Source organism: Malus sylvestris, chromosome 15 (genome assembly GCF_916048215.2).
Source record: "Malus sylvestris chromosome 15, drMalSylv7.2, whole genome shotgun sequence".
In the NCBI taxonomy this organism is placed as follows: domain Eukaryota; kingdom Viridiplantae; phylum Streptophyta; class Magnoliopsida; order Rosales; family Rosaceae; genus Malus; species Malus sylvestris.
Window position 1 is genome coordinate 41,131,421 of NC_062274.1, and position 122,711 is coordinate 41,254,131.

General features: G+C 37.7%; 6 protein-coding genes, 1 long non-coding RNA gene and 1 pseudogene across 9 annotated transcripts; 4 read left to right on the forward strand and 4 right to left on the reverse strand.

Moving 5' to 3' along the window:
* The first annotated feature begins 18,125 nt into the window (after positions 1-18,125).
* Positions 18,126-25,464, forward strand: LOC126601597 (uncharacterized). Its single transcript, XR_007615767.1, has 2 exons — positions 18,126-18,452; positions 25,218-25,464. It is a non-coding gene; the product is annotated as an uncharacterized LOC126601597 (long non-coding RNA).
* A 7,960-nt stretch (positions 25,465-33,424) lies between these two features.
* On the reverse strand, positions 33,425-40,619 carry LOC126602975 (uncharacterized; annotated as a pseudogene).
* A 7,151-nt stretch (positions 40,620-47,770) lies between these two features.
* On the forward strand, positions 47,771-49,334 carry LOC126602976 (uncharacterized mitochondrial protein AtMg00810-like). Its single transcript, XM_050269765.1, has 3 exons — positions 47,771-47,945; positions 48,327-48,658; positions 48,732-49,334. Exons 1-3 carry the CDS (start codon positions 47,771-47,773, stop codon positions 49,332-49,334), a joined length of 1,110 nt encoding a protein of 369 aa, XP_050125722.1.
* Positions 49,335-62,962: 13,628 nt separating this feature from the next.
* On the forward strand, positions 62,963-80,834 carry LOC126602978 (protein PLASTID MOVEMENT IMPAIRED 1-like). Its single transcript, XM_050269766.1, has 6 exons — positions 62,963-63,182; positions 63,225-63,326; positions 63,528-64,084; positions 69,506-69,571; positions 70,533-70,646; positions 80,265-80,834. Exons 1-6 carry the CDS (start codon positions 62,963-62,965, stop codon positions 80,832-80,834), a joined length of 1,629 nt encoding a protein of 542 aa, XP_050125723.1.
* Positions 80,835-87,810: 6,976 nt separating this feature from the next.
* Positions 87,811-90,231, reverse strand: LOC126601250 (uncharacterized). The gene is made up of 2 exons (XM_050267935.1): positions 89,786-90,231; positions 87,811-88,437 (listed from the first exon to the last, which is right to left on the reverse strand). The coding sequence occupies exons 1-2, from the start codon at positions 90,090-90,092 to the stop codon at positions 88,094-88,096; spliced, it is 651 nt and encodes a 216-aa protein (XP_050123892.1). The 5' UTR covers positions 90,093-90,231; the 3' UTR covers positions 87,811-88,093.
* A 5,296-nt stretch (positions 90,232-95,527) lies between these two features.
* Positions 95,528-101,795, reverse strand: LOC126601420 (long chain acyl-CoA synthetase 9, chloroplastic-like). Of its 2 annotated transcripts, none has more exons than XM_050268129.1 (12): positions 101,577-101,795; positions 100,759-101,148; positions 100,442-100,522; positions 99,651-99,914; positions 98,567-98,698; positions 98,250-98,423; positions 97,905-98,134; positions 97,088-97,205; positions 96,678-96,809; positions 96,429-96,563; positions 96,153-96,359; positions 95,528-96,013 (listed from the first exon to the last, which is right to left on the reverse strand). In XM_050268129.1, the coding sequence occupies exons 2-12, from the start codon at positions 101,140-101,142 to the stop codon at positions 95,846-95,848; spliced, it is 2,025 nt and encodes a 674-aa protein (XP_050124086.1). In that variant the 5' UTR covers positions 101,143-101,148; positions 101,577-101,795; the 3' UTR covers positions 95,528-95,845. The 2 variants fall into 2 exon arrangements, with proteins under 2 accessions (XP_050124086.1, XP_050124085.1); XM_050268128.1 differs by having other exon boundaries at positions 100,759-101,237.
* Positions 101,796-102,112: 317 nt separating this feature from the next.
* Positions 102,113-103,039, forward strand: LOC126604890 (uncharacterized). Its single transcript, XM_050272216.1, has 2 exons — positions 102,113-102,703; positions 102,854-103,039. The coding sequence occupies exons 1-2, from the start codon at positions 102,138-102,140 to the stop codon at positions 102,990-102,992; spliced, it is 705 nt and encodes a 234-aa protein (XP_050128173.1). The 5' UTR covers positions 102,113-102,137; the 3' UTR covers positions 102,993-103,039.
* Positions 103,040-107,993: 4,954 nt separating this feature from the next.
* Positions 107,994-114,979, reverse strand: LOC126604072 (uncharacterized). 2 transcript variants are annotated; one of them, XM_050271151.1, is made up of 11 exons: positions 114,408-114,979; positions 114,077-114,289; positions 113,521-113,768; positions 112,453-112,486; positions 110,917-111,056; positions 110,028-110,094; positions 109,621-109,720; positions 109,099-109,262; positions 108,939-108,985; positions 108,810-108,860; positions 107,994-108,607 (listed from the first exon to the last, which is right to left on the reverse strand). In XM_050271151.1, the coding sequence occupies exons 2-11, from the start codon at positions 114,147-114,149 to the stop codon at positions 108,218-108,220; spliced, it is 1,314 nt and encodes a 437-aa protein (XP_050127108.1). In that variant the 5' UTR covers positions 114,150-114,289; positions 114,408-114,979; the 3' UTR covers positions 107,994-108,217. The 2 variants fall into 2 exon arrangements, with proteins under 2 accessions (XP_050127108.1, XP_050127107.1); XM_050271150.1 differs by having other exon boundaries at positions 114,077-114,979.
* Positions 114,980-122,711: the final 7,732 nt, after the last annotated feature.

A 122,711-nucleotide genomic window follows, 5' to 3' on the forward strand; every position in this document is an offset into this window, starting at 1 on the left:
CTGATTGATGATAACTTGACCCTTAAGAAGGCTACTCCAGGCCCACGAAGCACGGGATCCCTTTGATGTAGATATAGCCTCCACATTAGGAAAGTACCTCTCCTTTAAAACCTTAGCCCAAAACGAATCCGGTTCTTGAATAAGATGCCAAAACTGTTTTGCGAGTAGAACCTTATTGAAGTAAAAAAAGCTTCTAAAACCCAGTCCACCAGCCGCTTTTGGGAGGCAAATGATTTCCCAACTCCTCAAATGGATCCGGCACTCGTCCTCATTTTAGCCCCACCAGAAGTTCGTAATGAGAGCATCCAGTTCCCTGCAAAGCGTTAGTGGAAACAAGAAACAATTCATTTGGTACGTAGGAATTGCATATGCCACAGCTTTAATAAGAACTTCACGTCCCGCTTGAGATAGAGAATTTATCTTCCACGATTGAATTTTCTGTTGAATCCGATTTTTGACATAGGTCAGTGCTTCGGTCTTTGACCGGCCCCATATTGTAGGTAAACCAAGATACTTCCCCGGGTCCGGGGAGTTCGACATATTTAAAACCGCACAATCTCGTCTCTAGCTAATTGAGGAGTGTTTGCAGAAAAGAACAAGGTGGATTTATCATAATTGATCTTTTGTCCAGATGTTTCACAATAGGTGTTGAGGATGTGGATAAAAGCACTACAATTTTGTGGGGTGGCCTTCAAGAAAAAATGGGAGTCATCAACAAATAATAGGTGTGAAATGATGGGCCCACCTTGGGATAAGGCTAAACTCTGAATGTCCTTCTCATTGCATGCTTTTGTTAGCCGAGAAGACAAGGCTTCTGTAACAAATAGGAAAAGATAGGGGGATAGGGAATCCCTTTGTCTAATGCCCCTAGAAGGCTTCAAACTATCACCATCCCTTCTGTTTAGAGAAATCGAGAATGATACTGTTCGAACACAGGACATGATTAGGAAGATCAACCGACTGTGGAAACCCATCTTGATCATCACTTCTTCCAACAAATCCCACTCAACTTGATCATAAGCTTTGTTCATGTCAACCTTAAGCCCCACCTCATAATTCCTCTTTGATTTCTTGTTCTTCAGATAGTGAAAAGTTTCATGGGCTATGAGAATATTATCCTTGATTTGTCGATTCGTCACAAAAGCACCCTGGTGGTGAGAAATAAGAGATGAGAGGATAGGTTTTATTCGATTGGTGAGGATTTTGGAGAGGATCTTATATGAGCAGTTACAAAGGCTAATGGGATGGAATTGGGAGACAAATTCGGGGTTTGGGATTTTTGGAATAAGCACAATGTTTGTGTGGTTCGTCAGAAGGGAAATGAGACCATGTTAAAAGAATTCTGAAGTAGCTTCATTGATAATTTCATTGATGTGTTGCCAGAAATTATGATATAACAACCATTGGAAACCGTCAGACCCCGAAGCTTTTAGGCCCCCCATCTACATACAAGCCTCTATGACCTCAGCCATGGAGATAGGTTGGGAAAGAAAGGAGTTCATTTCTTACGTAACGACCTTTTGGATACCACTTAAAGCCTCCCACGAATCCTTGGGACCATCCGAAGTGAATAGAGATCGAAAGTGACCTTCAAACTAATTGCAGATATCCACCTCATTCTCAATCCAACTATCACTTCCCCCTTAATCTTCATAACTTTATTATATTGCCTTCTTTGGATTGTAGTGCGATGAAAGAATGTTGTATTTGAATCCCTGTTTTTAAGCCACTTAATTCTTGACCTTTGCAACCAATAGCTCTCATCTCTTTTCACCCAGTTGACTTTCGATTCTTTTTTTTTTTTTTGAAATTCAATAGGCTTGATCCTGAATATCATTGATCCTTTCAAGAGTTGCCAAATTTTTGTTTATTTCTTTACGGTTGTTTTTAAACTTGGAGTTGCTCCACTTTGTCAGTGCACTGCTACAACAATTAAGTTTAAACAACCACCGCTAAGAATAAGAACCATGACAATTTTCATTCCAAGCATTTGAAATTACAGAGGCACAATTAGGATCAGTATTTCAGTAGGCTTCAAATTTGAAAGGTTTTGGGAAGGATACAAAATGAGGACAAGTATTAATGATAAGAGGTTTATGATCAGAACCCATAAAGGGGCCGTGGGAAACACTGGTATTCGACCAGTATTCCATCCAAAGATTGTTAGCCAGGGCCCTATCAAGCCTTACTTCAATTAGAGCCCAATCCTCCCAATCACGCTCCCAAGTGAAAGGTGGGCTCGAGAAGCCCAAGTCAACCAGCTCCTTCCTTTGCATAAAGTCCTTTAAAAATCTCCAACGACCCATCTCCCACTTTCTGCCTCCACGCTTTTCATGCGGCCAAACTAATTCATTGAAGTCCCCCACACACATTCAAGGAAAACCATTAGCTGTAAAAGATCTAGTTTGGCTGTCCCATAAGGGTCTTTTGTTCTCCGCTCGGCAGGGACTATACATCCAGGTAATACGCACCACTGATCCTGTAGCAAACTCTTGAACACAAGTGTTAATGGCATTAACTAAGGAGGAGAGAATTTGTACCTCTAAACTATCTTTCCACCAAAGGTATAGACCCTCAGATTGGCCGATTGCTCCTACAAAAAACCCGTATTGATATCCCATGGTTCTTCGGATACTTTCGATTCCATTACCTCGCGCTTTCGTTTCCGAGAGGAAGACAATAGAGGGCTTATTTAGGCGAATTTGCTTCCGTAAAGCATCAATTGTCGAGTCCAGCCCAATTCCTCGATAGTTCCAAGCAAGGTAGATCATTGATGACCCGTGGTTGTTCTAAGCCAGCCAGCCACCGCCTGGAAGATTATCAGTATCCTCCACATCATTTTCCTTAATTACCTCCACTTCAATTGGGATAGGATCCCTAATTTCCTTATCAGGGACAGCATTCTCTGAAGTTTCCTTGAAGAAGGTGATCTCTTCCGCCATATTAACTTGAACTTCCATCAACTGATCTCTCTGCTGAGATCGTGTGACCATACGACGAGCTGCGTAGCTGGCATAGTTTCTTATGATTCTTTGTCCATTCCCACGAGCCTTGAGCTGAGTACAGTTGGAAGCAGTGCCCTCCGAGCATTGATTTCCCACCTCAATAACTAGGGAAGGAGCAAGAGTAGTCTTTGATTTTTTTTTTTTGGGGTTGCAGTGATAGCTCAGAGTTGGTGAAAGTTACCCTTTTTTGTTTCCCCATAGTGGTAGTTGGTAAAATAGGAACCTGAGAGTTAAGCACAATTCCTCCCACTTGGTTGTATTGAAGTTTGAGAGGTTTTTTCCCAGGGAAAAAATGGTCCATCCTTGGGTTTAAAAACTGGGCTGGTGTTGGATGATGAGCTTTCAGAGGTGGGTTTGGTGTGGGGGTTCAATAAAAGAGATATTGGACTGTTATTTGGTTGGTAGGTGGGCCTTGGGTGGGTAATGGTGTTGAAAGGATTCTTACTTTGGAAATAATGTGTGGGATGGCTTAGAAAAAGGAAGTTTTGTTGCAGAGGGTAAGAAGGGGATAGTTGGAGGGTCAACTCGGTTTTGGGGGCCTCAGCAGCCGCATTTACCAGAGAGGATAGGACGTTTTTGGCCTCCAAAGTAGACGGGTTGGAGGATGAGGCACCATCTGTCGTTACGGTTGTCTTGGATTGAATTGATGTGGCTTTTCCACCGCCACTTTGAGGGGTTCCAATGGTCCTTTCTTGTCTAGTTCAAAAAGGTGTCAGAAGTAGGGGCTCCCCTAGTTCCAGCTGTCCATCTTCTGTGTCCCTCATCACTGTTAATCGGCGACTGGGTTTCGTTCGTCACCAGAGCACAGGTTTGACGGATTGGGTCCACAAAGATCTAACTCCTATAGTTGTTTCCCGTCGCTGGTTGAAGGTCAAGGCCTAACTGACATCCAGAGTTAATAAGCTCAAGCCTTCCACAAGTAAAACATAGGGTATGGATCCTTTGAGTTTCATAATAGAACTCAACCCTGGACGGCTTCTCTTCTTCTCTGGCTAGCCAAAATCCTGTTGGGATGGGCTTCCTAGCGTCCAGTTGCAGACGGATATGGAGGAAACCCCAGACACCATTGAGGTATTGAAAAGGATCTTCCACCTGCAACACCTCCCCATAAGCCTCCCCAATGGTTTTTGCGTTTTCCACCGAGTATTGACCAAGAGGGACACCATGGAGCTGGACCCAGTACACTATAAGGTGTGAAGGGATCTCTTCAAAAGCTAGATCTTTCGGCCATAACTGGGCAGAACAGCAGAATCCCGCCACATTCCATAGACCCTCTTCTATGATCTTGTTAGTAGTAACTTGATCTGGTGCGGTAATGGTAAAGGTAGTGTCTGATTTTGTTGATACTCAAACTTCTCCCATATATGCCCAAGCCTTCTTGAGAAGATGGACAGAAGCTCCACGGTTCGGTGGTTTGTCTGCAAAGATGAAGGCCACCATACACACCCCTCCAATGGCATCAACAAGGTCAACGTTGTTTTGGAGCTTAAGGAGAATATTATTTGCATCTAGTGTGTCGATTTCCATTTTCGAAGTAGGGAAATAGGTCTAGGACCAAAAGATCTTGAGGATATTCCAGATGGGTGGTGGACTGAGATAATGGAAGTAGATGGTACATGTAGAGCCTGAGATTGTTTGGTTATATAACTGTGTTAAATGTTCTCTAGTATAGTACATGATGCAGATTTTGGTAGCAAGATCTCCAACAGTCAAGTCTATTGTGTGATTGATGGATATGGTAAGTAAATGCTTAGTAGGTTGTGACTTCTCTCTAGATTGATGTTTGGATGACGGTTCTGAACTGGGAATAGGTAAGAGTGATCTGAGCAGAGTGTAGAGCACTATAAGGCTATAGATTTGGAGAATCCTATGGGAGTTAATTTGGGATGGTGTAGCAAGTTTGTTTCTGGAGATAATTGACATGGGGAGAAGAGAAATAGGGAGCAGTGGAGGGCCAGGATGGTGTCAGCCACGTTTTTTTTTTTCTTTCTTCTTTTCTTTTTCTTCTTCTTCTTCTTCTTCTTCCTCCGAATCTGCCCAGATTCGGTTTTTTTTTTTTTTTTTTTTTTTTTTGAGGAAGATGAAGACGAAGGAGGAAGGAGGAAGGAGGAAGGAGGAAGAAGAAGAAGAAGGAAGGAAAAAATGAAAAGAAAAAAAGTTGCAGTCGGAGGAAGAAGAAAAAGAAAGAAGAAAAAGAAAGAAGAAAAAAAAAAGCCGAATCTGGGCAGATTCGGAGGAAGAAGAAGAAGAAGAAGAAGAAGAAGAAGAAGGAGGAGGAAGGAGAAGGAAGAAGGAGGAAGAAGAAGAAAAAAAAAAAAAAAAAAAAAAAACTTCCCCAGATTCGGAGGAAGAAGAAGAAGAAAAAGAAAAAGAAGGAGAAGGAGAAGAAGGGGAAGGAAGAAGGAAGAAGGAAGAAGGAAGAAGGAAGAAGGAAGAAGGAAGAAGGAAGAAGGAAGAAGAAGAAAGAAGGAAAAAAAAAAACGAATCTGGGCAGATTCGGAGGAAGAAGAAGAAGAAGAAGAAGAAGGAATAAGGAGGAAGGAGAAGGAAGCAGGAAAAAAAAATTCCCCATATTCGGAGGAAGAAAAAAGAGAAGGAGAAGGAGAAGGAAGAAGAAGGAAGAAGGAGAAGAAGGAGAAGAAGGGGAAGGAAGAAGGAGGAAGGAAGAAGGAGAAGGAGGAAGAAAAAAAAAAGTTTGCAGTCGGGTGGAAGAAGAAGAAGAAAGAAGAAAGAAGAAGAAGAAGAAAGAGGAAAAAAAAAAATCCCCAGATTCGGTGGAAGAAAAAGGAGAAGGAGAAGGAGAAGAAAGAAGAAGGAAGAAGGAGAAGAAGGGGAAGGAAGGAGGAAGGAAGAAGGAGAAGGAGGAAGAAGAAAAAAAAGTTTGCAGTCGGGTGGAAGAAGAAGAAGAAGAAAGAAGAAAGAAGAAGAAGAAAGAGAAAAAAATAAAAAATAAAAAATTCCCAGATTCGGAGGAAGAAAAATGAGAAGGAGAATGAGAAGAAGGGGAAGGAAGAAGGAGGAAGGAAGAAGGAGAAGGAGGAAGAAAAAAAAAAAAAGTTTGCAATCGGGTGGAAGAAGAAGAAGAAGAAGAAGAAAGAAAGAAAAAAAAAACGTGTCACAAAAAAAAACGTGGCTGACACGTGGCGCCACGTCATTGTCCACATGGGCGCCACGTCACAATTAACGGCAAATTTAACAGTTTGACTAACGGATGTATGAGACTGTCCCAAAATTTACACTTTAGGTATGACTCTGAGACGAAAAAAACTTGATGTACTAAATGTTGAAAACCATGAAACATGAGGGTAGTAAATAGTCTTTTACCCATATATATATATATATATATATATATATATATATATATATATATATATATATATGCTGGATGGTTATTAGCACTAATATAGTGGAATTTATGTTAGTTTTTTGTTCAAATTTTCAATATTTATTAGACTAAAATGTTTGTATTTAATTTAAAAGTCATGTGATATTCAATATTTAATCTTTCAAAGCTCCAAATATTTTTTGGTGTTAAATACTTAGAAAGCCATTTGACTGGTTTTACTAATATATACAAAAAAGTGTGATTGGAAGATGTTAAACACGTAAAATCCATTTTACTACTTTACTAAATATATACAAAAAAAAGTGTGATTGGATGGTACTGCATATGATATCTGTTGGAAAGTATTAGTATTTTGGTTTATATATAAATTCCAACAAAAAGTTTATATGAATTTTTTTTCAAAGAGGAAAGGTTCTGGTCGTAGAAAAAGTCATTAATAAGCAGGCCCGCCCGGAGCCAGTGCAAATTGTGCCCCTGTTTAGGGTCTAAATTTGATGGGGGCACCATAATTTTTTGCAGTATGTATATAGGTATGTAAAAAAAATTCGCAAACACTACAGTGTACCAGCGTCTTCTCTTCGTCTAATCGTCTTCTGTTCTTCGCAAGTCGTGATACCATGGAGTCAAGGCACGACCTCCCAACTCCCAAGCCCAAATTGCAGTTCTGTGATCGTTCGTTGTTGTAACCCAACCCAAAGGCCAGATCCAGATCCAATTCCTTTTTTTGTCGGGTCGGGTCTCGTCCACCCAGACCCAATGGTCTGCCTCTGCCTCCGGCCCTCCAAGGCTCCGCTTGTTCAATACCCTCTCTCTCAGGTCTTAGCGTCACCAACATATTTTTTATTTCAATATTCTCACCTTTTTTCACCTTAATTTTGATTCGAATTCAGGTTCAATTATTCATTTTCTCTCTCGTCTCCAATTTCCAAATCTGAGAATCAAATAGTTAGACGTGAGAGGTTTGCAAGACTACAAAACTCAAGTGGCGACTGTAAATTGCAAAACCACGCTCATATGATGAACAACCTGCTTGATTGCACTTCAGTAATACGTCTTTGTCATATCTTTGAGTTTGGTTTCGAACTTTCATGTCCAATTAGGTCTTGATCATGTATATGATTTCTCTTTTTGCTTCATTTGAATTGTTTCAGTGGATGGTGTATTTATGTTGAATCATTTGGTTATTATAGAAAATCAGTTTGGTTTCAACCAATTGTTTTGAAGGAAAACTAATGAAAATAGCTTGAAAATTTTGAATTTTAACGATAAGGACAAAAATAAAGGGTAAAGTGAATAGTACCAGGATTGATTTTTTAGTGTAAAAACATGGTTTTTTTTGTTAAAGTGAATAGTACCAGAAGTTTTTCGTTAAAGTTCCCTTGTTTTGATTGAATTATTCAATAAGGTTTACAACTCATACTTATATACATGAGTATATGCTAAACTAGGTAATTACATGTTGACTTATAAAACTAGAAACTAAATAATACAGAAATACTTTCCCATATATGTAATAAAGGACCAAATTCTCATCCCTGATTCTCGCAATCTTTAACACCCCCCTCAAGTTAGAGTGTCTGTTGATCACACTTAATTTGCTAAGAAGACTTTCAAACTGGGAGGTACTCAGTGCTTTGGTGAATAAATTTGCCAATTGTTGTAGAGTTCGCACATGGGTAGTTTTGACAACACCTTCTTGTATCTTTTCTCAAACCAAACGGCAATCAATTTTGATATGTTTCGTCTGCTCATGGAACACGGGGTTGGACGCAATATGAAGTGCAGCTTGATTATCACAAAACAAAGTAACTGGTTGTGAATGATTAACATGTAGATCATTAAGCACATACCTTAACCAAGTTATCTCACAACATGTATATGCCATGGCTCTATATTTTGCCTCCACTGTTGATCTTGCTACTATGGTTTGCTTCTTTATTCTACAAGATATAAGTGAGTTTCCAAGCATGATGCAATAGCTCGAGATTAACCTTTTTATATCTTTGCATTTTGCCCAATCAGTGTCGCAATATGCTCTCAATTGAAGCGAGCTTGTGGAGTAAAACATGATGCCTTGCCCTGGTGTCCCCTTTATGTACCTCAAAACTTGATGTGCTGCATCTAAGTGCAGTAGCCTGGGCTTGTCCATAAATTGACTCAAAATGTGGACAGAATAAACAAGGTCTGGTCGTGTTATTGTCAAATAAATTAGACGACCAACAAGTCTTCTATATGTGGATGGGTCTTCCAGCAATTCACCATCTTTCTACGTGAGTGCCAAGTTTTGATCCATAGGAAAACAAGATGGTCTTGCTCCAAGAAAACCAGTGTTTTCTAATATATCTAAGGCATACTTTCGTTGTGACAATGATGTGCCTTGGGATGGCTTTGCAACCTCGATGCCCAGAAAATACTTCAACTTTCCTAGATCCTTGAGTTTGAATTTGCTAGCCAAAAATTCTTTTGTCTTCTTAATAAACGACAAATCATTACCTGCCAATATCACATCATCCACATACACAAGGATAGTAGTTAGACTTGTGCCTTTGAATCAAATGAACAATGAATAGTTCGCATTGGACTGCCGATAACCTGCAGCCTTGAGTGCAGAAGAAAGCTTAAGGAACCATTATCTCGAAGCCTGTTTAAGTCCATAAAGAGATTTCTAAAGTTTGCATACTCATGTCTCCCCCTTTCGTCCGTATTCTGGTGGGAGTCGCATGTAAACATCTTCAAGTAAGTCACCATGGAGGAAGGCATTATTGACATCAAGATGATATAAATGCCAACCCATAGCAGCAACAACAAGAAGTAATAATTGAACCACGAGCAACTTAGCCACAGGAACAAATCTTTCTTTGTAATCAAGACCTTTGACTTGTGTATACCCCTTGGCGACCAAGTGTGCCTTGTAGTGTTCCACAGAACCATCTGGATTAAGTTTGATTTTATAAACCCATTTGTATCCATTGGGTTTCTTCCCGGGAGAAAGATGTTAGAGAGTCCAAGTGTTATTGGCTTCAAGAGCATAAACCTCATCTCTCATGTCTTGGCACCATTTAGGATCCTGAATCGCTTGCAAGTAACTTTGGGGTTCTTTGGCAATGGAAAGAGAGGTGGTAAAGGCACGGTGAGTGGGAGACAAACGATCATATGATAAAGATTGAAAGAGAAGGTGAGAAGTACTACCTTTATATGATCCAACATTAGAAGTTGATGATTGAGTGGGACGAGAAGGCAAATTGGTACCGACATGGAATTGTTGTAGGTATAAAGGTGGTCTAGTAGTTCGTGTGGAGGTGGGACTAGATGGTTGTGTCGGCATGGGTGGTATGTTGTCGATTGCAGGAAGAGGTTGGAGAGAGTTATCGGTATTTGGAGAGACAGCTGGAGGCAATTGATCAGGTTCATTGATGATATTGTTAGGGATTAGAAAGGTAGCATGGTGTTCTTCTATGGTGGTGGTTTTTAGTGAATCAATTGGCAGATCAAAAGAAGGATCAACCAGGGTAGGTAGGTTTTAGAATGGTTGTTGTGTGTTTGTATCAAAATGTGGTGCGGAAGATTGGGTAAAAGGGAATGTATTTTCATGAAAGAGCACATCACAAGAGACAAAAGTTTTTCATGTGTTGAGATCATAAAATTTGTATCCTTTCTTGCCATATAGGTAACCAATAAATATGCATGGTATGGACCTAGCGTCAAATTTGGACGGATGGTTCTTCTGTTGGTGTCGTCCAAAAAATATAAGCCTTCTCGTTTAGTTCCCGTTTCAATCATCTTCCCCGAACGAAGGTCCTGAATCACACAAAAATAACTTAGAAAAATGGTGATACACAAGGATTGATATGCAAGTTTACTAATGGAGATTAAGTTGAGTTGGAATGTTGGGACGCAAAGAACATCATTTAAGACAAAATATGTGGAAAATTTCATGGTTCCTATGTGTGTCACAGCGGCATAAGAACCATCTGGCAGTTTTACTGCCTTATTTCTAACAAGCACAAAAGAGGTCAACAAAGTATGTGAGGAGATTATGTGGTTTATGGCACCGCTATCCAAGATCCATGATGAATGCTGACCATGAGAAGTGAAAGAAAATGCTTTACCTGAGAGATCATTCAGAAAGGAATTTTTACCAACATTGTTCGCCTTAGCCTTGTTGTTGTTGAGCATGGTCATGATTTGCTTGCTTTGGTCAGGCGTGAAGGGAAAAGAGTTTGTCAATTCTTGCCTTTCAAGGTTACTTGAAACATTATTACCTCTTGGTCGCTCCTGCTTAGAATGACTCCTTTGTTGTTTTGGATCTGCCCTCTTAAGTTTTCGATAATAATCTATTGTATGACCCTTCCAGCCACAATAATCACACTTTAAATGAGCACGACAATCTTCAGTGGTGTGATTGTTTTTGTTGCAGGGAGCACACTTCATAACTGCACTCTTCTTGCTCGAGTCTGGTCATTTTGAGGCAAAGCAGCAGCCTTCTGAACTGGTGCCTTTCCTCTAGTGGTGTTGTACTGTTTCTTATGTCGCAACACTAGGGAATATACCTTGTTGATTGGGGGGGGGGGGAGTGGATCCATCAATAGAATTTGATCCTTCACTACATTGAATGTTTCATTAAGTCCCATGAGAAACTTAGTTGCCTTTTGATTTTGCTGAAACACTAACACATGTTGCAAAGTGTTGTAGTCACAATCTGGTAGGCTGATCTCACCATCTCTTTCATCCCACAACGCCTTGAGTTTGGTGAAGGAGGAATTTACAGTTATTGTTCTTTGAACACAATGGTGAATTACGCTCTCAATATGGTACAATTGCATACTGTTTGTTTGGGAAAAACATTCTTTCAAGTCTTCCCAAACTTGGTACGCAAGGTCATAGTAAATGATACTCGATTGAAGTTCTGATGATATTGAGTTCACCAACCATGTTTTAACCAAGCCGTTGCATCGATCCCATTGATGCAAGTCTGCTGCAACGACCTTTTATTCTGGTTTCTTGAAGGTTCCATCAACAAAACTAAGCTTGTTTTTTGTTTCAATGCACCAATCATCGCCCTGCTCCATGTGTTATAGTTATCTGGAGTGAGCGGCTGAGAAACAAGCATCATCCATGGCTAATCAGAATTATGCAAGTAATAAGAATGGTTAACATCGTATGCGGTTGCCTCGGTTGAACCAGAGGGCTTGAGTTTGTCATTGTTCCCTGCCATGGTGAGCGGCTAGGGTTTGATATTTTCTTTGGTCCCAAGATTATTGCTCTGATACCATGTAGAAAATCAATTTGGTTTCAACCAATTGTTTTTATTGAATTATTCAATAAGGTTTATAACCCATACTTATATATATATATATATATATATATATATATATATATATGAGTATATGCTAAACTAGGTAATTACATGTTGACTTATAAAACCAAAAACTAAATAATACAGAAATACTTTCCCATATATGTACTATAGGACCAAATCCTCATCCCTGATTCTCGCAATCTTTAACATGTATTCAACATACTTCACCATTTAGGTACTGCAACATACTGTGTAGTAGGCTATAGGCAAAAAAAAAAAAAATAAAATAAAATCCTCTTGCCTTCCCTTATCAAATAAAAAAAATATTTACTTGGCAAATTGAGTGGAAGATTAGCTACGTAAAAGAACTATTGCTAATAGTTTGAACAAAGAATTCAAGTGGAGATTGATTGTCTTTTATTTTCGTTCATTAAATTGGTTGCGCCTTTCCTTCTCTAAGAGGTGTAATAATGCCTCAACTTTGGTTGCGATATTATAGAACGGAAGGAGCTTTTAAGATATGCTAACTCTTATAACAAGTGAAAATGAAAACTAAAAACATCAACAAGCATGCATGAAGTTTTCTTTAATATCTCATATGAAATGAACAGAAGAACAACCATTCCATGCAAGGTTTGAATCAATACTGTAGACATTAAAATTTCGCAGTCAATAATTCAAAGTTTGATCACTTGACTAGTCATGGGCCCACAAAATACACATGGCACATGACAAAGTGAGTAATCGGGAATGATACATATTGACACCTAAGACCTCCATCAAACAAATCAAATCAATTAAAAAAAGTGCAAATTAAACCTAATTTGATCAATCCCTCAATTATGGTTTAATTCCTTAAACAATCGAGTCTGACTAAATTAATGACTAAATTATATTAATTATATTAATTTAATTAAAATCAAATCAAATGCAAAAGGGACAAATTAACTCTAATTTGATCAAATTATAACAATTAGTGTATAGTTTCCTATATTAAAGATTCTGATTTAATTAAGACCTAAATTAAATAATTAGCAAAAAGTAAATCAAATCAGAAAATCAATCCCACAAATAACGAGATTGTTGATTCTAAAATAAGACCAAATACCTTGCCTACAAATACGAGGCTCATTCTAAAAAAAAAGGACAAACAAAAGCAAGTTCAAACCCTCGGAGAAAACCTAAAGGCTTTCTACAGCCAAAACAAATAACAAACAACAAACACTCAACACTCGTGTTCTTCATCAAGCTCATGGGTAATCAACAAGCACAACAAATACACGTGCCAGTTCTTCCACGCTAAATTTGAAGACTTCCTACCACATGAGACTCCTTGTGGTCCCAATTCATTCAAGATCAAGTTTCGACAGCGCTAGAAGAAATTACAAGCCCAATTCAAGATCAAGTGTTTACCACCCTTAAATTGGATTCTATTTTGGAGATTGAATCAGAGGGGTATTCTTGTAAAACAATAGCTACACAAAGATTATAACCCTAAATTCATTAATACAAAAAATTATTTTGTACACATGTTGTTTTAATATTTGTTGCAGGAATTTTTGTGTTTAATTTAGCAGATAATCACTTGCTTTGATAATCATTTTCTTTTTAGTTTTGAGTTAATTTTTAGATTTTAGCTTTTAGCTTTTAATTTTTCATTTTTTGAAAAACTGAAAATAATTTTCAAACAAATTTTCAGTTTAATAAAAATGGTTTGATCAAATGGCCCCTTAGTATTTTTGTATAATCGGCAAATGCAAGGTAAAAGTACGAGGAAAAACAAAGAAGATTCCTTTTAAGTTTTGACCATTTGTTTTAGTGGTCGTTTCACTTCAGTATATAGGATTAAATAAAATCTTGAGTTATTCTTTAATCAACTCAACTACTTTTCAGCACAAACTTAATTGCTCTTCAACAAACCTCTTTGAGCTCTTCAGCTAGAATCTCAAACCTTCCTTCGAAGCAAATGCGGCCTACAATACCTAATATCTAAAACTTGTATAGCTTTGCCACCTCGTGATATGATTTGGTTGGTGTGTAATTCCAACCACTCCTGATTTCCTTTCTAAGGCGCATGTTTTGTACCAAATCCAATATGAAACCAGTGATCTTTGTGGACTCCTCTAGCAAAATCTTGACCTTCATGGCTTGAATATGGCTATAGCTTTACTGCTTTCATTACATTTCCAGTCAATTTGAATTTCAAGTCAGGTATCATGGCCAATCAGCCTAGAGTTTACTTTATGATGTTTGTAATCCTGACTCCATCATAATGATTGAAGTTTGTTTCTCTCATTAGTTTCTATTTTGCTTTCATTTACTTTTTAGGCAAGCATAAACGAAGTTACACTGAATTTGAGTCCTTGTTCACTTAACACACATAAAATAATTTAACCTGACGATTAACAATCATTTGGTTAGGAAGTTGGATTTATGCACAACTTTAAAACACATTCAAATACAAGCACTTTCTATTGGCACCCTCCAACAATGGCACACTTGTTCTCTCTTTATCTCACCATAGCAAAGTGTGGAGACCGAAAGCAATACACGGGAAAAATATGTGTTGAAGCCAGTCTAGATTTCGTCTGAGTTTTGACGCCAACACAGTTTTTGGTGAAAAATAGATGAGTTGATTGAAGAATCACCCAAAATTTTGTTTAATCGTAGAGATTGACGAAAGTGAATCAGAAAACTGAGAACTGTCGACCAGGTTTCCTCATGAGCTGGTCGTAGAATGGTCATACCGTATACTATATTCTTAGTCATATTGATCGAAAGACCTTAACTTCATCCACGTGCAAATATTTTTCGTTTTCTTTCTCAGGTATGCGCAAGTTCTGTTGGCTATCATGCATGCATGCATATTTTTGGATCGTAAAAAAGCAATGCAAATACAAAAAGAACTTGTATGCACGGTACATTGGCATGATGATGTTCTATGGCAATGAAATAAGGACATGTGTGAGTTTATATTCACATACCATTGCTCCATAGTATAAGACGCCACATGATAGTGGATTCGCGTCATGAAAGTTGTTCTCTGCAAACAGATGCAAAAAATGTAGTTGGCTCGAATTTTATAAATCTCCCCCATTGAAAAATATCTAGTATATATCAGTGTCCATACCTAATACCTTCCTATATATATGGATCCACCACCACATAGTGATATCAAATTCAGAACCATTAATTGTTCTAGTAGCTTCAACTTGCTGCGATACATAATTAAATATGCAAATGTTGTGTGGGATCATGATTTTGCAGGGTCAAAGTAGGGCTTATCCGAATACAATTACCTCAGAAGTTCGATCATAGACTCACTAGCTCCGGACGGAACTGGATCAAAAGAAGTAGTGGTAATTAAAAACCGTATAGTTCATGCAATATAATATACATTTATCAAGAACTAATTTATACACACACACACACACACACACACATGTATATTCAAACAATAAATCCTGAGGATGTGGCATGAGCAGAGCAGAAGGAGCGCAGTACTAGATAAAATGAGTCAATTATTTGGGACAAACTCATCTGCCAGTACTAGCTCTAGATCTAATTTAATTAGGATCCTAGACATAGTGAATGAAGAACAAAAGTTAGAATTTCAGTCAGACGAAAGTGTCGACTATGGAGGTTGGAATATCCCCAAAGTATCTAGTAAAGAAATTTATAGGAAAAAAATGGTCACTCTTTTCATTTAAAAGTGAACACCAAGTAAGAACAGTCATGCAAGCTTATGTTCTCAATAAAGAATATGAAACTTGTCAACTATTCACAGCTGAACAAATAAGAGCTCATAGAAAAGACGGTTATAATCACATTCACATTGGTCTTGTACAAATCTCAGTAAAACCATTAACAAGAAGAGGTCTCAACACCTTTATCATGTTATGTCTTTGACATGCAAGATACTGACTTTAGTGAAAACATTCTTGGAATGATCGAGTCAAGCCTATACAACGGACTAGTCCATCTGGATTGTTTCCCAGACCTCACAACAAGCCTAATAGACCCACATATGTTAAAAGCACTTGCATTAAACATAAAAACCTCTAGTTATCAGGTCTTGGAAGGTGTCTAACCAAGAGCTCTGATTTTCAAAGTTTATTACAAGTGCACAAGTACAAAAATGAACTTCCAAACCATAGCCAAAAGTGCCAGAGAACACACTTTATTAATCCAAAGTAATCAAGAAAATGCCAATACAACTTAGTCAATCTAGACAACATAGAACAATACTTTGATGGTACATTTAAAATCAATTTCAATACTCCTGCTATTTCAACACTCTTGCTAGAAGGTCGAGCGTCCAACTTCAAGAATTAAGTCAATCCCAGTTAGAAATTCTTTTTCAGAATCTACTTCAACAGACATATTAGATCGTGATCAATAATAAATTAATGATTTAATAAATATGAGACTCAAATCAGTTAGGACAAACTCCCAGGTTGCTTACCCTTGCTACGAAAACCAAGCCCAAACCAAAACTACCCAAACTCAAAAAGATATAACTTCACCAACAGCAACTGATTTTGAAGTAAACCAACAATTATTAGTTTTAAGCAAGCCTTATGCATTGGAAAATATACCCAGGAGAGAAAGATTCAAACAAAAGATTAAAAGTTGACATCGAAACATAAGAAAATATACCAAGGAGAGAAAGATTCAAACAAAGTTACACCCAAGATAAAAAAAATTAGATATTTACAAAAAAATGGGAAAACTTCATGAATAAACACAAGATTGATGTATTCTTTTTCGTTTTGGTTGAAAAGTATTATGAATCTGAAAAAAATTAATCACAAAAGAAAATTGGGTCAAACAAGACAAAACAATAATTTCTTCAAGTCACCCTCCGCAAGAAACAATACTAATCACCATCTCAAATACACAAGTAATAGCCACACCCTATAAAATTCCTAAAGAAGATGCAAGAATTAAACCAGTCATAGAACAAAACAATTTCACAAACCAAAGGCCATACATGTTATAGGAAAACAATTAGATAAAATTAAAAGTAAAATAGACAGACTACCACAACAAAAAATCATAACCAAAGAAAAACCATGGTAAATTTCCCAAGTGCCTCATCTAGTAAAACAACTCTAAAAACAAACTCTACTAGTGAAAAAATAGACCAAATGTTGAAGGAATTAAAAGGGGAACAAAACGCCACTAATATAGTAAGGCACCAAGAATCACAATCAGAAACAACCTCTGAAAACTTAGAATCAGAATATAGTAACGCAATCGAAAAATTGGAAGAAGCTTTCCAAAAATTCGAATTAAAAAGAAGAACAAACAAAGGCAAAATAAATCCAACTAGTCTTACCAAGAACTGGTATCCAAGGACAACACCTCCAGATATTTAATTTGAAGAAAGAAATTTCCAAAGTCAATTCTCAGTGTCGACAAATAAACTCTATGAATGAAATATAAATAGTTTATTTGAACAAGAAATTCTAAACAAATTACAACATGTATGGTTGCTAGCAGTTATGTTACGAATCATAATCTCAGTCAACCATAAGTTGTTGGTCTCTTAGTCACTGGATTTACATGAATGTTACATTCCTGGTGGGAAAAACATCTCACTGAACAATCCAGAAATGCAATAAAACATGCAGTAAAAAGGGATAAAGATGGAATGACACACCCCGTCCCGAAGGAGGGCATGCTGGCCGTCACGTGAGAGTGACGTAACCATTTGCACAGTACGGAAGCTTTAAGATACAATTTATAAGTTGATACACCCGAAGGTGAGTCCTAATTTTGTCCAATCTGTCATAACACCGTCGAATTCCTTGTAGTCACTACACCTTTGTGATTCCTGAACCTGGAGGGGCGCAAAACCAAAATTGAGTGGGTCAGTAAAACAATTCTTTTCCAAATCCAAACATTTCTCAAAACGTTGTAACCCCTCTCCGTAAAACCTGTATACTTTCCCAGAAATGTAAAATATAAATATATATATATATATATTCTCAAACTTCATTTTTACTATCTCAACATTTTTCTTTATCAATCATGCCATGCCATGTCTAATTCAACAGTTAAGTATGGATGCATCAACAATAATCATATCAGGTGCAAGAAAGTAATCAACCGGAGGCCCTCTAATAGCCCTGTACGGTTGAACCTAGAGCTCAAAATCTATCACTCTCACTCTGCCGGAGTCACCTCTGTGACCTGTCCGGCCTTCTGCACACAAGTTACGCTCTAGTGCTTTCTCATCAATCATCTGTGCACATAATCTAAGGTCACCCACCAGTCGAAATCTCACTAACACTCTTCGACTGGCCCGTCGCACCCACTCCGCGTGGACTGTGCGACCAGCATCTACTTGGATCCAAGGCGAGCGTGCGATGCGGTGAATACTATAAGCACTAAACCATGGTGCAGGATTTGAGCTCAATATATATCAACATCATCATAACAGTATTTAAATACTCACCTGATACTCACCTGTGCGTCCGCCGCACCAATTCATACATATGCATCATATATCAATTCATATCATTTCATGCATGGCAATTCGATTCACGTTTTTCATATAATTCTATATACTTTTCGCATACTTCTATGCATGGCATTTCAACTAATATATCTCATATACTTTTATACATTTTCATTAAAAGCATAGTTTCATGCATTTTCAATTTCTGGGAAAACGGCAAGTATATATGTATACGGAAAACAAAACTGCCCACTCACAGAATACATCGACGTCTCGTAAGTCCCTGAGCATCCCTTGGCCATGCCCGATGCCCGCATAAACCTCACCTATACAAGAGTAACCAATTTGACGTTATTTAACGCCTAACCCAAATCTTAGTTAATAACTCCTCATATATTGCTCAAATTGGGTATATGAATATACCACCGTGACCTACACAACCTCAGGATCATCCCCATATTTTTAAAATAATTTTTGGAGTCCTCACGCGCCCCCACGCGCCTGACGTGGCACGGACCTACGCACCCCCACGCGCGGCCACGTGCCAAGCACACTGACGGTGTCAATTGACGCCGTCAGGAATATTCCGTTAAAATCCCGGAATATTCCGTTAAACTTAACCTTTTTCCGTTACTGCCGTTAGGAATATTCCGTTAAATATAACGGATTATTCCTTCTTCTTCTCCGGTCGTCCCTCGCCGGACTCCGGTCACCGGAAACTGGGGAATATTTCAAATCCACTATTCTCCTTCGTTTTTCATCCAAATTTCTCGAATTTTACACCAAATTGAAGCCCTAAACATCTACTTTCACGTTGGACTAGTTTTAGGGCCTAAAAACTACGAGATCAAACTTTTCAAAAATTCAAGAAATCGGCCAAACTTACAACTCGTGATCCTGACGTCCAATTCATGCCAACGAAGCACTCCGAGCTTCCTTGGGACTTCCTTAAGCTCACTGTGAGCTTGGTTTCACCTAAAACAAAGTCAATTCGAAGATCATGAACAGTGCTCTTCACGGGAACTTTGAAACTAGGGTTTTTCCGAAGCAAAACTTACCTGAAATGGATACCATCGTGATCGTGGAGGTTCCAGGAGTTTGATGGTGGTCTTAACTCCGTCGTTGGTAGAAGTTTAGGGTTGTTTTGTGGTTGGTTTGTTCGAACGGAGAAGAAGAGTGACAGAGAGAGTGAGAGAGTCGTGAGGGAAGAGAGAGAGACAGCATGCAGAAAATAGGGAGAGGATTGAGGGATGTGGGGATCCCACGTGGTCCTTTTCCAATCCCCAACTCCAAACCACAAAATTTTAACCTAAAAATCTAAGTTCCATCCTTATTAAATTCCATTTTATTTTCAAAACTTAGGAACCTAGATAATTATCAACTTAAGCTTCACAAACTTAGTATTTCTTAAGGGCAATTTCGTCCATTCACAGCCACGAATGTAATATTTTGGAACGGGCTGTGACAATCTCCCCTCCTTATAGAATTTCGTCCCCGAAATTCCAGCCACCAATCAACCCATCAATACTCATACCAAACTCAGTAAGTCTCTTTCATCCGATTCTCTTTCTCCCGCGCAATTTTCTTCCACTGAATAATTCCTTCACAAAACTTTTACCATTTATTCTATCTTAACTCTCAGGATTTTCTTTTTCCAATCCAAAGTCGTCCATAGCTCCTCACTAATTAGATCCAGCTTAATTCTCAATACTTGCACCAGAATTCCATGAGACGACTCTGCCACCTAGTGACAACGCATCGAACACAAAATACAATATGTGCCTTAGCCAATTCTGAAGGCATCACAAACTTGTATGCAACTTCGTCGATTCCTTTAATGATCAAAACGGACTGATGTGTTCAAGACTTATCTTGTCTTCCTTTCTGAATCTTACTATTTCTGTTCATGGTGAATTCCAAAAATATCAAACCATTTACCTTACACACTCGATTAGTGGCATATCCATCTGTTGATCTCTTTTGCCATTCCTGGTTACTTCAGGTTAACTTAATCACATGAATACTTTGAGGAGACTCATCCATAGTCTCAGGGTCTACTAAAACTCTTTCTTGATCGAATCTTTCTCTATTCAGAAGCATTCCATTCACAAATCCGCAAAAATCGACACACATGACACATTTCATGGACCTTATGGCGTTATTTCGGAAACTGCATAACCAACATACTTAAGAAACTCAGCAGTTCCGTAAACCAATTCTCCTATCCATAAAACAATTAAGTGCTGTTGCACTATCTGGGAAAGGTTGTTACTCAACACTGGAGTAAATATACTAACTTGTTACGTTAACCAACTCTTACTTTAAATTCGACCATAACCATCTTGTATACAAGGAAGCTTGTACACATAATCCAAAGTAATCTTTTTCCATTTCCGCTGCGAAACAGAAAATAGTTATCTCAATCCAAAGGTTTATCTCTTTCTGCCTCAATCTGCTGACCAAATAAAACTGTCGAATGGTATGATAAATCTTATTACTTTTGGAATATTGCAGAAGCTGAACAGTGTACTTCGTCCAAAATTGCTTGCTTTAAACCCACAGCATTAGGCACATACTTTTCGTTTGCTTGTATTCACATACCATCCGATTCACGAATCCTTTAATCTTTCTTTTTTCCCCTTCTTTCCTTGCCTTGGTTAATTCTTAAATTTCTTCGTCAAGCATTTAAGTTTCGAGTACGACCTTACCAAACAGGCCTAACTTGAAATTTAACAAGTATAACTTCTTCTCGATCTTCCATTCTTAATTTTTCTTCCGTTGGTTTTCAATCCACAAGATGATACTCTTGGCAAACATGCCAGACATTAATCTTACTGTAGTCTTCTCACCAAGTGCTTCAGCTAGAACAAACTTTACGATCACCCTGATCGTACAATCATGTTCATTAAGCAATACAATTCACCTTCGCTGCCTCATATCAAAATCCTTCCAATTAATGGATATTGAAGACTTTTTGGATTCGTAAAAATCTTGCATTCTCACTAAAATATAATGCCTTCATAACTTCACAGCAAGAATGGTAATCATGACTTCCAAGTCACCCGTAGGGTAATTCATCTCATGAGGTTCCATTTATCATGAAACGTATGCAATCACCCTAACATTTGCATCAACATGCCTCCAATACCATTCAAGAAACATCACTAAAATTTATGATTACCACTATTCTCTGGGAATACCAAAATACGTGCATGAGTGAGGAAATACTTCAGTTGTTGAATCCTTTGCTCACAATTTCCTTCCCACTCATACATAACCTCTTTTCTCAACAGTCTCGTCAATGACAAAGCAATGACTGAAAAATCTTTCACAACCATCCAAGATAGCCTGGTAAGTTAAGAAATTCCAAATCTCAATTACGACTCGTGGTTGTTCCAAATTCTCAATTTCTGCTATCTTTTAAGGATTCACTTGAATACCTTAAGAATATATAACAAATCTTAGAATGCCACTTGATTCATTTAACTTTAGCCTTTGCTAAACTTAGCATACAACCAACGTTCTCTCAATCTTTGCTTCATCGACTTAATACGTTTACATGCTCTGCTCTGGCTCAGAATGTACCAGAATATCGTTAATGACAAATGATATCAATCTATCAAGGCATTCCTTGAATACTTCATCCATCAACTCATAAAACAGCATGAGTTTTCTTATAGCATCACCAAAGCTCATAAAAGATCATAACAAATCCAGAAAACCATCTTATGATCAACGTCACTTATAATATTCAATTGGTAGTAACCAGATCTCAATTCAATCTTTGAATCTTCGCAATTACTTCTGAGCTGGTTAAATAAACATCAGTACATCACCATGGATAACGGTTCTCAATCGTTACCCGACTCCATTGTCTATAATCAATGAACAGTCTCAAAATCCATTTTCTTCCTCACCAACAAATTGGGGCTCCTCAACAGTGTTGTACTAGGTTGAATAAAACTTTTATCAACCAATTCTCTCAACTGAATTTCCAATTCCCTTAACTCATCCTGAACCAATCTTTAACATAAATTTATACCTGGCAACAATTCAATAGTGAACCTCATATCTCTGCCTGAAGGCAATCCAGGTATACTTTCAAGGAAGACATCCAGAAAAGTCTAACCCCTTTTTCATTTTCCACACTTCTCCGAGCAACATCCTTTAGTACCACAGGAACTAAGTATTTTTGGGCAGCCTTTCAAAACAATCTATTTGCTTTCACAGCATAAATAATGGCTGAACTCACTTCACTTTGCATGCCCACTCATTAAGGTAACCTCTGATCATCCAGATCGATGGAAAGTGACTGGTTTCCCGTAACAATCCATCTAGTCACAATTATAACCAACCAATCTAATGGAAATAATTTAACCGACACAATACATACTCTATTACTACTAAGCATTCTGAATAAGTACAATACTAACATAAAATAACCTACCGGTTTGCTTGCTTAACGAATCCACGAATGAGTTATTAATATTACGGTCTGCAGCCCGCAATACTGATAAATCATCGTTGTCTCGATAAGTAGGCAACCACTCTCAAAGATATAATAATACTATTTTGTCACTCAATGCAAAATACATACACTCGTCTCAACCGCATTTATTTACTACTTTCTAGGCAATATCAATCATAATAAAAAAATATATCAGCCGAAGTCAACTAGAATGACCAATACGGCTGATTCAACTCTTATCTCAATAATACGTCGGCCGGGTCCACTCCGCGTGGTCGGTACGGCCGAGCCTATAACTCACCAATTTCTCATGTGTCAGCCAGATCCACCTCTCGTGGCCTGTACGGCTGAACATATAACTCATCAAATCTCTCTGTACCCACGGTCAATCCGACCAAACTACTAAGTCCATAAACCTACTGAATCGATACTATGATGTCATAGAAAACTGTTGGGTACAACTGATTTTTAGGGACGATTCACAATTCTGTGTCCCCTCTGTTCACATAAACACATTCATTAATTTCACACTTCCCAAAGTGTTAATTTTTGTACCTGCTGCACAAGGTACATTTCCTTTACTCGAGACACCTTGTCTCAAATATCTGGGATTACCAGTATATCCATCACTTTTACTCTGACCAGCGACATTAAAACCTCAGCTGTAAGAATTAACTCTAGCTTCACTTCTTTCGAAGCTCTGAATCTTTCTATATCCTTGATATGACGAATCATTAACTTTATTGTCTTCTTTTGATTCCCATTCATTTCTTATTCTTCTTTATTCTCGTTGCTCATGTTCTCAGAGTCCTCAAGGCTCAACAACATCTCGTATACTCCTGGTAATAAATACAATGGATAGTGGTCACTCAAAGAACGCCGCTTTTTCTTACTATCCAGCATAAACAACATAACACCTCAACCAAATTAACAACAATATCTGGATGGAACGAGGCAAGTCTGAAAACTTTCTATAATACTCATTTGTCGTCAACTTCCTTGATTCACATTTGCAAACTCTTGTTTACTACCATCGATCAATGCCGGAGGAATAAACTTTTCCTTAAACAAGTCCTTAAACAATTTTAAATCGGCTGCTTCCACTGGTGACAACAATTAATACTCCTGCTTCCATCAGGATACACGTTCATAACTCAAACCAGGTAGTCGTCTCGACCCACCTGTCAGAAGGAAATTTCCTTTAACTTGCATAATCCGAAACATCTTTTCCAATTGGTTAATCCGTCACTTTGTTCCCTCAGGTTCATCATTTCTCTTAAGTGATTCAAGTTCAACTCATTACCCATCTTAAAATGTCCCTTTAGACAATAGACTGAATCACCATAGTAATAGTTTCCCCTAAACCGCTAAATCAGGGTGACTAAGTTCCTCTAACTACATGGCTTGCTACGAGGCGGTGTAGTTCTGACAGAATTCACTAGAACTTCTCAAGATGTCCAAGATTGCAACCATGCTCTGATACCAACTGACACACCCCGTCCCGAAGGAGGGCATGCTGGCCGTCACGTGAGAGTGACGTAACCATTTGCACAGTACGGAAGCTTTAAGATACAATTTATAAGTTGATACACCCGAAGGTGAGTCCTAATTTTGTCCAATCTGTCATAACACCGTCGAATTCCTCGTAGTCACTACACCTTTGTGATTCCTGAACCTGGAGGGGCGCAAAACCAAAATTGAGTGGGTCAGTAAAACAATTCTTTTCCAAATCCAAACATTTCTCAAAACGTTGTAACCCCTCTCCGTAAAACCTGTATACTTTCCCAGAAATGTAAAATATAAATATATATATATATATATTCTCAAACTTCATTTTTACTATCTCAACATTTTTCTTTATCAATCATGCCATGCCATGTCTAATTCAACAGTTAAGTATGGATGCATCAACAATAATCATATCAGGTGCAAGAAAGTAATCAACCGGAGGCCCTCTAATAGCCCTGTACGGTTGAACCTAGAGCTCAAAATCTATCACTCTCACTCTGCCGGAGTCACCTCTGTGACCTGTCCGGCCTTCTGCACACAAGTTACGCTCTAGTGCTTTCTCATCAATCATCTGTGCACATAATCTAAGGTCACCCACCAGTCGAAATCTCACTAACACTCTTCGACTGGCCCGTCGCACCCACTCCGCGTGGACTGTGCGACCAGCATCTACTTGGATCCAAGGCGAGCGTGCGATGCGGTGAATACTATAAGCACTAAACAATGGTGCAGGATTTGAGCTCAATATATATCAACATCATCATAACAGTATTTAAATACTCACCTGATACTCACCTGTGCGTCCGCCGCACCAATTCATACATATGCATCATATATCAATTCATATCATTTCATGCATGGCAATTCGATTCACGTTTTTCATATAATTCTATATACTTTTCGCATACTTCTATGCATGGCATTTCAACTAATATATCTCATATACTTTTATACATTTTCATTAAAAGCATAGTTTCATGCATTTTCAATTTCTGGGAAAACGGCAAGTATATATGTATACGGAAAACAAAACTGCCCACTCACAGAATACATCGACGTCTCGTAAGTCCCTGAGCATCCCTTGGCCATGCCCGATGCCCGCATAAACCTCACCTATACAAGAGTAACCAATTTGACGTTATTTAACGCCTAACCCAAATCTTAGTTAATAACTCCTCATATATTGCTCAAATTGGGTATATGAATATACCACCGTGACCTACACAACCTCAGGATCATCCCCATATTTTTAAAATAATTTTTGGAGTCCTCACGCGCCCCCACGCGCCTGACGTGGCACGGACCTACGCGCCCCCACGCGCGGCCACGTGCCAAGCACACTGACGGTGTCAATTGACGCCGTCAGGAATATTCCGTTAAAATCCCGGAATATTCCGTTAAACTTAACCTTTTTCCGTTACTGCCGTTAGGAATATTCCGTTAAATATAACGGATTATTCCTTCTTCTTCTCCGGTCGTCCCTCGCCGGACTCCGGTCACCGGAAACTGGGGAATATTTCAAATCCACTATTCTCCTTCGTTTTTCATCCAAATTTCTCGAATTTTACACCAAATTGAAGCCCTAAACATCTACTTTCACGTTGGACTAGTTTTAGGGCCTAAAAACTACGAGATCAAACTTTTCAAAAATTCAAGAAATCGGCCAAACTTACAACTCGTGATCCTGACGTCCAATTCATGCCAACGAAGCACTTCGAGCTTCCTTGGGACTTCCTTAAGCTCACTGTGAGCTTGGTTTCACCTAAAACAAAGTCAATTCGAAGATCATGAACAGTGCTCTTCACGGGAACTTTGCAACTAGGGTTTTTCCGAAGCAAAACTTACCTGAAATGGATACCATCGTGATCGTGGAGGTTCCAGGAGTTTGATGGTGGTCTTAACTCCGTCGTTGGTAGAAGTTTAGGGTTGTTTTGTGGTTGGTTTGTTCGAACGGAGAAGAAGAGTGACAGAGAGAGTGAGAGAGTCGTGAGGGAAGAGAGAGAGATAGCATGCAGAAAATAGGGAGAGGATTGAGGGATGTGGGGATCCCACGTGGTCCTTTTCCAATCCCCAACTCCAAACCACAAAATTTTAACCTAAAAATCTAAGTTCCATCCTTATTAAATTCCATTTTATTTTCAAAACTTAGGAACCTAGATAATTATCAACTTAAGCTTCACAAACTTAGTATTTCTTAAGGGCAATTTCGTCCATTCACAGCCACGAATGTAATATTTTGGAACGGGCTGTGACATGGAACCCCTATATTGAACATTTCATAGGAACACCAAGTAACGTGACCTCCAGAATACATGATCAACTAAGTAATCTAAGATGCCCCACCTTAAGCGATTTTATGTGGTACAAAGACGCTTACAATGTTGGAAGTTTTGAGACTCCTGTCCCACATTGGTGAAAACAAGATTCCAAAATACCTTTATATATGTTTTGTCTTCTACAATATTAGTTATGAGTTGGACCACTTGGAATGGGAATTGAGGCTTGGGCCACCATTTCTGTGGAATGGGCTTGATGATTATACCATAATATTAATATAAATTAATATTAATTAATCAAGACAAGGGCCTTGGGCCTTGGGCCACTTGGGGCCTAAGAATTAAAATTAATCTGATCAATTAGTTTTAATTTCGAATTAAGTTTTTAATTAAATTAATTAAAAACGTTTTGATTAAAGATACAACCTTTTGTAGAGAGTTGTAAAGTTTCAGATACATCCAAAAGGTATTTGAAGAGGTATGAAAGAGCCTATTTAACTAGAGTCCTCAGTTCATCATCCATCATCTTTTCTTCTTCCTTTTCTTCCGTACAAACTTTCCAGAGAGAGTAAACACACAAAGCAATTCGCTAGAATTCTATAATCCAGTGCGGGTTGTAGGATTAGGTAGTTGTATCCTGGTCGAGCAGACGTTATAGAACCACAAGCACAAGAGTGGGATGGAATTACTGTTCGAAGGACATAGCTTTTACGCTAGCCTCTACCTTTTGTAATCAAGTTAGTACTGTTGATATTCTTATATTAATATCCGTATTTATTGTATACTTTTCATTCTGTATAGCAAGTACTTTTTGTGAAATAAAATTGTGAATTTCAAGTTCTGTTTATTTCTGTTATATTGTTTATTTCTGAATTGTTCTCCAACATACATGTCTAGAGTAATGCTTAGAGAAGACAATAAAGAGTCATTTTTGAAAGAAAAATTCATAAATGGATAACAAAACTTATTTGCACACAAAATCAGGCAAGTTTTAATCAACAAAGAATGTATCATACCATATAATACCCTTACTTATGGAAATATTATTAATATTATCCAGAAGGAAAGATTAAAAATGCATGTTGATATGAAAATAACAAAACAAGTCAACAAAGATAAATCAATAGCCAAATATGAGTTAGGAATGCTTTGTGAACAATACAGTTTACCCATTATTGCTCCTTCTAGTTAAAATAAAAGAATAGAAAGATATCACAGTAAGTACCCAAATAAATTATATCACAAATATGACAAGTACAACAAAAGAAAGAATTTTAACACCAATAAATTCTATGAAAAAAAAAACAAGCTTAACAAAAATTGGAAGAAAAAATCATTTATTAAAAATTATTCCAAAGATCAAAACAAAGGTAATTGTTATAAATGTGGCACTATGCAAACAAAATGCAAAGTCAAAAAGATAATTAATCAGTTAAAAATATCTGAAGAAAAGAAAACCGAATTAATCCAAGTACTAGAGTTAAAAGACACAGACCAAAGTGAAAATGAACAAGGGTTTGATTCTAACTCCTCAGAGTTAAACCATTCAAACAGCTCTAACTTCACAGACATAAATATAGGATGCAGAGATAATTGTTGTAAAATAATTTTAGTCTTAAATAAACAAGAAAAACAAGAAGGTTTATTAATTAAATTAACTAGTAAAATCGATGATCCATAATTAAAATCTCACTTCTTGAAAAAATTAAAGAATTTGGTAAGCCATGAGGAAACTAGCACCTATGAGTAGCCAACTCCACATAGTAAAATATCTCTCAGTACAACCTTGGAAAGATATAATAAACAAAAAAAAAGGAAATTACAGTTAAAGATTTACAATACGAGGTAAACAAAATTAAGGAATAAATAAAAATCCTTAAAACAGACAATCAAGAAATAAGATCACATCTTAGGTTCATTCAAATACAAAAATTAATTGAATAAGAATTTAAACAAAACAATGAATCAACTTCTTCCTCATCTGACGAATAACCAAGAGAAAACAACCATGAAGAAAATAATAAAGGTTCAACCAAAAGTTTAATTTTAAGTTTACTTAACAAAATTAGAATTAGAAAATGGTATTTGTGGAAGCAAATTTCTTCCTCCTTGATCTTGGACAATTTTGCACCTACAAAACAATTAACACCTTAGGTTAAGGCCAAGAGCCTCACGCGCCCACGATGAATGGGGGGGGGCTTTGGCCGAAGAACCTCCGATGCCAAAGTTAGAATTTAGAGAGAAAGAGTGTTTAGAGAATTTTGGGATTTTTGCCAAAGTGTTGGAATTAGTTTTTGGTGAAAATAGGAACCTATTTATAGGGTTAGGCTTGTCCATTTTTTGAGAAGAAAAGGCCGGCCTTAATGGGGATTTTTAGGTTGAAATTTTGGTTTAATTAGCCAATTTATTGGCTAATTAACCCTAAAGGAATAAATTGGTGGTTACCAAATTGATTAATTTGCATAAATGGGATAATAAAGAGGGAAAATGGAAAAAGGTAAAGAGAAAGGATGGTGACCGGTTTTGACTAGCTTTAGGGTTGAATTGGATGTATTTTGTGGTTAATTGGGTGATAAATTTGGTGATTAATGAATTAATTAGGAATTAATTCATTAATTAGCCAATTAATCTCTATTTTATGGGATAACTTATAGGTTGTGAAGTAATTACCTATAATGAGGATGGATGAGATAAATTGGAATTGGTTACCTTTTTTGGAGCATTTTTGACTTGGTTGAGGATGATTGTCCGCCGCTCGCGCGTAGGAATTTCGGTATGCCTCAAGGGTATTTTTGTCCTCTTTTACCCAAAAATCCACGTGTCGCCTTGTGATTATTTTTGGCTCCACAGTATTCAAAAGTCAAAATAATAATTGAAGATTTCCAATTAGAAACGATTAATCGATTAAGGAGCATATTTGAATTGTATTCAAGAATGAATAATTCCAACCAAATACTTTCCCGAATCAACTTAAATCCTTAGCTCAGCCAATCATTCCCCAATGCAATTAAATTATGAAATACCAAAAGCACACATTTGTCAAGACAATGTTTGTTTTAAAACATCATTTGTCCTTATAAAAAACATATTAGACTATCACATTTTAGGACTTTCTTTCATAGCCCTCCTGTATCCTTTTACAGTCCACTATGATGGAATTTCTACCATTGATATGAACAAGAAGTAAAGTTTAAGTTCTCTTAAAAAATAGAGCTCAACAAGATAAATCAGTTAAAGAAAAATAATATTTCAGAAACAATCAACGTAATTGAAAGAAAAACGCAGCACATCAATTATTTAAAAGAAGAAATAAATTACAAAATAATTGAGGGACAGTTAAACAGTAAACCCTTACAATAAAGAATTAATTCTTTTCAACAAAAAATTATTGAAGAAATATGTTCAGACATTCCTAATACCTTTTGACATAGGAAACAACATATAGTCAAACTTCCTTACATCAAGGGATTCGATGAAAGCAAAATACTTAGAAAAGCTATACCAATCCAAATGAGTCAGAAACTATGGAATTGTGTAAAAATGAAATCATAGAATTATTCAACAAAGGAATAACAAAAAAAGTAAGTTCAACAAAGGAATAACAAAAAAAATAAGTCACCTTGGCCATTCCATTCTATGTCCAGAAAAAATGCTGAATTAGAAAAAGGTACTCCAAGATTAGTCATTAATTATAAACCGTTAAATGAAGTCTTAGAATGGATAAGATATTCAATCCCCAATAAAAGGGTATAATAAAAAGATTAAGTCAAGAAATAATCTTTTCAAAATTTGACATGAAATCGGGCCTCTAGCAAATTCAAATTTATGAGGATGACAAATTCAAAACAACATTTGTCACTCCCTTCGGCCATTATGAATGGAATGTAATGTATTCAGCCTAGAAAATGCACCCAATGAATTCTAAAACATAATGAATGAAATATTCAATCAATACAGTCACTTTTTCATTGTTTGAAGTCCTCATTTATTCATAGTCAAGCGGTGAACATTGAAAACATTTAAACATGTTCATCAAAATAATTAAGTCAAACGGATTAGTTGTTTCAGCCACAAAAATAAAATTCTTTCAAACCAACATAAGATTTTTAGGATACAATATCCATCAGTCAACAATCCAACCCATAGACAGAGTCATCCAGTTTGTAGATAAATTTCCAGATGAAATCACTGACAAAACCCAACTCCAAAGATTTTTAGGATCATTAAATTATGTTGTAGAATTCTACCCAAAATTGAGAGAACAATGCAAACCATTATTTGACAGGCTCAAGACTAATCCCCATTTTGATCTCCTACTCATACTTTCATAGTCAAACAAATCAAGTCTCATGTCAAGACATTACCCTGTCTTGGTATTCCTATAGTTAATTCATTCAAAATTGTTGAAACTGATACCTCTGAAATTGGTTATGGAGGTATTCTTAAACAGTTAACTCAGCTCGGTTCTCCTGAATAAGTTGTTCGTTTCCACTCAGGAGTCTAGAATTCAGCTCAAAGTAATTATAGTGCTATTAAAAAAGAAATATTATCTATAGTACTATACATATCAAAATTTGAAGATGATTTGTTAAATCAAATTTTTTTTAATAAGAGTCAATTGCAAAAGCACCAAAACATATTTTACAAAAAGATGTTCAAAACATTGCATCAAAACAAAGTTTTGCACGATGACAATCAATATTAAGGTTTTATTTTTATTTTTTTTATTTTGAAATCGAATACGTAAAAAGGAAGATAAAATTGCATTCCTGATCCTAACAAGAGAGTTTCTGCAGGAAAAAAATGTTAGGATGAAATCCTGATCAAAGAAGGCTCCTGGCCTTTTCAACCCAATAAAAAAAGAATCAGTCAAACAAGAGTTAGGCCTTGTACCTTACTGAGCCAGTAGCTTAGTAAACCGTTTTACTCCCTTAGGTTCTACTGTAGGGAATTTTAGACCAAACTATCAGTCAACCTTAGTCAAACTTTATGATCCTTACAAATCCTCGGTAAAACCATCTTAACCAATGATCATTTATAGTCAAAATTTTCCTTACATTCCAAAATCATCCAGTGAATATTTGTTTAGTTACCCTCTAGATCTTATTCCAAACCCAACACCAGCAAAGTTAGCCAAATTCTAGTTTCCCCCAAATTTCCAATACCAACCGAAAGAGTCATACATAACGCTTGGATTTTACAAAAGCATTTTCTTTGAAATTGAGTTAATAACTATTAAATCCATCACCAGTCACATATATGAAAACATCATAATTTACACATTGGAAAGATCATGATAGAAAAGGAATGGGGAATCCCCATTTACAAACACAAGTCTTTTCACACTCAAACACCCAATATCCAGTACAATTATTATGATTACATTAATGCATGGACCAACATTTTCCTCTACCAGAAAGAAGATTTCAGTCACTCTTGGTTTATCAACTTCGACAAGAAATTTCAACCAATATTCCCAGCTTGGTTCTCCAAGTGGTGGTCAGTTCATAGCCCAACAGGCAGTCTCATCCCAGACTCGCTCATGCATAGAATCAACCATTTTAATCAAGATTCAACAGATGTCAATTCAACAAGAAAATACCTCTTCTTTTAATTTTCGTGGCCAAATATAAAATTTCATGGATTTTGAAATGGGTTATGAAGTAGACAATGAAGAAGTTCATAGCGTCAGATCAGTCAAATGGTGGAACAAATTCAACTAGCAAAGAATCATTAAACATGTTCTTAGTGAATTTGCCATTGAACCATAGCCAGTTATCGAAACACAGTCATTATCAGAGATCTCTCCATCTTCCTCACTCAAAGGAAAGTCAAAGTCTTCAAAGTCTTCAAAATCAAAGCACAAAGTTGTAGAAATTGAAGACCTTGGACATAAACTTCTCACTCAAGCAGCATAGTTACAATCACAAGCAACCCAGTTACAATTACAGTTAAAATCTGAAGATGAAGAAGATGAAACTTCCTCTAAATCATCAAATGCATCATCACAGTAACCAGTAAAGCTAAATAGTCAAAGCACCAGGTGGGCTGACTACCAAGATACACAAGGCCCATTTGAAGAATTCAAGAATCATTTCACACCAATCAAGACAACATGTGAAGCTTTCAGACATTATTCGCACAGTAAAAGTAAGGAATCAATCAATCAGCGGGAATCACTCATTACGTTCTACAGTAAAAACAACCATTATTCCGACAAAGTTCATTATTCATCAACAATAAAAGTAAGTCATCTGCCATCCCGTGCTTCAATAGTAAAGAACTCAATCATTCAAGTCTCCTTTTCCAAAGTCTATAAGAAGAAGAATTCGAAGAAAAAGAAAGTGAGTGAATTTCCACATCTTTCCTTAGTTCAAATTTTCTTTGAGCTCTCATTGTATTCAAACAAATTAAATATTGTAAACACTTTTATTTTAGAAAAAAAGAAGAATGATGCCTACGAGCACCATCATCCAGTTCTCTTAGTAAAGTTTATCAGTCAATTGTAAGTTTTCGAAAGTCAATAATAAATTCTATTTTCAGTTATTAAATTGCATCATTATTTTAAAATTCATTATTTTTCATTATCATGTCAGTTCCTTTAAATAACATTTGGTTAGAAATGTGGCTTGGTAAAGTAAATCCCGATTTAGCATATTTTAATTCAAATTATGTTCAATTAATGCTAACCATCTATTCTAGTCAATCTTATCTCATCGATCACCTAGTAAATAGATCCATTGTCGTCTGGTATTTCCACGTCATTTGGTATCAGAGCCAAGTGATTGGTAATTGAGTAAGTAATTTATATATGTATACATAAATACTCAATTATGTACACACACACACACATGGCCAAATTAGATAAATAGTCACCGTGGCCATAAGGTATTTTGAAGATAGCCCATATGATAAAAAAAATTCGGATTAAACCCTTGTGGTAAAATCTGTTAGGATTTATGCCCAAACTAAAACTCCTTTCAGTTCTTTATTAAAGTGCACATGAGGTATCCAAAAGTTGATTGTATGCACTAGCTGGGATCCCACTATCTACATTAGCAAGCTCTGTCGACAAGAAGACATAATGGAGAGAAAAAAAGGGTGTCCACTACCAAAATCAGATCACCCAAACTTCTATTTCTTAAACCTTTTCTTCTACTTATAGATTTCCAATCTTCTAATTCCAAATCCTCATTTTCTTCCTTTTGATTATGAACAAAAACCTTTATGGGCCAGCCAGATTGTGCAAGCCTCATTAGCTCTGAGTTTTCCACATTTTCTTCCCCATTGAGCTTCAATAGCAAATCCTTGCAAGAACCTAGTTCCAAATCTGGCTCACACTTCCATTAACATTCACATCTGGCTCTCTCAAATTCATATGGAAATTTGTATTTCCATTGGTGCTGGTGTGAAAGAATTGGGTTTTTTTGAAGCAATTAAATTGGAAGATTTCCTTTGCATGGTTGCTGATGTAATCATCATCTTCTTCCTCCTCAATATTTCTGCCATAGCAGGTAGTATAGCTCTGCAACAAGTGCCAATAGCAGACACCCAAAAACTATGCTCAACCAAATTCCTAATCGACTGAAAGATTTTTCTCTGGAATATTATAGCCTCATCTATCATAGCTCTCAATTCCTAAAAACCATGCTAACGGAGAAACTGACAGAAGTTTTAGTTTGGGTATAAATCCAAATTTTTTTACCACATGAGCAATCTTCCGAATTCCTTGTGACCACAGTGACTATTTATCCAATTTGGTCTATATATATTGAGGTAAAAAATGTTGTCCTACTATCAATTGCCACAAAATGTGGTTTACAAAATATGATCTAATACACCTATTATGCAAAGTCGATAACATAGTTAATAAATTCAATACATTTTCCTGTACAAACTACAAAGTCAATGACATAATTAATAAATTTGTGTACAATACATCTATTATAGACGGATGTATGCATTTTTCTCAATGCATAATTCCTATAGAAACAACAACCAAACAAGTGAATACCAAGCCCTAGACCCATGTATTAGGATAGTCACGAAAAATCACCAATGTATAATGCATGAGATAATCACGAAAAATCATCGAATGGCATTCTCATGTGGCCTAAAGCTTTTGGACAAATCACCAAATTGCATGTGAAGTTGTTTGGAACGCAAATAATAATTTTGGGCCGAGAGCGATCATGGGCTCGCCCCAGAGGAAAGGCCTAGGATGCCTTGGTATATACTTAAGGAAAGCCAAGCCCATGGAGGGTCGGCTGAGTCCCACGAGGAATTGATTTCATCATAAACCTAATAGGATTGCCGACTGAGTTCTGATACAATAAGGAGTCCTTAGATATTGGTGATACCTCGAATCAAAGAGCATATGCTAAGGACCAAAGATTGAATTTGGATAATAATGAGGCTGGATTCAAGTCCTAAATATGCTAGGATTGGCTGAAGCCCATTCATAACGAATAAAGGAGAAATCGAACAATTGTAATCCGAGTAGGATTCTACTTTGGCCATGAAGAGTTATTACTATAAATATAGAGGTGAATGCATCATTCAAAGCCTCTTCCAATTAACGCACAAATATGCCCGCTCTACCCAAAACCTCTCAAACTTCGTGAGATTTTAATTTTACCCTTTTTCCCGCCAACATATCTTCAATTTAGATAAACAGCACTGTGAAGGCAACCGGCAACATCTTCAGTTTGGATAAACATCACTGGAGTCGTAGAATCAGCTGATTAAGGAACACCTTCAGTTTGGATAAACAACACTACTTCGAGGCCGACTGGTTATCTATCTAAGTCTCGGTCAACAAGGAATCTTTGAATTTTTGTTGGAAGAGGTCACTTCATTAGCTTCACGGCGAGTGAGGTATGACCAGGTTTCACATTCAACACAATGAAAGCCGAATATTTACTGAACTTCATAGTACTAGTAGGCTTGTTTTCAGGCTCTAGAACCCAAAGACTGAGACATGTTCCTTCCTCAGCCGCAGTAGCTAGATTTAGAAGTCATCAGTGCGCCCAACGTTATATCAACATTCATTCACTCCCTAGCCGAGCTCAGCCGACAAGTTGGCATACCCCGCATTCAACCGAAAGATATAGTTAGCTTATTAGCTATTCGGCCTGCACGCCACATAGGCTAAATAGTTTTTAGGGTCAACATTTTGGCATGTCGAGTGGGACCCAGTATTAAAGCTACGAAGTTCATGACCATTGAAACATGATCAGTAAAACAGAAGACAAATATGGGTAAATTGACCGCGAATTAGGCACCCATAATACAAAGACCAATCCCGAGCAATGTGAAACAGGCACAGGATCTTCTTGTTACCATAACACCAGAATCTATAGGCACAGCTCGCCGATAAGTGGAAATTAATCTCGGCATGCCATGGCATTTACTCAAACTACCAAACTTGCTGATGTCAGGCTCATAGAAGGAGTAGTCGAAAACTGCGACGATGAAAATGATGATGATGAGGCTTTTGACATACCATCAAAGTACCCTTTTCGTCATAGGTTGGAAGAGCAAACTTGGCAACTTGAGCATGCTATTAGTCAAGAAATATGTGGTTTGAGCATCAAACAAGCTGAAGCAAATGTAAGTCATCTGATGACCAATAAGCTGCTTAAGACTTTGCTTTATAAGTTTTAAGAAAGTACACTCGTTGAGAATCAGAGACAGGATACCCTATCAAAGAAAAATGCCTTAAGAGGCAAAAGGCAAGGCGAGGCTGAATCTAAACGAATCAAGATAATTGATTTGAAAGATCATTACAAACAACAGCCAAGTACAAGTTCGGCCGAAATAGGCCGAAGGAATGAAACGACATCTGGTGACATAGATGAGGTCCAGATGATGATTGATTCGGCTATGAAGAAAGGGCCAAAAGTTTCAAAATTCATCCATCCATTTCCAGCTTTCGTAAAAAATTTTAAATATCTCCGAGGCTTCAAAATTCCAGATTACAGCTTGTTCGCTGTGAAGTCTTCTTTATCTTCGTTAGAACATGTGGTGAGGTTTACTACTCAGTCTGGAGATGTGATGTGAAAATTATCTTAACACACAAATTTAACCCTCTTTTGACAATTGTAGTACAAGTATAAGTAGGGATCGTTCTGGACCGGGGATTAGGAGGGCTTGCTAATAACCTCTAAACTGACTCAAAAACATAAAACTAAACTTAAAAACACTTAACAAGACTCACAAAACTCAAAGCAAACTTAAAATACTCAAAACAGCTTAAAACAACCAAATAAACTTAAACTAGACACTAGGAATGTCTTTGGACGAAAATTGACTTTTACTTGAATCAAAACACTTAAAAACACAAACTAAAACAGATTTGAAACACTTTGAAACAAGAAACTAAAAGGGGGGTTTTGATTTGGATGAAGTTGAAACAAACAAATAAGTATGAAAAACTAGATAGATTGTAAAACGAATGTGAGAAATAAGATGATGGATGGGATAGCTAGATGTTTTTTCTCCACACATGACATGTATGCAAATTACTCGATTTCCAGTTACTACTTCATTGAATTATGAACGACAATGCTCCAAATTAACTGTGACATCACTAGTTAACTCTCAAATTTTCCTTGTTTTATTGGATTGGATGACATCATTCGACAACCCAAAACATTCTTCTAAAGTTCCCTACATGACATCATAATAAAGATACAATCAAAGATCATTACGTTTAATGAAAATCATAAGCATTGACAAAGCACTTGCAACTATGACATCATGTCACTCATGCTAGGAATTGAACTTAACGCGATCGTTTATAAGCGACCTTCACTACATGTGAATATAAGTTTGTAACGATTACGTGAAACTTCCTTATATTTTAGCAACGGATTTATGCATGCCAATTAAGTGTCGACCCTTAATTAACAAATACAAATAATTTATCAATCAAATAGTTAAGCAATTGCATTCACAATTCAAGAGTTCATAATTGGAATTTATCAAATTATATTGCACACATAATCATGGCTTTGAAATCACCCCTAGCCAAGAGGGGTTTAGCCACTCATATTTACAACAAAACAAAAGGAAATGAATTTAAACATTAGAAAAAAAAAGAAAAAAAACACCTAAACGCTCCAACGATCCAAGTTGGACAGCAAGCATGTCCAAGCACTTTCCTTCCCTTCCTTTGCTACGGCACAAGGTGTTGGTGAGTGTTTGAAGGTTTGTTTGTATGGAGGAATGGATGTGAAGATGAATGAATGTGTTTGGATGAAGGTTGTGTTGAAATGGGAGTCAATGATCTAACCAAGTATGAACTAAATTTATGTTACACACACTTCCTTTTATAGAGGAAATGCATGGCAATGGAGGGGAACATGGAGTGGTGTAGCAATTGAGTGCAATGATGGATGAAATCTGAAATGATGGAGGGAACAAGGAATGGTGTAGCAATTGAGTGCAATGAGTGGTGTTTGAAATGATTCAAAGGTGAAAGTGAAGTGATGATGCAAAGCATGGGGGTAAAATGGAGTGGTGTTACAGCTAAGGAACTTGAATGATTGTGCACATGGTAGAGAAAGGAAAGGGAGGTGGAATGATGCAACAAATGAGTCAATGGAGGGAACATGGATTATGATGCACGGCATAGGAATCCAAAGGGAGTGCAATGGTGGTGCACGACAATGATGGAAAGGTGAATGGTGGAGTGACACCCCTTTGTGGCTGAGCTTTTTGTCTTTTTTACATTAATTCTTCTTTCTCTTTAACACATTCCTAGCCTTTTTAGTCTTCAATTTTGTCCATCCACCTTGCTCCATGCATGTGCTATTCATTCCAAGCCCAAAATGCACCAAAATGCATCTTATTGCTTCATAAGGCCTATGAACCTACAAACACACGAAAATAGCTTAAAATACATAATTAACTAAGAAATAACAACATAAATGCATGAGAACAAGCTAACTCAGTCGCATAAATATGCTCCTATCAAGATGCCAACAATGATTATAACAAGATTCAGTTGTTTAACTTTTCGTTAATAGACACCGCATTTGCATGGTACATTAACCTTCCACTGAATTCAATATAAAGTTGGGACGAATTAGTTGGGAAGTTCCAATAGCAGTTCTATCAGCTAGGAATGGAGGTTTTGGTCTCATCCTTGGCCAGAATGGCACAGGCATTTGACAAATCACCCATGAAGTACCTTACCAGGTTCAAAATGGCTAGGAATTGGTACTGAGCTCCCCTTCCTGTAGCCGAATATGTCTAAATTTCCCATAATGGTTTGGACGTAGAATACAAGAAAAAGTTCATAGGGCAAACTTCTTAGACATGTATGAGTTGGCCCAGTATGTCGAGCCATATGTTTATTTGCTTAAGAAAAAGAAAATCTCCAAGTCTAGTACTCGTGGAACAGTATATAAAAACTCGTTAGTGAGTTACGCTTCGGGCGTGGGTGCCTAGTATATCAGCGTGGATGTGACCAAGATTATGATAGACAAACCTTATGTATGCAAGGCATTGGCCCATGCCAACACTAAGGACATAAAAACGTGCTCAACCTAAGTTGAAGCGACTGTCAAGATGTCCAAGGTATACATGTTTGATATCACCAAGGCTGATGCCATTTTTGACCAATTGTTAACTGCAAAAATAAAAAAGTTTCGGTCGGGCCATGATATTCCTAAAGCCCAAAATTTGTAAAGGAAAACATATTGCAAATACCATAACTCTAACAAGCATACGACCAATAATTGCATTGTATTTCGTGATGCTATTTAGAGCTAGATCGATAATAACAAGTTGAAGTTCCTAAAGAAAACTCAAATGTTGGTCGATGCTGATCTATTTCCATTAACAACGAAAAACATAGTAGATGCCCATTTTACGAGAGAAAGGAAAAAAGGAAAAAAAATGTGTTCATACTTATGTCTCATGTCTTGAAATAGAATTCTCAGCGGCGACTTAAGATCAACTTATCTCAGAATGAGCCGTCGAGTTTCTTCTCAAATCATATGTACGTGGAACTTGTTTCTGACTTGAGTTTGAGTGAATCTAAGGGCCCGATAGTACTTTGCAGTAGATGTAAGTCAGAAGTCATCTTCACCGAATCAAAATCACAATGGTGTTTGGCCAAGTCACCACGCCAAATACGTATAATTTTGGCAGAATCCCAGCCTATACTTAGCTCAAGATATCGCCAATAAAGGGTGTTTGACAGACTTGGCCCTCAGCCAGAAGATCACAAGCCGCCTTGTGCTAGATGTCAGCTCAACTTTGATAGACTGTTCTATGATGATGACTATTTTGTGCAGAACTCTGATAGTTTTAGTTCATAAATGGCTTAGTGGACATTTAAACCCCCTGAGCCTTGCAAGCATCAGTGGCATGGGTATAATATCCATGTCGACGCATATATTGTTTTGTCTAATCTCAAAAACGTTGTCGGCAAATGATGAGATCTATTGCCCGTCATCAAGTAGCTCAAGAAACTTAGGCTGCAAAATGGAAACCAAAGGAAGTAACAGTTGGAGGCGATGACAGAAAAACTCCTTCAATCATGATTGAGTTGGTTGAGGGAAAGAAAGCAGTCAAGTAATCGTTGGAGGCCGAAATTGAAGAATCTGAAAAGAGAATCAAACTTCTTCAGCCTTGGGAAATGAAAGCTCGAATCTAGCATTTTAAGAAGGAATTTTGAAAGCCAACTCCCTTCATTGCCGCCTCAGAAGCCATTAATTAAGGTAAAACGTAACAGACATCTACTCGTCTTTGGTGAGGCATTGGAGTGCATGCTGGAGTTCTATAAGACACATTCAACAAACAATTTGTATGGCCTTCCCACAGCATGCCAAGAGCCCATTGATTTGGCATTGACTAGTCTTGATGCTGAACAAATCATTCAAAAAAAGAACGAACTTGGGCATGAATGCCAAATTACAACACATTCAAGAAGCGATTGTGATGGGTTTTTATGTAGATCTGTACACTAACCTAGACCCTACTGGGCTTCCATTTTCCCTAGATGACATGCAGTACTTACGTCATCACTTCTAAGTTTTCTCAGCCGTGCAATTATTCTGCTTTACAGTGATGCAATTGTAGATCTGTATGTCTAACATCAATATACATAAAAACCATGCCTGATGATACACCAAGGCAATTGTATCTAAAAACCAAATCCCCCACGAACCTTAGGCCCCAGCCTTGGCCGAAGATGACGTCATCGATGTCGTCAATGGACCGGTAGATGAGGATCATGATCTAGGTTTAGGTAAAGAAGATCAGGATGCCATGAGACCTTCGATCCTTGATAACATGAAGATCAAAATGGTCTATGCTCTTTCTTTAATATCATCCCAACCAAACTTCTTAGACGGCGATGTGATCATTGAAGAAACTACACAGGTAGATTTTATGGCCTTTGAAGAAAAAGAGCAAGCTAGCAAGGAAGACAAACTCAAGGCTGCCTTAATAGAATTGTTCCTATGCACCTCGGAAGTCATTCTTCATCACTTGAAACCTCTCTATGTGGCTGCACACATTAAGGGGTATCTAATTTCAAAAGTCTTTGTGGAATGTGGGGCAACAGTCAATTTCATGCTCATGTCTGTTATGAAAGCCTTGCGAAGGTTAAAAAAGAACTGATTCCTTTCGGCATAACTATAAGCAACTTTGTGGAAGATAAATCCCACCCACATGAGTGTTGCCGATGGAAGTCACCATTGCAGGTCGAAATCATATAATTGCATTTTTCATCATAGAATTAAAGACTAAATATAATGAGTTGCTCAGTCGTGATTGGATTCATCAGACTAGCTGCATCCCTTCGACACTGTATTAAATCCTCATTTTTTGGGACGACAAGTCGGTTGTAATTCATCCAGTCGACAACTAGTCGTTCGAAACCAATATGAACCAAGCTCGCTACTACAATGACCATGTCGGCTACATCACTTTACAAGGTTTTAATGAAGATGGGAAGCCGACCAAGATCTTTGTTCAAAAGGCCATCGAAGTTAGCGTTGAAATCGTTCAACATGATTCGGTGAGACTTGGATTGGCTAATTTTGTTGATTACTCTGATGAATGACACAAACAAGTAAGATTTGCAAAGGGTCGCAATTTCTTCCACTATGGAACGTTTGTTGGCCCATTGTACACTATTCCCAAAAAACCTAATTTTGGCATTAACTTAGTTAAGTTTCTCGCTTATGGGGATAACGGAGTAGTCATTTCACTTGACAAAGTCCAAGTTGCATCGACTGAACTTGAAAATGATCAACCTGAGGTGCATGATCCTTTAGAAGAAATAAATGTAGGAATAGCAGATAATCCTCAGCCTTTTTTCATTAGCATTTTATTACCTCGGCCCATGAAAGTTGCGCTTTGTAAATTACTTGGGAAATTTAATGATTTTTTTGCTTGGAGTTATCATGAGATGCCCAGCCTCGATAGGTCTTTAGTTGAGCATGAACTATGAATTAAACCTAGTTGCAAACCATTCCGCCAACCTCTACGCGGTTTCTCGATCGAAGTCCAGCTTGGCATCAAAGACGAAATAGTTTGTCTCTTGAAAGCTAGCTTTATTCGGACTGCTCAGTATGTTGAATGGTTGGTAAACATTGTGCCAGTTTTAAAGAAAAAGTGGCACCTTGTGAATTCACATTGATTTTTTTAATTTGAAATTGGCAACTCCTAAAGACGAATACACCATGCCAATCTCAAATTTGCTGATCGACGCAGTGGCAAACCACAAGATATTATCTTTCATGGATGGCCACGCCGGCTATAACCAGATTCTTATTACCAAAGCCTACGTCCACAAGATGGCTTTTCGGTGCCCGGGGGCATTAGGAATGTACGAGTAAGTCGTAATGCCTTTCAACCTTAAAAATACCAGCACCACATATCAACGTGCCATGAACACTATTTTACACGATTTAATCGATACTACAGTTAAAGTGTACATTGACGACGTCGTAGTCAAATCCAAACGCCTGCAGCCACATTTAAAGGATCTTCGACGCATTTTTCTTTGCATGCGCCAACATAAGCTAAAGATGAATCCCACCAAATGCGCATTCGGTGTCTCAACTGGTAATTTTTTGGGTTTTTTTGTTCATCCCCTAGGAATAGAGGACGACAAAAATAAAGCTCATGCAATTATAGACGCTCCACCCCAATGACAAAGAAGCAATTACAATCCTTACTTAGGAAAATCAACTTCCTATGTCGATTTATTTCTAATTCGACAGCAAGATGAAGGCTTTTTCTATGCTACTCAAGATGAATGATACCAACCGTTTTGAATGGCGAGAAGAGCATCCAGAAGCCTTCATATAGATTAAGGTGTCCCTCACTAGTCCTCCAGTGCTTATACCTTCGCAGAGAGGGAAACCCTTCAAACTTTATATTTCGGCCACGGAGGAATCTGTTGGTTGTCTCCTACTATAGGACAATGACAGCAACCGCGAGCAGACTACTTTCTACCTAAGTCAGAACCTAAGCTTGGCCAAAATAAATTATTCGGCCGTTGAGAAACTTTTCCTTGTTCTATTCTTTGCCGCTTCAAACTTCGGCATTACATGCTTCCTTCAGTACCTCAAGTAATTGCTTACAAAGATGTCATCTGTTACATGCTTACCCGGCCAATCGTTAAAGGTTGAATTAGGAAGTGGACAATGGCTTTGTCAGAATTTAAATTGCAATATGTACCTCAAAAAGCCATTAAAGGACAGGTTCTGACCGATTTCCTTGCGCAACACCCTTCTCTTTATGATTTTGGGGGCAACGATATGGAAATTGACATGGTATAGACGTGAGATAATTTTTTGACCATGTATTTCGTCAGGTCCAGTACTTCAACATGGGTCAGTGTAGACATTGTTTTGCAATTGCCCGACCACCACCGTTGGTTGTTCAATTTCAAATTGGATTTTGAGTGTACCAAAATCAAGTTGAGTATGAAGCTTTGGTAATCGGCTTTGGTCTCCTCCATGAGTTAAAGGCCATATGAGTTCTTGTCTTTGGTGACTAGCTTGTGATTAACCAAATCAAAGGGACTTTCTGTTGCAAGAGTTGCACTCTGACTCTATATCACATAGTTGCCAAATATTTGGCCGAATCATTCACGGGCATCACCAACAAGAACTCAAGAATATGGCAAATTGTAGAATAGATCGTTTGCTCTTATATCACTTTGTAACGACCCAAAATATTTTTCAGAAGCCAAACTCTGTGGTAGGCCAAAACAAGGCCATGGTTAATCTTCTATTAACCACAATAAATTTCCATACTTGACAATTATTCAAAAAATTCATTTTGGTTTAATTATGATGGTGAACTATGAATGGCTTGATGCTGTTTGAGAGTACGTAGGCAGTGTAAGATGGAGGTTAGATGCAGCCATAAAGTAACCAAAAAGAATTTTATGAATAATTGTCAAGTAAAGAAATTTATTGTGGTTAATAGAATTGTGATTAACCATGGCTTTGGTTTGGCCTACCCGAGTTTGGCTTCCAAAAAATATTTTGGGTCGTTACACAACTAAATGACGTAGTTAGCTTATTAGCTATTTGGCTTGCACACCATGTAGGCTAAGTAGCTTTTAGGGTCAATAAAAGTTCATGGCCATGGAGAGACAAATCCCACAAAATCATAAAGGCTTCATAGTATCTTCCTTTTTTTGTAAGTCAGCATGCCATTAATTTGCACAGGTCCCTCCATTAAGAAACAAAATTCTTGGCCACAACTCTCGGCCAAAAGCTACCATAACATTTTTCTAGCCATTGAGGATGCTGCTTGTTGGCTCCCCATTTGTTGACAATGGTATGCACGTCCGAATGATTAAGAAAATAATTGATCTTTATGTTTTTTTAACAAGCGAAAATAAAAAGTGGCTGAACCATAATGAAGAGGACAACAACACTTTATTTTAAGCCCATACTTTCTTATTCCATCATCTTTTAAACTTATTTTGTCCCAAGCTGAGTAACAATCATCTCTAAGTATTACTGATTTCATCAAATATTTTTTATTTCACCATATGTTTTGGATTCCTAGCTCTAAATGCATTGGTGTTGGATTTGGCTAATGTTTTTTTAAGGATAATCTACTAATAATGTACTAAAATATAGACGGTGCAGATCGTTGAAAAGGTGAGCCTTACAAAAGAATTGGAAAACATCAGCTTGAGCTGCCAATATCACAGCACACACAAACAACAGCAGTGCCATTTTTTCGGTAATTTCTTGTTTTTCAAAATCAATGCGGAGTTGGAATTTTTTTTATGCTTACCAGAAAATTCACAAATTGCTTGCTCTTTGCTCCCAACGAATGCTTACGCAAATATTTGTGATGAGAAAGAAAAGTCCACGTACCCATATTTATAGTTGTTTCAACAATGAATGAATAAGCAGTATCCCATTCATTGTTGGAATCCTAAAGGAATAAATCTCCCAAGCTAATTTGCATGTGGTTTAATATAAATACATGCAGCCCATCATTGAAAGGGTAATGCAATTGAAGTGAAACCTTGAGTGTACTTAAGTTTTACATGGTATATAAGCCCTAGCAATCTAACGACACATATCCTCTCTTTTTTCCATGGCTGATTCTAGCAATGGTGCTGCAACCCCAACCCCACAAATTCCACCATGAACCCCTTTTCTTCCTTAACTACAGTTGTGAACATTAAGTTGGATTGGACCAACTATCCTTTATGCCTCAGATTTTACATATTCTCAAGAGTCAGGACCTGATGAATACATCGATGAGACCATTGTTTGCCCTCCCAAACAACTTTCTGGAAGTGTAACTACCAATCCTGCGTACACAACATGGGTGCAACACGATCAAATGATACTAAGCTGGATTAATGGCTCTCTCACGCTATCTGTGCTCTTGGTCGTGGCCAGCAACAGGACCTCTCGTGCGTACCTGGGAGGCTCTCGAGCAACTTATGCCTCTATGTCCTAGAATCGCATCTTGTTTCTGCAGAATGAATTTATGCAAACAAAAAAAGGTGATTTGTCGATTGCTGATTATCTTGATAAGATGAATGATATTTCTGATAACCTTACCCTAGTTGGCAAACTTGTGGATGATGATGAACTTGTCCAGATTATCTTGAACAATCTTGGGCCTACTTATGAGGTGACAGTGAACGTTGCTCAGGCACATGATACTCCAATCATGTACTCTACGTTTGAGGTGCTCTTACTGACAACAGATAGGAGAATGACTGAGCAAACTGCTCCACTCATGGAGGCTGCTCCTGTTAATGCGTTTGTAACTACAAGAGGTCGTGGTGGACGACTTCGTGGAAATGGACGAGGAATGTTTCCGTCTGGTCATGGTGGTGCTGCTGGAAACCAACGAGTTTTAAATCCCTGCAACAATAATAACAACAACAATGTGAGACCTAGTTTTGCCTGCAATGGTGAAAAGTTCAATAGTGTAGGAGAAAGGATTACATGCCAAATTTGTGGAAAACAAGGGCATCCTACTCTAGATTGCTACCATAGAATGAATGCTGCGTATGAAGGTAGAATCCCAGCCAAGAGACTTACTGCCATGGCCACATCTCCAATCACTCTTAACAGACAAAACAATGGGCAGTGGTTGCTCGATACTGGTGCCAACGCACATGTCACTCCTGACATTTAGAATTTGGTTAATCCTAAGATGTCCGACTGCCTCCACAAATATTTCCAACGCACATGATTTTGGAATTTCTATTTCTCATCTTGGTTCAAATAAATTACAAACTAAATCTTGCTCATTTGAATTAAAAGATATCCTAATATGTCACACTGCCTCCACATATTATTTATGCCCATAGATTTACCCTAAACAATCACTACCACATACTTATTTTCCCTTATTTTTTCCTTGTGAAGGACCTCAAGACCTGGAAAACGCTTTTCCACGAGAGATGTGAGAATGGCTTATACCCATTGTTAGGTGGTGGTGGATAGTTTAATTACCCTATTTCAGTGTGTGTAGGCATTCGAGTCTCGACTCAGAAATGGCATTCACGCCTTGGTCATCCTGCCTTGTCTATTGTCAAGTTATTAATTTCAAATAAGAAAGTACCAATTTTTGGTGCTTCCAATGTAACGTTTTGTCAGTCATGTCCCTTAGGAAATAGTACTAAATTACCTTTCAATATTTTGGAGTTTGTTTCTCAATTTCCTTTACAACTTTTGCATTCCGATGTTTGGTGTTCTCCAGTTAATATAGTTGAAGGTTTTCGTTATTATGTGTTGTTTGTGGATGATTATTCTAGATATTCTTGGATTTTTCCAATGAAAAATAAATTTGAAGTATTTGAAATATTTGTGAAGTTTAAAGCACAGGTCGAAAACATGTTTAACAGTTCAATCAAGACTCTTCAATGTGATGAAGGAGGTGAGTATAAAAGTCATGTCTTTCAAATTTATCTTGCAACTCAAGGCATTTCACAAAGATTTTCGTGTCCAAAACACCCTAAACAAAATGGTATTGCGGAAAGAAAACATCGTAACATTGTTGAGACTAGTATTGTCATGCTTTCTCATGCACATATTCCAAATAAATACTGGGTGGATGCTTGTTTAACAGCTACTTATTTAATCAATAGGTTGACAAGTCGTGCTTTGTCCCATAAGTCACCGTATGAAAAATTGTTTGACAAAGTTCCAAAATATGAAACTATTAAAGTGTTTAGCTGTCAATGTTATCCTTGTTTAGTGCCTTATGCACAAAATAAACTCCAACAAAAGTCAAAACCATGTGTGTTTTTAGGTTACTCACTTAATCATCAAGGGTACAAATGCTTGGACTTGTCCACGAGACGAATATATTTTTCTTGCCATGTCCTATTCGATGAGGACACTTTTCCATTTAAGGAACTCACATCTTCCCTAGAGAGTGTTGGACACACAGGTAGTATTACTTCCCCTGACTTATTGTTTACTTTTCCAATTTTATCTCCATCAACACAGGCCAATTCATTACCTCTTACTCAGCCTTTAGAGTCCCTAACTCAACCAAATACGATCACATCCAATATTCCTAATCCTAATCCTAATCCTAATTCAAATCACCTACTCGCAGCCACTACCTTACCCGATCCCTTAGACACGCCAGCCATAATGCCTTTACAAAACTCTAGGCCTACCAACCCATATTCAAATGAGCAAGAGGCAGTACAGTCTCTTGATATGCACCAATCTGTGTCAGTTGATAATCACGGTGCTACTTCCTCAAATCAACATCCAGTGCAACCACAAAGAATGACTACTCGCTTATAATCTAGCATTTAAAAACGTAATCCTAAATATGCTTTGCATGTTAACACTAATCATTCTTAAGTTGAACCAACCTGTTTTAGTCAGGCCATTAAGCAACAGGAATGGAGGAATGCTATGGTTCAAGAGTTCAACGGATTCCAGCAATGTGGTACCTGGAAACTTGTTCCATATCATCCACAAATGAACTTGCTGCCTAACAAATGGGTATTCAAGATTAAAAAACGTGCAGATGGCTCGGTTGAAAGGCATAAGGCAAGATTCGTTGCAAATGGGTTTCATCTGAAGCCTGGTATTGATTATACATAAACATTCAGCCTTGTGGTGAAGCACAGCACCATAAGGCTTGTTCTCAGTCTTGCAGTTTCCAAAAAGTGGCACATCAAATAATTGGATGTACAAAATGCGTTCTTGCATGGATTTTTGAATGAGGAAGTGTATATGCGACAACTTGCAAGTTTTATTGATAAGCACTACGCTAATTATATATGCAAATTGCAAAGGAGTATATATGGCTTGAAACAAGCTCCTCGCGCTTGGTTTCATCGATTTTCAGAATTTTTGCTCCAATTAGGGTTTCAAGCATCCACTTGTGATTACAGTTTATTTGTTTACAATCACAAAGGTATTTACTTGATACTTTAGACATATGTGGACGATATTTTGTTGACAGGAAATAGTTCACAACAAATGGCTCACTTAATCAAAAAGCTGGGAACTTTGTTTTCCATGAAGGATTTGGGTCCACTTAATTATTTTCTAGGAGTTGAGGTAAAATATGTGGATGATCAGATGCATTTGAGTCAAGCTAAGTATGCATTGGATTTGTTGCAGCATACCAAATTCTTGGATGCCAAACCAATTTCAACTCGTGTTCCTTGTGGCCATAAATTAAGTGCTTATGATGGTGAGCCATATGACAGTCCCGACTTGTATCGAAGTGTTGTTGGAGCACTTAAGTGTCTTACCATCACGAGACCCGATCTTTCTTCCGCTGTGAACCAGGTATGTTAGTTCATGCACTCTCCAAAGAATACACATTGGACAACCTTCAAAAGGATACTTCGTTTATGTTAAGGCCATGTACAACCATGGCCTTCTGTACAAACCTGGTACTACACATCTCATGGCATTTTTGAATGCTGATTATACTGGGAATCCTGACACTTGGCATTCCACTGGTGGTTTCTGCATTTACTTAGGCTCTAACCTTGTGTCCTGGAGCTCTAAGAAACAAAAAACGGTGTCTCGCTCGAGTTCAGAAGCTGAGTACTGGCAACTGGCTTACATAGCTGCAGAACTATCATGGCTAAGGTCTCTTTTTCGCAACTTACATTTACATCTTATATGTCCAACAATTTGGTGCGACAATATATCGTCCATTGCCCTAGCTTCAAACCCTGTGTTTCATTCAAGAACGAAGCATTTGGAAGTCGATTATCATTATGTTTGTGAGAAGGTGGTTCGTGGCCAGTTAGTGGTGAATTATATTTGTTCTCAAGATCAGATTGCTGACTTGTTCACTGAAGAACTGTCTTCTACGCAATTCAAACTCCTAGTCTCCAAGCTTACAGTTGTCTCTCCGCCCGTTAGCTTGTGGGGGGATGTTAGACCAAGTCATAGTCTGCGCGCGTCTTCAAGAGTTTGTGATCAAGTCGAAGTGTTATCCAACAAGAGTTAGTTTAGCTTAAGACTCTTTCAAATATTTCTTTACGTGTAATTCAAAGTTTAATCATTCTGTTGTAACTTTGATGTTCAAATAGCCTTGTAAATAGGGATTTCAATGTCCTGATGTAATCTCCCAAGCTTCAATAGGTTGTTTGACATTAGCTTCAATTTTTTTGCGATTATCTGCGATGGTTTCAACGACAACACTATCATCAGGGTTTTTTTTTTTTTTTTTTTTTTTTTTTTTTTTTTATGATGGTCATCATCTAACCAAAACTTGTAGCCAAACACTATTTTTAACTCCATAAGGGTATTTTTGTATTTTCAAAACTTATATCATGACTGTTAGGGTTTTTTTTTTTTGTCACGGAGGAAGGCTTGTGAAATGATTTTAAAACGTTTGGGGGTGTCTGTGATATGTTGAAAAACTGAGGCAGTTTTGTGAAAACACAAAAAATCTCAGGGGGTGTACGTGTAATTAACCCTATATAGAATACACACAACTAATAGCAACGTTTTCTCCTGTCTTTAATATTTTACCTTCACTTATTACAATAGTAATTTTTTCTTCATATTTTTTTTTTCCGTTTCTTCATGCAACTTGATTTAGGGTGGAGTGGACAAGTGAGGTTCGTATAAAAAATATATATTCTTTTATCTTGAATAAAAAAAATTATTATAGTACTGATTTAATGACATAATTTGAGATTCATAAAAGAAACAAATAAAAAAACAAGTTTGTAGTGTTTTTTCTCCTCAATCAAAATAGTTTGAGATATTGGCGAGAAATAAATAGTTTAAGATCCCCTCCCCTTATTATTTATTAATGTAGATTTCGTACTCAAAATAATAACGGGAAAATACCCCATCAGCCAATCTTCTGCTTTCAAATTAAGCATGCTAGCTGATGATCCATATTGAAATGTCTTCAATACTCCATGAACCCATCCTTACATAAATTTCTTGATTGCGTCAAATAGTGTATGCTCTTTCTTTGTCCATCAAAACATCTTATGCACGTCAGTAAAAGCTTAAAATAGAGTCTTGTTTATGTGTAATGTTGACCCAACAGACTTAGCTTAGTCTCCACAAATTTTATAGGCCCAGCTTAAAAAATAAACAAAAATAGAATCTATTATCTGCTCATTATTCTTTTGATGAAGATCGGTGGTGATGTTAAAGGACAGAACTTGAATTGGAATTTTGGTATTCTATTCTTCCTTTATCTTTGTCAAGAAATCATGCATCTTCACAAGAAATCATGCGTCTACAAGAAAATTTTGCTTTTCTTGATATGCATATTTTGTTATTTTCGCATTTTATGAAGTTTTTGGATACCAAGCACAGAAGAAAACGTTATGTAATTTATTTCATTAATTAAAAGAACATGTAAATGAGAAGAAAAAAAACTTATTAGATGGCTGGCACCGACCGAAGAAAACTTTGTGCATATTGTAATTTGTATTCTAAGATTGAATTATCAAGGACCCCCATATCCATGCAAATTTTGTGGTGTACTTGAAACATGATTATGTGACATTACTATTTCGCTCAAACTATAATATGTGAAGTTATTTATTTTAAATATACCATAGAAAATGAAATTACTCAATGTCGTTCACTCTTATTATGTTGAAGTATAATTATTGGAAGATATTGGAGTGATGGGAAGATATGCATGGGAACTCTATGGAGTGACTGATGGACCTACTTGTCATGGGTATGGTCACAGTAATGGCTCCCTCAAATTAAGGATTAGTTGACTTGTTGATATGTTTTTTAGTTGTTTGATGAAATCTCTTGATTTAAGGATGTTGATAGCTTTAGGGTTTAGGGAATGGTTGCTTGTAATCGGTTCCCTTTCCTCTCTTCCCTATATATCCTGCCGTGTCCTTTCATTCATCCATCTATGAAAAATATAATTCAAACAAACTTAAAATTCAACATGGTATTAGAGCAGGTTTTGTAACCTGCCTCTAGCCATTATTCTTTCTGTTGCATCCTTCCTTCAACCTTAAGCCATGGCTGAGGAAGATTCAGTAAATATTGAGGGTGACAACTCGCATACCTCTCCTTCAAATTTCTCAGACATTGAGATTAACACAAATCATCATTTGTGTTCAGCCTTGCTGAATGAGTACAACTACCTACCGTGGTCTCATGCAGTTTCACTTGCCCTAGGAGGAAAAGAAAAGCTTGATTTTATAAATGGAATCATCGAAGCTCTTGAAATCAACTCACCAACTTATGAGGTTTGGCTATGCAAATATCAGCTCGTTATGTCTTTATTTCTCAATACTATGGAGAAGCATGTTGCAGAAATATTCAGTTACTCGGAATCCTCACGAGATTTGTGGAACTCAGTGAAGGACATGTATGGAAACCAAAACAACTATGCAAGAGTGTTTCAACTAAAGAAAGACATTGCAAGTGTTCAATGTCACATCTCGACCCAGGGCGGATCACTTCCCGGGCCCGTTCCATCACTGTAGCACGATATTGTCCGTTCTTACCATTCCCTCACGGTTTTGTTTATGGGAACTCACGAGCAACTTCCCAGTGGGTCACCCATCCTAGGAGTGCTCTGGCCTCCTTCTCGCTTAACTTCGGAGTTCCTACGGAACCCGAAGCCAGTGAGCTCCCAAAAGGCCTTGTGCTAGGTAGGGATACGAATATACATTTAAGGATCGCTCCCCTGGGCGATGTGGGATGTTACATTCAACAAGAAGGGAAGTCCTTTGTGCAACATCTTGGCAGCCTGAAAACTATGTGGAATGAAATGGATGCATATCTTCCACACATCACAGATGCAAGTATCCTACCAAAAAGAGGTGAGAAAGACAAGATATACGAACTTCTGAGAAGCTTAAGTTCTGAGTATAAGGATCTTAGAAACCACATACTTATGAGCCAAGAACTGCCAAGCTTTAAAAGTGTGTGTGCTACTGTCCAACGTGAAGAAGCTAGAAAGAAAGCTATGAATGGTGAGACAAGTTTAAGGTCAACTGAAGCTCGAGCCTATCTGTAAACCAAAAAATATATAAGGGTAAGAATACTTATCTCAAGTGTACCTACTGTGATGGTGTTGGTCATATGAAAGAAAAATGCTAAATCCTTAATCCCGAGTTGAAGCCAAAATTCACCAATGAAGGGAAGATAATTCCATCAAGCCACTTTAAGAGTCAACAGGCAGCAAACTTCACCTTTGAGGTCTCTCTTGGATCCATGGACTTCACTACAAATCCTATGACTCTTATAAACGAGTTTGTTGCGTACCTGCAAATCAAGGGGCATAAGAATGCTGCATCAACCTCTCAAACTGAGGATGGAGGACACACTGCCATGCTAAGGCAGTTTGCAGGATTCCTTGCAAATAGCATATCTACAACGCATGAAAAAGCCTCAGGTATACTCAAAGTTTTCTCCACTGCTTTACAAACAAGCACTGAACATGATTGTTAGATTGTTGACTCTGGTGCTACTGACCACATAACAAACAAACTTTCAAATTTACATGTTTTTCAAGCATTCAAAAAACCTTCACTAGTGTCAGTTGCAAATGGAAAAAATGTGTCAGTTTTGGGTAAGGGAAAAGCTAGTATATTCACAAATAGTAATGAGTCATTAGCCCTTTATGTTCCCTCATTTCCTTTCCAATTACTTTCAATAGGAAAGATTACAAACTCCTTAAATTGTCATGCCATTTTCTCACCAAACAAGGTTATTTTTCAGGATATCATCACCAAGAAGATGATTAGTGAAGGATTCCTTCTTAATGGTCTTTACTACGTGTGCAAATATTATGTCATGCCTAGAGCCTTTCAAGCCAGACCCGAGCATTTTGAACATCAACAACTATGGCACCAAAGACTTGCTCACCCATCTGAACTTGTGTTGTTAAAACTGTTTCCCATGTTTTGTTAGTCATCACTTAAATGTGAAACATGTCATTTTTCAAAGTCTGTTAGACTACCTTTTGGCACTTCTGCTTTTAAGACATGTAAACCATTTGAGATGGTACACACTGATGTTTGGGGACCTACAATTGAATCAATGGATGGTTATAAATTTTTTGTCATATTTGTTGATGATTTCACTCATACCACCTTTATATACCTTATGAAATCAAAAAGTGAGGTTTTCTACATATTCAAAGATTTCCATAACCTTGTACAAACTCAACACAACTCAACCATTAAGATACTTAGGTTGGGCAATGGCACTAAGTTTCTATTCAATAACATGGTTTAGTACTTGAGTTCACAAGGGATCATTCACCAAACTAGTTGTGTAGGAACACCTCAACAAAATGGGGTATCAGAAAGAAAGAATAGATACCTACTTGAAAAAACTCGAGCATTAATGTTGCACATGAATGTTCCCAAGAGATATTGGTCACATGTTGTTCTCACTGCTACCTATATAATCAATAGACTTCCAAGTAAAGTATTAGGGTTCAAAATTCCACATGAAACCTTACACAATAAGGCAGTCAACTTGGCCCATTTTAAAACCTTTGGTTGCAACTGCTTTATTCATGTGCAAGCACCTAATCGTGACAAGTTGGAAGCTAGAGCAATGAAGTGTATCTTTGTTGGATACTCACCAACTCAGAAAGGAAACAAATGTGTTGATCCTATCATGAAGAAGTGTATTATGTCTAGGGATGTTCGTTTTGATGAAACGGTACCCTACTATAAAAGAAAAGGGACTCATAATGATGAAAGTGAGACCTTGAGTGATTTGTTTCCCATACCAAGAGTGACTGATCACGATACTTTAGAAAAGGATCACCTTTTTTATTGTCAAAACATTGAAGAAGTTCAAGCTGACTTGATTCCAAGTGTGAACCAACTACACTCTTCATCCATTAGTGAGCATGTAAGTGAAGTGCAAGCAAGCTCAACCCCTTCACAGTCAACCACACCTCAAGAGACTAGGAGATATCCCATTCGAACAAGAAAGCCACCGGTCAAGTTGGTGGACTATGTTACTTATGCCTCAAGGCATCCCCTCACTAAGACTTTGAATTACAACTGTTTTTCAAATTCTCATACTGCGCTTCTCACTGAAGTTGCCAAAAATGTTGAACCTAGCACTTTTCAGGAAGCTAATCAATCTTCTCAGTGGAGGAAGGCAATGTCAAAGGAATTACAAGCCTTGAATGACAACAAAACCTGGAGTTTTGTTCATTTACTTCCTGGCAAGAAAGTTGTTGGTAGCAAGTGGATATTCAAAGTGAAATTCAAAGCTGATGGCTCGATCAAAAGGCATAAAGCCAGATTGGTTGCACGTGGATTCACTCAAATCTTTGGAGTGGATTACAAAGAAACCTTTGTTCCAGTAGCCAAGAAGAACACTGTCATAGTTCTTTTATCTGTGGTAGTTAATCATGGATGGTCAATATATCAAATGGATGTAAAAAATGCATTTATCCATAGAGAATTGCAAGAGGAAGTGTACATGCAACCACCACCAGGTTATGGTCAAGCTCAAAAATGGTATGGTATGCAAGCTTCACAAGGCTATTTACGGTCTAAAGCAATCTCCAAAAGCTTGGTATGCCAAGCTTAGCTCAGTTTTGGAAAGGGCTGGTTTTCTCAGAAGTAATGCAAATTCCTCTCTATTTGTTCAAACTGACATAAGAGGAAGGTTGATGATTCTTATCTATGTGGATGATCATATAATCATAGGTGACAATGCAACTGAGATTACAGCCTTAAAGCAATCTCTACATAGGACCTTTGCCATCAAAGATCTTGGGAGGCTGAAGTATTTTCTTGGCATAGAAATGGCTACTTTTTCCAAAGGATTGTTCCTAAATCAAAGAAAATATGTAGCTGATCTTCTCAAGAAGACAAATCTACTTGATTGCAAACCTGCAGCCTCTCCAATTGATGGCAAACTCAAGCTTACCATGGATGGGGAAGCTCTTCATAATGTGAGTTATTATCAAAGACTAGTTGTTAAGCTAATTTACCTCACTATCACTCGTCCTGATATTACCTACGCAGTGGGGATAGTTAGTTAGTTTATGCATTCTCCCACCTTTGATCATCTCAACGTTGTTAAACGGATTCTTCGTTATATTAAAAGGTTCATTGGGAGAGGAATTCTCATGCAAAATAACCAATCTACAAGCATAAATGGTTATACTGATGCTGATTGGGCAGGCAATGTCATTGATAGAAGGTCCACTACAAGTTATTGCACATTTGTGGGAAGCAATATTGTAACCTGGAAAAGCAAGAAGCAACAGGTCATTGCTCGATCAATTGCAAAAGCTGAGTATCGTGCAATGGCAGCCATTGCATATGAGCTTATTTGGCTCAAAGGACTTCTATCTAATTTAGGGTTTTATTGTTCCAACTCTATGCCTCTCATGTGTGACAATCAGGCAGCCATGCACATTGCTGTTAATCCTGTCTTCCATGAAAGAACGAAGCATATAGAGGTGGATTGTCATTTTGTTCGATCTTAGGTTCAATCTCAGGTCATTCACACCGTGTTCACTCGCAGTCATGATCAATTGGCTGATCTATTCACTAAAGCTCTGCAATCTGCTCAATTGCATCGTCTTTTAGGCAAGCTTGGCTCGATCAATCCCCTCGATCCAATTTGAAAGGGGTTGTTGAAGTATAATTATTGGAAGTTATTGGAAGATATTGGAGTCATGGGAAAATATGCATGGGGACTCTATAGAGTGACTGATGGACCTAGTTGTCATGGGTATGGTCCCCGTAATGGCTCCCTCAAATTAAGGATTAGTTGACTTGTTGATATGTTTTTTAGTTGTTTGATGAAATCCTTTGATTTAAGGATGTTGATAGCTTTAGGGTTTACCTAGTTGTTAAAGTTGTTTAGGTGATGGTTGCTTGTAACCGGTTCCCTTTCCTCTCTTCCCTATATATCATGTTGTGTCCTTTCATTCATCCATCTATGAAAAATATAATTCAAACAAACTTAAAATTCAACATATTATAACATATATGTGAAATAACATATCACGTGACTTGTGCTCTTGATACCCACAAAAATATCTCTTCGATTTAGACTTATGCTAACCTTTACATCCAACTCGGACTTTTGGCCATCTCTGAGAGTTTGGGGGCCCTGTGGGAAATATATAAAATGGCCAGTTTTCCAAACAAAAGTAGGATAATGTATTGATGCTAAAAAGCAATAACTTAAATTAAAACAAACTTTAGGACTCGTTGATTGTGAGTTTACAAATGTCATTAAAGACTAAGTAAAAAGAGTTACAAACATAACATTCACTAAATAATCAAAAGCAATTAAATCTAAAACAATCAAACAAGAAAAATAGCTCCAAAAACTCTTACTTTAAGTTTCACTAAATATATAGCATTATTATATAATAAAACAAAATTTGTTTTTTTATGGTGTTGTTATTAGCACTCCAAAGATCTAATTGTGTACTCCCAATTTTTATATGTAGAAAGAAAAAAAATTACAATTATAAGAAGTGCACAATGAGTGTAACAACTCATCCCCAATTATTAAGGTTTTTACAATTTTAATACGTGAATTCACGAAAATGTCCTTTGAGGCAAAGACGTTGACTTTTGTTGATTGCCTTGTCGTGTCACGTAAGATTCGTTTTCTTGGCGTATGGGCGCAAACAGAACGCAATTTGGAGTTATAACGAAGGAGATATTAACGTTTAAAGTTGGGGGCATTTTAGTAAATTAATTAATTTCAAGAAAGCTCCAGATTTTTGGAGCAAAATCTGGAAAGCCACGTGTGTGGCCCAGATTAAAAGGAAGAAAAGATGGGTTGTGGAAATGATAGATAAAGGAGAGAAAATAGGGGCGGGACGCCCATTCAGAAGAGGAGAAAGAAGAGAGTAACCAATGGGAGAGGAAAGAAAGGAGAGAATGGGAGAAGGAGAGGAACCTGCTGGGTTCCCCTTGACCCGTACCCGACCAGGCAGCATCCATGCTTTCCGATGCCATTAAGGCAATTTTTCTGGTGAATCACATCCTACCACCACTACCAAACATCTACCCGACCTCCCTTCATTCATTTCCACGCAAAAATCCACCTAGATTGACCCTGTGGGTTCCGAAGGTGTCACGACGGAGATCCGCCCATCGTGAAAGCATCGTCGACAATTACCACCATCGAACCACTCACCTTGAACCCAGGAACAAAGACCAAACAAGTTTGGAGGTATCGGAGTTCGAATCGAGGTCGAATCAAAGCACACCCAAATCTAGGGTTCCGACAGGTTTTCGTGAAATTTGGGATTTTTCCAGCCAAATTGGACTTGGCCATAGGTATAAAACTTTCTCTACTCAGTGAGATCTTCATTTCTTTGAAGTTTGAGAATTTTTAGCAATAGTTAATTTTTCCGGAGAGTCGGGGCCACCAACCGCCGTCTACGTAGGCACGGGGCGGCAGCGCGAGGGCCTAGGCATCACCTGACCTTCCTAAGCTAAGTTTGATACCCCAATTCCATATGTGAAGTTAGATTGATGAAATCTCATCATTTGAGCATAGTTTTGATAGGATCCGCCACTTGATTATTATAGCAATCGACGATCCGACCGTTGGATCATCACTAAAGTTTAATACGTTATAGTACATAATATATGAGAATCATAGGAACTTATGGATAGTAATCCGATGTACGGATCTTTCCAAATTGGATTTGTAAGTTCATAAAATAAAATGTTGACCGCCACTTGAATTTACAATTGGTGGAGATCCAACCGTTGGATTGTAATGAAACTTTAGTATGAAGTTTTAAGCATAATGTGGATCTTTGGAAGTTACAAATAAAAAATATATGGTGCAGATCTTTCGGATCAAGTTACGTCAAGTTATGGACCCTACCGTCGATCTTTGACCGACGGTTGACTTTTGTTCAATGGGTCTCAAATCATTTTAGAACATCCTTGGGGATGTGTTTTATGTAAGTTATGTGTTATATCGATAAGAATTTTGAGACGTAACTGAATTTTTGTTCTAGGTGATAATTGTTCGTGGTGCCTCGATATTTGTACTAGGGAGTTGTAGTGCGGACCTCAGGTGATTGGGCATTTGTTGTTATATATATATATATATATATATAAGCTTTACGATTTCCAGAAAACGTTTTAAAATGAATTTATGCTTTGTATGTCATGTCTATAACGCTTATTACTATATTGTTGCATTAGTATGAATTGTGAATTATACTATTTAATGTTGCAGAGGCTCAGGTAAGCTTCAGGTGAGTTAACATGTGATTGGTCTTGTCGCATTGCATATTGCTATGTATTTATGCATTTAGAGCTTATTATGCTGCACCCCAGTGTTAGTGCACTCGCCCGAGGCCAGGGCACAGCTTTCACGTGATTGTTCACCTCCTGCACCACATGCTCACCTTGGATCCAAGTTTTGGTGCTAGCTTGTTGTACAGACCATAATAGGCAGTTCCGACTCATAGTTGACCCGTGATTTATCGCACAACTTTCACACGATCGTAGCACTTGAGCGTACTTATTTATACCCTGCCTGTCGTACAAGTCACATTAGGTGACTCCGACTCATGTGCAGACATGTGTTGATGAGCTACAAATCCAGTCGTACAAGTCATGTTAGGTGACTCTGACTGGTATACTATTTTATATTGGTTTCACACCTGGCTTACATTTATTATTGCTGAGATATTATGACATGGCATACTTCAGTTTTCGCTGGTCTTGTGCTTTGGTTTTCATACCTACATAGTATTATTATTTTCTGGAAACTATACGGGTTTTACGACGAGGTGTTATAATGTTTTCAAAAAGGTTTTTATTAAAACTTTATTTTCAAGCCCACTCACCCTTATTTTTCGCTCTTCTAGATTCTAGTAGCAGAGTTTTCGTACCGATGAGGATTATCGACAAATCTTAGGGTAAACGATTACCATCGATAGTATTATTCTCACCATATTTTACTGTACAGTACTTATGCTTTGTCATCACGTGTGAAATGGGTTCATACCCGCTCACTGCGCACTCTTGTATTTAGGCATTTTTAGGTTTAAATTTATTCACATTTTCCACATCAATACACTTTATGACTTCGTCACCTTCCAAGTGTCGGCCAACACAGCTCGATTCGGAGTCCTAGTGGACATCCCGAGTCGGGGTGTGTCAATGAGATTTTAAAGTACTAATAAAAGTATTTTTTTAATATATATATTATAGCATTATTACATATAAATATTAGATGGCAAAAATTTGTAGGAGCCTTTCAATTGGGAACCATGTACGATTGCACCTTTCGCTGCCCCCCTCCCAAAGCCACCTCTGTCGAACTAAATAGTGCAAGTGATGACTATACAAATTTGGAAATGTTCAAGTATCATTTGTTCATCGTCACTGTAGACATCGAAATTTCGGTAAATAAATGTTGACCGATAAATCAAAGTGTCAACGCTCATGTATTACATAAATTTTACACGTAGCGTGTGACTCAACGAAAATTGAAATGAGTTGGAAAAGTCATCAAATAGGACACGTGTCAACACCTGGCAGAAACGACTTATTTCATCTAGGATATTATATTCAAAATTAGGCCTTGGAAAATTCTATAAATACAAGCCCATTTCATTCATTTGAGGGGAACCAATTCATATTACACCTTGAAGCTCTGAAGCTCTGAAACTCCGAAGCTCTCAAGCATCCAGGTTCCCGAAGAATCAAGAAAGCCTTCTTCGTTCTTCGTTCATCGTTCTTCCAAGATCAAGCCCCGACTGCCCTTTGGATCAACAATCATCCACCAATTCAAGATCAAGCCCCGACGGCCCTTGAAGAAAGTGTTCTTCGTTCTTCGTTCATCGTTCTTCCAAGATCAAGCCCCGACGGCCCTTGGATCAACCATCCACCAATTCAAGATCAAGCCCCGGCGACCCTTGAAGAAAGCACCATCGTTCATCATCAGTTCATCCAAGATCAAGCCCCAACGGCCCTTTGGATCAACAAACGTCGACAAATCCACACATCCAACCGTTCTTCAAGATCAAGCCCAAAAGCCCTTGAAGATCCGTTCATCACTGTTCTTCAAAATCAAGCCCAAAAGCCCTTGGAGATCCGTTCGTCACTGTTCTTCAAAGATCAAGCCCAAAAGCCCCTTTGAAGATCCGCTCAAATCCACCTTCAAGATCAAGTCCACGACCCTTGGAGAACGTTCATCCAATATCAAGCCTCGACGGCCCTTGGATCAACGAAACATCCACAAATACACACCTTACGGAGATCGAATCAGAGGATCAAAATAGAGAGAGATTGTAACCCAAAATCATCAAATACAAATATTTGTTTGTGCACGTCGTTCTTGTCTCTTTCGTTTCAGGAATTTTCCGTGTTCACAGTCACATTTTATTTTATTTTTTTACTGAACTTACGCCCAAGAATCTGTTGAAAATTCGAGCATGCAACGAATGAATAAAATGTAATTATGAATAATACTTTATCAATTGAAATGATAGATGACACTACAAATTTAACGGGACGACGATATAATCAGTAAGACTTCGTTGTGACTGAATTATATAAAATAAACGAATGCAAGCACTTTTATGTAAACAAAACTAAAGCACACTCTTAAGAGACATAAATCCAAAAAATACCCCAACTGAAATAAAACAATATTTCGACAAAAAAAATAAAAATAAATAAATAAAACTAAATAAAACAAAGTAATTAATAAATTCCAGCAGAATCAGTGTCGGCATGTAAAACATTGGAGAGCGCTTGTCAGTGAATGTTTAAATATTCTATGTAAGAATGTATGCATTCACGATTATATTGCATTGAATCCCACGTTAAAAAAAATAAAAATAAATTAAAAAAAAAAAAAAAAGATGAAATAACATCCTCGCCTTGGGTAACTTCATTGTTGTTTCCTATTTAGGATTCATTGTAATTGTCGATCACACATTAGTAGTTTCGGCCACCGGCCTCGAATATCTGTGCCCAATTCACTTGCTTAATAATTCATAAATGTGAAATAGGTAACAGAGGAAGGAAGGAAGCCTTGATGTCACCTATCACTATCCATGCATTCAATTTAAACTATTGGCAAGTAAGTTTGTTAAGTTAAAGCTCTTCAAGCTCCACGTATACACCAATCAAGCGATCTTGTCTTTTCAATTATATTTTATTGCATTCAATCACATCTTGAAATTAACAAATAGTTTATCTTTCTTATTTGGTACCCTTTTTTTTTAGGGAACTTTAACGAAAAGCATCTGGTACTATTCACTTTAACGAAAAACCACATTTTTACACTAAAAAGTCAATCCTGGTACTATTCACTTTACCCTTTATTTTGTCCTTATCATTAAAACTCAAAGTTTTCAAGCCCTTTTCATTAATTTTCTTTTTTTTTTTATTTAGAATAGAAGTCAATCGTAGATTTGACTTAATTTAATCCTAACTCATTTCTTCACTTACTTTTAATGCTTGAGCTAATTCAAAAGCTCAACCCATCCTGATATTTGTGGCTCAGTCCATGCCTGCTTGACACAACGAAAATAACAAAACAAGTGCCTACTTGGAAGCGAAAAGACTTACCTATCATAGTCGTTCTTTTCTCACACATCACGAGATGTATCCTCATGTATGAGAAAGAAACGAGGGTAATACACCCTGAAATACGAAAGTCCCATTCCCTTGGAATGCATTGCAAGTGAAAACAATGTCAGAAGCTTCATGGAAAGTGGAAACCTTATAGTAATTTAAATAACTAAATGTACACATTACATTACCATGACAGATAGAACAAACCATTTATTTCTATGGGACCAGTGTCCCTGCCTAATGTCTCAAACCCATCTCTTTCACCAGAAAAGAACAAAACGGGAAGAGGCGTTGTCCTCTTATCCTTCACACGTTTCATAGGCTCTGGAAAGATAATCAATCAACCCTCACATTCATCACCATAATCCATGGCAGTTTCTCCACCTCAAAAACCAATCAACCAAGTGATTCCCTTATCTAATTTCCCCCTTCATTCCCTTTCCATGCATGTGAATTCAATCCCATTCCCACCTATTGCACCAATTTTCTCCCACCCTTTTCTTCTCTTCTCCAATGGCAGCTGAATTTCATCCAGCAACTGGAGAAATTCCAACACTCAGCTTCTGGAAGAGCTTGAAGTGCTTAGCAAGTCACTCTACACATCCCACATTTCGAGTACTAGTACTCGAAGAACTGCCTCCCTTGTTCTTCCAAGAAGCTTAGTTCTTACCATACCTTCTAAAGATGAACTTGTTCCGGCTAATGTTCAGGAGATTAGACTCAACAACAAATCACGAAGGCGGATGTCTTTGTCCCCGTGGTACTCCCGCCCAAAACTTACTAGTGATGAGGAAGATGAGCAAAAGGATCGAGGCAAGAAGGCAACGAAATATAATTCACCGGAGCTAAGAAGCTTGGACGATAAGGCAACTGCCACCACTGAGAAAAAAGGTATCTGGAAGTGGAAACCAATTCGCGTTATTTCCCACATTGGAATGCAGAAGCTGAGCTCTTATTTTCTGTTGAAGTTGCCACCGCGCAAGGCCTTCTGGCTTCAATGAATGGCCTTAGACTTTCTATCTGCGTTAGAAAGAATGAAACAAAAGAGGGAGCGGTTTAAACAATGATGTCAAGGGTAACACAAGGAATTGCTGATTTCGAAGAGACCTTTTTCCTTCGGTGCCATGTTTATTACAGTTCCGGCCATGGAAATCAGACGAAGTTTGAGCCGAGACCCTTCTGGGTATATTTGTTTGCAGTTGATACAGAGAAGCTTGATTTTGGGAAAAGCAATGTGGATTTGAGTAAGATGATTCTGGAATCCATTAAGAAAAGCCACGAAGGTCAATGAATTTGGCAATGGGATATAAGTTTTAAACTATTAGGGAAGGCAAAATGTGGTGAGCTTGTTCTAAAACTAGGGTTTCAGATTATGGAGAATGATGAAGGAGTTGGAATTTACAGTCAGGCTGAGGATTTGAAGTCCGGTAAGTCCAAGAATTTATCATCTGCTTTTGCTAGGAAGCAATCAAAAACTTCATTTAGTGTGCCTAGTCCAAAACTTTCCAGCAGAGGAGAAGCATAGACACCTTCACAAGGAAGAAAAGCAACTGATCTCCAATGGATTGATGAACTTAACCTTGACGAACCAAACCCCGTTCCTATATCATCATCTTCTTTTTCTACAGCTCAGAAGGAAAAAGAACCGGAAGCGCCAAAAGTAGAGGAGCTTGATCTACCAAACTTTGAGCTAATGGATAAAGGAGTTGAATTCCAAGACAAGGAAGAGGAATATGGGGAGGAGCAATCCGAAACGTCTATTGGCAAAAAATCGGCAACATCAAGTGAGGTTGTGAAGGAAATTGTGCATGACAAAGTGCATACAACAAGATTGACAGAACTTGATTCAATTGCACAGCAGATTAAGGCTCTTGAGTCTTTGATGGGGAAAGAAAAAAATGACGAAAAGGATGAAGATGAAGAAGATATCAAATCACAAAAATTGAAGGCGGATGAAGAAAATGTAACAAAGGAGTTTCTTCAAATGCTTGAGGAGGAGGAGATCTTAAATGAATATAAACTGAATCGAAGTGAGATCCCTCCTCTCAAGCTTGAAGGGACTGAGGAATCTGGTGAGTGTGAAGCAGCAGAAGTTTTCCTTCCTGATCTCGGAAAGAGCTTAGGGTGCGTGGTTCAAACGCGCGATGGAGGGTACTTGGCGTCCATGAATCCGTTTGATACTTTGGTAGCTAGGAAAGACACTTTAAAACTTTCCATGCAGATATCAAAGCCGTTTGTTCTGCCATGGGTGATAGGAGCATATTTTTGCGACTTAGTTGGCTTGTTCTTGTGCATTTATGTCGTGTCTCTTTAGTTATTTTAGTGTTTAAAGTCATTTTCGTGTGTTTTCAGATTTTAAGGACAAAGTAGGCAAGAAGATGCATTTTGGAGCATTTTGGAGCAAAATGGAGCTTGGAATGCATGTCAAGTATTTGGAACCAAGGTTTGGACGAAATTGAAGAATTAAAGAGGCTAAGAATGTGAAGAATTAATGTACAAAGGATCAAGAATTCAGCCACAAAAGAACACCCACTCCTTGCCGTGTAACCACATAGCATTCCCTTTGGATTCCCATGCATGCTTAATCATCCTTGTCCCCTAAAATATTTCTGATTTCATGCCTCAATTCACTCAATTATCACACTCAATTGCTGCATACCTCTTGTTCCCTTCACCCATCAGATTTCACACAACTTTCACAACCATTCCATGCACCAATTGATGCTCCATCATCCACATTTGGGATCCAAGGCTGTGTGCAACACATGTTGCTGCACCTTTGACTAATTTCTGAAACATTTCACCTCCCCTTTTCATTTCCATGCAATGAACACAATCATTCATGCTCACTAGCTGAAATACCACTCCATTTTACCCTCCATACTTTGCATCATTGCTCCATTTTCATCCTTGGACCATTGCACACCACAAATTCACCCTCCTTGCTGTACATTTTCCCCACTGCCCAATCTGATTCTCTAGGGTTTTTGGGGCCTATATATACATGTTTACACCCCTTGGCAAAGGGTTCACACTCTCATATTCACCATTCATCACAGAAATTCGTCCATACTCAACCTAGGCAGCAAAACACCCCAAAAACACCATTCTAGTGCCCAGAAAATATCACAGCCACTCCACCTTCTTCCACCCTCTTTGCCGAAGTTCTCCACCACCCTTCCACCATCAAACACTCCTCTACACTCACCATAAACCTTTCTGCACCATAGAACTACCCAAACCTGTCCACAAACCAATCTGCCACAAGCAAGGGAAAGGAGGAATCTTGGATGCACTTGCTGCCAAGTTGGAGCATTCTAGGTGTTTTCTTTCTTTGGATTTTAATGTCTAATTCATGTAATCTTTGTTTTGCTTTAAGTATGATTGGCTAATTTCGTTTTGGCTAAGGGTGGATTCAAAACCATGATTATATATGTGAAATAAGTTGATTACTTTCAGTTATCGTTGTATAAGTCGTGAATACAATTTGCTTAACCGTTTGATTTAGAACTTATTCTTGTATGTTGGTTGAGAGTGCACGCTTAATTTGCATGCTTGAATTTGATGCTAGGATATAAGTTTGTTTCACCTAATCGTTATGAATTTATATTCGTAAGTAGTGAAGGTCGCTAGTCACAATCGTGTTAAGTAGATTCCTGGCAAGAGTATCATGCTTTTCATAGTTACGAATGCCTTGTCGATGCTTATGATTTCCAAAGAACGTAATGATTCTAACTTGTGTCTTTATCATGTTGTTCGTATAAAGAACTTGTTGGGAATAATTTGTTTGCGATGCATATTCATCCAATTTAATGATTCTAGGGAAATCTGAAGGTTAATTTAAGCGGACCTAATTAACTTGGAGTGTCGAGATTCATAACTTATTAAATTGATAACTAAAAATTGATTTAGGTTGCATATATTTCATGTGTGGAGAAGAACCCCTTAGCCATTCCATCATCCATTGATTATTCATAACTTTGTGTTACAATCTGTTTCTATTACAATCTGTTTTCCTTGCAATCTGTCCATTTAGTTCATTTTCGTCCAAATCAATTCCCCATTTATTTTGAAGTCCTAGATTAGTTAGAAAGTGTGTTGGTTTATGTTTTTAAGTGTTTTGGTACAAGTTAAAACCCAAATTCGTCCAAATTGGTGCTTTGTGTTCAAAACTGCCCAGAAAGTGTTTTGTCTTTTGGTTGCTGTTTTGAGTTATTGGTTTATTTTAGTATTTTAAACGTGAGTTTTGCATTCTTTGAGTCTAATCTAGTGTTTTAAACTTTGTTTTTACATTTCTAAGTCAGTTTTCAAGTGTTTAGCAATCCCTCCTAATCCCCGGTTTAGAACGATCCCTACTTACATACTTTGCTACAATTGATAAAAAGAGGGTTTAATTTTGTGTGTTAACTTATTTTTCACATCAAATTTTGGCGCCGTTGCCGGGGATTAGCAACTTTTCTAATCTCTTGGATTGTTTTCTTTCGAATTATTGTATTTTGTTTAAGTTTCTGTTTAAGTTGCTGATTTGTTTTGTTTTCTTTGTTTTTAGGTACTAGTGCATGACTCGAAGTTCCCGACCTATTCGTGAGCATATTTTGGACTTTGACGACGACTTCGAGAGAACTTTGAGTAGAAGGAGGAAACAACAGCACAAGGAGGATCCCACGGCACAAGTGGGTGGAGAAGTGTAAGGTATAGCCATGGACAACCGTACGCTCAAGGAGCTTGCCGCCTCGGGTTTGGATAATGCCGCACCATTGTGTATCCAATATCCCATGGCTGCCCAAGGTAAAACCGAAGAGTTCGAGTTAAAGTCAAGTTTGCTCCACCACATTCCAAAGTTCCATGGGCTGTCCATGGAGGATCCGAACAAACATTTGAAAGAATTTGAAGTGGTGTGCTCAAGTATGACTCCGGTTACCGTTGACGGAAGTATTTTAAAGATGAAGGCTTTTCCGTTCTCTTTAATGGACAAAGCCAAGGATTGGTTGTACGAGTTGGCTCCCGGTACAGTTACATCTTGGGAGAGTATGAAGAGGGCGTTTCTGGAGAAGTTTTTCCCAACTTCTCGCATCATTCTTCTTCGTAAAAAAATAAGTGGAATTCAACAAGATGAAGGTGAATCTTTTCCTACATATTATGAACGATTTAAATCACTTGTTGCTTCTTGTCCACAGCATCAGATGAAGGAGGAATTGCTTTTGCAATACTTCTACGAAGGGCTCCTACCACTAGAACGTCAAATGCTCGATGCCTCGGCGGGTGGAGCATTGGTAGACAAAACGCCCATGGCTGCAAAAATCTTGATTGCTAATCGAGCGTTGAACGCTCAACAATACGAAGGTGTAGGCCAAAGAGGACCCCCACGGCAACAAGTGCATGAGGTAAGTTCCACTTCCAATATTCAATCTCAGTTAGCTAATCTTACTTCTCTTGTTTCACAGATGGCCGGGGGAATGAAGATTCAAGGACCCATGGTGTGTGGCGTATGTTCTATCCAAGGACATGCATCCGAAAAGTGTCCTCAACTCATTGAGAATGGTGGATGGGAGAGCGCTAATGCCATTAGGTTTCAAAGCCAAAATCAGCCAAGACATGATCCATATTCCAACACGTATAATCCGGGGTGGAGAGACCATCCAAACTTCAAATTGAGAGAGCCACAACAAGCCCAACCACAAGGAGGCTTTAGGTAATAACCCCCGGGCTTCTACAACAAACCATACGCACCCCCTCAAGTCCAACCACAATCTGCCCCAAATACTTCAGGTAATGCTTTGGATAATGATACACTTGTTAAGTTACTAACCACTTTGACTAATGGGCAGGAAAATCAAAACAAAAGAGTGGACCAACTAGAGAAACAAATGGGGTAGATTGCCGAGGTTGTTGGGCAGATTAGAGACCAAGGAAGGCTTCCTAGTTCTACCATTCCAAACCCGAAGGGAGGCTTTGAAAGTGCAAAGGCCATACTCTTGAGAAGTGGAAAAGAGATTGGGGCAGGTTCTTCATCAAAAACAGGTCACAAAGAGGATGAAAAACTTCAATTTGAAGAGGAGGAAGCAAGCCCACTCACGGCATAGATGGGAGCACCTTTGCCGCAAGTTTCTAATGTCCCCAATCTGTCCAAATCGGCCAATAAAGGTAAGAATGTGTCAAATTCGGTTCCTACTAATGTTTTTCCTTCGAATGCTCCTTTTCCTAGTAGGTTTATGCAAACAAAGAAGGAGGAAGCTGAAAAGGACATCCTTGAGACATTTAGGAAAGTTCAAGTAAACATACCTTTGTTGGATGCAATCAAGCAAGTCCCGAGGTACGCCAAGTTTTTGAAGGAGTTGTGCACCACTAGGAAGAGGATGGCGACTAAGGAAGTGGTAAAGGTAGGTGAGAATGTCTCCGCCATCTTGCAACGCAAACTACCCCCCAAATGCAAAGATCCGGGTAGCTTTACAATTCCGTGCGTCATTGGTAACACTCGTTTCAAATCTGCCATGCTAGATTTAGGAGCCTCTATAAATGTTATGCCATACTCCATTTATGTATCTATGAACTTAGGTGAGTTGAAACATGATGGTGTAATCATACAATTGGCCGATAGATCTAACGCTTATCCAAAAGGAGTGTTGGAAGACGTTTTGATGCAGGTTGATCATTTAGTCTTCCCAGCAGATTTTTATGTGCTCGAAATGGATGAATCGGATCATGCTCCTTCATTGCCCATCCTCCTTGGAAGGCCATTCATGAAGACGGCCCGGACGAAGATTGACGTGTATAGTGGAACGTTGTCCATGGAATTTGATGGGGAAGTTGTTAATTTTAATCTTTCTGATTCCATTAAGTACCCTAGTGAGGACCATTCATGTTTCTCTATTGATATAATTGACTCTTTGGCGCAGGGATATCTTGAAGATTTGAATGATGATGCGCTTGAAAAAGTCATTACACGAGGAATGGAACTCACAACCAAGGGGGCAGATTCTAGGGCAACCCACGGCATACATGGACTAGGCCATGCCGTGCCCCCTAGTGATGAAATTTTTGAGTTGGTTGCTGCCCTTGAGTCACTACCTAAGCATGGTGGTAAGTCTCCTAACTTTGATTCCATTCCAATTTCGACTAACAAGTTGCTTCCATCCATCATTCAGGCACCTATACTTGATCTCAAACCCCTACCAAGCCATTTGAAGTACATCTTTTTGGGGGAAAACGAGACACTACCTGCCATCATCTCCTCATCCCTCACGGCACAAGAAGAGGAGAAACTAGTTCAAGTTTTGAAGGAGTTCAAATCTGCCCTAGGTTGGACATTGGCCGATATTAAAGGTATAAGCCCTACGACTTGTATGCATCACATATTTCTTGAGGAGGAGGCCAAACCAACTAGAGAGGCTCAACGCCGTCTTAACCCTCCGATGATGGAAGTGGTGAAAAAGGAGATAATCAAACTTCTAGATTGTGGGGTGATTTATCCCATCTCCGATAGCCGCTGGGTTTCACCTATCCAATGTGTACCCAAGAAATCTGGAGTGACGGTTGTGGAGAATGTGGAGAATGAGCTTGTGCCCACCTGGATTCAAACTGGTTGGCGAGTGTGCATTGATTATAGGAAGCTAAACGCAACCACAAGGAAAGATCACTTCCCATTACCGTTCCTAGATCAAATGCTCGAAAGGTTAGCAGGTCATTCCTTTTATTGCTTTCTTGATGGATACTCCGGTTATAATCAGATTGTTATTGCCCCGGCTGATCAAGAAAAGACCACTTTTACTTGTCCCTTTGGAACGTTTGCATATCGACGCATGCCATTCGGTTTGTGCAATGCTCCTGCCACATTTCAAAGGTGTATGGTTAGCATCTTTTCTGATTATGTTGAGAGAATTATTGAGATATTCATGGATGATTTTAGTGTGTTTGGTAATTCATTTGATAATTGCTTGGATAATCTCACTTTAATCTTGAAACGTTGTGTTGAAACAAACCTTGTGTTAAATTGGGAGAAATGCCATTTTATGGTTAAACAAGGTATTGTTTTGGGTCATATTATCTCTGAACGTGGAATTGAAGTTGATAAGTCTAAAATAGATCTTGTACGCTACTTACCCTCTCCCACTTCGGTGAGAGAGGTTCGTTCTTTCCTTGGTCATGCAGGATTCTATAGACGATTTATCAAGGATTTTTCCAAGATTGCACAACCCTTATGCTGTCTCCTACAAAAGGATGTGTCATTTGAGTTCAACGAGGCATGTGAGAATGCATTCAAGCATCTCAAGGAGCTCCTCACCACGGCACCCATCATAACTCCCCCAGATTGGTCCATTCCCTTTGAATTGATGTGTGATGCATCGGATTATGCACTTGGCGCTGTTTTGGGTCAAAGAAAAAATAAACAGCCACATGTTATTTATTATGCTTCACGCACTTTGAATGATGCTCAGTTGAATTATTCTAAAACCGAAAAAGAACTTTTGGCGGTTGTATTTGCTTTAGATAAATTTAGATCATATCTAATTGGTACTAAAGTTATTGTTTTCACTGACCATGCAGCCTTGAAGTACTTGTTCACCAAGAAAAAAGCTAAACCTAGACTCATTCGTTGGATGCTTCTACTTCAAGAGTTTGACATCGAAATCAAGGACAAGAAGGGGAGTGATAATGTTGTTGCCGACCACCTAAGCAGGTTGGTGCGTGAAGAAGAGGATCTTCCCATCTCCGAAACATTTCCGGATGAACAACTCTTGTCCGTTCAGGTAAGTGCTCCTTGGTACGCAGATTTGGTGAATTATTTGGTGACTAAACAAGTTCCTAGCACCCTAAACAAATTCCAACGTGATAAACTTAAAAAGGATGCTAGATTTTATGTTTGGGATGACCCATACTTGTGGAAATATTGTTCAGATCAGGTTATAAGAAGATGTGTGCATGAATCAGATTTTCACTCAATTTTAAGTTTTTGTCACACATATGCATGTGGGGGTCACTTTGGCACCCAAAGGACAGCTTTTAAGGTTCTTGAATGTGGTTTTTATTGGCCTACTTTGTTTAAAGATGCTAGAACCTTTTGTTTAACATGTGATCGATGCCAAAGGACAGGTAATATTGGCCAAAAAGATCAAATGCCGCAGGTACCCATCTTTGTTGTTGAAATCTTTGATGTTTGGGGTATCGATTTTATGGGTCCTTTTCCTTCATCTTTTGGTTTCACTTACATATTACTTGCCGTTGATTATGTTTCCAAGTGGGTGGAAACGAAAGCCACTCGAACTAACGATTCTAAAGTTGTGGCAGATTTTGTGAAAACTAATATCTTTTCTAGGTTTGGGATGCCTAGGGTGCTAATCAGTGATGGCGGGTCTCATTTTTGCAACCGTACCATTGAGGCATTACTCAAGAAGTACCATGTGACGCATAAGGTCTCCACACCTTACCACCCCCAAACCAATGGCCAAGCCGAGGTGTCGAATCGTGAGATCAAACAGATTTTGGAGAAGACCGTTGGGCCAAATAGAAAAGATTGGAGCTTACGGTTGGATGATGCATTATGGGCGTATCGAACGGCTTACAAAACCCCTATTGGTATGTCTCCTTTTCGGCTTGTGTATGGCAAGCCATGTCATCTTCCCGTGGAATTAGAACATAGAGCACATTGGGCCATCAAGACCTTCAATTTGAATGTGGACCAAGCCGGAATTCATCGAAAGCTTCAATTGAGTGAACTTGATAAGATAAGGCATGAAGCTTATGAGAATGCTAGAATTTACAAAGAGAAGACCACGGCATTCCATGATAAGATGCTCAGAGGCAAGATTTTCGAAATTGGGCAGAAAATGTTATTGTTCAACTCCCGCCTTCGTCTATTCCCTGGTAAGTTACGTTCCAAGTGGGTTGGCCCGTTTGTTGTTACTAATCTTTTTGTGCATGGTGCAGTCCAAATTTAGAGCTTGAGAACCGGGCAAGAATTCAAGGTGAATGGACATCGCTTGAAGCCATACTACGAGCACTTTGTGGAGCATGTTGTGGAGGAGATCCCACTGCATACCGTGGGTTCCAAGGAGAAGTGAAGGTGTTCATCGTCCGGCTGGAAGACGTTAAAGCAAGCGCTTTAAGGGAGGCAACCCATTTATTCTGCTTGATTGTCAATTTTATTACTTGTTTAATTATTTTTGGTTGTGACTTTCTATTTTGAAACATTAACAAATATGCAAAGGATTTTAACATTAAACTTCATGGAAATGAACAGGAAACTGGGAAATAAAGAAACATAGCATAATACAAGAGGGAGCCTTCACAAAGGCTGCTTGGGAGAGGTCGCAGTAGTCGGCGGAGTTACAGTAGTCGGCGAAGTCTCAGCAGTCGGTGGGGCCACAGAAGGAGGAGGTATCGGAGGTTGATCAGTTGGAGCTTCACTACGCGGTGCCGCCCAAGAAGACGAAGGCAGATGCTGTTGGAACAAACCCACAAACCTCCGGTGATCAAGTAAAATCTGACAATCAGTTTCCTGCAGCTGGTCAATTTTCCTCTTCATGTTTGTGGCATAATTGTGTGCAAGCTTGTGCAATTATTTATTTTCATGCTTGAGTCCTCTAATCTCCTCTTTGAGACTCTGTATTTCAGCCGCCAACGATTCAACGTGACCGGTTCGAGCAAATAGGCGTTGGGCCATGTTGGACACAGAACCCGCACACTGCACGCTAAGAGCCAGAGACTCCTTAACCGCCAATTCATCAGACCGTCTAGCGAGCAGTCTGTTATCTCTGGGGATGACAAGGTTCCGGGCCACCACCGCAGCAGTCATGTCATTTTTCATCACCGACGGTCGGAAGGGCCAGACATTTTTCAGAAGTGTTAAAGAAAGAGGAGATCGGACAAGTCAAGATCGTAAAAGTGCAAAACGGGAGTTTTTACAGACAGAAATTCAAGAGTGCTTTGAACGTCCTGCATATCTCTATAAAAATCAGCACGCAATGGGATTTCAGAGATCGAAGAGGTGAGCTCAGAAATCGAAGAAGCTATTCAGAGATCGAAGAGGCGCCAGCTTTCTCAAAAGTTGGGCTTGCTCACAAACCACCAATTCCAGATATCGAAGAGTGTCAACTGTCTCAGCCTCGTCAGCACCCATCACACGCAACTCAGCTTTGCGAAAATCATGGGCAGTCTGTCGAAGCACCGATTCCAACCATCTGTCTCTCTCAGCCTCGTCAGCACTTGTCACATGCAATCTCTGCCCTCAACGAAGCTCAGAACTCGAAGCGTAAATTCTGGATATTAAAGAGGCCTCTGCTTTATCGAGACGTGTCAGCATCTGTCAATTTGCACATCTGCGTTGCGTAAATTGATAGGAGCATATTTATGCGACTTAGTTAGCTTGTTCTTGTGCATTTACGTTGTATTTCCTTAGTTATTTTAGTGTTTAAAGTTATTTTTGTGTGTTTTCAGACTCTAAGTACAAAGTATGCAAGAAGATGCATTTTGGAGGCCTTTGGAGCATGTTTCGGGCTTGGAATGGATAGCAAATGCATGGGCCAAAGTGGATGGACGAATTTGAGAACTAAAGAGGCCAAGAATATGAAGAATTATGGTCCAAAAGATGAAGAAAACAGCCCAAAAATCTGTCACCCCAACTTGCATTCCTTGCCATGCAAACCACATAGAATTCCCTTTGGATTCCATGCCATGCTTGATCACTCTTGTCCCCTACATAATTTCTAATTTCATGCTTCAATTCATTTAATTATTACACTCAATTGCTTGATACCTCTTGTTCCCTTCACTCATTAGATTTTAGACAACATTTACATCCATTACATGCACCAATTGATGCTCCATCATTCACATTTGGAATCCAATGCCATGTGCAACACATGTTGTTGCACCTTTGACCCATTTGTTGACACATTTCACCTCCATTTCCATCTCTATGGAATGTACACAATCATTCATGCTCCCTAGCTACAACACCACTCCATTTTACCCTTCACACTTTGCATCATTACTTCATTTTCACCCTTGGACCATTGCACACCACACACACAAATTGCCATGCATTTCATCCTTAACCTAACCTGATTTTCTAAGGTTTTTGGGGCCTATAAATACATGTTTACACCCCTTGGCCAAATGACAATCCCCCATATTCATCATTTTATCACAAAAATTCGTCCATACACACCCTAGGAAGCAAAACACCCCAAAAACACCATTCTAGTGCCTAGAAAACATAACAGCCACTCCACCTTCTTCCACCCTCTTTGCCTAGTTCTCCACCACCCTCCAACCATCAAACACTCCTCCACACTCACCCTAAACCCTTCCATACCATTCCCCATCCATTCTACATCATAAAACTACCCAAAATCTGTCCATAACCCAATCTGCCGCAAGCAAGGGAAAGGAGGAATCTTGGATGCACTTGCTACCAAGTTGGAGCATTTTAGGTGTTTTCTTTCCTTTGATTTTAATGTCTAATTTTATGTATCTTTGCTTTGTGAGTATGAGGAACTAAACCCCTCTTAGTTAGGGGGTGATTCGAAACTATGTTCATACTTGCAATATGATTTGATTACATCCAGTTGTGATTCATAAGTTGTGAATTCAATTTACTTATCCGTTCATATAAAAACTAATTTGTGTATGTTGGTTAAGAGTGCACGCTTAATTTTCATGCATGAATTTGACGCTAGAATATAAGGGAGTTTCACCTAATCGTTATAAACTTATATTCACAAGTAGTGAAGGTTGCTAGTCACAATCACGTTAAGTAAACTCTTGGCATAAGTTTCATGCAAATCATAGTAACGAGTGCCTCGTCAATGCTTATGTTTTTCATAGAACTTAATGATTCTTGCTTGTATCTCTATTATGCAATTCATGTAGGGAACTTGTAGGGAATGTTTTGGGTTGTCGTATGCAATCATCCAACCTAATAACTTGTGGAAAAAACTGAGGGTTAATTAGTGCAATTCACGGTTAATTTGGGGCGTTGAGTATTCATAGCTTATCGAAAAGCAACTGGAAATCGTTTTGTATGCAAGTGTGACATATGTGGAGAAGAACCTCCTAGCTAATCTTCCATCCATAAGTTTCATTCAAATTCACTTACAATCTGTTTTGTTTTACAAAGTTTGTTTTGTTTTCAAATTCATTAAAACCAAAATCCCCCTTTTACTTTATTGTTTCAAAGTGTTTAATTTCTGTTTTGGTTGTGTGTTAGAGTGTTTTGATTCACCCAAATTTGTCTAAGAATTTGTTTACTTTGTTCTTGTCTTAATTTAATTATTTTCGTCGAAAATCAACCCCATCTTATTTCTTTGAGTCATATTAATTAGAACTTGTCTTAGATTATGTTTTTAAGTGTTTTAGTTCATTAGAAAACCAAAATTTGTCCAAGTTTGTGTGAGAGTCCCAAAATTGCCCAGATTGAGTTTTTAAGGTAGTTTTGAGTGTTTAGGGGCTGTTTTGAGTCTTTTGGTTTGTTTTAGTGTTTTAAAGTATAGTTTTGCATTCTTTGAGTCTAGTTAGTGTTTTAAACTTTGTTTTCACGTTTTCAAGTCAGTTTCCAAGTGATTTAGCAATCCCTCCTAATCCCCGGCCTAGAACGATCCCTACTTACATACTTTACTACAATTGATAAAAAGAGGGTTTAATTTGTGTGCTTAGTTATTTTACGCATCATAAATCACGCGCAATCTGTCGAAAATTTTTGGAGAAGCGGAATGCACGTGAAAACTACTGTTAAATTATCCCAGGCTTGCCGACACGAGTAATGGAACAATGCCTTCCCAGCCATTAAGAAAATTCTATAAATGTTGAACTTCAATTTGAAGCAGTCTCACCCAACTTTCAGCCTCACTTAACCCTTCATCCTCTCTGAAATGGCTTTCCAACAAACCCTCTCGAGTCACTCTGTATTTTTCATCCCCTGGGATACCCCTGCAAACAACCCATCCAGAGCACAAGTATTTCATATCATAAGGGTTAAGAGCAAGAGTATCTTATATCATGCTTTCTCCCTGTCCTTTCTCCAGCCAGTTTTTGCTCTCGAGTACTCATCATCTTATGCTTTCGCTTTGTCTCTCACTTATAAGGGAAGTGAAGATGATACCTCGAAGCATGTGGAGACAACGTGCTGATTCATCCTCAACTAAGGACAAGGAGAAAGAGAGCAAGAGGTGGGCACTTGGAAAGATTGAAGAAAGAAACAGACCAACACATTTACCTCGTGCCTGCCCGCCGTGCAGAAAAAACAAGCAGAGAAGAATGCAGACTGCACTCTGATATTCCCCGCTCAGAATTCCAAACCAGTTCAAGATCAAAGCTGTGGAAAGTCACCAAGATCATCTATCTCAAAAACCAGATTTGCGTTCTTAACCTCTACTCTGTCTACTTTTTTTTGTTTACTTTGCTATATTTGTTCTGTTATTCGTTGCTTGTTTTTGTGTGAGTATATGCTTGAAACATTGAGGACAATGTTTGATTTAAGTGTAGGGGGTAACTAGTGTTTTGCATAAAATTCGTAGAAAATTATCACCCATTACTTCTAGTGTTGTTCCTTGCTGTTTTAAGTATTTTTAAGCTATTTTGGAGTGTTTCAGTGTGTTTTGACATAAAAATCCGAAAATTCATAAAATTTGAAAAATTGTTTTGAAAATCCCAAAAAGAGTTGTTTTTGTGTGCTTATTTGTGTCTTAGGGTACCTTCCAACACAATGATGAGGATTCGGTTTGTAATTGCATGACTTTTAAAGAGAGTTATAAACATGGATGAAAGTTTGATTTACTCTTTATTTATGCTTGGTTGTGGTTATAACTTATGAAATCACATGTAATCATAAAAGAAAAGAAAAAATTAGTTTTTGTAACATGCTTGAAGGAAGGAACTCAAACTAACGCTACAACCTTGTGAGACTTGAGCCTAAATGTTTATTTGGAGAGTTAAAATCTGTGCATTATTGTTTTCTAAAGTCGTTGCATGATCTCATTATTCTTTGCTTGGTTATTACTTAGAAGGCGTTTCATCATTTAGTTCCAAATGCTAGAACTCATGCCTATTTCATTCAAAGCATGCTATTGATTTGCATAACACATATTCAAGATGAAGTTGTGTAGTTACCACCACCAAAGCCAAACTGCCATGTATCCCATATCGTTATATGTTTAAGTTAACCCCATTGAGCCTTGATAGCCTACATTCTTTGTTAAACCACATTATCCTTACCTAGCCTAGTTTAGGACCATCCATACCCTTGTTCTTGAAGCATAGTAAAGCATGATTCAAATTGAATTTCTTTTGATTAATGTATGGCAGAAATCAAGTGTGGGGGAAGTGTGAGTTATTATGCTTGTTGAAAAGAAAAGAAGAATTGAGAAAAGAAAAAAAAAAAAAAAAAAAAAAAGGGAGTTGAAAAATATGTGAAAAAAAGAGTTTTAAAGTGCTGCTTGTTGAAGAAAGGGTCTAAAACATAGAATTCGGCCCTAAATATTGCTTGAATTTTCCCTTCGTGTCTAAAAGCTTATTTATGCAATCTAAGTGAATTCTAAGTTTCAATTTCATTACTTTGCTTGCTATTGCTTTAAGAACGATTGTTATCATTATCCTTCATTTGTTAGCCATCACCCCAAGCCCCGTTACAACCCTTAACTTCATCTTGAGTGTCATGCGGTTCAATATGTGGAGTTTGAAATTGATATGAGCATATGGTGTCACTGGTTCTCGCATCTAAGTAGTAGCATTCCATTCATGAGATCATATCTAAACATGCTCCAGAAATCGCTTTCTTTGTAATACATATATGTGAGCGTTCGTTTTCATGTTTACATCAATCTTCTCACATATGACTAGTATAGTGTGTGTAGTTAGAAAATCTGAGTGAAAATTGAGTGCATACTTTGTAAGGACTTGAGTAAATTCTCTAAGGCATGTTACTACATCAAAAACATTGTTTTAATCGATTAATTGCGAACAAGTAAGTGGTGACTATGATTAAGTATGTGCTTAAGTGTGAAGACAACTAAAATCTGTGGGGATGACAATTTTTAACATGACATGTGCATTGGAAATCCCTGAGGCAAACGTTGGAAGGCTTAGGTTGGATTTTGTTCATTTTGTTGGTTTGGTTTTGTTTAGTTATTTTGTTTTGCTCGAGGACTAGCAAAAGCTAAGTGTGGGGGAATTTGATAGGAGCATATTTATGCGACTTAGTTGGCTTGTTCTTGTGCATTTATGTCGTGTCTCTTTAGTTATTTTAGTGTTTAAAGTCATTTTCGTGTGTTTTCAGATTTTAAGGACAAAGTAGGCAAGAAGATGCATTTTGGAGCATTTTGGAGCAAAATGCTCCTTGGAATGCATGTCACCTATTTGGAACCAAGGTTTGGACGAAATTGAAGAATTAAAGAGGCTAAGAATGTGAAGAATTAATGTACAAAGGATCAAGAATTCAGCCACAAAAGAACACCCACTCCTTGCCGTGTAACCACATAGCATTCCCTTTGGATTCCCATGCATGCTTAATCATCCTTGTCCCCTAAAATATTTCTGATTTCATGCCTCAATTCACTCAATTATCACACTCAATTGCTGCATACCTCTTGTTCCCTTCACCCATCAGATTTCACACAACTTTCACAACCATTCCATGCACCAATTGATGCTCCATCATCCACATTTGGGATCCAATGCTGTGTGCAACACATGTTGCTGCACCTTTGACTAATTTCTGAAACATTTCACCTCCCCTTTTCATTTCCATGCAATGAACACAATCATTCATGCTCCCTAGCTAAAATACCACTCCATTTTACCCTCCATACTTTGCATCATTGCTCCATTTTCATCCTTGGACCATTGCACACCACAAATTCACCCTCCTTGCTGTGCATTTTCCCCACTGCCCAATCTGATTCTCTAGGGTTTTTGGGGCCTATATATACATGTTTACACCCCTTGGCAAAGGGTTCACACTCTCATATTCACCATTCATCACAGAAATTCGTCCATACTCAACCTAGGCAGCAAAACACCCCAAAAACACCATTCTAGTGCCCAGAAAATATCACAGCCACTCCACCTTCTTCCACCCTCTTTGCCGAAGTTCTCCACCACCCTTCCACCATCAAACACTCCTCTACACTCACCATAAACCTTTCTGCACCATAGAACTACCCAAACCTGTCCACAAACTAATCTGCCACAAGCAAGGGAAAGGAGGAATCTTGGATGCACTTGCTGCCAAGTTGGAGCATTCTAGGTGTTTTCTTTCTTTGGATTTTAATGTCTAATTCATGTAATCTTTGTTTTGCTTTAAGTATGATTGGCTAATTTCGTTTTGGCTAAGGGTGGATTCAAAACCATGATTATATATGTGAAATAAGTTGATTACTTTCAGTTATCGTTGTATAAGTCGTGAATACAATTTGCTTAACCGTTTGATTTAGAACTTATTCTTGTATGTTGGTTGAGAGTGCACGCTTAATTTGCATGCTTGAATTTGATGCTAGGATATAAGTTTGTTTCACCTAATCGTTATGAATTTATATTCGTAAGTAGTGAAGGTCGCTAGTCACAATCGTGTTAAGTAGATTCCTGGCAAGAGTATCATGCTTTTCATAGTTACGAATGCCTTGTCGATGCTTATGATTTCCAAAGAACGTAATGATTCTAACTTGTGTCTTTATCATGTTGTTCGTATAAAGAACTTGTTGGGAATAATTTGTTTGCGATGCATATTCATCCAATTTAATGATTCTAGGGAAATCTGAAGGTTAATTTAAGCGGACCTAATTAACTTGGAGTGTCGAGATTCATAACTTATTAAATTGATAACTAAAAATTGATTTAGGTTGCATATATTTCATGTGTGGAGAAGAACCCCTTAGCCATTCCATCATCCATTGATTATTCATAACTTTGTGTTACAATCTGTTTCTATTACAATCTGTTTTCCTTGCAATCTGTCCATTTAGTTCATTTTCGTCCAAATCAATTCCCCATTTATTTTGAAGTCCTAGATTAGTTAGAAAGTGTGTTGGTTTATGTTTTTAAGTGTTTTGGTACAAGTTAAAACCCAAATTCGTCCAAATTGGTGCTTTGTGTTCAAAACTGCCCAGAAAGTGTTTTTAAGGCAGTTTTGAGTCTTTTAGTTGCTGTTTTGAGTTATTGGTTTATTTTAGTATTTTAAACATGAGTTTTGCATTCTTTGAGTCTAATCTAGTGTTTTAAACTTTGTTTTTACATTTCTAAGTCAGTTTTCAAGTGTTTAGCAATCTCTCCTAATCCCCGGTTTAGAACGATCCCTACTTACATACTTTGCTACAATTGATAAAAAGAGGGTTTAATTTTGTGTGTTAACTTATTTTTCACATCAATGGGATCAGTCAATGAGTGGATTCGAATTGTTTCAAAGGATTGCAGCTATTGGACTTGATGAGCTAAATTCTCAGATTATGAATTTGATGGCATTGGATGAACTGATGGATAAAATCGCAGAGCAGATTGCTTTTAAAGGTGTTGCATCCACGATTGTTCAAGGAAGGAACAAAGAAGGCGCTAGCTCGAGCGCTGTTAAAACAATTGTCGCCGTTAAAACAATGGCAAATGCATTAAGCACAGGCAGGAAGGAAAGGATTTCGACTGGGATTTGGAATGTGAACGAGAACTCATTGAAAGTAGAGGAGATTCTCACATTCACTATGCAGAAAATCGAGGCCATGGCATTTGAATCTTTGAAAATCCAAGCTGAAATGGCTGAGGAAGAAGCCTCATTCGATGTTTCACCAATAAACAATAGTTTCACAAATTCAAGTGGTGTAAAAGTACTTCAAAACGAACCGCTGGCTTCTTCAATATCACCCAACGACTGGATCAAAGACCACAGCGTGGCCAATTCGGATAGCTTACAAGATGGGAACCAGCCGGAGACAATCACACTGGCAGTGCTTGTTTAGCTGAGGGATCCCTTAAGGCGGTATGAGGCGGTTTGAGGCCCTATGATAGCGCTTATTTATGCAACGAAAGCTGATGGCGCCGTCAATGAGGAGGAAAAGAGATTCAAAGTGACAACCATGCATGTGGGAGGGTTGAAAGTGAGGACAAAATGAGGGAAGAGGAATGCATGGGATAGTGAGAGGCAGAGGCTAACTGCAATGCAGTGGTTGATTTCTTATGGATTGGTGAAAGCAGCCGCAGGGAAGAAGGGCAAACATCATGTAGCATCCAAAGGTCAGGATTTGTTGTGGAGCATTTCATCAAGAGTGATGGCTGGTATGTGGCTCAAGTACATGAGAAATCCAGATGTATAAAATTTACAAAGTGAAGCTGAGATTATATGTATTCATTTAATTGTTTGTAATTTACTTACCGTAATAATAGATAAAACGAGTAAAAATTAAGGGAATGCAAATAGTAAAATTGATGCATGATAGGGATTTTTACCACCTGCAAAAGTAGAGATAAAAACACTTAAAAATATTTGCAAGAGTACAAGGTTATCGTAGTATAACAACTCAAGTAAGGTTGTTCTCCACAAGGATTGAATGAATAATTTATGTAAATACCAAATCTTAATTAATTATTTGAAAACAAAGTTTGGAAGAAGTTGATTTTATGACCAAAAATATTAAAAACGAATTTAACTAAAAAACAATTAAAAAAAACAGGAGCTTTAATGAAATGGGCTTGGACTAAGTTTAATTTAACCAAAAAATCATCCTATATTATTATTTAACAAAAAGAAGAACATAACTATTCTATACTAGGCCTTATAAACATTGAAGGTGATGTAAGACACGTTGAGTTTTAGTATGACGCGGAAAATCAGCCACTCAAAATCCCTATGAACTTGTTGATACATATCAATAAGAGAAATTGATCTTCTTTTAATGAAAATGAACATTGACTATCACTATTTCTTAAAGTGAACACCGACTATTTCTAAAACTGAACACTGATACTATCATTATTTTGTAAACTGAACAATTGTACTATCACTATTTCTTAAACTGAACATAGACTATTTCTAGAATTGAACATTGACTATTTCTTAAACTGAACACTGGTTCTATCACTATTTTGTAAACTAACCACAAACTATTTCTAGAACTAAACACGATACTATCACTATTTCTTAAAGTGAGCACCGATTATTTCTTAAACTGAACATTGGTACTATTACTATTTCGTAAACTGAACACTGATACTATCACTATTTCTTAAACTGAATAAAGACTATTTCTAAAATTGAACATTGACTATTTCTTAAACTGAACACTGGTACTATCACTATTTTATAAATTGACCACAAACTATTTCTAGAACTAAACACAATACTATCACTATTTCTTAAAGTGAGCAATAACTATTTCTTAAACTGAACACTGGTACTATCACTATTTCGTAAACTGAACACTGGTACTATCACTATTTCTTAAACTGAATACAGACTACTTCTAGAATTGAACATTGGCTATTTCTTAAACTGAACACTGGTACTATCACTATTTCATAAACTGACCACTAACTATTTCCATAACTAAACACGACAATATCACTATTTCTTAAAGTGAGCATTGACTATTTCTTAAACTGAATACTAGTACTATCACTATTTCATAAACTAAACACTAACAATTTCTAGAACTAAACACGGGTACTATCACTATTTTTAAAACTGAACATTGGTACAATCATTATTTCTTAAAATGAAACCATAAAAATTATTTGGCTTTCTACTCGCGAATTTTCGTAGGCATGCTCGTTCTTTAAAAAATTTCATATATTTAATGGAAAACTAATGAAAAGAGCTTGAAAACTTTGAGTTTTAATGATAAGGACAAAATAAAGGGTAAAGTGAATAGTACCAGGATTGACTTTTTTGTGTAAAAATGTGGTTTTTCGTTAAAGTGAACAGTACCATGTGCTTTTCGTTAAAGTTTCCTATATTTAATCCAATATTTAAGATAGTTTAAGCTTTGAAAATTCCATTAAACTCATAAAATTTTCATGTGTAGAAAATAGTCGAAAACAACCATGCGGTATATATCATTTAGCAGCATTACCAATCTCTCATTTACCAAATACTTGCTCAATACCATATAATAAGGCTAACAAAAAAAAAATCCAAATTTGAAGTCTATATATCTTAACTTGAAATCGCTTGAATTATTCATGTAACAATGAGATGAAGATAGATGGTCTATTTTGTATCTTAATATGTCAAGTTGGTGCACATCTTTTGGCTTTACTTTTACAAGACTATTGTTCTTTTGTTCATAAGAAAAGAGAATTTCATTGTACTTCATGGGAAATTACAGAAGTAGCAAAATAATATCATTTCAAAAAATGATGGTTCAGATATAAAATTAAGAACAATTATACTAGTATCACAAAGGGAATCCAACTAGCAACTAGTCCACCCCAAATTTGAGAGACAACACAAACAAGAGAAAAGGCTACTCACACATCCCAACGCAAACAGTATTCCATCTCCATTAGGCCCAAAGCACCTAAACTCATTCACTACCAGTGAAAACAACGACCTATCTTCCCCATTTTCAAGATTAGATGAAGATCCACCTCATCCAAAACACACAAGTAACAAAATAGAAAAGGGGATTATGAAGAGTAGATCTTCACCTACCAGATTCGACCAGATATGCTGATACAAGGATCCTTGCAGAGCTAAAGAGCGACAAAAGCTCACTACAAAAATATAAGCGGCAAGGCTCAAGTTTATTCTATCGATTGGAATTCAAGGTGGGGAGAGGATCTGAGTTGTAAGAAGATGGAAAGCGAGAATATTGTTCAGTGAAAATTTGGGAAGAGGTTCTGAGCTCCAAAAAGATGACGAAAATTTGCATGAGACAATTGTTCTTGATTTGAAAAACCTCTTTTGCCGGTGCAAGGAGGGGGAGGGCCTACGGGATTTCAATTTTCTTGTGTGTAAATGGAAGGTTTCAAGAAGGCATGGAGGAGACAGATAATAGCATAGAGATGCATAACTAAACAGATATTAAACGGACAAAAAGGCTTGTTGTTTGGGGTAAATTTGGAAACTCAATGTTTGGGCCATTTTAATTGGACTGGTTTAGTGTTGGGCTTTGTCCTAACCATTAAATAAAGTTATTACATAGTTTTTGGTTAACTTTCAAAGTTTTCAAGCCCTTTTCATTAGTTTTCCTTTAAATAAATTGGCATAGTAAAGAAAACAAAAGAAAATAGTTTTGAAAATAAATTTGAGCACTAGGGTTCCACCGTCACTTTAACAATCCTACGTAGTTCTTCCAATTACTTATGACTTACACATGCATATTTGAAGGTTAGGTTTTCCTAAAGTATGCCCTACTTGGAACATCCAACATAGAACGTATATCTAACATGCAACTCATGCATGGTGTTCAGATCGAATGTGAACATGCAAGACTCATTAAGTTTTTTGAAATCTTTTTTAAAAACTGTATAACCCTTAAGACGTGTTGTCCATCCTAAGAAGTTACACATATTAACCACAAGAAACCTTAGTCAATTCTAGGGATAGACCTCTGCCAAAATTGCATCAAATTACTTTTCTAAATATCCTAATGGTAGCCAATCATCAAGACAATTAGATAGTTTAAACCGGTGATTAATAATTCAAAACTTGCATGCATAAATTCATAAGCAAATTAAAAAGAAACTACATATTCTTAGTAAGGCTCATGGCCTCGCCCTAGCAAATGAACTAGTTACCAACAACCATAAAATAAAATATTATTAAGAATATGGATAGAAAACACGTTAAAAATAAACTTGAATCTTCAAAAGCTCTCTAAGTAGTGCGTGCATTCTCCCCTTTTTCCTCCTCTTTTTTTACTCCTCTTTTTTTCCTCCCCAAAAACCCTAATGGCTAAAAAGCCTTATTTATACCACTACAAAATAAAATCCAACCTAGAAAAGTTCTTCTAAAAAATAGGAAACATAATAGAATAAGATAACTAGGAAATATAAGGTTTCCTATTTAAACTGAAATTCGGACTTCTCAAAAAATCAGATTTTTTACTGACCAAATCAACTCCAATTTTGTCCCAACATGTCTCTTTTGAAAGCTGAAGACGTCCCCTACAAATCCTCAGAAGGAATCTTCCTCAAATTATGCCATCTTGACCTTCAAAATACCTGAAACGTCCAAAAACGTCAATCTATTAAGCTGCGCGCTGGATCTTTATTTCATTGCCACAGTCAAACAGCTTGGTAGAAAAATCTAGAATTTTTGACACAATCATCTTGAAAGACTTACAAACATCCTCCAATTGGAATCACTCCAAAATTCATCCGTTTGATCACTTTTTACTCCAGAGGAAGTCAAATGTTTTACATTAAAAATACATAACAAAGTATCAAAATTCTACCAAAATAACTAATAAATTATAACTAAGATTAGAGTAAAGTATATGGTATAATATGGACTCATCAATGCACTTTTAATTAATAGCTTTTCCTCTATATATATTCATCAGCTCTTATTTCTCATAAACAGAAACTTGGCAATGATAAATATGATTTGGGAGTTCAGAATACAAACAATTAGTTTAAATAAGCAGAATCTTTTCCGAGGCTAAGAAATCAGAGAAAAAAAGATGAACAAGACTAGTGATCTCCCTAAGAACAATCAGATGTGCTAATGAAAAAATTATCCCTGCAATACAAAATGAGAGAGAGTTTCGAATTTAGGGATGAAATCGATTTAGCTTACCACTATTCAAATTCAACTTACTCAGCAATAGTGCAATTGTAAGGATTCAAACTTAGGATCACATATTATGGTTCAACGAAAGAGTTCCTTGGTTTAGTACTATTCTCAAAAGACTAGGTTGATGGTATGCAGAGAAACTTCGAAAACATATTTGATTAGGGCAACTTTCGCATTCAGTGGGGCTAGTTAAGGTCAAGTGGGAGCAAAATACAGGAAGTCTTGTGCTTTTGTGAGAGGTGCCCTATGAATGACTTGATAGGACAACCTAACCATGTATTTCTTGTTGAGTGCTGGCTAGGGTTTGAGGAAAATCCTAAGAGGGTTATCATGAAACATGAAAATCTAAATTGTAGGAATGTAGGCTTTGATGGACGCTTGTAATCGAAGCGATAATTAAATTGTACGCCTCATATCGTATCTATAAGACATATATACCATATCATGTCTAGTAAGCCTCTTTCTAGATTGTATATTAGACAATTTAAATATAAATTATATTATTTTTTGCCATATTTTTATCAATTCGATTCAAATTATATTATATTCGTGTCGTGTTTATTTCAATAACTTAAATGATACCTCTGATTATTAAAGAAGTTGGGTGAAGATCCACGTCTACTCGTTTTCATCCACTACTAGAGCAACTTTTCAAAACCTACAATGTGGTCCTAACTCTAAACAAAGATCAATGGTCCATGGCTTTGAGCAAAGCCATAAACTTGGGACGAATTGAACCAACGGAAAAGACAAGTGAAGAAATTTGGCCTAATCCTTCTTGCCAGGTACTTCACATGGATGATGGCTTGCACACGAAAGAATAACTAAGGGCCGGTTTGGTATTATGTTTTTTTCTACCAAAAACTGATTCACTTTAAAGTATATTTTAAAAGTAGTGGCTTACGAATAGCAGCTTTTAAAAGCAGCATGTAAGTTGCTTTTAAAAGTTGCTTTAATAAAAAACAGAGATGAGTCTTTGATGAATATTTTCAGTTCCTGTAATACTCTCATTAGTTTTTAGAAATGACATTGTTAGACTCATTTATCCCATGAAAAACAAAAAGACTACCACCACCTACTAGTACAAACACTAACCTTACACCACCACAACTATAACCACCACCACCACCGCCATCATCGCCATTGTCACCACTATTGTTTCCACCGTCACCGCCACTATCGTTGTCATCACCGCTACCGTCACCCCCATAACCACCACTACCATCATTGTCATTACAACCACAATCTCCACTATCGTCGTTGTCGTTGCCCCTACCACCATTAGTACCTCTACACCCTAACCACCACACCACATTATTGGCCACATCACCATAGCTCTACCTTTGCTGCTGCCATCACCACCACTACTGATGTCGCTGCCGCTGCCGCCACCACCACCACTGCCCTTGCCACCACTATCATCACCACCACCCCCACTACCATGTTCATTTTTGTCATCATATACAATTCACTTTTACATTAAAAAATATCAAATGCTTTTATAATGTTTTTCATATTCAAAATACTTTAAAAAATACAGTGTATCAAATGTTCAACTATTGTATTTTACAGCCGGTTATTGTTAAAGCACAACAAAAAAAAAAATTTAAAACACAACAATCCCAAACTAGCCCTAACCCTCACAATAACAATATTTTTAATTTATCGTGAAGAACACGTTAATTAAAGCAAAGTTTAATTAGGTTAGTTCCATGACTGAAAATATTAGTAATAAATCTTTGAATACTCAAAATACAAAAAAAGAAACCCCTCACCTGGGGTGCAATAGTAGTCAGATCAACAAAAGTTGAACCAAGAAGTTCTTCTCTTCGAAATATATTTCTATTTTTTTTTTCTTTATTATGAAATGGAGTTTTGCACTTATTTGTAAAGAACCCTACCATGTGGACTCAGAATTCCAACTTGAGTTTCACAATGGACTTGTAGCTCAAGACTCAAGTGATTGAGGAAATGTACTCGCACCCGAAGTCGTATATTCTTGCATCCGAAGTCCTGGTCCCTCGATTAATATCGCATGTATCTTCAGTTCTTTATTGGAGGGAACAGGATGATATTAGCCATCAAGACAACTATTAGACAATAGATCCACAAGAGTGGGCCCTCTTCTCCATTGTTTCCCACTTTGTGAACCTAACATGGGTCTTGCTTTACAAAATGTTTGGTAATGGGAGTTGAACTTTTACAAATTTAAATTTCATCTTTTTATAGCAATGTGAAACCAAAGCACATATCTTTCAAGATCCCTCCTTTTACAGCCTGTACGCCTTTAACGAAATGAAAGAAACCAAAAGAAAAAAGAAGCCCCAAAGAGTTGAAAGCCAGATAACAAAAGCACTTTTTAGCGTTTTTGACTCTAATACCACCCTCCCTCAATAATATATGACTATATGGATTGGAGCTTCTACCCACAGATGAGCATGGTGGAGGAAAGACTTGTGTCACTTACTGTACAAACCCCCTTTATTCCATGGCCCATCTCCTCTTTGTCAAGCTTCTTATCCAACCCTTCCTTACCTTGACACCCTCCACCTTGTTGCTGACATGGCACACACTGCCCTTGTTGGACCTCTTCCATCTGATGAGCTGGGTCAAGTGACCAATCCTCTTCCGCCACCTAAGCGGGATGTGGGATTTCCCGTACTCTATCACGCTCTTGGTATCCCTTGCCTCCTTGGTTTCCTTGGCTTCCTTGCTGAAGTTGTGATTCCAGGACATGTTGCAATGATCTAGAGAGACCTTAGAGACTTTGTTCTTCTCCCATGAGGCTACTCCATTGTCTTCAAACTTGATTGATATGAATGAGTCTGCAAAAGCAATTGGCAGTGCGAATATGTGATCATGGTTGCCAAGATAATTCAGACATGCACATTCTTTACAATCTTTTTCGGTAGTGAGAAAACCCCCAATGGCCTACTATCTCATTCAAACCGAGGTCTTAGGACACACCTCAAATGCATGCAATCATATGCAAACCACACGTACTCACATCATTTTCTGTTAAATAGTGAGTTAGTACGTTAAACCGGGCAGAGAAAGCTCCAAGGGTCGATGACCAAATAAAAGCAAATGTAACTCAATCAAAAGAACGCAATCAACGTAAATTTGAAGTTTGGAGTAATTATAAATAGGTTCATTCAAAACAGGCTAATGGTGATGATATTCTCTGTTTAGCTTATGAGAATATTTGCAAACACAATCTGTTAGTCAAATGTAAGAACTGGGAAGGATGGGGAGAGGGTTGAGTGCAAGCAAAGAGAAAGGATTGATTAACAAAGGAAAACAATGGTTAGTTTGAACTAAAACATAATTAAGTTTGGCTTTTGCACTTTAATATTTCATATATCAACTTAATTAAGTTTGCTTATAATAATGGAAGTATGTTGACTATTTAAGATATCCCTAAAGAGGGGTTTTTTCTAATACCAACACAGATTTGGAGGGGTAGTGCCCCTCACTTACTTTTGAAGTGAACCAAATGTAAATGCACAAAACCTCATAAAGGTAACATCCATCTACTTCTAAAACCTGAAAAAAGGATGCATCTTGGTTCAAAAGGATGAAGCTTTTTAGGTAATTGTCAAACTAATCTGCTTGTAGTCTTTTAATGATAGTTTCTTCACATAATTGGAAACAATTCCTAATGAAATCATAATTGATTAGACAACCACATGAACCCCAATAAAAAGAAAAGGATGATTCTTCATGAATAAACCCCTAAAACCCGCCACTTAGTACAAAGGTCTTGTGGTATTCTTTTTCACTTGTAAGTGAGAGGTCTTAGGTTCGATCCTCGCCAAATACAAGTTTGAACCACATTATTACTAGCTCATTATCTGGCTTTGCTATTTCTCAACTTATTTTTCTTTTCTTTTTTTCATACTATTAAGGGGGGAAAGATGAAGTCTTGCATTCCAAATCTTCCGTTTTATTTATACTTTGGCCATAATTTTGTCATTATCACCTAAAAAGCAACTAATTACAGAACAACAAACAAAGAAACAAAGACACACATACAACATCAAAGCACAACGCTTGGCCTTCAGCATTGTTTATATCACCACAAAGTTCAAACTCATAATTTTCACCACTAAAAGCTGCAAAAAGTTAAAAAGATAAGAAATTTACCACTCACCCACAAGAAAAAGTACTTACCTTCTTGGCTAGTGGAAGCCTCTTGATCTGAGCCGTCGTCAGGTTTCCACTGCCGATTGAGGAAAGAGCTGAAAGCAAAGATCTTGGGGAGGCTAATGGGTGCCTTCTTGTGCATGCCATTTGGGTTTTTATGGCCACTGCCGCCTCTGCCACCTCTGATGGAGGAGACATGGTGGCGGTGGTGGTGGCGGCCTTTTTTGGCTGACAAGATCAGAAGCCTCTCAGTCAGGCAGAGCGAGCAGACCCCCACAACCAACTCTTTAGGGTGGAAATAGCAAAAGGAGTTCTCTTCTCTGAAGCCATTCATGTTAGAATTGGGGTTTGAGGAAGTTGATGAGAAAGGTAAGGGAAAAAGTGAGAAAAACTTGTGACTTGAAAAGAAAGAAAGAATAGGTTCTGTGTTGAGTTCTGTTTTCCTGTGTGGGAGAAGAATGCGTGGTGCGTGTAGTTGTTGGAAGGCATTTATAGTTTGGAATATTTTAAGAGGGGATGCTACGTGACCAAAATTTTAAAAGTTATAGAGAGATTAAATTTATAAAAATTAAATAACGTGTAAGTTGAAGATTGGTTTATAACTTAAACATTGATAGACGTGATCATTTTTATTGGAAACACATCATTTAATTTTCAAATTTAGTTTCTTAATTTAATATCACTCGCATTACTCAAATTTTAAGTCACCTTCGTAAAATATGTGGGTGTTTAACTTCTTTTTAAAATTATGGGTGCGTGGTAGTAAAGGTCCCTGAACTTTGTCCCATGTTTAGTTTTCGTCCCTGAACTCTTATATTAGTTTCTTGCGTCCTCCAACTTAAGTCCGTGTTGCACAATTAGTCATTCTGTCAAATATGTTATCTTTTCCGTTAAATTTAAGGGTATAATGGTCTTTTTAAGTTATGAATTATAAGATTCCCAATATGTGAATGATATCCCTTTCTAGATTAATTTTCCCGCCAAAAAAAGGCTTATTGTATACCTTTGCCCAAAAAAAAAAGAAAAAAAGTCTGATTGTGATATGCAGTTTTCCTATTTAATCCAATTGTTTATCATATAAGTTAACAACTTAGCGGGGGTGTTGCCTTAAGGACTCGTCTTTTATTGATGTATAAACTAATTGTTTATCTTATGCAATTTTTCGGCATAACTCAAGAGTTATCTAAGTTTAATAATAATAATAGGTTAATACTAAAACAACAAATTGTGCTAAAGATCACCAAAAGTATCGATAACATAATAACTTCATCAAAAGTACCAACATTACCAAAATAAAAATACCAACCTTACCAAAATACAAAGTTTACTACACAAAATATGTACCAATTCTACAACCACAAGTAAGATTCCTTTGGGCTAGCAAAATGTCATATTTGCCCACCACAAAAAGCTCATGTGCAAGGCATGTGATCATATTTAACGGAAAATGTAACAAACTTGACGGAAAGGACTATTCGTGCAACACAAACTTAAGTTGGAGGATGAGAGAAACTAATATAAGAGTTGAGGGATGAAAACTAAACTTATAATACAGTTCAGGGACCTTTACTATTATTTACCCTAAAATTATAAAACGATTTCAATTATCAACTACTATATTATATAATTTACAAAATATGACATTACTCAAATTTTAAGTCACCTTTCATAAAATATGTGGGCGTTTAATTTTTTTTTTTTTTAAATTAAAAAACGAATCATCAACTACTATATTATATAATTTACAAAATATGTTTTTAAAATTTAAACTCTGTCTTTTCCAGTTTTAGATCAATGGAGGTGATCACGAGGTTGGCCCACAAATCAATTTTGGCCAATATTGTAAGAATTGGATATTGTAAGAAATTTGATTTGGGTCTTATTTACTTATTTGTTATTCTTAGAAATGAGATATTTGATTTTACATATTAACACATGAAAATTGGAGGACGATTCTTATAATATATTTTACTTGAAATGAAGAAAGTCATGAGAAATGGGAAAAGAAGTTGTAATGGGATGAATTAATTCCTATCGTTCATATAATTCTTGATTTTCAAGTGTGATCGCAAATTTTAAATTGGAATCAATACTTTTTTCGATCTTATTTATGCTATATTGATTTGATCACAATATTAAAAAAAAAAATCGAACCTAATCGAATAAGCTCGAGTTAGATTGGGTTGGATTTGAAAATCTACCATTCAATATATATTGGATCAAAAGCAGATTCACCAAGTTTTATTGATTTCGAAGAACATAACATTGCCTTTTGGATTGTATTTTTTTTTTTTTCATTGAGTTTGAAGGTTTAAATCGGTTTGATAATTTCAAGTTGAGTTTATATTTGTGTCCTTGGTGTTAGGATTGTGGATAATAAGTATAGGTTTCGGGTGTGATTTTTTCTTCAAATGAAGAAAGATTAGGCAAGATTAATTTTTCAGTAATAATCGCATACGAGGCATCTACCCTGTGCCCAAAGAGGTGAGGACCATTACAACCAGAAAACTCCCGCCCATCCCTCCTCCACCAAATTTATTGAAAATAAATATAAGTAAACAAAAAAGATACAAGCAGGGGACCATACCAGACCGCAAAGACAAAAGCAACCAATGAAAACAAGAATAAGGACAAAATGAAATGTCATGAGTATGAGTAGAGGCTACAAAATTTAGAATTGTAAACCACCAATAATAAGCATAACTATTTGCCCCAAATGAAGTTAAAGCATCTGCAACTTGATTTACTTCTCTATAAATATATGTACACGTAAATCACATTTGACGAAGTTGCCAGAGACAATTCTTCCAATCTACCATATGAAACCTCGAGGTCGCATTAGAAGCCTTAAAAAGATAGTGAATAACCAACATGGAGTCTGTTTCTATCCATAAATGTTTCCAATCTATGACCAAAGCTATACGCACAAGCTCAATAAAAGCAAAAATTTCTACAACAATTGAACGTGAATTTTGACATTGTGAGATTTAACATATGGTTTGCAGCATTTTTTTACACATATTATGTCAATTTTCCCTAAGGGTAGTACTATCTACACACCTATTTTTACTTTTAACACAAGCTTCTCAATTTTGATCATCGGATCGAGTGAATTAAAAAAGTTAAATGGCCAAACATTAACAAGAATGTGTAGGAGGTAAAAATAGATGTGTGAACAGAATTATCCCTTCCAACACCAAAATTCGCACTTAAACAAGAAGATATTATGTCAATTTCCTTTGAACTTGTATCTCATTATCAATTTTCCCGTTAAACTTCAATTTGAACCACTTTTTTTTTAACAAACGATATTATCTACACTAAGGAGAGGGGGTGGGTTTAGCCTCACAATTGGCTAGCAATAATGTGGTTCAAATTTGCCTTTGGCGAAAATCAAACCTAAGACATTTCACTTACTAGTGAAAATGAATACTACTAGACCGTAGTACTAAGTGGCCAATTTAAATCACTTTTATTCCGTCAAACAAATCACATGCCGATCATTTCAATTGTTTTTTTTTTATTATTAAAAATCTCTATCATTATTATTTTTTTCCTTTCTTTTTTTTCTTTTCAAAACAATAGAAACTTTGATTAAATTCGAATCGAAACATTTACATCAGATGTTAGAATGTTAAACAACCACTTCGGTTCAAACTCATTCCAACTATGAAGGCCACCTTCCTTAAACACAAAAGATGCCACTAGACGCGCTGCCCTAATACACGGGGAGCAAAACGGAATTCTACTGACCTCAATTGTTGTTATAATTGTCTAATATCAAATAGGATACCTTCAACCATTACCTCCGGTTGCAAAGTACCATTAATCATCTCCGTAAGATTTTCTGAGACAATTTTAACAAAAAGGTTAGATGAAATATGGGAAAGTCATTTACAATAATTTATCTGAAAATTAGTCAAAATAAAAGATATAGGGCAAAAAATAACACCTCAAACCTTAAAAGGGAGCTATTATTTTGACAACCCCAAAAGTGTGAAATTCACACTTTAAACCGCAAAAGCTCCATATATGCTTCTCTCATTGCTTTTAAGTGGATAATATTCTATAACTAAACTACTAAACTTTGGGTTGGATGCTTCTTTTTCTTTTTTTGCATTCAATTACCAAAGTTTCCTACTTTGGTTTGATACAATCTCTAACAAAAAGCAAAAGCATATCAACAAGATTACTTAATCACTTATAAGTGAGTTGAACAGTTCACTTAATCTGACCACTAGACACAAAAACATATCAACAAGATTAACTTAAAGTTTTTCATCGTATCACATCTTGGAAAAAGGCTATGGTGGTGTGGGTGCATTGCCCTTTTCCAAGAAGATCGTTTTCACTACAAACGTGTAGTTCAAGGCCTAGATATTGCAAATTTCCTTGGAAAACTTTGAGAATTATGTGAAAAAATCGACATGTTTTTTCCCTGTGAAGATTTTCGGGACAATTATGCAAATCCCTATCCGGGAATCTCCAAAACCTCTCATTCATGCCTCGTTTTCTACAAATTGGTTTCCATTTTTTCGTATATCAAGATGTACGTCACTCCACAGTTGCTAAAAGGATCGAGAAGAGTGAAAAAAAATTCCAACCATCCGATATTCAAACGGGAATCTTACGTGTTATAATATAAGTGGAGGGATATAGAAAATGTATCATTTCTTCCACTTGTATTATGACACGTGAAGTGCCACTTGAATCTTCGCTACTTTGAAAAAAACTCTTGAGAAGAGGATTGTCTTGTTGTTTAAGACATGAGAAAAATCAATACCTCCTTAATGCAATTATAAATCTCGTCCCGCTTTACTCTTTAAACTTTCAATTTGACTAGCGCTCTCCCCTACCCCTTTGGTTAGGTTAGTCAAATTTTCTGTCGACTTAAGAGTTATTTTTGTTCATTTTGTACAAAATAAGCCTTTAGATTTGTTGTTGATGTATAAATTTCAAACCCTCTCTAGCTCAAATTCTCATAATTCTAAGCATTTACTATATAAGCCTTGAAATGTAGCATTTTGTTGACGAACATGTCTTAAAATTGATCATACGATGAAATGAAAGGAAATTTTTGCATAATTGACAAATTGAGAGGTATATTGACATGAACTGAAAGTTTAAAGGGCTCAAAACCAAATTGAAAGTTCGGAAAGCAAAGCGAAGTAGGATCCAAAATTTAGAAACATGTTTAAACATTTTTATTCTTTTGGTTAAAGATAATTGACAGGGGAAGTGAATGAACCATAAGTTAAAAGGAATAAAAGTTGATGGAAACAAACAAACCAAAGGAGCACATGGGGGATGCTTCTACTAAAAGGATTAAGTAAGGTTCATATCATGGAGTGTGGATGATGGACCAGATAGTTCCCTTCACCCTTTCTAGACCAGACCATTTAGGCTCCCTTGCCACCACAGTCTTTTCAAATCTTAATATCCTTGGATTGGAAACTGAACATAGACCACGTCTTCTCAATCCTATCGTGCCATTCCTGACTGATAGCACAATGTCACATGTTTTAAATTTCACACAGCATCACATGTTTTAAATTTCATGCTATCATTTAATGAAGTCATCATACGGCAATCAAATGTTGAATTCCTTTTATGTAGATAAAACAATAAAGTTACACTAAAGGGTTGGCTAAACCACATAATACGTAATAATTGAGTATCGAACACATGATGTATTAAGTGACTAAGTGACAAATTCTACGAAATCTAAATTTTGCAGCCAACAAAAGTATGGAGAAGACGAACGAAAAATACAACTTCAAAAAACAACTTATATCAGAAAAAATACAGAAAGGATGGGGGCATTCTCAAAAATTGCTACTGTGGATCGTCTTACTTTCAATGCTGTAAAACCAACAAAAAAACTCGAAATAAACTTCAAAAATCTGACCATTTTGCTTCAGTAGCTACATAATTACACTAATATCATCATTCCTCTTATTGCTTGGAGTAACTTAATACAAGTAACTCTACGCATTTTTCCTAACACTAGTCCTTCGGCTAGCATTAAACCTAGCAAGGCCACAAACAAAATGGAGAAACAGGTAATTTGGTGGTGCCCTCGATTTATCAGGAAGCGTATAACTTGGCGAGGTCTTCTGAGAAAGCCTTCCTAATGACATCTCTCTTGAGCTTGAGAGCTGCAGTGACCAGGCCAGATTCTGGAGTCCATGGTTCCGAAAGCAGTTCGATTTTGGCAGGGATCTCAAACTTCTCCAAACGCGCCTTCTTTGCTTCCTGTTAATTGGCAAAAGATAAATATTTGAACCAGAACAAAGCAAATTAGATTGCACCTAGTATGTTCAAGTATTTTGATAGGCCACTAGAATCAAGCGGAGTTTAAAGTAACGGAAATTTATCCAGAAGATATATGTACCTTTACAAGTGATGCTTGCACCTCTTTTATGGTTTCTGCTTTCGAGCACAAGTCTGCAAAATCGGTACAAGTGATTTCTTGTTTTGCAGCCCATTCTTCTAATGTGACTCGAGAAGCCACCACAAGAGCCACACAGTAACTATGAAAAGGATCAGCATGCAACATGATATTGTCGACGTAGGGGCACACTGAAAGAGCAGCCTCAACCTGTAAAGGAGACATTAGTCCCCGAGGAAAATCTGATGAAAAGTTGCATTCATCTTGCAGCACTCGTACCTTTCCTAAGGAGACATACTCCCCGTGCTGAAGTTTGACTATATCCTTCTTACGGTCAATTATCTCAAGACAACCATCACCATGAAATCGCCCTATGTCACCTGTATAGAACCATCTCATTCCTTTCTCGTCAACCTTTTTCACAAAAAAGCCAAAAATGCAAAATTCACTGAAGTTAGGACTCCAATGAACAATTTTTCTTTGGTGGGTAGATGCAACCGAAAAAATGGTATGAAACCAACAGTCTACCTTGTATGACTCTCTTGTTTTCTCTTCGTTTTTGAAATAACCAAGTGTAACATTTGGACCACCAATGACTATCTCTCCACGAGGCATCGGCGTATCGGTATTCAGATATCCTCCTTCCGGCCAATCAATTAACTGGATACAGAAGGAAAAAAAAAGATTTTAACATAATTAAGTCAATATCGTCTTCGTGCCTTGGAAACAAAGTACAGAGGTCTTCTCAAGCCATTTGCCTTGACAGAAAACGAAAAACAGACAAATCAATCTAGAAGTTCATAAATGAATACCTCCAAGCAACTTAAGTCATGACTAGGATGCCAAATAAGTTTCTATCTTTCATATTTCCTTTTAAAGAAGAAGTTGATGTAATCGGTTTAAACACGTAATATAAGATACCCATTGGCATCTCTTACCTTTACAAATGAGCATGGAAGGGGAGCTCCAACTCGACCTACAGAAGTATCATCAAACTCTGAGAATGTCCCACCAGCGCAAGTTTCAGTGAGGCCATACCCTTGACCAATTGGAGAACTGTCAATAGCCATCAATCACAAATGAGATATGATGAGAATGGAGCAAAAGAAAATAAATTTGTTTCTTCAGAAAAATGCAATTGAGTCGTTGTGCACCTCAGAATTTTAACATTCGAAGGAACTTCTTATTAATATGTGATTTGAGTTTGTCCGTTAGTATTAATGTGTAAAGTTTATGTACTGAGGGGAAACAAAGAGGGAGTATCATAATCCTCTTAGAAACCTGAATATGTCCCACCAGTAATCTTCGACTGTGAATTCATAAGACTATACACCTGGGGGTGAAATATGAGTGGACCAACTAAAAGAAGACGAGTTGTTAAAAGTACTAAGACCATATTAACCCAAGGCAATAGTATGTTTACACTTACAAGATGATTACAACCAGAATTTAGGTCCTTATTTAATTTCTATACAACTGTGTCGGTTTGAAAGGCATTGAGAGACAGATTAGCATAGTCCTTTTTGAAAGAAATGGGACGACTCGTAGAAATAATGCCCTGCGTTAGAGCCAGAGACTTGACCACCAATACTACCACCTCATTTTCACTAAAATCTGGTCTACTCATATTTTAACCATTTAGTGGACTGTGATTTTCAAATTTCAAATCAATGAAGAAAAAAATATAGGTAGGACAAAGTCATGGTTCACAATATGGTATTCTGTAGATGTTAAAGGTACTAAAATCATACTAACCCAAAGCAGATGTTGATGAATCTTTGAGTATCACCCGAGAGAGGAGCACCACCAGAAAGAATAAAACGAAGGTGACCTCCTAGCACTGCACGGACCTTTCTAAACACAAGAAGGTTCCACAGAAACTTTTCCAGGCCCCAAGCCCCGAACCAACTGCCATTCACAGCAGACAACCTACGAGTATATGCCAAGTGAAACAATAACTTGGCTAGTCCACCCTTCGCATTTACCTGAAGCATCATGCATCATGAAGATACAGTGTTGAAAAAATTGGGATAATGCGCACATGTATATGCATCTACACATGTAATTTTGTTATCTCATATGCACAAGAAGTTTCAAAACCTTGTTGAGCACTCCATCTCGAACACGATCAAGAATTGCAGGGACAGCTGTCAATACAGTTGGCGCGAGTGCAGTTGCATCCCCTTGTGTTCCCCTTTTAATTTTACTTGACGTATCGGTAAGGGTCAACGGAGATCCATACCCTATGGCACTTCCAACAGCAACCAAGAAGTTCTTCAAGATAGATAGTAAAACTTGTTAATCAGGTACCAGAAATATAAGGACGTAACAAAGCAGCTAGTGATAATCATTAACAAAAAAATGATCAATGAATCACTGTAGCCATGCAATCTAGCCAGCTTACATATTTTCCATACCTCCGCTGCTAATTCAAGGATATGAGCGAGGGGAAGATATGCCAGATAAACATCCTTGCCTCCAAGGCCGGGAACAATAGTCATGACCGCAGAAGCTACAGCTAGCACATTAGCATGTGTCATCATTACACCCTGTAAAAAGTGCAAGATGAAAGTTAATTAATGGTGATTGTTGCTTAGATGAATGCCTATACTTGCATTAGATGCCAACTCAAGATAAGTATAAAAGGGTGACCCCAAGCTAACAAGTTTCCCCGGCTCCCCACTTTGCGCCTGAACAACTTTTCCGTTGCGGTCAAAATAAGTATACAAAAATGAATGACATCAAATAGAGTATAATACAATATTTTCTATATATCTAGCGAAAATAGGTTATGTAGGGATATGTGATGCAACAAGTGCCTATTCTATTTATACGCATGACATAAATTGATACAATTATCAGTAGTCACAAATCATAATCCCCACACGGAAAATCTTTAATTGAACCCAACCCATAAAGTGTTCACCACCCTGTACCCTAACTCCATAAGGCAATGCTTAGATAAGCAAATTGCAATGCCTGTACTAAATAATTCCATCCAAATTGATACACAGTGATATCTTTGTTCCGAAAATGTGATGGGGAATGGATGCAACAAAGAGCCTTTCATTACTTCTCCTATTATTTAACTCAAGGCTATAGTAATAAGAAGAAATTTATCAAATGAAAAGGAAAGAGTATAGTAGTAGAGTAGTGACATTAATAATACTGCAGCAGTTTAATGCAGATAGAAACTAGAAAAATGCATTATAAAATTATCACAATCAAGCATCCTTATCTTCTGAAAACTTTAACAGTGACAAAAGCAGGGTAATTTCAAAACCAAAACTCACAATATATCAACTGTCGACAATGTGAAGGTGAAACATAAAGGAATAGCAATACTGGCACAAATGTCACACAAAGCTTCAAAAATTTTATAAACTCCCAAGTCAACAATCAACAATTAAGAAACCAATTAGAAGGAATATCATGTCTGAAAGTGCATAGACAAAAAAAAGGCGGAAACCAAAATAACAAGATATAATAGAAGCTTTAAACCTTGGGTAATCCAGTGCTTCCACTTGTATACATAATGACTGCAATATCTGCTGGAAGAGGTAAATCGGGATCAACAGGGTTTTCTCGGCCAAGTTTCTCAACATCATCAAATGAAGTGATTCTCCAGCGACTTTGAACAGATGAGGCACTAGATGGGATATTGGCATCCATACATATGATTCGCTTTACTGTATCTAGTTTTCCACTTATGTCTAGAAGTTTCTTCAGTTCTTTTTGCCCACATATCACAGTTGTAACTTCCGTCTGGAGAAAAGTAAAATGAAAATGATATTGGTCATGTAGTAAGAACAAAAAAATTGAGGACAAATGACAAACAATAACCCTAATGTGGTACAAACGTAACAACACCATCAATGCATTTATTTTCTGCTTTCAAAAACAAAGAAATCTAACACCAAAAACACATCTCCAGTCAGTGAAAAGCTCCTCCAACTAGGTTGCAACATTTGCATGAGCTATACGAAAGTCACAATGTGAAATTTAAAATATATTGCTTGTGCTTAATACATTGTTTAAAAAATAAAAAATCACTAAATAAGTAAATAAACATACATGACCTCTAATCGACAAAAAAAATTGTATAGAGAGGAGCCTATTCTGCAATAGTAAGCATACTGTGACAAACAACAGGAATGTGGGTGCCAATCCATGAGAGAGCGAAACAGAGATAGATATAAACATATATATATATATATATATATATCCATGTATACTGAGAGAGAGAGAGAGAGAGAGAGAGAGAGAGAGAGAGAGAAAGAGAGAGAGAGAACCTCATTCAGTGAGTGACATAGAGCCTCCTCCCCAAGAGATGCATATATGGTAACAACAGTGACATTGCGCCTAAAACAACCCTGATATAAAAAGAACAGAGTCAGGGATAAGAAATTTGTGCACAAACTCATCCGCTTATCATTGCATACAAACATTGGCGTTTAAAACTATAATTTAAAGATTTATATAAAAAAAACGCATCATATGTGCAACAAAATCATGCTCTCAGGAAGTTTAAGGTTCAGCTGTAAAGGAATCTTATGAAATGTCAGAAGAATGATTAATTTTATGTCGGAAGAGCACGTAAGACATGCACCTGCAATGCAAGAAACCACTCTTTCCTTGTGTCAGCAAAGATTGCCACTTTCTCTTCCCTATTATGTCCAAGTTGAGCTAAACCGGAAGCAAAGTTGCACGCTACTTCAAATGCCTTCCCATAGGTCAGCCATTCGTAGTCTCCCAAACAAAGCTTCTCAAAGGATCTTCCATCCTTTGATACCTCAACCTCCCTTGCAATCAATGCCCGGGTTCCGAGAAGGCGTTTCTCTAGGAACCGCTTGGATGACTGCTCGAAAAGCTCTGCAAGAGTGGTAACACCCTTCCATAGTGTTGCAACAGGGGCAGTAAACCGATGGTTTCGGATTGCATACCCGGGTTCCCCGCCAACATCAACGGGCACACCCCGTTGCTTCGCTCTCATCGATTTCTGAATTATAATTGTTAGTAACAGAGGAACAAGCACGCCAACCATGTAGGAACCCATTTTTTTCCCAAATTAATATCCAAATTTCAATCCTGAAAATTTAACATCCACTCAAATTTTATCAATCAAAATTACAGTAAAAGACTAGAAATTATAAAAATCAGACTTAAACCGTTGTAATTATTTCAAATTTATTAACGTGCTCACATTTATTTTCATTTTTCAATTTTCTAATTTCCATTTTACATTGCAAGCAAGCATGTCATGAACACAAGCACAAAAGCAGTGAAACGAAAGAATAAAACGACTTCACAAACTGATATAAAACGCACATTGCAACACAAAACGGAGAAGCAGAAATCCAAAAGCAATAGCATAAAAAGCACTTTTGAGTAAAGCAGATTCATCGTGTAAATTGCGTTTCGGGGTACCTTGTTGTTGAAGCAAAAGCACGGGAAGCCGAAATTCGACTTTCAAGTCATCTCCATTGCGAAATGCGAGCGATTGGGAAGTGAAAACCTGAGAAACTGGGATCGAAACGAGGTCGTTTTAATAGCAGGGAGGGCGGGAAGAGTGAGAGTGAGGGAAGGGCTGAGAGGCGGAGGGATCGAGAGGAAGGGGAGTTGGAGACTCAGACTGACAGAACTTAACAAGTGTCAACTCGTTTTTTGTTTTGTTTTTTGTTTATCTGTAAAAATTATTGGCGCGGAGAGGGTTAATACGGGCCGTACGATCTGGGTACTTGACGCCGTACAATCTGGGTGATATTGTGCAAGCGGCCCAAATGGGTTTGGACGAAGAATATGTTCCGCCCCTTTGCCTTCTATTTTGCTTTTTTATAAATACTAGCAAAGTCCACACACTTTATGTGTGAAGAATATAAATTTTTATTTTCTCAAAAATTACTCTTAATTTTTTTTTAACCGGGTTTGCAGGCATCTGAAAAAAAAAAGGGAGCTTTAATGAAAAGGGCTTGGGCTAACTTTTTTTTAATGAAAAACCACCCTAAACTATTATTTAATAAAAATGGCTTAAATTTTAATCATAAGGACACAAAACTTTTATCTCAGACCCTACAAAAACTAAAACACACGGGCTCAACAAAAAGCCCAAACCGCATAACAATTAATATTCCAAAATTGCCCCTAACGGAGCCTAACCCAGGCCCGTTAGCCAAAGTTGCAGTTACTAAAATTCATCATCCCTCCAACGCCATTAATGTTCACCGCCGGAGAAGCAACGGCGGCAGAAGCCGTGGAGGAAGAGGAGGCCTTCCGCTTCTTGGTCACTTCTCCCTCAGGAAAGCAGCGGAAGAAGAAATTAGGACCCTCTGGAGGATCGATGGCAGGAGAGAAGGATTCGAATTTGCAGTATGTTGTGGATCTCTCTCAGTCAAGCTATTTGTTCACTCCGTTCTCACCGACGTTTCCCGCTTCCACTTGAAAGAAAGGCAGGCCCCTTTTGGTGAGTGTGTCTCTTTCAGATGCCAATGTGCAGTGGTTGTGGTGGAATTGGGGTTCGCGGAGGAGACGACCAGATTTTCAGTGAGAGGAGAGGGGTGATTGATTTTTTGTATTTATTTTTTTTTTTTTTTTTTTGTGTTTAATTGCATCATCTTCATTAGGTATATTTTTTGCATAGTAATTGAAACACCCAATGAACTCTGATCTTCTGCTGACTATATGTCCTGAACTTTATTCAATATTAGGAAAAGTGAGGAAGAAGTCACTGACAATGAGCAAGCTGAAAACTGGTTCTCTTTTGACTTCCACCCAGCGCATATGTGGTGGGTACTTTTCACATCTAAACTTTCATTCCATTGCCATTCCTCTTTTTCCGTTGTTTAAATGGATTTTCTTCTACATGTGGCTTATTTATGCTGCAGTTAAAGTGTAGTATGAGGATTCCATTCTAGAGTGAGATGATTATCTGGTCTTGGCTTTGGCTTGATTGCCATTACCTTGTCTTGATTTCACTTCACATTCTTGAGTTTCGGATTCATTATTGTGTTCTAGATATATATTCCGAATACAAGAATTTTCCATTGTTAAAGTCCTAGGCTCAGTATGTAATCTGTACTCTCTATCTCAAAATAAATGTGGTGATTATAATTGAAAACTTTAAGACTACTGTAATTCTATTGTTGATTGCAACCCCGTGCTTTGTGTAGACATATTCATTGCTCTTTGTAAAGATTCCAATGGATCATTGACCAAGCAGGAACTTGGAGGATATGCAGATGGGACATTGTAGCGTAAGTCGAAGATGCCCAAGAAGATCAAAAGAAGGCCAATGACTTGATGAACACGGCTTTTGTAGATCCAAAATTGCTGTTTTTTTTGTCTCCCTTCAGCTTCTCTTTAAGCAAACATGTAGAGAGTATAAAAATCCAACTTTTGGGTTTCTTTAGGGTTGAGCGGGAGAGAGATTGGGCATGTAGAGAAAGTTGGCAGGTTTTTAAAGGGAGGAGTTGTAAACTTACAAATGTGAATTATTTATACAATTGAATACTGAATATGTATTCAAATGAACATTGGTAATAGCATTATTTATTAAACTAAACACTACCTATTTCTCGAATTGAATATGAGTACTATCATTCTTTCTTAAACTGAAAACTGACTATTTATTAAACTGAACGCTGACTATTTCATAAATTAAACACTGACTATTTCTTAAATAAACACAAACTATTTCTTAATAAATACTGACTATTTCTTAAATGAACACTGGTACTATCATTATGTCTTAAACGAAATATTAACTATTTCTTAAACTAAACACTGACTATTTCTTAAATAAACACATATTATTTCTTAAACAAAACACTGACTATTTCTTAAATGAACACCGGTACTATCACTATTTCTTAAATGAAATATTAACTATTTCTTAAACTAAACACCAATTATTTCTTAAACTGAAGACGGTATTGTCATTATTTCTTAAATTGAACATCGACTATTTCTTAAACTGAACATGGTACTGCCACTATTTCTTAAACGGAACACTAACTATTTCTTGAACTGAACACTGACTATTTTTTATTTTACGAAACAGTGATGGTACTAGTGTTCCGTTTCAGAAATAGTCAGTGTTTAGTTTACGAAACAGTGATAGTACTTGTGTTCGTTTGATAAATAGTCAGTGTTTAGTGTACGAAACAGTGATAGTACTAGTGTTCCGTTTAAGAAATAGTCAGTGCTTAGTTTACGAAACAGTGATAGTACTAGTGTTCGTTTGATAAATAGTCAGTGTTTAGTTTACAAAACAGTGATAGTACTAGTGTTCCGTTTCAGAAATAGTCAGTGTTTAGTTTACGAAACATTGATAGTACTTGTGTTCGTTTGATAAATAGTCACTGTTTAGTGTACGAAACAGTGATAGTACTAGTGTTCCGTTTAAGAAATAGTCAGTGCTTAGTTTACGAAACAGTGATAGTACTAGTGTTTCATTTCAGAAATAGTCAGTGTTTAGTTTACGAAACAGTGATAGTACTAGTGTTCTGTTTAAGAAATAGTCAGTGCTTAGTTTACGAAACAGTGATAGTACTATTGTTCGTTTGATAAATAGTCAGTATTTAGTTTACGAAACAATGATAGTACTAGTGTTTCGTTTCATAAATAGTCAGTGTTCAGTGTTTAGTTTACGAAACAGTGATAGTACTTGTGTTCCGTTTCAGAAATAGTCAGTGTTTAGTTTACGAAACAATAATAGTACTTGTGTTCGTTTGATAAATAGTCAATGTTTAGTTTACGAAACAGTGATAGTACTAGTGTTCCGTTTAAGAAATAGTCAGTGCTTTGTTTACGAAACAGTGATAGTACTAGTGTTCGTTTGATAAATAGTCAGTATTTAGTTTACGAAACAGTGATAGTACTTGTGTTCCGTTTCAGAAATAGTCAGTGTTTAGTTTACGAAACAGTGATAGTACTTGTGTTCGTTTGATAAATAGTCAGTGTTTAGTGTACGAAACAGTGATAGTACTAGTGTTCCGTTTCAGAAATAGTCAGTGTTTAGTTTACGAAACAGTAATAGTACTTGTGTTCGTTTGATAAATAGTCAGTGTTTAGTGTACGAAACAGTGATAGTACTAGTGTTCCGTTTAAGAAATAGTCAGTGCTTAGTTTACGAAACAGTGATAGTACTAATGTTCGTTTGATAAATAGTCAGTGTTTAGTTTACAAAACAGTGATAGTACTAGTGTTCCGTTTCAGAAATAGTCAGTGTTTAGTTTACGAATAGTTTACGAAACAGTGATAGTACTAGTGTTCGTTTGATAAATAGTCAGTGTTTAGTTTACGAAATAGTGATAGTACTTGTGTTCGTTTGATAAATAGTCAGTGTTTAGTTTACAAAACGGTGATAGTACTAGTGTTCTGTTTAAGAAATAGTCAGTGCTTAGTTTACGAAACAGTGATAGTACTATTGTTCGTTTGATAAATAGTCAGTGTTTAGTTTACGAAACAGTGATAGTACTAGTGTTTCGTTTAAACAGCGACTTAGCACCCTCATTTTTTATAATTTGCTTAAATACATCCAGAGAACTACTATATTTAACTGCTGCTCCTTAGGTCATCATCATCCGTGGCGCACTATGTCAATGGGGTAAGAAGCTAATCTAGCTCCAATTGTAACTCCCCATCCCAACAAGAAAACAAGAAGCTAGCAAAGAAGCTATCATGCAGGCCACCAGTTAAAACCGCAGGTTTTAGAGAATCGTACATTCCAAAGTAAAGTCCACGATACACGAAAATTCCAACACAACCAAACCATTAAACTGCCTTTCAACCACCCTTCTTGGCAGCCTTGGCATCACTTGCCAAACGTGTTCTTGCATAGTCCCGAGAATATACAAAAAGAAGAGATGAAGCACTAGCAGCACCGCCTGATGCCAGGTTCCCAGCGAACCACTTCCAGTAGCCATTTTTATCCTTCTTGAAGTTATTATACACTACCTAACACACAAAAACAGTACCTGTGTCCAAACAACAAATGCTAATACCAAACTAAAAACCATAAGTCATCATTCCTAGAAAACAACTTTTATCTTATGCGGCAGGCCATGTTCCGGCTCGAGGACGAGTTCAGATCCTTGGTCGAACGCGGCGGCGAGTCACGAAAACTCAATCGCGTGTTTCGTGGCAAGTCGAATGGCGTGTTGTCGTTTGACTCGGGAGATGATGAAGAAGAAGAGGAGGATGAGGTAATCGGGGACGGTGAGGAACACCAAATCCCTACTGCTCAGCCGATCGACGACTACGACATCGTGATCGATGCGCTTCCTTTTGGAACCATCAACAACCTCCATGAGATTGCTAAGCGGATGGTGGCGGCGGGGTTCGGAAAGGAGTGCTCGCACGTGTACAAAAGATGCCGGAGAGAGTTCCTGGAAGAGAGCATGTCGAGGCTAGGCTTGCAGAAGCTGAGCATCGAAGAGGTTCAGAAGACGCCATGGCAGGACCTCAAGGACGAAATCGAGCTTACAGATATTAGACGGAGAGATCGAAATAGGGAGGGAGAGATAAAGCTTGCTGTCAAGGGCAAAAGCGGAATGTTATTGCTTGGGCCATTCTTATTGGGCTGATTTAAAATTAAACTTGTAACATGGTTTTTGATTAAAACTTAATGTTTTTAAGCCCTTTTGGTTAGTTTTCCTAAAAAAAAAAAAGGAGTTGACAAGAGAAAGAGAGAGAGTTTAGAGGGTAGCAATAGGGTGAGGTTAAAAAAGAACAAGCAAAAATTTTTTTGTGTGAAATTACTTTAATGCCCACATTTTTTTTCTTTTTTAATATTTTTACTAGTTATGTGTTAAAGATTATAATTGTAATTTCATTGATCTTTGGGTTGACAAAGAGAGTTTTAGTAATATGTAGTTTAGATGGAGAGCAATTGTGGTTTGTTACACACCTATCAGAGATGGGTGTATCCTACAAACCTGAAGGCTTGGGGAGTTCTTAATGTGACCTCAATATTGAGATAATAATGAATCTCTCCCCCTCTTGATTTAATTTTTCATACAACCAATTACTTTAATACCCTATTTAGTTACAAACTCATGCTATATGGCTCAGGACAAGACAAAATTTCAAACAACTCACTTTAATACGCTATTTATATACGTTTTTGACAGACTAAACTAACTCACACTCTATTTTTGCATGATATTTAAGGAGTCTTCCTCTTGATTGTAATTTACTTTTTGGTACAAGTAATGAGTTGAAATGTGAAAAGTACACGACTATACATGTTAAATTGTATGTCTTCTATCAAAAAGAAGGTGCCCTCACGATAAGTGTAAGGTGACAAACATTTTCCAAAATTTTGTTGAGAGAGAACAAAAAGGTTTTACCAAAATCTAAAAAAAATGATTTTGTCGCTTTGTTATATTCATATTTCATGTAGCACAAAGGTATAGTTTTTTTTTTTTTTTTCTCAAATAAAATAAAAAACTCATTAAAGCCAAGCATGAGAGAACGCTAGAAGTTTGGTAATTTCTACTCCGACAAAAATAAAAACCCCATTGGAGCGTGTGTACGTTGGTCTAATCGACCTGGCGCAACATTAAAAACGAGGATAAGGAGCAGGGATGGTGATACTAGGCCGCCCAATTAGTTAGGTTTGGATTAAAAAAAACACACACACACACGTGGGAATGGCCTTACCAATATATCTTGTCGTGAAACAGAGAGAAACCAAGTGCACGATGCACACATCCGGAATTTGGACGGGCATGCGAGAAGAATCACACGAGAAAAAAAAGTAAGAACAACTGAATGGCCGTCCAACCCGAACAAATAAAGCATGCAAGAAAATCACGTGAGAAGAGAGGAAGACATGAACAAGCGTGCATGCAACGGAGATATATAAGTTTTGTTCCAAACCTTTGTACATTTCTCAACCAACATAGTCATTCTCAAATTACCAAACTACCCTTCTAATCATCGATTGAAATGACCAAGGATGTGTTAATACTCCCGTTTCGTCTCGTCATTTCCCAAGGTTTATTTTGGACAGCAATGATACAAAAAGGGTTGTGAGAATTTATACAGTTCCAACGCGCTGCAGTTCTTTAGCTCGGTCTTGGTCTTTCACTCCTAGTATCTTGTGAATTTCCATGGGATGCTGCTGCTCCTGAAAACATTTCCATCACCGATCTCAAAGCTCCGGATAGTTCCTCAGGCATTTGTTCTCCGAAATTCAAGTTGACGTTACCCCCAATCCTTACTCCCGGTTCATCAGATCCGTCGGTGCCGCTATCATTTCCTTGGCTATCTTGAGAATGTTGTCCTTGGTATGCATTTGCAGCCATGTTCATGAACATACTGGCAAATTCAGCAGGAAGGGCACCTGTATTGAAGGGCATAGAACCAAATGGAGGCGGTGCAGCATGGTTTCTTGACCCTTCGGTAGACTGGTTGGGGTGTTCTGAACCATTACTACTACTAAACGAACTGGTGTTCTGTAATAGATGAGAGAAAAAAAAATTACTTACAAGTCACAAAGCATACTTGTTAATAAATCATATCCTTCACCACCATGAAAAGTATTGCGTTCTCATTCTTAGAACAGTTGAGAACTTCAGATGAAAGGAAAACCTAAAGAAAGAAAGTAGCTAAAAACGGGGGAGTACTGTTGACCTGTCTTTAAGATGAATGTCTTACCTGACCAGATTCCACTCGTCGTTGTTCATCTTTCAGTTTCTGATCAGCCACCTATTGGATTCAAATTAACAAAGTGGTTTAAAGCAGTAGTCATAAGAAATAAAGAAAAGAAGGCACACAAGAACTAACCCGAATGTTTTCTTTGACAGCTTCATTGTTCGGATCCAATTGCAACACTGAAAAGATAAAATCCCCACTAAGATGTCAAATACTACCTTATTTTGTAAACATCTGTTTCCAAATTCTTTTGTATACCATAAGCTGGCATTAGCATAGGTTACCCAATTACCTTTCTTAAACCCTTTCTCTATAGCGTCATGGTAGTTCCCCTGTGCATAGTAAGCTAATCCCAGACGACTATATGCCTTGCTGTAATTTGGGTCGATTTCAATTGACTTAAGGCAATCTTCGATTGCTTCAGTATATTTGTGCATCTGAGTGTAAGCAGCTGCCCTGAATATACGCCATATACATTAATTAAATGTGTGGTTTCAATAAAACAATAAGGATGAAACCCTAAATAGAAAATGAAAACTTGGGACTTCCCCATTAAAGCTTGGGTAAAAGAGTTACAATATTTTTTAACCGTTCATTAGGCAAACTAGCATGTTTAAGGCACCATTTTTCGAATATGATCTGAAAATAATGAGAATTATCTGTTGCAACAATTTTTTGTTTTGTCATTAAGATTAATTTGCACTAGATATCTTTCTTTGTTATTCCTTCTGGGAAAATGAGAAAACGTAGAAGATTGAAACTGTTACGGAACAATTATTAGTACCAATAATTTAAAGACAAGTTGGTAGTGCACCTGTTACAGTAGTAAATGGCATTACTTTCACAAAGGGCAATGGCACAATCATACAACTCAATTGCCTTGGGGTACAGCTTTGATTGCATGCCCCTATTACCTAACAAAATAAAAATCAAATCAAAGAATCAGCCTCTGGATAGAATATTGATGTTCAATATCAGCGTAGAGTGCCGTATTTGACAAGCGTGAGGTAAGATACAGATATTCATAAATGCTTGTGATGCATTGTCATTCCAATGATATTAGAAAAAAGAAACTGGTGCGTATAACAAGACAGTGATGTGAGAGAGAAACAGAGAGATAAATGAGTGAAGTCTTTCTCAAATTTACAGAAACTTGACATTGTACAGTTGCTTCAAGAGCAACACGCTAACAACGCAACCAAGGCAATATCATTTAATTACCTTGTGATTTCAAGGTCTCTGCCAGGTTTTTAGGACTTAATTCCATGCATCCAGATCTTTCCATCTCCTGAAGCAGCAAATGGTCTTTTTCTTATTAAGAAGGATTGAAAAGTGACAGCAAGAGAATTCCATTTAAGAAACAATAACGGAGTAAAAAACCAAGGGTACAAGAGTTCCAAGATGAAAGCAATAATTCAAATGTAAATATAAAAAGGATTATGAAATATAAGCAGAAAGGAATTGGATATTATCTAGCACAATACTTTATGTCGCTGGAAGTTTGAAACCATAGGGGTTGATGTCAAACTTCATGTAACTCAATTGCCCAATCCCTTCCCATCAGTCCCAATCCTTAAATCTTAGCTTTCCCTCGGAGTCGCAAATCCTAGATGCAACTCATCAAGAGTGTGCACCAGACACATTGCCTTGTATATTTTAATGGTGATTCCAGTGTCAGTTCTCAAAGCTACAGAATCATTAGGAACTACAACATAATGATGTTGTATGAGGCCAAATCAATACATTTATCTTTACAATGAAGTGCGTGATCAGTTTTCCTTATCTAATTTCAATACTTCACGTTCCATATACAGTTTAATTTTCTATTCTTAAGCTTCCATTAAAATTCTCAATTACCAAAGCGAACCTTTACTGCTTACCTGATATGTTGACAATATGTGAATTCAGCAATTTAGCATGTAACAATAGATGCATAGCACGGTCTTCTTCAAAGAGTGTAGACATGGCTAAAGAATAATTCATCACAAAAATATGACAGACTTCTGATTTGTCCTTGTAGCTTTCTTTTTCTTTTAATTGAAGTTTTCTAAACAAAAATAAATAAAACCCATACCAAAAAGGAGAGGGGGGAGAGAGAGAGAGAGCATACAGCTAAAGCCTCGTGGAATATTTTAGTCGCTTTCTCTAATCTCACCGGGTCATCACTACCATCAGGCAGGGTCTTAAAAAAGAGGCTTCTCTCAAAGAGTGCAGAAAAGAATTGCCCAAACAGTGCGTCTTTAGACTCCCCTGCCAATAATGTGATCATCAAATGAAATGTAACATGCGCTGTAAACTGTGACAAAAACTTCATTTCATAATGCCAACACAATTCCATTTAAAGTATGTGATTCATGTGCAGATTCAATGAAATTATCACATTGAATTAGACAACTTTTAACTTTTATTCTCTTTGAGCAAGATCCTCCTAAAATGATTTAGTACTAATCCAGTATGCATAACCCCCTAACCCAGACCTTATATTTTTTTTTTTTTTGGTCAACAACCCGGGCATTATAATTTATATAATTTATAAAGTAATGATTCTGACAGCAATTGGAAGTGTAAACCAACGTTTCATAGGTGAGCCCATTAAGGTGAGTCTATTTTGGTCTCGCAAGGCAAGGCATAAGCCTTGAGGCATTGAGAAGTATACCATTCGAAACATGAATTATTTTATTAAAAAACTGTAAATTAAAAAATTGTGAAAGTACTGGGACATGTATATATTTAATACGGAGCAGGTTAAAAAAAGCACCATTGACATGGCTATGAAGTATCTGACATACGAGTACGACTGAAGGTGGGAGAACCATATACACAAAAGGAAAATCCTGGAGAAGTCTAGGAAAGAGGAAAGAATGAGGAGAGCTAACTACAAGGGCTAGTTCACATCCTTTGGAAGGAAGATTAGGGTTTAAAAAACATTACTTTGGGGATGAGTTCTATCGGGTAGGAGGGGGAAGAAGAAGAAGCAGGGTTCATCAAGGGATTAAACAAAAATTTACGTTTTGATTCTAAAACCAGCCATTAATGAATTGAATAAAAATGAAAAATTTCGGTAAAAAGGTCGTACCCAGTGCACAAGGCTCCCGCTTTACGCAGAGTCTGGGAGAGGTGAATGTCGGCTAGCCTTACCCCCATTTATGAAGAGACTGCTCCCAAGTCTCGAACCCGAGACCTACCGCTCATGGGCGAAGGCACTTGCCATCGCACCAAGTGCGACCTCTAAAAATGAAAAATTTCGGTAAATGGATAAAAACTTCCAAAAAAAGTATAAGGCTCAGAAAAATCGTCTTCTTCACCGCTAACAGCTTAGCCTACATTCGTGTTGCACAGCCTTCCATGAAAGAGCTAAAACAAATCTACCCGTAACAGAAATTTTCTAATGCTTTGCATCGAAGTGCACCTTGAGGCACACCTAAAAAAACTTTTAAGGCAGTAGTTCAATCCCTAGAGATGATTCATTTAATTGCAGATGCAACAGATAATATTCCTCTTAAGGAACTCACCCAATGATGAATTTCATGTACAAAATTGGAAGCAATTTAGCCAAACTTAATAAACCACCCAACAAGGCAAGGACACGCATATAGGAAACGTAAAATAGAATTAGAGAAAAGCAACAAAAGTGTAAATGCAATACCTAGATCATGGTGATTGCTTGTCAAATCCTTACCCTGATCAAATTAAAAACAAGAAATGAAACAGAGTCAAACTCAAAACTTTCAAACCTTATGGTAAATACATATATTACTAAGAAACAACCATATGCATGCAACTATAAAAGCATCATGGGATTTATGATCTTAAAGAAAATGAAAAATAAACCAAAAGAATGAAGAAAAACATAAAAGTCGCATGTTCTCAAATCAGGAAAGAAAAGTGCTCCCGTTAACTAATCTGATATCAAATTATTTATTGAGTATACAACTTAATTAAAGCGTACACAAATTCATTTGTAAACTAACAATAGAACAAACCAACCAAATAGTTAACAAATGCTAAAAACAAATTTCATCTTCATTTATATTTCACCTAGTCACATATTCTGCTTCTATTTCCGGCTGTTATCAAACAACCTCCAACTTAAGTAAAACCAGCATATACACCCAATACCTATCCTTTACCAATTATTGAGGATCTTTGAGATAAAGTTCAGTTTCTATCAGTTTTATGAGCTTCGGTTTCTAGTGAGTTCACTGGAATATCGCTTTCCTTGCTTTGTTTAGATTGGAAGGCAGCTATTTGCTAGCCTGGCTGTGTTTTTTATTTTAGGTTGTTGTTTGTTTTCGTTTTCATGGTTCTGTGTTCCTTGTTGGGGTAGCGGTGTTTGGGCTGATCTGCTAGACCACCTCTCTTTTCCTAATAAAACCGTCTCTTTATCAAAAAAAGACCTATATCAAAAGAGATCAAACCCTAACTTGGTCTGTCTTCCTCCCCTTTCCTGTTCATAAACTAACACTACGTATCCTTTTACTTCCGCATCTCCTTCCATTGAAACAAAGGATAAGGCCTACTAGCCCACAGATCTCATTCATCGAATTTTCCCCAAATTTCCAATCTCAGATTGTAAGCAAGTTTGCATTTTCATGGTCCATATTAACTTATAGATGACTAAAAAACAATTATAATGCATTACACCCATGGTGATTTACATAAGAATTTCTAAGGAATGATCAAAATAATGTGAAAGCCCCAGAGAATTTTATACCTTCGAAAGATTGGCATTATCAGCCCCCGGTGCAGCCGATGAACCAGGAGCATCAACTGAGTTTGATCGATGAACGTGATCAGGTTTCTTCTCCCGAAGCTTGTTCAACTCCGGTGAACTAAAAAGATCAACCAACGACAGGGGTTCAATCCCATCATCAGCAACAGATGTATTAAGATTAAAAGCCTCATGCAAGCATTCCCTTGCAACCTCAATGCTTTCATTATCAACACCAGAAGCTGGTTCAACTGCCCCAACCGAAACGAAACAAAACAACCCATGATCAGTGAGGGATTCGAAACCCATAATAGTAATTTGAAAGAATTAATCAACAAGCACATTGATGGTACAGAAATGATTCAAAGTCTACAGTTCAAGTGTATAAGTTCATCAATACTTTGAGGCATCCAAAATCAATGTAATAAAAATAATGCAAGGAACGAGCTTGAAACCCTAGAAATAATTTCACTATATCTATATATCACATTGCAATTACAATTATATATATATATATATATATCGAGAGAGAGAGAGAGAGAGAGAGAGAGAGAGAGACCGGAATTGAGGAAATCCAAGAAGGAGCGGACGATGCGACGAGAGAGAGGAGAATTGGTCTTCAAGTGAGCCATGGACTAACAGAGAGAGGTGACAGCCGCAGTGCGCATGATAGTGTGGAAGCGACCTGCGTGTCTGGGAGACTCGGAGTTCTCGGCTGACTATATTAGGGCTTTGTTTCGCTGCGGGACCTTTTGCTGTGTCAAAATTGGACCTTGTGAATTTTTTTTTTTTTTTTTGCCAAAAAAAAAAAAGTTGTGATTTGTTACAATTTTTCAATAAAAAAAGGACAATAATTGGGTACTGATCAGTAAGTATCCAATTTCACTGACTATCTACTTGGCCCAATAATTTTAAAACATCTGTCAATCTGAGGGCTTTGCCATCTCTGTAACCAAACACAAATCCATGCTTTAAACCCGTGACCAAACAATAGTCTTCCTCCTCTCCAACAAGTCTGCGTAAATCTTCAGAGCCGGTCACGGCGACCTCGTCGGCTGTGCCATCATCTTCCAGATACAAGCCATAGACTTCACTTCACCAATCTTGTCCTCCACAGCCACGCCGAGCTCGATCTCACTCGCCAAGATGAAGTCGGGTCCTTCACCAGCCTTGCCGCCGACAAACCCACATAGCTGCAGATTTCGTAGCCGTCATTCGCACTGCAGCGGTTGAATCAACGGTTGGAAGAGGGACTGGGGCGGTGATGGGATCAGTTGAGGAGAGAAGATGGAGGAGAAAAGGTGGGCTGAAGAAGAAACCATAGCGGCTTGGAAGATTTGCAGATATCGAAGAGGAAGAGTTCTGTTTGGTATTGGGTTTAAAGAGTTGGTTCGCGTTTGGTTACAAAGTTAGCAGAGTGTTGGGATTAACAGATGTCTTAAAATCATTGGGCCACACAGATGGTCAATTAAATTGGGTTACTGACTGTTTAGTACCCAAATATTCTCCATAAAAAAACTGATTTTGTTAGTCAAAATGATCCTAAGATTGGCGTAATTCATTTGATTCATGAGATTTAAAATTAATAGAGTGTGTTATGATTATTTATCCAAAATACAGCACGTGGTTCGTCTTAGAGCATGTCCATCCCAAGAAAATAGCTTAAGCTATTGGGCAATCTAAAACCTTTTCCCCATAATCACTCTAGCTCTACCTAATCAATTGGGCTCCAGGGGAGCCCGACATACCACACAGGATCGAATTGCCTAGCCCACGGACTAGGTGAATCTGGCGTTAGCCACGTAAATTTTTTATTTTTTGGCTAGGTGCGTGAGTTACAAGTGCTAGTACTAGCGAGTGAACCAACAGAAATACAGAGGTGGGGCCCGCACTGCAAGCACACCTAGCTGATCTGGGGTGGGGACGATGTGGCTCTGTCTAGACCGTTGGATTTCCAATGGTTTAAAAAAAAATGAATTTGAAAATAATGGCTAGTATACATGGAAAATTGTAACATCCCACATTACTCAGGGGAGTGGATCCTATAAGCCTTATATGTATATTCTCATCTCTACCTAGCACGAGACCTTTTGGGAGCTTACTGGCTTCGGGTTCCATTGGAACTCCGAAGTTAAGCTAGTTTGCACAAGAGCAATCTCATGATGGGTGACCCACTAGGAAGTTCTTGTGTGAGTTCCTAGAAACAAAATCGTGAGGGCGTGGTCAGGGCCCAAAGCGGACAATATCGTGCTACAGTGGAGTCGAGCCCGGGATATGGTGGGGGCCCAGGTCGGGATGTGACAATTTGGTATCAGAGCCAATCCATGGCCAGATGTGTGTCGACGAGGACGTCGAGCCCCTAAAGGGGGTGGATTGTAACATCCCACATCACCCAGGGGAGTGGATCTTGTAAGCCTTATATGTATATTCTAATCTCTACCTAGCACGAGACTTTTTGGGAGCTCACTAGCTTCGGGTTCCATCGAAACTCCGAAGTTAAGCGAGTTTACGTGAGAGTAATCCCATGATGGGTGACCCGCTGAGAAATTCTTGTATGAGTTCCCAGAAACAAAACTATGAGGGCGTGGTCAGGGTCCAAAGCGGACAATATCGTGCTATGGTGGAGTCAATCCTGGAATGTGGTGGGTGCTTGGGTCGGGATGTGACAAAAATTATGGTCGTTAGATATTCCAGTCAAAGATCCAGATTTTTCAGGCTTCAAAATTAAAAAATAAAGAAAAATCAGAAGAAAAAAAAATCTTATTATTACCGTTGGGATTATGTGTCAAAATCTGGGCTTTTGGATTAATCATAGAATGTAATCCAATGGTCCATCTTAATTAGGTTAGGTAAAAATTATTAAAAAATACAAAAAAAAAATTTATAAATTTTGTTCTATATTCAATTTGGTATGTTATTTTTAATTTTAATTTTTTTGGCAGAATTTGGTATGTTATTTAAAATAAGAGAATCGTTATATAAACTAAAAGCATCTTTATTCTAAACAACATAAATAACACACAAATAAAATTACAAAATCACATCAAATAAAATTTAAAAAAAACATCAAATAAACTTACAAAAACACACCAAATAAACTTAAAAATAAAAATAAAAAAACCTACTAAGAACATTTTTCTTCCATAGAAGCTTGTTTTAAATGTTTTTAGCTTGTTTCAATACCCACAAGTGCTTAATCAAGCCACTTTGACGCCTATTGTGAATGTATGAAGATTGAATAGAAGTATAATGTTCATATTAGGGAGAATGACAAGTCATCCAAGTCTGCTACTGTTAATAATTCTGTTACTGTAAATTAACTGATTGTATTAGTTGTGATTAGTTAAGATAGTTATAAAGTAGTTAGGGGTATCTATGTAAATAGCCAAAGGCTATATATATTCCTACACAATGTGTAAAGTTCTCAGTCAAGTAAATACAATCAAGAAAACTTACTGTTGAAGTTTTCTGTTTCTACATGGTATCACGCCATTCCGCTTCACAGCTTCGATCTTTCTCTTCGCTTGCTGCATCGATCGACTCTTGATCGATTTTTCTTCTCTGATCTTCTCTTCGCTTGCTGCATCGATCGACTCTTGATCGATTTTTCTTCTCTGATCGTCACTTCTTCCCTTCCGATCTTGTAGTATTTCTTGATTTCTGTCAGTAATGGCGGCTCAATCGACTGGTTCATCTTTTCCGGTCATCTCCCCCTCGAGCCCAAACCCTAATTTCTCTGGAAACCCTAATTCCTCTGGAAATCCGAGTCCTCTGACTTCCTACACTTCTCTCACAATTCATAACATCGGCAGCATGGTGCCGATCAAGCTCAAAAGATCCAATTACCTACCATGGCGCGCCCTGTTTGGCCCGATTTTCCGGCGATACAAGCTTCTTGGAGTAATCGATGGTACTGACGTCTGTCCATCGCCATTTCTGCCTGATCGTAGCATCAATCCTGCTTTTGAGGACTGGTATGAGAAAGATCAAAATCTTTTGATCTGGTTGAATTCCACACTTTCTGAGGAAATCATCCCGTTCACGGTTGGGGTTTCATCCTCTCGAGAACTTTGGGTAAAGCTTGAACAGCGCTTTGGTGGAATTTCAGAGGCTCATATCCATCAGTTGCGATCGCGCCTTCAATCTGTTTAGAAAGGATCGCGTTCTATCTCTGACTATCTTCAAGAACTCAAGGAAATTTCAGATTCTCTGCAAGCTGCTGGTGCTTCTGTCTCTGATCGAGATCTTATCGCCGCCACACTACATGGCTTGCCTGATGAATTTGAGTCTTTCATCGACTGTATCATGCTCCGATTGTCCTCTACCTCTCTTGATGAACTTCATGGCCTCCTTCTCACAAAGGAATTGTCTATGGCCAGACGCAAAACTGTCAGTTCATCTCCTGTCCCTGAATCTTTTCAGGCTTTCTCGGTGCAGTCTCAGCCTCCTCTCCTTCCTACTCCATCTGCTTTTGCTGCTCAGAATCTCCCTCTTCAATCTGCATCTCGGTTCAACTCTAATCGTGGCAGGAACACTAAGGGCCAGTTCTTTTCCAATCGAGGTCATCGAGGTAATCGTGGTAATTTTCCTAATAACCGTGGCAATCGAGGTTATCAAGGTTTTCGCAGCAATCAAGGCTCTTCTCACTTCAAAGTGCTTTGTCAAATCTGTGGTTCTACCAGTCATGAGGCTATTGACTGCTTTGATCGTATGAATCCTGACATCTGTGGTCGTATTCCTCCAGCCAAGCTTGCTGCCATGTGTGCACAACATTCTGCTAAACCATCTCAGCCTTGGTTAATTGATTCAGGGGCAACCTCTCATATCACTAATGATGTTGCTAACCTCACCTCTCCTACTCCCTACACTGGCGAGGATAAAGTGTATATTGGAGATGGTAAAGGTTTATCCATCCTCAATGTTGGTTCATCTACTCTGCACACCTCTCATAACTCTTTTCAATTGCGAAATGTTTTACATGTTCCCCACATAACCCATAATCTCTTATCTGCTTATCAGTTTGTTAATGATAATAATTGTTCATTGACACTTGACCCTTATGGATCCTATGTCAAGGATCGTATTTCGGGGAAGATGCTTTTACGGGGACCGGTTAGAGATGGCTTCTATCCTTTTCAAAGTTCCAGCAATCTTCATCCTCTTTCACCTACAGCTTTACTTAGTATTAAAGCTCCAGTTACAATTTGGCACAAGCGTTTGGGTCACCCTTCCTCCTCCATTTTCAGAAGGCTCCTTTCATCCAATAATCTTGCTTTACAAGGCAAGTCTACTGTGGACTTTTTCTGTTCGGATTATGCTCTTGCCAAGAATCATAAGCTTCCATTTAAAGCTGCTACTTCATCAACAACTCACAGCCTTCAACTACTGCACTGTGATCTGTGGGGACCTGCCTCAATCACATCAAGTAGTGGTTTTCAATATTATTTGCTCATTGTTGATGACTATAGCAAATATAGTTGGTTCTTTCCTTTGAAATCTAAGTCAGATGTATTTTCTACATTTGTTGTCTTCAAATCATATGTAGAAAATTCACTTGGAAATAAAATAAAGGTTCTGCGTTCAGATTCAGGGGGTGAATTTACTGGTCACTCTTTTGCATCATATCTCAGCAAACATGGCATTCTTCATCAGTTCAGTTGTCCCCACACCCCTGAGCAAAATGGTTGTGCAGAAAGAAAGCACAGGCACCTTGTTGAAATAGCTCGCACTTTGCTTCTTGCATCTCATGTCCCTCATATTTTCTGGGTAGAAGCATTCTCCACTGCTATCTATCTTATTAATCGCCTTCCTATTTCTGGCATTTCACAGTCCCCTTGGCAGTTGCTATTTCACAACCATCCAGACTACTCTAAGCTCAAAGTTTTTGGTTGCCAATGCTTTCCTTGGCTCAAACCTTACTTTCATAGCAAATTGGATCCCAAGAGCAAAAAGTGTGTTTTCTTGGGGTATAGTCTTCAACACAAAGGCTATAGGTGCCTTGATCCTATCACCAATCGCATCTACATCTCTCGTCATGTTGTATTCGATGAAAGTACTTATCCATTTCAGTTGTCCCACAATCAACCCTCTTTTCCTGTTCCAAGTCCTCCATCTTCCTCACCAACAATTTCTTCCTCTCTGGATCTTCATTTTAGCAAACACATTCCTCCTGTTTTCAGTCAGCCATCTACATCACCATTATGTGCTTCTGTGCCTGTTCCTATTTCTTCATCTTCATCTTCCCCTGCACCTGTCTCAGTTGGCTCTTCTTCCAGTTTTGTTCCTCCTTCAGCACATTCATCTTTCTCCCAAAATCAACAGAGTCATCCTCCTGCCCCTGTTAATTCTCATCCAATGATTACTAGATCCAAGGCTGGTATACTCACGTCGAGAGCCTGTGCAGCAACTAAGCACCCACTTCCAGTTGATATGGATTATGTTCCTACAACATACTTGCAAGCTTCTAAGCATGCTCATTGGAGGCAAGCTATGCAAGATGAATTTAATGCCTTGCTAACCACTGGTACTTGGTCTCTTGTTCCTTCTCACCATTCTCAAAACTTAGTGGGCTGCAAGTGGGTTTTCCGGATTAAGAAGAAGCCCGATGGCACTGTTGACAGATATAAAGCCCGGCTTGTGGCCAAGGGTTTTCATCAACAAGAAGGTATTGACTTTCAAGAAACCTTCAGTCCAGTTGCCAAACCGGTTACGATTCGGATCCTTCTTACCCTTGCTGTGCAATATAATTGGTTTCTCAATCAATTGGACATTAGTAATGCCTTTCTTCATGGAGACTTAAAGGAGGATGTCTACATGCAACAACCCCCTGGTTTTGTTGATCCCTTACACCCTACATCTGTTTGTAAGTTGAGGAAATCGTTGTATGGTCTCAAACAAGCTCCTCGAGCTTGGTTTGATAAACTGTTCCAAGCTCTTCACTCTCTTGGATTCACCCAATCATCCTCAGATGCTTCTTTATTTGTTCTCAATGGTCCTCAGTTAGTCATTGTCCTTGTCTATGTTGATGACATTCTTGTCACCGGACCCTATCCTCACCTCTGTCAACACTTCATTCAGCAACTTGGGGCTCAATTTCCAGTAAAAGACCTTGGTCCTCTTCATTATTTCTTGGGATTAGAAGTACATCGATCTTCCCAGGGTATATTTCTCCATCAAACAAAGTACTTATTGGATCTTCTCAAGAAAACAAATATGGAGGGTGCAAAACCTTGTTGCACTCCCCTTGGCTCTAAGAAATTAGATCACAGTGGCCCTCTTCTGTCCAATCCTACTGAATATCGCTCCATTGTTGGTGGTTTACAATATCTTACTTGGACTAGACCCGACCTTGCTTTTGCTGTGAACCAAATCTGCCAATTCATGCATGCTCCTAGGGAACAACATCTCCAGGCAGCAAAAAGGGTTCTCAGATTTCTCAAAGGCTCTATCTCACATGGTGTGTGGTTCACTAAAGGCCCTGTCCATCTTTCTGCCTACTCGGATGCCGACTGGGCTGGTTGCACAATTGACAGGAGATCAACCACTGGTTATTGTGTATTTTTGGGTTCCAATCTTATCAGCTGGAGTGCCAAGAAGCAAAGTACTGTTGCAAGGTCCTCTACAGAGGCTGAATATCGCTCCTTAGCTCACACAGCTGCTGAGATAACTTGGGTTTGCAAGATTCTCAAAGATCTGCACTATCCTCTCTCTACATTCCCTACTCTTTGGTGTGACAACATATCAGCAATATCTTTAGCATCTAATCCTGTCTTTCATGCTCGAACAAAGCATGTTGAGATCGATTATCACTATATTAGAGAATTGGTTTTGGCTCAACTTCTCAAAGTCAAGTTCATCTGCAGTGAAGACCAATTAGCTGATCTTCACACCAAGTCTCTGTCTAAAACCAGATTTAATTATCTGTGTTCCAAGCTTCCCATTGGCCTCATTTCTGATCCCCCTTCTCGCTTGAGGGGGTGTATTAGGGAGAATGACAAGTCATCCAAGTCTGCTACTGTTAATAATTCTGTTACTGTAAATTAACTGATTGTATTAGTTGTGATTAGTTAAGATAGTTATAAAGTAGTTAGGGGTATCTATGTAAATAGCCAAAGGCTATATATATTCCTACACAATGTGTAAAGTTCTCAGTCAAGTAAATACAATCAAGAAAACTTACTGTTGAAGTTTTCTGTTTCTACAGTTCAATAACTCTTCCATTGTAACGTCAATTCCTTTCCAATGACTTATGTTGCACGGGTTCTTTGGTGGCGTCATGAGCACAATATATCTGTGCTCTGGAATTGTTCATCGTGTTTGGTTCAGATTCATAAATGGCATCATAATCATACTTATCTTCTACAATCATATTGTGGAGAATGATGCATGTTATCATGATGGATCAAAATGCCTTACATCAAACAATCTGCAGCACCCTTGACAATTGCCCAATGAGCTTGGCATTTACCAATACAACACTGCACATCCTTCGTACACCCCTCTTGGCATGTGAAGTGTTTCTCCTTTGTACTTTGCCACTATTTTGACAAATGATGTTCACATTGGATAAATGTCGTCTGCTAGGTAGTACGCTACCGAGTACACAGTTCCATTGATTGCTTATGTGACTTAAGGAGCTCTTGCTTACAGCACATCATTGAACACTAGGAATTGACCTAGAACACTAAAAAAAAGCATGTCAAATGACCCCATAGCATGCATGACACGACGAATATGTGAGGCTTTCTCACTTCTTGCTTCATCATTTCTCCTTTTACGTTCTTCACCCTCTTGCTCTTATATCTCAAACAACGCATTTCCTCCCTCCTCAAGATCGAACAATTCATTCTCTAGCTCTACGATTTCTAACAATCTCCTTAAAGAAGACATTATAAGAACTCAAGATTTCTGAACTATAAGAAGGATTTTCAAAGATTTTCATTTTGGTGTGTTACCTTAGGATGGATACAATACGGTTGAGCAAATAGGTACAAGATCCGCAGGTCAGGGCGGGTTCGGGATGAGGCGGGGAAAGGGTATCTACATGGGCGGGTGGTTCCATAATTTTAGAATCCTGGGCCCCGAACGACCCGTTCTACCATAACAATTGCTTTACTTTTTCAGTCTTCTTCCCCCATTCCCAGATTGCCCCACTTTCTTTCTCCGTTCTCGTTCTCTTCTCCCTCCCACCCCTC

Bases quoted from the DNA above. Each gene is read 5' to 3' on its own strand.
- LOC126601250 (XM_050267935.1), bottom strand. From the start codon at position 90,092: ATGAATGGCTTCAGAGAAGAGAACTCCTTTTGCTATTTCCACCCTAAA. The intron at 88,438-89,785 runs GTAAGTACTTTT...TTGCTTTTGCAG, and splicing joins GGCTTCCACTAGCCAAGAAG to ACTCATTCATATCAATCAAG.
- LOC126602978 (XM_050269766.1), top strand. From the start codon at position 62,963: ATGATGTCAAGGGTAACACAAGGAATTGCTGATTTCGAAGAGACCTTT. The intron at 63,183-63,224 runs GTCAATGAATTT...TTAAACTATTAG, and splicing joins CATTAAGAAAAGCCACGAAG to GGAAGGCAAAATGTGGTGAG. The intron at 69,572-70,532 runs GTTAGCAGGTCA...ATCGAAATCAAG, and splicing joins CTAGATCAAATGCTCGAAAG to GACAAGAAGGGGAGTGATAA.
- LOC126604890 (XM_050272216.1), top strand. From the start codon at position 102,138: ATGAAAAACCACCCTAAACTATTATTTAATAAAAATGGCTTAAATTTT. The intron at 102,704-102,853 runs GTGATTGATTTT...ATTCAATATTAG, and splicing joins TTTTCAGTGAGAGGAGAGGG to GAAAAGTGAGGAAGAAGTCA.
- LOC126601420 (XM_050268128.1), bottom strand. From the start codon at position 101,205: ATGGGTTCCTACATGGTTGGCGTGCTTGTTCCTCTGTTACTAACAATT. The intron at 98,699-99,650 runs GTTTAAAGCTTC...CACTTTTTACAG, and splicing joins GAAGCACTGGATTACCCAAG to GGTGTAATGATGACACATGC. The intron at 98,135-98,249 runs GTTTTGAAACTT...ATGATGCTTCAG, and splicing joins GAGATGGAGTGCTCAACAAG to GTAAATGCGAAGGGTGGACT.
- LOC126602976 (XM_050269765.1), top strand. From the start codon at position 47,771: ATGGTTCAAGAGTTCAACGGATTCCAGCAATGTGGTACCTGGAAACTT. The intron at 47,946-48,326 runs GTATTGATTATA...TTTTGTTGACAG, and splicing joins TGGGTTTCATCTGAAGCCTG to GAAATAGTTCACAACAAATG. The intron at 48,659-48,731 runs GTATGTTAGTTC...GTTTATGTTAAG, and splicing joins TTTCTTCCGCTGTGAACCAG to GCCATGTACAACCATGGCCT.
- LOC126604072 (XM_050271151.1), bottom strand. From the start codon at position 114,149: ATGGCTCACTTGAAGACCAATTCTCCTCTCTCTCGTCGCATCGTCCGC. The intron at 109,721-110,027 runs GTAATTAAATGA...TTATTTTGTTAG, and splicing joins AGAGACCTTGAAATCACAAG to GTAATAGGGGCATGCAATCA. The intron at 108,861-108,938 runs GTTAGTTCTTGT...TGAATCCAATAG, and splicing joins CTGTCAAAGAAAACATTCGG to GTGGCTGATCAGAAACTGAA.